The 144179-nt window shown below is 42.2% G+C and overlaps 1 protein-coding gene across 2 annotated transcripts; it reads left to right on the top strand.

Moving 5' to 3' along the window:
- The first annotated feature begins 25196 nt into the window (after positions 1-25196).
- Positions 25197-115526, top strand: VLDLR (very low density lipoprotein receptor). Of its 2 annotated transcripts, XM_063455084.1 has the most exons (19): positions 25197-25484; positions 70166-70285; positions 73752-73874; positions 79583-79705; positions 83215-83586; positions 84979-85101; positions 85184-85306; positions 92575-92694; positions 92795-92920; positions 93901-94072; positions 96638-96862; positions 97626-97744; positions 100304-100443; positions 100527-100668; positions 104060-104206; positions 109705-109764; positions 112811-112891; positions 114213-114382; positions 114660-115525. In XM_063455084.1, the coding sequence occupies exons 1-19, from the start codon at positions 25406-25408 to the stop codon at positions 114693-114695; spliced, it is 2601 nt and encodes an 866-aa protein (XP_063311154.1). In that variant the 5' UTR covers positions 25197-25405; the 3' UTR covers positions 114696-115525. The 2 variants fall into 2 exon arrangements, with proteins under 2 accessions (XP_063311154.1, XP_063311155.1); XM_063455085.1 differs by lacking the exon at positions 109705-109764 and having other exon boundaries at positions 114660-115526.
- Positions 115527-144179: the final 28653 nt, after the last annotated feature.

A 144179-nucleotide genomic window follows, 5' to 3' on the forward strand; every position in this document is an offset into this window, starting at 1 on the left:
TTCCAAAGCCGCGCCCGTTCTGCCTGGCGCGGAAAGGCTCTTTTGCGTGGATGGGACACGCTTTCTGGGGCGACCGAAGGTACGCCAGTCATGGTGTTTCTGGAGGCAGAGGAGTGTTTAGATTTACGGGCAGCCTTTTTGAAGTCCCCTTTAGATACCTCTCCCTGGGGTGTCGAGGTGCCCGAGAGTTGCTCGTCTGAAGGACGGGGCAAGAGGGCTTGTGAAATGGTGTGGGAGAGGGTGGAGGACATAGACCCCATAGCAGCCATAATGGCGTCTGTCACCGAGCGCTGTAGCGCCAGAAACTGTGGTCCATCGGGTTGGGTAGTCCCATCCGCCATAGAAGGCGAAATATCTGAGGTGACAGGGGCCTCAGTTCTGATTGCTGGGGAATCCGACTCCCCAGAGTGAGCGGACCCAGTAGATAGTCTGGGTTTAGGCATGATCAAGGACGTATGGGTTAGTCACCCAAACAAACTAAGGAAAAACGCTCTCACCAGGGCCCAGACCAGCGACACACTAAGAGGTAGGGACAGAATGACAGAAAATGGCCGCCGGGAATCTCGCGGGATTCGCGGCACCCGCAAGCTACGCGGAGGAATAATGAAACAAGAAGAAGTGCGCAGAGAGGCGCTCGAGCAGAAGAAACAGACAAGGTTACATAAGCAGGGGAGGTCTGGGCCCTGAGGCTAGTGTATAACGACACAATTACTAACCTTCGAAATAAAAGACTAAATAAATACAAATTAAATAAAAATCCATTAAATTATCAATGAATAGTATATAAGAGAAAATATGGCATGTACTTATCTTTGTGTCAGAGCAGCAAAGAAAGAGGGAAATGGAAGGGAAGTGCTGCCTGTTATACTGGGACCTGAGGGGGAGGGGCCTACGTTATCACATGTTCATTCTTTTTTCATTCTGTATGTTTCCTTTGCTGCTATTTGTCAACAGTAAAGAAAGGGATATGCAATATGAGCCTCCGTGTCTTGTTATAAAATCATACTTAAATATGAAATAAATGTCATTTTTTCCCTATAGGATGTATTGGGATGATGCAGTCATTGTTGTCTAACTTGATGGTAATATGTATGGTTTACCATGTAAATCTAGTGTTACTTAACATTTTTCATCTCTTGGTAATTTCTATTAAAACTCACGCCGGTCACAAATGACTAATCATTAACAACATGCAGACAGCCGTTTTAGCAATTACCAGCTTGTTGAAATATGAACAAGACAATACAGAAACAAGTGCAGTGTCTACTTCAAACCTATATCATTAATGTTGTTTTTTTATGCCTCATATATTATTATTTAGCATACTGCATACCAAAAAAAACTCACCTCTATGAATCACGCATTAAAGCAAGCTAGTGTGTGACAAGAAAAATATAAAAGAGCTTTATAATGGTGCAAGACATTGGTGGCTAGAGAATATATGTTTTATTACAATTAACAATGTAAACATACAGTGTAAAAAATAATCAATTCCTATATAATGTTATAAATATGTTAACAGTTATAAAGCATAGCAAAAATTGTTATACATTTTCTCCACGGATAATAATTTTTTGTTATGTATTAACTTTTTTGACCTACAGAAGGTGAAGAATTACCCAAACAGTATATACATTGTTTGATTTCCTATGTTCCTAAATGATCTGTTCAAAATTGTTTTATTTAGAAGCACCTAGACCCACTTCAGAGAAAGCACCACTCAACTGCCCATACTGCACTGTGTACAATTAAAACAACAAAATTAGCCTGTATATAATTTAACACAAAGAATGATCACTCTCCTTCTCGTTTTGCTATAGCATGACATGATAAACTGACACTTTGCTAATTGATTATTGACTAAATGCCTTCTCTGCTTAGGTAGAGCACAGTATAGACTACATCTACAGATTAATGGATATATTTTCTTAATATGATCCAAAAACAGTAATTTTACTTACCGTAAATTCCTTTTTTCTTAGTATAGTGGCAGTACTTACAAGTGGGATGTTCCTTAGGATTCTGGACAAGAAGCTCCCCCTTCTTTAGAATTTAAATGCTGTGCTCCGCCTGCTGCCTCCATATAAGCTGTAACTCAGAGACACTCACCAGTAATACAAAAGAACCAAAACGGAGACCGAATGATGCATAGAATTTTATCTATTTGAAAGCGGAGGGAAAGCCAGTACTGCCACTATACTAAGAAAAAAGGAATTTACGGTAAGTAAAATTACTGTTTTTCCCTTCGTATAGTGGCAGTACTTACAAGTGGGATATAGCAAGACCCCTGCAAACAACAAAGGGTGGGAACTCAGCAGGCCACAGCATGTAGCACCTTACGCCCAAAGCAGCTTCAGATGATGAGAATACGTCCAGCCTACAATGCTTGATAAAAGTATGTAAGGAAGACCAAGCAGCAGTTTTGCAGATGTCTTCAGGTGAGGCGGCTGCTCTTTCAGCCCAGGAGGTCGTCATAGCTCTAGAGGCACGAGCCTGGAAAGGGAAACTAAGGGGAATCCCTTTGGATTGATAAGCCAACCTGATTGTATACGTTAGCCATCAGGCCAAAGAGGGTCCTGAGACAGCACAACCCCTGTTAGCGCCATGAAAGAATACACAAAGATCTAAGGATCTAATCCCGGAGTCATCTGAAGACAGATTTTCAGGGATCTTCCAACATCTAGGAGATGTCACATTCTTTCCAGATCCGACGTAGGAAAATGATAAAACCCCGGTAGGACAATAGGTTGGTAATTGCAGCACCAGAAGAAACCTTAGGCAAAAAAGAAGGCTTGGTGTGCAGGACCACCTAGTCGCGATGAAAAAGGTGAATTCCGGAGAGAAAGAGAGAGCTCGGATCACACCTACTCAACTAGCAGAGGCGATAGGCACCCGGAAAACCGTCTTGAAGGTAAGAAACTTGATATGAACCTCCAGTAAATGTTCAAATGGTGGTTCACAAAGGGCTCGAAGCACCAGACAGATCCCAAGTAGGGAAAGGTACTACTTAGGAGGCCTCTTAAGCCTTATGGACTTAAGAAATCTTAGAAAAAGCAGGTTTGAGGCAAAGCCACGAACCAGGAAGTGATTTAGAGCTGAAATCTGGCCTTTGAGCGAAAACTCCCAGGCCGGCTTCAAAACCCATCTTGCAAAAAAGAAAGACTTTCCGGGATAGAGGCTTTGGCCGGATCCAACCTCGAAGAGAACACCAGGTTCTGAACTTCATCCAAACTCTGAAATAGATTTACGAAGTGGACCAGCGGACAGAAGACAGCAACACATCACATAAAGGTCAGAGAGACCATGGCCTTGAAGGATCACCCTTGCAGCAACCATGCAGTCAGGTGAAAAATATCCAGAGCTTCCACGGGGAGAGTCACATTCTCCAATATTTGAGAAGAGACTGGAGATGCTAACGTGAGATTGTCAAGTTTTCCACTTCCGAAAACCAACTCCTGTTCGGCCAGAAGGGAAGGACTGCCAATTACTTGCCTTCTTCATCTTACTTATGAACAATCCGTGGTATAAGAGCGACAGGAGGGAAAACATAAGCCATGTCGAAGGTCCAAGGTATCGATAGACCGTCTAGGACAACTGGGTACTCTCCTGAATGGAGAGAAGCAAAACATTGAACTTTCCTGTATCTCCTTGTGGCAAACAGGTCTATCTCCGGCCTGCCGAAGCGTGAACCCAGCGCCCAAAAAATTTAGCTTGACAGTGCCCAGACTGCCTGAGACCAAAGTCTACGGCTGAGGCCGTCTGAACTAACTTTAGAGACCCTCTGACATGGATAGCTGATATAGCGAGAAGATTCGCTTGAGCCCAAGACATATGAGATAGCAGAGCTCTTGAAGAGCTTTTACCTTGGTGCCACCCTGGCGAAAAAAACCACTGTAGTGGCGTCGTCCGACTGAATCCTCATAGCCTGATTTGTGATGGCAGAACGGAAGGAAACCAGTGCCTTCCAAACAGCATTAAACCCTGAAACTTCAGGAAGCGCCTGACTCCACTCCGTTCCAAGACCCTGACGGAACTGAGAAGCTAGATGGGCGCCCCAACCCATCTGGGAGGCATATGTGGATATCATAAACCATTGTTTCTGAGCAAACGATAGGCCCTTTGAGATTTTGCTTCTGTGTTTCCACCAGTTCAGGAGTCCTTTCACCCTTTTGGATAGGTGGAAGGAGAGTCTAGATCTTCCTGTTTTCGTGTCCATTGGGAAAGGATGTCCCATTGCAATGGTTTTGCTTCTGCCTTTGCCCAGGCCACTGCTGGGATTGCAGAAGCGAGGAGGCCTAGAACCTCATAGCATCTCTGATTGAACTTAGGTTTTATGCAGCTTTGATACGGCTTTAAAAATCCTCATTTGTTTCACTAATGGTAGAAAAAGAGAGAGGGACTGTGAATTTCCTCTAAGACCCAAGAACTCTAGACTTCGTGACGCAGTCAGCTTGGATTTTTCCAGGTTCAGGATCCAACCGTGATCTCTTAAAATCTTCATTGTAATCGTGAGATGAAGATTTAGCAGTTGTCTTTATTGGGCCTTCAGGAACCAAACGTCCAGGTATGGAACAATCGAGATACCTTTCAGACGTAAAACCACTGCTATGGATGCCAGGATTTCCGTAAAAGCTCGAAGAGCTGAGGACAGGCCAAAGGGAAGAGTTTAAATGTAAATGGAGAATCCTTCGCTTTCTTGAAACAAGAATGCTTGGGCACTTCCGGATTTGAACCCAGGACCTCTCGCACCTGAAGCGAGAATCATACCACTAGACCAACAAGCCAGTGTTGCTAGAACCGCAAACCTGAGAACTTCCGGTTAGATTCTGAAACCGGTACATGGAGATAAGCATATTTAAACCAACTCCGCCATGTAATCTCCCTTTGTAAAAATGTGTGTCAAAAGACAAAATACGTTCCATAGGGAACTTCTGTCATGTAAGCAGGTGTTTACTAGATTCCATCTGGTATTTGAACCAGAAAAAAAGGCGTGAGTAAACTCCCTGAAATACTCAACGTTTGGGTACCTCTCTACCACATTTCTTAAAGAAGAAGAGAATTTGTTTACTCTTGATGGATAGCTTGACCGTAGGAAGGATGGACGTGGTTTCGATGAAACTTAATTCTGTAACCTTCTGAAATGGTTCTTGTAATTCACCTATGAAGCACTCTTTCCTAGTCTTGGGTGAAGAACCGAAGGCGTCCTCCCATCTTATGGCGTCAAAACTTCCCCTTTTGTCATGCCTGTTGATTCCTGTCAAGACCACTGGCTGTTTAATTAAGGTACATAGTTGGACTCCCATACAAGTACTAACCAGGCCCGAGTCTGGATGGCTTCTGAGATCTGACGAGATCAGGGATTTTCAGGCTGGTATGGCCATAGGCCATCATGCTTTTGAAACCTGCAAAACCGACCTGGTAACGAAAGGACCTCTGACCCTTGTACTGAAAACTTTAATATCCCTGGGTTCTTTAATCCAGAGGCAGGGCTTTCTTCGTATCAGACATCTGTCTAACAATGTCTTCCAAAGGAGTGCCAAAAAAAAATTTTTGTTCCTTTCAAAGGGTAATGCACATAAGGGTGCTTTAGACGCAGAGTCAGCTGTCCATGTTCGTAGCCAAAGAGCTCTTCTGGCTACTGACGACAAACCCATAATCCTCGCTGATAAACAAAGAAAACTCATCTTTCAGTAGGAACAAGAGATGGGAAGGATCTGTATCAGATTTCCCATAATGTAATCTTCCAGGGCTTGTAGCCAAACGCTCTGAGCTCTGAGAACCGCTGAACCTGCAAATTCAGCTCTGCACTGATATCCTGCGGCCTGGAATATTCTACTACACGAAGTTTCGGCCCGTTCGTCCATTGGGTCTTTAAGCCCTGAGACTTCGCCAATGGGTATAGTGGTTTTCTTTGATAGCTGGTCAATCTGAACATCCACTTAGGAAGATCTTCCCATTTTTCTCCAGACTGTAGCTTGACTTGAACGTACGTCTTTCAAGATTCTTTCATTCTCTATGATGGAGATCCAAGATTTAAGGAGACATTGGGAAACCTTTAACCTTACCCTTGGTAGGTTCAGTTTCTTGTACCGCCGTCGTCACTTCTTTAATAAATTTCTTCAGCTCTTCTGGTGGAAACCCCTCCTCCACACTTGAGGTCAGGCTGGAAATATCCGAAGGCGAAGAGACGTCAGACACAGAAGGAGATCTATTCCTCCTACGCTGTGTGGGCAGTTTCTCCCGAATAGCTTCAAATGTCTGGGACAAATATTCCTGAAACCAGCCCAGGAAGGATGCCATATCAGTCTGCTCGGCTTTTACTAGCCGATCCGTTGCGCACTGATTGCATGTATTTTTGCGACATCCGTCAGGTAGAGGTAATGCACATTCCAGACAACATAAGTGCTTAGATTTACTTGTGGTGTTTGGAACAGAAGTTGACATCTTGTCTATATCTGTCTTATCTGGAGACATAGGACTTATTCTAGAAGCATGCATAAAAACAAAAGGTGAAAAAAAGGAGAGTTCAATAGTTAAACCTCACCTTAAATCACCTAAGATCCGTGTAGGAGGGCAGGTGACACGGAGAACCAGAACTGTACACCCACCCTTGGGGTCAGGAAGGTCCTGCACAGCCATGTATCCAAATTTTAAATTTGGCGCCAAACACCGTTTCGCGCATGCTCAGTAGCGTGATTCTGTGTTTGGTGGAACGCAAAGCCTCCCGGGCGTGCGTTCCACCGCTGTGCGCATGCGTAATGAGCAATGAAGGAGAACCGCCTGGGAACTCCGTCAGAAAAAAACACAAAAGACAGTACCCGGTCACGTTCCGTAACGCGAACCCGGAAGTACTGTTGCCGCTCAGTTCCCGCCCGGGAAACTATCGGGCACTCACCTCCCGGTCAGCAACCTGTGCTGAACGCACCAAATCTCCACCTGCACTGTGGGGGAACCTGTCCGTCCCGTTGCCGGGACAAGAAGAACTGGTGAGTGTCTCTGAGTTACAGCTTATATGGAGGCAGCAGGCGGAGCACAGCATTTAAATTCTAAAGAAGGGGGAGCTTCTTGTCCAGAATCCTAAGGAACATCCCACTTGTAAGTACTGCCACTATACGAAGGGAAAAAGGACTTGACTTAGGGATCAGTCACCTCCCAAGATTTCTAATGTAATATTTACTGATCCCCTATATATAACAAATATGCATTTAGTAGGTGTAACAGTAATATGAGATCTAGAAATTAACACCTCTATATTCTGCAATTGGACACCTTCGTTAAAAGCTGTGTCCTGGCAGTAGAGGAACAGAAAGCAGACAGAGGAGAAGAAGAATTAGACAACCTTTCAATTTCCCCCTCCCAATTCGCAATGTGACCCCTAGCTGCGTCTAGACTGAACTGCATTGCAATGTCTTTTGTTAAATCTGTAGAATAACATTTAAAAAAAAATGGAACATCAAGTGAAAAAAGTCAACACAAGTAACAGGTGATTTTAATGTTTTACTTAATATTGTTATTGAGAAGTGACAGTTTCCCTTTAAGGGTGTTTAAGAAAATATATTCATCAATTTCTAGTTCTGTTTTGTGCAGCAAGATATGGCTTTGATCACAGTGGATAAAAAAAAATACAGATGATTTTAAAAAAAAAAATCTGATTTTTTTTATTTCAATTGGATTTTTAAAAAAAAATATTTTGGAGGAAAAATCTATCTAGAAGTTTTCTATTTTAGATACATTATAGTTACAAAGGTTACTCAGCATGAAAAAAATGGATTAGTTATGTAGCATGAGGCTTTTTATTATTGCAATATTTACATTTTTGGTAAAGAATATAAGCTGGTTTGGGCAGGGTTCACTTCACCTACTGTTCCTGTATGTCATACTTGTTTTGTTCCAATTAATTGTTTGTCTTGCTTACCTATTGTACAGCACTATATGTTGGCACTATATTAATAATTGTGATTGTAAATTAATTCCATTAATTCAAATTATTTGACCTTTTGTCGGCAGAGATAACACGCAGTTTTTCAGAAATGTTATAACACATACAAAGTACAGAAAAGGAATTTAATCAGTTGTTATTCTGGAACTCTTTGTACACATTTCATTTAACCCCTTCAGGACGGAGTCAATAGTACACGTTCTGATTAGTGATGTACCGAACGGTTCACTGGCGAATAGTTCCCGGCGAACATAGCGTGTTCGCGTTCGCCACGGCGGGCGAACATATGCACGGTTCGATCCGCCCCTATTTGTCATCATTGAGTAAACTTTTACCCTGTGCCTCACAGTCAGCAGACCCTCCCTTCCAGACCCTCCCACCTCCTGTACCGCATCCATTTTAGATTAATTCTGAAGCTGCATTCTTAGTGAGAGGGAAAGTGTAGCTGCTGATTTGATAGGGAAATGGATAGCTAGGCTAGTGTATTCAGTGTCCACTACAGTCCTGAAGGACTCATCTGATCTCTGCTGTAAGGACAGAACCCCAAAAAGCCCTTTTTAGGGCTAGAACATCAGTCTGCTTTTTTTTTCCTGTGTAATCTAATTGCAGTTGCCTGCCTGCCAGCTTCTGTGTCAGGCTAACAGTGGATACTGTGCCCACTTGCCCACTGCCACCACTCATATCTGGTGTCACAATAGCTTGCATTTAAAAAAAAAAAGTGTTTTCACTGTTATAGATTGAATAGCAGTTAGTTGTCTTCAAGCGGGTGTGTCAGGCCTACAGCGTCTACTCTGCCAACCTCTGCCAGTGCACAGTGCCACTCATATCTGGTGTCACAATAGCTTGCATTTAAAAACAAAAAAACTTTTTTGACTGTAATCCAATAGCAGTCAGTGTCCTTCAAGCGGGTGTCAGGCCTACAGCGTGTACTCTGCCAACCTCTGCCAGTGCACAGTGCCACTCATATCTGGTGTCACAATAGCTTGCATTTAAAAACAAAAAAGTTTTTGACTGTAATATAATAGCAGTCAGTGTCCTTCATAAGTGTGTGTCAGGCCTACAGCGTGTACTCTGCCAACCTCTGCTAGTGCACAGTGCCACTCATATCTGGTGTCACAATAGCATGCATTTAAAAACAAAAAATGTTTTTGACTGTAATCTAATAGCAGTCAGTGTCCTTCAAGCGGGTGTCAGGCCTACAGCGTGTACTCTGCCAACCTCTGCCAGTCCACTTTGCCACTCATATCTGGTGTGACAATAGCGTGCCTTTAAAAAGAAAAAAGTTTTTCACTGTAAGCTAATAGCAGTCAGTGTCCTTCAAGCTGGTGTGTCAGGCCTTCAGCGTGTACTCTGCCAACCTCTGCCAGTCCACTTTGCCACTCATATCTGGTGTGACAATAGCGTGCCTTTAAAAAGAAAAAAAGTTTTTCCACTGTTATAGATTGAATAGCAGTTAGTTGTCTTCAAGCGGGTGTCAGGCCTACAGCGTGTACTCTGCCAACCTCTGCCAGTCCACTTTGCCACTCATATCTGGTGTGACGATAGCGTGCCTTTAAAAAGAAAAAAAGTTTTTCACTGTAAGCTACTAGCAGTCAGTGTCCTTCAAGCGAGTGTCAGGTCTTCAGCGTGTACTCTGCCAACCTCTGCCAGTCCACTTTGCCACTCATATCTGGTGTGACAATAGTGTGCCTTTAAAAAGAAAAAACGTTTTTCACTGTAAGCTACTAGCAGTCAGTGTCCTTCAAGCGAGTGTTAGGCCTTCAGCGTGTACTCTGCCAACCTCTACCAGTCCACTTTGCCACTCATATCTGGTGTGACAATAGCGTGCCTTTAAAAAGAAAAAAGTTTTTCACTGTAAGCTAATAGCAGTCAGTGTCCTTCAAGCGAGTGTCAGGCCTCCAGCGTGTACTCTGCCAACCTCTGCCACTGCACAGTGCCACGCTTATCTGGTGTCACAATAGATTGCATTTAAAAACCCAAAAACTTTTTTCACTGTTATACATTGAATAGCAGTTAGTTGTCTGCAAGCGTCAGAAAGTCTCCACCTTGCCCGGTGTCTGACACCTGGCTTGTCTGAACTATTAGCCCGCCAGCTTTTACCATACAAGCTGGTGGAGTCTGAGGCGTTCAAAAAATTTGTAGCTATTGGGACACCGCAGTGGAAGGTACCCGGACAAAATTTCTTTGCACGAAAGGCAATCCCCAACCTGTACTTGACTGTGCAAAAGGAAGTAATGGCATGTTTGGCACACAGTGTTGGTGCAAGGGTCCATCTGACCACTAATACCTGGTCTGCAAGCATGGTCAGGGCAGGTATATCACCTACACTGCGCATTGGGTAAACCTGCTGACGGCTGTCAAGCATGGCAGCCGCCACGACTTGCAGGCAGGCCTGCTGCCACCTCCTCTACTCCTCCTACTCCATCCTCTTCCATAACCTCCTCGGCTGAGTCCTCTTCTGCTGCTGCGTCTTGCTCCACATCAACGGCACCCCCCCAGCTCCCCAGGTACTATTCCACATCCCAGATATGGCAGTGTCATGCCATCTTGGGGTTGACTTGCCTGAAAGCAGAGAGTCACACCGGACCAGCACTCCTGTCCGCCCTGAACGCACAGGTGGAAAAGTGGCTGACTCCGCACCAACTGAAAATCGGCAAAGTGATTTATGACAAAGGAATACATTTGTTGGTGGCATTGAATTTGGGCAAGTTGACACATGTGCCGTGCATGGCACATGTGTGTAATCTGATCGTACAACGCCTTGTGCATAAGTACCCAGGCTTACAGGACGTCCTGAAGCAGGCCAGGATCGGCTTGGGGATGTCCGTAGGAGTACTCACAGATCACAGTTCAAGGTCTGTGTGTCTGGATAACCCGTCAGCATTGCCATTTTGCTTCCCAGGGCGATAGTGAATTGTAAAGTCAAAAGGTTGTAGCGCCAAACTCCAGCGCAACAGCCTGGCATTGTCTCCTGACACCCTGTTCAGCCACACCAATGGGTTGTGATCTGTAAGGTAAACGGTTGTCCATACAAGTAGGGTTGCAGCTTTTTGAGGGCACACACCACCGCCAGGCACTCCTTTTCAATGGCAGTGTATCTACTTCCCTGGGTAAAAGTTTCCGGCTTAGATAAGCCCCGGGTTGCTCACCGCCATCTGCTCCGACTTGGCTCAGTACTGCTCCCAATCCAAACTTAGAAGCGTCTGTATGGACGAGAAAGCGTTTAGTTGGATCAGGAGCATAAAGTACAGGTGATTTAATGAGCGCCGTCTTGAGCTGTTGGAAGGTCTGTTCACACTCTGGGGCCCATACTACTATCTTGGGGAGGTTTTTATGTGTTAGATCCATGAGAGGTTTAGCTAGGGTGCTGTAATTAGCTACGAATTTCCTGTAGTACCCTGCGGTACCCAGGAATGCGAGGACCTGGGTTTTAGTGCGGGGGGTTGGCCACTTGGCGACTGCCTCTATTTTAGCGGGTTCTGGTTTCTGTAGCAGGCTCCCGACTCTGTGCCCTAAGTATTGAACTTCTGCCATTCCTATATGGCACTTACTGGGCTTTAGGGTCAGTCCGGCCTCCCTTATCCGGTCTAGTCCGGCTCCTATGTGGGTCAGGTGTTCGGCCCAGCAGCAGCTAAAAATGGGTATATCATCCAAGTAGGCACAGGCATACTCCTGAAACCCATCCAGTAGCCGATCTACCATCCTCTGAAAGTTAGCCGGGGCATTCTACATCCCGAATGGCATGACCTTAAACTGATACAGGCCAAACGGGGTGACAAATGCCGACTTGGGGATGGCGTCCTCGGCTAATGGAATTTGCCAGTACCCCTTGCACAGATCTATTGTGGTGAGGTACTGGCCTCTGGCGATTTTGTCTAGGATCTCATCTATCTGGGGCATAGGGTAGGCGTCTGAGGTTGTTTTATCGTTTAGCCTCCGGTAGTCCACACAGAAACGGGTCGTGCCGTCCCGTTTCGGTACTACTACTACCGGGGAGGCCCAAGGGCTGTCAGAGTGTTCTATCACCCCGAACTGCAGCATTTCCTCAATTTATTTCCGCATATTTTCTTTAACTGCTTCGGGTATGCGATAGGCGGTTTGGTGAAGGGGGGTCTGGTCTAGGGTTTCAACTTTGTGAGTGGTTAACGGAGTGTACCCAGGTAGGTGGCCCCCTTGTCCTGGATTAGTCTTTGGACCTGGGTTCGCTCCTGGGGGTCTAACTGTTCTCCTAACTGTACTTCTCCCAGGTCTCCGCTCTGGCCCTCTTGGTCTAGGAGATCTGGGAGTGGCAAATTATCATAATCTTCAGTGGCAGGTGCACAGATCGCAGTTACCTCTTCCGTGTGCTCGTGGTATGGCTTGAGCATGTTCACATGGAGCATGCGCTTGCCTCCCGTGCCTGTGACCAGACCGATCACAAAGGTGGTATCACAAACCTGCTCTACCACCTTGTATGGGCCCTGCCAGGAAGCCTGCAGCTTGTCCTTGTGGACGGGTCGCCAAATTAGCACCTTTTGCCCCACCTTAAAGCTGCAGTCCCTGGCTCCCTTATCGTACCATCTGTGCTTCCTGTGTTGGGCCGCCTGGAGGTTGTTGCGTACGTTCTGGGTCAGCATCTCCAGGCGGTCCCTAAACTCTAGCACATAGGGTACGATGGGGGTGCCGCTAACAGTCTCGTCTCCCTCCCAGTGTTCCCTAATTAAATCTAGGGGGCTCCTCACTCTCCTCCCAAATAATAGTTCGAAAGGAGAGAACCCGGTGTATTCCTGAGGTACTTCCCTATAGGCAAACATCAAGTGGGGTAGGAACCTTTCCAAGTCTGAGTGTCTATGAACGTACGGATCATCTGCTTAAGTGTTCCATTAAACCGTTCACAGAGCCCATTGGACTGGGGGTGATAAGCGGAGTTCAGTATTTTCTGAACCCCACATATCATCCAGAGTTGTTGTGCGACTTCGGCGGTAAACTGGGTGCCCCATCCAAAATAATTTCCTTGGGAAATCACACCCGGGAAAATATTCGCATCAGGGCATCCGCTACCGTCTCTGCGTGCACATTAGTCAAAGCTATTGCTTCTGTGTACCTGATGGCATAGTCCACCATGGTCAGTACATATTTCTTGCCGGAGGGGCTGGGCTTGGATAGGGGTCCTATAATATCTACCGCTACCCTACTGAACGGTTCCTCAATTATGGGAAGAGAACGGAGCCGGGCTTTGTATCAGTCTCCCCTCTTCCCTACCCTCTGGCAGGTATCACAGATCTGGCAGTATCGCCTGACGTCCTGTGAGATACCTAGCCAGAAGAAGTTCTGGGTCAGCCTGTGCTTAGTACGGCTGATCCTTGAGTGCCCAGACAGGGGAATGTCGTGGGCAATGCGTAATAACTCCAGTCTATATTTTCTCGGCACTATCAATTGCTTTATGGGTAAGGGAATGGATCCGGACACTATTTTTTCTACAGCAGCCCCTTGTCCCAGGTGTACCTTTCCCCTTCTAATCCTACCTGGTCTTAATTAATACGATCTTTGTAGATCTGCAGGGAGGGATCTAGGGCCACTTCAGAACCGAATTCTAGGGGGGAGATGTCCAGGGCGTGACATTGGGCATGGGGGGTACATTGCTTACCTGAGCCTCAGAGTGGTTAGGCGGAGCTGTGGTGCGGACCTGCTGCCAGGTCACAACTGGATACGCCTCTTGTACTGCGGTTTGAGGAACAAAAGCTGAAGTCAGCTCCCCCAGGTCGTTGCCCAAAATAACGTCAGCGGGTAGGTCCTGCCTGCCCCACGTCCACGTTTCTGTGCGCCGCTCCACAATTCAAATGTACCTTGGCAGTGGGTACTTTATAAACGGCTCCACCTGCCACCCGTACAGCAACACAGTCTCCAGTTAGGAGTATCTTTTTCTATCTCACGGTTCCTAAAATCGCGGCCATATACACGTCCACTGATAGGGGACGCAACAGGGATTAAACTGATACGAATAGTACTACTTAACACACCTTATAATAACGCAGAGAGAGGCAACGCAGAGAGAGGAGTCTGAAGAAGAGGAGTCAGAGGAAGGTGGCTTTAAGGAGGTGGAAGACCAAACACAGCAGGCGTCCCAGGGGGCTTGTTGTCACCTTTCGGGGACCCTTGGTGTTGTATGTGGCTGGGTGGAGGAAGAGACCTTCAATGACATCAGTGAGGACAAGGAACGGGACATGGCTAGCTTGGTATCCAACCTTGTGCAAATGGGGAGTTTGCGGTTGTGGAAATGGACTGTTTGCGGTTGTTTGCGGTGCGTTAAACGGGGAGTTTGGTCTGTCACTGTGAAGCGGGCGTAACCCTTGCACTACCTGATCGATACAACATCATACAGTAGGTCCCCCCCTCATTATTTTTATGGCCCCCAACCACCGCTCTTGGGTGGGGGCGGGGGGGGGGGACAGTAGGCACCCAAATGTGATTTATGCCCCCCACCCACCACGCAGGGGTGGGGGCCGGGGGGAGGACAGTAGGTCCACCACCTTATCCTTATTTACTGAATATTCCCCTGTATAACAATGTTTGGCATTTAGTGAATATTCCCTATTCTGCTCTGTGTCAGTGTATATCAGGGTCCCTGAGGACAGGTGTCATTCCATATCTGCCAAGTGACCCTATGTAGGGGGAACAGTCCCTATTTTGCTCTGTGTCAGTGTGTATCAGGGATACTTAGGATAGGTGTCAATCCATATCTGCCAAGTGACCCTATGTAGGGGGAACAGTCCCTATTCTGCTCTGTGTCAGTGTGTATCAGGGATACTTAGGATAGGTGTCAATCCATATCTGCCAAGTGACCCTATGTAGGGGGAACAGTCCCTATTCTGCTCTGTGTCAGTGTGTATCATGGTCTCTGAGGACAGGTGTCAATCCATATCTGCCAAGTGACCCTATGTAGGGGGAACAGTCCCTATTCTGCTCTGTGTTAGTGTGTATCATGGTCTCTGAGGACAGGTGTCAATCCATATCTGCCAAGTGACCCTATGTAGGGGGAACAGTCCCTATTCTGCTCTGTGTCAGTGTGTATCAGGGATCCTTAGGATAGGTGTTAATCCATACCTGCCAAGTGACCCTATGTAGGGGGAACAGTCCCTATTCTGCTCTGTGTCAGTGTGTATCAGGGGCTCTGAGGACAGGTGTCAATCCATATCCATTGTGATTTAGGAATGTTAGGTGATTTCTGCCCTTTATGGATTAAAACCAGACTCTGCATCAACTGTGTAATTTTCCATGGGAGTTTTGCCATGGATCCCCCTCCGGCATGCCACAGTCCAGGTGTTAGTCCCCTTAAAACAACTTTTTCATCACTTTTGTGGCCAGAAAGAGTCCCTGTGGGTTTTAAAATTCAATCAATGGCGGTTCGCCCTGTTCGCGAACGTTTGCGGGAGTTCGCGTTCGCCGTTCGCGAACCGAAAATTTTGTGTTCACGACATCACTACTAGGGACACTTTACTGCACTATGGGCACTTAGACCCACTCTTTATCTTGCACAGTGTTATTCCTAGCCAGCATCTGTGATGGGAAATCAGGCAGTCATCTAAACGTTTAGATTGAGCTTTAGCTTAGAACACCCTTGAACGTGTTTAAGGAGATTAGGGCTAGTTTAGAGGATTCTTCTTAGACCTCTCTGAGTCTTTATAGCCCTTCTACCTATCCAGCATTTCTGGAAACTAGCTTAGAGAAAGGGTGGTTGTGAGTCTGTGATACATTTAACTTTAGATCACCTTATTGACACTTTTTATGACAGCATCACTCCGGTCTCCATACTCTCTGCCTATACCCATCTATTTAGAGGGAATTTCCTTGCGCCTTGCAATATTATATAATAGGTAATAGTATTACCATTATTACACAATTAGCCACTATAGGGGAATGAGTATAGTATCCCTTTGTTATTTATAAATGATACAATAAAGACTTTTGTCCATTACTCAATTTACTTTAACAAAGGGTACTAACCACGGTATTAGGAAGCATTACTCTGCTTTCCCTTTCTCCCTCTATTATACACCTATGCTCACTAGGATTTCTAGGTATCACTTTATTATATAAAGGTGTGTACTATAGCATTAATCCGAAGCGGAGAATGATTGAGTATTCATATTTATTTCTTATTTCTAATTTTGTTTTATTATTATATTTGTATTTTATATTATTTTTAACACTACATATGGTACGATCAGCTTGTGTTCCATTTGCACCATCGACCCATTCTGCCATCTTGGTCCACTTGTTAGTGGAGATACCGTGTTTCCCCGAAAATAAGACCTACCCCGAAAATAAGCCCTAGCTGAATTTTCGGGGTGGGCTGCAATGTAAGCCCTACCCCGAAAATAAGACCTAGGCATTTTACCTTTGCGGCCCAGCGGGACTTCCTTCTTCTATGAGGAGGAGGGGGAGGAGCGTTGCGGGCCGCGGCATCGCGCAGCGTGATGACGACGTGCGCAGCGTGATGATGACGTGCGCAGCGCCGTCAGTCTGCCTTCACGGATCTTCAGCGGAAGGATCCATTCCGGGCGGTGAGACACCCAGTGGTCGGACTCTTTGAACTGTGAGTAGATACCGGTATTTTATGTCTGGGACTTAATTAATTAAAGGGGGGGGTGAATTAATTAAAGGGGGGGTGAATTAATTAAAGGGGGATGGATTAATTAAAGGGGTTGTGGATTAATTAAAGGGGTGGTGGATTAATTAAAGGGGTGGTGGATTAATTAGAGGGGGTGGATTAATTAGAGGGGGGTGGATTAATTAGGGGGGGTGGATTAATTAGAGGGGGTGGATTTATTAAAGGGGGGTGGATTAATTAGAGGGGTGGATTAATTAGAGGGGGTGGATTTATTAAAGGGGTGGTGGATTAATTAGAGGGGGTGGATTTATTAAAGGGGGTGGATTAATTAGAGGGGGGTGGATTTATTAAAGGGGTGGTGGATTAATTAGAGGCGGTGGATTAATTAAAGAGGGGGTGGATTAATTAAAGGGGTGGTGGATTAATTAGAGGGGGATGGATTCATTAGAGGGGTGGATTTATTAAAGGGGGGTGGATTAATTAGAGGGGTGGATTAATTAGAGGGGTGGATTAATTAGAGGGGGTGGATTTATTAAAGGGGTGGTGGATTAATTAGAGGGGGTGGATTTATTAAAGGGGGGTGGATTAATTAGAGGGGGTGGATTAATTAGAGGGGGTGGATTTATTAAAGGGGTGGTGGATTAATTAGAGGGGGTGGATTAATTAGAGGGGGTGGATTTATTAAAGGGGGTGGATTAATTAGAGGGGATGGATTTATTAAAGGAGGGGTGGATTAATTAGAGGCGGTGGATTTATTAAAGGGGGGTGGATTTATTAAAGGGGTGGTGGATTAATTAAAGAGGGGGTGGATTAATTAAAGAGGGGGTGGATTAATTAAAGGGGTGGTGGATTAATTAGAGGGGGATGGATTCATTAGAGGGGTGGATTTATTAAAGGGGGTGGATTAATTAGAGGGGGTGGATTTATTAAAGGGGTGGTGGATTAATTAGAGGGGGTGGATTAATTAGAGGGGGTGGATTTATTAAAGGGGGGTGGATTAATTAGAGGGGGTGGATTAATTAGAGGGGGTGGATTTATTAAAGGGGTGGTGGATTAATTAGAGGGGGTGGATTAATTAGAGGGGGTGGATTTATTAAAGGGGGTGGATTAATTAGAGGGGATGGATTTATTAAAGGAGGGGTGGATTAATTAGAGGCGGTGGATTTATTAAAGGGGGGTGGATTTATTAAAGGGGGGTGGATTAATTAAAGGGGGGGTTCAATGTACATACCGGTACCGTAAATAAATAAGCCCTACCCTGAAAATAAGCCCTAGTGTGTTTTTTGTGACTAAAATTAATATAAGACCCAGTCTTATTTTCGGAGAAACACGGTATGCCTGCTGATTGTGACCTGAATGTAAGTGCAATCAGTGCAATAAATCTTTGATATTTTTATACAGTACTATTCTATGTATATTTCTCTTTTTTGTCCATTCTGAGGATCTCACATTCAAAGAAATGTTGCCGTCTATACCACATTTTGATCTGCTACAGATATCCACAAAAAGGGAGATAAGCGCAGAACACCAATATCTGTTGTAAGTTCTCTACCTCCGGGATATTGTCCTTCTTGTTCATTCATACTTCACCATATATCTTTTATTGTTATGTTTTAGATCTATTCAAGATCACGTCCTGTTTAAAGGTTGTATTCTCTGTTTATGTGCTATCCCATCTTTTTTAGCTTTTATTGCTTGTTAAGCCATATTAGCTAATTCACTTTATTATCACTTTATTATAGTTGTCTAACCTTTTCCTATGCCAGTTTTAGATCTCCTTCTTGGGAGATTTTTTCTTTTTTCAGTTTATTAGCATACCTGGCTACAAGCCCTCGGTGGGGCTGGCACCACCACCTGACCACATTTCCTCGTTTCTTCCACTCATACCGCTTTTTCCATCTTTGAAGGGGTTTGACGAAACAAGGAAATAGTCCTCTACTCGTAACAGGGATTAAACTGATAGGAATAGTACTACTTATCACACCTTATAATAACGCAGAGAGAGGCAATGCAGAGAGAGGAGTCTGAAGAAGAGGAGTCATAGGAGGAAGGTGGCTTTGAGAAGGTGGAAGACCAAACACAGCAGGCGTCCCAGGGGTTTGTTGTCACCTTTCGGGGACCCTTGGTGTTGTACTTGGCTGGGTGGAGGAAGAGACCTTCAATGACATCAGTGAGGACAAGGAACGGGACATGGCTAGCTTGGTATCCAACCTTGTGCAAATGGGGAGTTTGCGGTTGTGCGTGGTGCGTTAAACGGGGAGTTTGGTCTGTCACTGTGAAGCGGGCGTAACCCTTACACTACCTGATTGATACAACATCATACAGTAGGTCCCCCCCCCTCATTATTTTTATGGCCCCCCACCCACCGCTCACAGGTGGGGGCGGGCGGGAGGACAGTAGGTCCCCCCCATTGTGATTTATGGCCCCCACCCACCGCGCAGGGGTGAGGGCCTGGGGGGAGGACAGTAGTTAGCGTTCATATTTGTTTTTGTGTGAAAAAAGAAAAAAACAAATATTTGGCCAGTTTTTGTGATTAAGTGGCTACTAAAAATAACTGGACATGCCCCATTTGCAATACCTTGGGTTGTGTACATTTGGAAATGGAATGCAATCATGGGGTAATTCTCATTCCTGGGCTACCATACGGTCTTAAAGGCAACATTACCAAACTGGCAAATTTAAATGTGAAAAAAATTAAATGCAAGCCTTATATGTGACTCTCTAACTTTCCAAAACACCATAAAACCTGTACATGGGGGGTACTGTTATTAACACAAATATTAGTGTTTTAAAACAGTAAAACATATTACAACAATAATATAGACCATAAAAGTGTTGTTCGTTTGTAAAAAATGCGAAAAACATAAAAATACAATTTACCAGTTTGAAACACTAATATTTGAGTTCAGCGAAGTCTCCCGAGTAAAACAGTACCCCCTATGTACAGGTTTTATGGTGTCTTGGAGAGTTACAGGGTCAAATATGGTGCTTGCAAATTAAATGCTCTGCACTTTCTCCCTGTGTTGTCAGGCATGTCAATCAAATTTTAATTAATCAAATGACATAATTATGTTAAAAGATTATTTAAATATACACGTAGAATTTTAATATATATGCATTTATAGGTATTTCAATTCTACTTGTATACTAATGTAATCTTTTATGTAATTATATGTATTTATCTATCTATATATATCTATATATATATATATATATATATATATATTTGCGGTTATTTGTATTTTATATATAGATAGATGTATATAGAATATCATTCTAAGTGTATTTCGTTACCGATATATATATATATATTAATAACAAAATACAGTTAGAATGAAATTACATATGCATATATAATTTATATTAAATTTTGTTTCAATATTTTATTTATTTATTTTATTATTTTAATTATACGTATTTATATATCATATATATATATACACATCTATTATATATATAATATATATACATATTATATATATGTAACGTCATTCTCAGTGTATTTTAATATATAATATATATTTTAATATTTAATATATATACTTATATTAATATTAAAATACACTTTGTATGATGTTACATATATATAATATTTATATATATATATATATATATTTAATTTATTTTTACACTTGTCTAATTTTTTTTTTTTTACTTTCCCACCAGCAGGGGGACTGTCTGATATTTCAGAAAGCCCCCCTGCTGGCAGATCCATAGCCAGCTATAGGGGGCCATGTGATCGCTCTTTGAGAGCGATCACATGGCCCCCGGGGGCCTCATTTGCCGGAGGGGGGCTGCCTGGGCTGTCAAGCAGCCCCCCAGAAGAGGATCGTGGCGGAGGTGAGTACACCTCTCCTCCAGGGGCTCAAAGCCATTACGGCGTTCCATGCCGCCGCAACGGCTTTAAAGCCCTTTTAATGCGGGACGGCATGGGACGCCGTAAGGGCGTTAAGGGGACACTAAAGGTACTCAGACCTCTTCATCTCAATTAAGTTGTCTGGGTTCCATGCCCTGTCTTTTGAAGCCTGCAATGTAAAACATTGCAATTTCATAGGAAGAGCAATATTTATATTGACGAGTTATCAAGCCTCTATTGGATGTCAGCAATGCAGCCACTAGAGGCACTTTTCTCTGCTATAAGGGAGTCATACTCTGTTATTGATCAAATGCTGCTTCTACAGTAAATATTACCTTTCACATTATGACATGGGGTGGGGACATCTAGATAGGTTACAGGAAACTATTAATACAAACCAAATGTTTGTATTCCTAACGCTATAGTGTTCCTTTAAAAATGGATTAGACACTGGATACTAAAAAAACTGTGACAAGTGCTACTTTCACCCAGAAAGATAACTATGACAGATAAAATGTATATATGTAAATAAACTGCTTTAAAATCAATATTAGTAAATCTTATTGTTTAAATATCAGCAATAATAAAAATGTGAAACATTCAGCAATAGTAAACACTTCACAATATATATCTACTTAGCACATTACGTAAGGAGATGCATACTGCGGAGAGTTGAATATAGCTGGATGTTTCACACTTTTTAATGTCTGTCACAGTTATGTGTATATGCAAACAGGAAACACAGTTTCCGGGTTAAAGTAACAGTTTTATAGAATATAATCCATTTTTAAAGGGACACTAGAGTCACCTAGACCACTTAATTTCAATTAAGTGGTCTGAGTGGAGGAACCTTGTCCTATTAACCTTGTAATGTAAAACACTGCAGTTTTTTTTTTTTTTTTTAAATTTGAGGGTTAAGTTGATTCAATGTTTTTTCTATGGGGACATTTGAATGTGCTGTCCTCTATTATGAGCATTGGACTAGACATCGGCAGATGAGGCATTCTGTCATGGGAAGTGGAGAGGTATGCAGTGCTGAGGGAGCCTCGACGCTGGAAAAACATAAGTAAAACTATACGTTATTCAAATCTTTATTGCAAAAAGGGAGATATATTTCTGACTAGGGACAGGGACAGGTTAGTGTTAGGTCTGTATGCAAGTGTGACTTAAATTTCTCAACTTATAATATTTGTAAATTAGATAGGCGGTGGGCTGCCTCTTCAGCAATGTATTTTTAAAAAAAAAAAAAAATTTAGCTGCTCGTTGTAATTATTCTTTCTGACTTTCTATAGTGCCAGGGCTAAAATATACATAGTAGTTTTATTCATGAAAACTATGAAACATTTCGAACAATTTAATGGCAGCGGTCAGCGGTCAGGCAGCTTTAATTAAACTCACAAAAAGCTATATGTGAAAGAGCCTCTATATCAGGGATAGGAAACCTTGGGCACTGCAGATGTTTTGGACTATACCTCCCATGATACTTTGCCAGCATTATGGTGGTAAGAGCATTGTGGGAGATGTAGTCCACAATATCTAGAGTGCCAAAGGTTGCCTACCCCTGCTCGATATGATACTAAATAGAGCCTCTCACAGAAAGATTTGAAAGAGCCCCTATACATTAGTTAGGAGTTGGCTAGAATGCTATGCTTCCCCTATGATGCTAAAATGGTAGTTGGGAGAAAAATATAGTTCAGGTGATTTTAGCAAAATGCTGTCCAACTAGAAACTAGAAACTAGAAACAAGAAAGACAAACCTAGGAGCATTGTTTCAAGATATGCAGAAATTAATAAGGTTATGGTGCTTTGAGTATCCATTTAAATGCCCCATCATTAAAGTATTGAAATTAGGGAGAGAGCAGTGGGAGACGAACATGGACAAAGCAGAAGAAGTGAGTCCACAGTGGAAAACAATAGGGGAAACTGCAGGAGAAAGCAGCTGGAAGAGAGGAGTAGAGAGCAATAAAGATACAGTGGTGCAAACCAGGCAAGAAACTTGGAGAAGAATAAGCTGGAGACTTCCGGGCTTATTTAACAAGAGAAGAACTGTCAGGAATTCAAAGTAAATTTTTAATTTAAGCCAAAAATGGATGAGATGAAAAAATTCACCAAGTCATCTATACTTCCAGTTTAACTAACTTGGTCCAAATGTGAAACTCACTTATAATTCCTGACAAGTCTCTGTTTAGTAATTATTCTTGTGATAGACCACGGCTTAGGGATCTGTAGAATTAGGAAAGTTGTGTAGAACAGCAGATAAAAACGACATATATTACCATGTAGTGGGTTGCTGGATCATTCCCTGTATTCAAAACTGAATTTGTTAATGTCTCTTAAAAACTTAGGGAATTTAACAAGACAGACAGGGTTATTTACTAAAGTGTGAATTCAAAGTGAGTTTCAAATTGAAGGTCAGAGTAGCTGAATTAAAAGCATAGTTAACTTTGAGTCTGACTATTTTAATCTTGAATTTCAACTTTAGTGAATAAGCATAGCAGTTCTTTGTTGAATAGTCCTACAAATCTACTAATAATACCATTTTAATATGATGAGCCCTGAATGACAAAACAGTTCCTTCAATGGAAACCTCACCCTAAGGTTGGCCTTCATACCAAGAGAATCAGTGGAATGGCATGTGACAAATGACTTGTCTGTAAAATACTAAAAAAAGGAAATGTTTAGAATTTTTCTCATTTGAATCGATCTGATACCAGGAGAGTTTTACATATTTCCTTCATTAACGTTATTGTATTAACTTCTCAATGAGCAGAGCATGTTCCGCAAGATTTATCTATGAGACTTTCTCGTCTGTGTCGGGGCAGAAGGGGAGGGTTTGTAGAAGCTGCAGATATCAGATCTGCAGCTATTACAAGCCAAAATTGTATATACTTCCAAAGTAAACATGCTATAAGAATTACATTTTTATTTGGGAGTATATATACTAATTTGTTTAAAAAATATATACATTTTTGTGGAGCTTTTCTTTAAAAATCCTGTGTAAAAATGTTATGCCCAACTATTTTAAAGGAACAAACACCTAAACACGTTAGCTTGCTGTGTGTAAAGAGTGTGTCCTCTTTATTTTGCAAAAAACAAAACAAAAAAAAAAACAGATTTCAGTAGAAGTTGGCACTTTTATAAATTAATCTTGTTACACCTCCCTGGTTGTCTATTAGGTAACAGGTCCTGTTACTTCAGTGGAGCTAAACTCGAGAGGCAGCAATTGCCCAGAGCACCTGGTTGCAAAGCCTTCTCAGTAAACTACATTGAGAAGTTGGTAATTGGACAGCCACACTAAGTCTGGGATGGGATAGAATGGGAGGGCTTGCAAAGACTGCAGACAAGAAATCTGCAGATTTTGTAAGCTTTTTTTTTAGGAATACCCCAATGAAAAAAAGGACAACACTTAATACATGCATGTTTTCATTGGGGGTATATCTACTAAATTGTGATTTATTTTATTGTTATTTGAGCAGAGGAAAGTCCACTTAACACTTACATGACTCTACAGGGCTGCAAGCACTAAATAAGCAGGATACTAGCATAGAGTCCCTAGGCTAGGGCAAATAGCAATCACAAACTATAATTGGTTCTTAAGGGGTTAATAGTAATAAATACAGGTAGCCATGTGTCTGTGCATACATGTACATATCAGCTATGCATCCCAGTGAAGTAAAAATAGATCCTCATTATCATGCAGGCAAAGTAAGGCTCTTTAACTTATGCAAAGCTATTCACTGGGGTAAGCTAGCAGGACAGTCTATTGCTACAGATTGCTGCTGGACTGGCCATAAATACTCACATCATCGCTGGCAAGTAGACAACAAAACCACACTATGTAGACAAAGGCAGCAGCATCTCTGTGGTTCTAACTGGTCAGTGACACATTATTTATATTAATAATATGCACAAAGCCAATCCTGTCTGATTGCATGACCCCAGCAACCTGCTACATGGTTTACATCTACCCCATTCAAAGACATGCAAGACAGCACATCGCATGCAATTCCCAGCCCACAATGGTCCATTAACTAAACAGCACATTGTTGTCACTGTAGCTAGGTTACATTTTTTTTGTATTATTATGATTTTATTTTTAAGGTTAACACTTTTTAACTATATTTTGCAGTTTGGGTTTGCACTCCCTGTTTAGTGATTGAGCCCAAAGGTAGCCCCAATAATATAACAGGTATTACATACACCATGTGATCATAACACACGGGACACACAAGAGACCGACCTCCTTTTGCAATTTACTCATTCACACCTTCTGCTACATTGTATTAGTAATTACAATCAGTCACCATGCCCATGTGAAATAAAGGCACACACACATTATATGCACATTAAAGGCACACACACACATTATCAACACACATTATATGCACATTAAAGGCACACACACATTATCAACACACATATTATATGTACATTAAATGCACACACGTTATAATCACACTTACATTACTGATTAGCCAGAGCCGACTGTCGGTATTCCTGGATCTGCAATGTGTGCCTGATCCAGATCCCATAGCCCTGCGTGTACATCCTGTATATGCGAGTGTGCTTGCGTGTGCGTGTGTGTAAAATGTGCTCAGGGGCGCCGCCTGCCGCTCCAACTCCGCATCTTCAAGACGATTGCTGCATATCCAGTTGCCACCGCTGCTATAAGAAGGAGCGTGTGTGGGGAATCGCCCGTAACTGCACGTCTCTCCCTCTCCACCCCCCCGGTAGGGAGCTGTGTATGACATCTCAACACCAGCACCTTCCCATCCATCCTGCCATCAAGTAGCCGAGCACACCGGGGCTGATTATTTATTCCCAAGGATTTACAAAGCTGCTCTGGAAAAAATAGATATATTAAAAAAAAATACTAAAGGAAGAAACCATAATCAGCTGCCTGCAATCCGGATTTACAAAGGGAGAGAGGGTGGTGTTTGTGTGACACCCTCGATTTATGTGTGTATCCTCCTCCTCCAGCTGACTCTCTGGGGGGTTGGGTGCTGCGGGGTGCAGCGCGATGAGCAGCTCCTATTCCAGGGGGGCTGTGCTGCTGCTACTGCTAGCCAGTGCTTGCTGTCTGCTTGGCCGGGCTCATGGTGAGTATGCACAGACCATACTATGGATCATGTCCTCTTCCCACTTGTATCATCCTGCTTGCTGCCTGTCTTTTCTTCATTCTAATTTAACGAGCACTGCAGAGGGGGGGGGATTAATAATGGAACCCGGTCACTTTATGGGGATACAAACTAACACTCTGCATGTCTGTTCTATAGAATGACACTAGTCTAATGACAAGAACATGGCCAATTGTAAAGGTCTAGAGGTTTAGTCACATCTTCCCTTCTAAATCACTGTCACTGGATGTGGGTTAAATGTAAATGGCCGGGCTTTCCTTGTTAGGTCCCAGACAGCTTGTAGATTTATAGCTTCTAATTATATCACCTCGCTAGTGACACACATTGGTTATGTTTCTATAGTTAATGGGTATCTATGGCAATAGTCTAATTTCACTACTATTGGTATAAATGTAACTTCGAATCCAATCAATTAATCCCACCTGATCTGTCAGCCCTGTCAATGGCCAGTAACGCTGTGAATGTGAGCACAGTGTAAAGGGGGAACCTGGCTTCCCAGACGCTATCTGTCCTTGCTTATCTTTCTGGCTGAGTCCCTGCTCGCCGTTGGAAGATATCCTTTGTCACTGACTTGTACAATAGAACGCTTTAATTACCAGCCGGCACTTTCATGTATTTGAGCAGTGCTGGCTGAGATAGAAACATGTTTGCTTCTATTTCTGTCTCATTCATCGTGCTCGTGCTATAGGAACGTTCCATGTGGAGGAGAGAGATTGTGAACTGGAGTAACCGCAGACTTGTTACACTCCTCCTTTTTTATGAGTCAAAGTCACTTCCCTTGACCCCTGTAAAGTGATCTGTAATCACACGTCTTCCACTTATAGAAACTACTGTCCTTGGTGTTACTGAACTCTAGTCTCACTTTCTGCAACCTGAAAAAACTGTTGGGTAACATCTGTGCGAGTACACTTAATTTGTTTAATAAACAAAACCATATTCTAGATGCAATATTTTTTTATTTTTTTTAAATCCCATTTCAGACTAGGTCTGTCTAACCCTGTTCTAACAATGTACATTGACCTTGTTTACCCTGAAACAGGTGCTAAGCGTGCCTGTGTGGGAAGCCCTGATAACACGTAATTAGGTAGCCAATGCAACAGGGCATTCTCAACAAACCAGTTTCCTAGGTCAATTCCATGAGCAAGGAGAAACTAGTCACACGTAACATGGTTATTAAAGGGAGAATTACAAGCGGCCAAACTGAAAACTTAACTGGGTTAGAGAATTGTTCCAATTCGACTTTCTTTGAAGTCAACTTTGAATTGTCTCTTGTGAATAACCCTCCAAACATTAAATGCTATGGTTTCCCAGTGCTAAGTGAATTTAATGGCAATGTCATTCACATGAAATCCAAGGGCAAACAGTTTGTTTTTGCTTGTAGACAAATTTTATAATTGTTATAGAATTTATTCAACCAAAAGCTAAAAAGTGTACAATTTTATATCGATAAACAAGGTGAGGTTTAAGCCACTTTAATAGATTTGTCCTTCCCCCCCATTTATACATTGTTGGATTTTAAAGAGAACCTTCTGTTTAGAAAAGCAATTAATTTAGTAAGGTTTAAACACTATGGCAGTAAAACTTGTTGATGTAGTAGTTTGTGGCAAAGAACAAAATCCACAGTTGGCTGCTAAGAGGTCACTTTAACAGAATTGTCTGTTTAAAGTAATTATACTCAGCTGACCTGAACAGAATGGATAAATTGGCCTAGTTATTACAAGTTCATTTATTTGTGAATGTAATTTGTTCATTCACCACTTTGTGAAAAGGGTTTTTGTACTTGAAAATAGCACTCTTCCCCTCTCCTTTTTTTTTTTTTTGTGCACCTGTGCATTGCTTAATTGTGAAAACTTTAATTTTGTCTGTAAAGAAAAGTTTTTAAAAAAATGACATTTTGGTCACAATTTTGGGAGTGCCATTAGGTGTTTAGCTTTCTTTTTGTGGTTGTTACAGATTATATACATAAGTACAAGTTCTTATCACTCATGAGTTTGAGCATTGGGTATGGTGGTCCCACCCCATACTTTGCAACAGTTAACCAAAGGAAATGAATTCATTTCAAATGAACCTGAAGTAGTGTTTATGTTCAATTAAATGGAACTGCTTCTTCAAGTAGCAGAACAGCTTTTCGCATGAGAGCTCAGTGTTTTACGTAAGTTAAGACAAACATTTAAGTTTGTTGTGAATTTGCTTGGGAAAGGTCACTTGGTGAAATTGCATTGGCTTGAAGTGTCTGCCATCTGGGTTTGCTTACAAACATGTCTAGATCTCAAAGGGTTGTGTTTTTGTTTTTCTTGCCAAAGATCTGCAGCCTCTTGTCCTAACCTTGTAATTGCTGCTCTAGGTTAAAACCATACTGGTTTATAATGATGCTTTCTTTAATGTAAAGGGTTACAAAGCTAGCTTCCTGGGAAGGTGTCGTTAAGGGTGTTACATGAATCAAACTGACCATTCACTACTAAACATTCAGTGTTACATAGTCAGGTGGTTGTACTACAAACACAATATAGTACTTTGTTCTTCTTGTCAATAACACTTGTGGTAGGATTAACACATGACCTTACTGGCACTGATTCAATGTAATGCAATTTGATAAAATGGGACTAGAATTTCCCATGCAACCTTGCTGTTTACTGCTTACTGTGTACTTAAAGTACTTTGTTACCCTTTACTTATGGACTTACAAGAACGATGATTAAATCGTGAGAAATGGCAACCCTTCCTTAAAGTGGAACTGTGACATCCCAAAATTAGTAATACTGCATATCCTTTAGATCTAATTTGTCGGTCAAAATGAAACGTCGAATGTATTTAGCCCTTTTCTCAAGTGTTTCAATCTTTGCTTCCTGTCAATGATTGTTACAATCACTTACCCAAGTGATCTACAGAAAGTGTTCGGATGTGCTCATTTTTAAATGCTTAGAAAGTTTGGATGCCTATTTTTGCAAACCTATTAAACAGGAAAAAAAACCTGAAATTTTCCATGGATGTAAGTATTCAGACCCATAACTCAGTATTCATTTGAAGCACCTATGGCCACAATTACAGCATCAAGTTGTTTTTGGGTATGATGCAACAAGAGTGACTATCTGCCTCTTGGTCACCTCTTACCAAGGCCATTCTCCCCAGATTGTTCATTTTGGGCTGGCAGCCAGCTCTAGTAAAAGTTCTGGTTGTTCCAAACGGTTTCCATTTAAAAGGACACTATAGGCACCCAGATAACTTCATCGTAATTATGTGGCCTTGTGTAACCATGAAACTGAAAAGGTTGTCATTCTACAGGAATGGCAATGTTTAAATTGCAGGTTTAACATGTCTCTTGTGGCTGTCTTACTGACAGCCACAATGGGCGTTTCTGCTCCAATAGTAAAGTTAAAAGCTGCTATTCAATCAGCTGGTCATATAGAGACCATTTGATTGGAGCAGAGTGGTGTTTTTGCTGTGCATGCACATTAGCATCCCAAATCTCCTCCCCCTGCCGACGTCTGTGCTGATTGCGCATGCGCGGCAAGAGCCACGCGCACATTCAATCAGTCCATAGGAAAGCATTTCTCAAGGCTTTCCTATGGATGTCAGCGTCTTCTCACTGTGATTTTCACAGTGAGAAGCGCCTCTAGCGGCTGTCAATGAGACAGCCACTAGAGGCTGGATTTACCCATATGTAAACATAGCAGTTTCTCTGAAACTGCTATGTTTACAGCTGCAGGGTTAACCCTAGATGGACCTGGCACCCAGACCACTTCATTGAGCTGAAGTGGTCTGGGTTGCCTATAGTGGTCCTTTAATAGTCTTCAGCAAATGAGTAAAGTGTATATAGCTTTATTATAGTTCCCAATAAACTTTTTTAATTGGAATAACTTCATAAAGCTTATACCTATAGATTATTGATGCTTAAATATTGAGTCAGTGCCCAGGTCTTAGAAACAAAGTAACCCATCTGTGTCTATTTGTGCTTTCTCTTTATTTAACAAAGAACTCTACCTCTGAAGCTTCCCACTTATGCTCCACTAAAATGTGTGCTGTCACCCATAACTACAATTTACTTGATGAATTAAAACATCGAAAGAAACATTAAAGGGAACCTTTAGGCATCCAGACAACTCCAGTTCATTAGAGGTCTGGGTGCATAAACCCAGGTCCCTTAACCCTGGAAAGGCAATACCTTTTTAAGGGTTAACTACACCTCTAGTGGCTGTCTACCAAACAGGACATGAAGACATCCAGTATCATGTAATTTCACATAGTAGGCGCCTTCATAGTCTAGAATGTCATTAACAATGCAGGCGATAAGAAAAAGGAAGTTTAAACATTAGATCTCCTTACAGGAAGTGTTTAGGAAGAATGTGCAAGTCACATGCAGGGAGGTGCGACTAGGGCTGCATAAACAGTGATTTAACTCCTAAATGGTAGAGAATTCAGCAGTGGACTGCAGGTGCATGATGTATACACCTAAACAGATTCATGAAGCTAAAGCTGTTTTGCTGCCTGTGCCATCGACTTCTCATTGAAGTGGTCTGGGTGAAGTGTTTATGTCCTCTTAACCCTGCAATGGAAAACCTTGCAGTTTTAGAGAAACTGCCATGTTTATATTTCAGTGTTAAGACTGCCTCTAGTGGCTGTCTACCAGTTGTCTCCGCTAAGGTCTGTGAAATGATGTTGGGTGTCCACATTTACTTTTTTACTTTTTTGTGATTTTTCTTTTTCCCCATACACATTTCAATGCCCTGTTTTATTTTATGTCCTCCACCATTTATATTTATTTTTGTCCACCCTCCCTCCTTTCAGACACACTTTATCACCTCCATGTTTTCTCCCCACCCCCTTTAGTGTTCTTTACACCCAGTTTGGCATCAATCCCCACAAAGCTATTTACCTGTGTCCCAGCTGCTGACGGAACACCAGCTTTCCTCACTGTTGCTGGATGTCTCCATGCTTCTGGCACTTACAGCCAGCCTCTCCATCCTCCACCTTCCATGGTATAATGGCACACAATTACTCTGGCGGTTTCTTATAGTGCTAGGGGCTACCTTCCAAATACGGGTATATTTTGCAAGCTAAATGTTATTTGCACAAAACAAATTTCAATTGGAATGTTGCAACTAGTGTTTACACAACTGCAGGGTATGACCGCATACCCTGGCTTGCATATACACGTGACTTCATGAAATGGTTAAATGTGACCATTTTATTTACACTTAACATACTGAAGTGTTAACTCTTCAAAAGGTCATGATGTAATGGTTTTACAGAATTCAATGTTCTGCATAGTCCATTATCACTGTTATGCTAAGAAATAAATACTGGTCTAGTGAAGAGGTGCAATGATGATATCTCTAGGACACATGGTCAGTTGGATGAAAAGTGGTGCTTAAAAAGAGCAAACCTATAAATTGGAAAGGGTCACTTTAAGCATCAACACAAATCTGTATAATTCCAAAGGGGATGCTTGCAGTGTCCTTTTGTTATCTGTAAGATTTCTAGGCTACACATGTTTAATTTGGCCAAGCTTCAGCTGGGCTGAACTCTCGACTAGCAGAACAGAGCTGAGACAAACTCAGGAGCTGCACATAACTGTATACTCAGTCTAAAAGTAAACGGGAATAATTTTTTTACAGGGATAACTATTCAGTAAACTTGTGCATGGGGCTTAACCTTTCAGTGCATCTAGGGGAAATGTTGAAGGCAAGGAACTTCTTCCTGTTTTTTTTTGTGTTTTTTTTTGTACAGGATTTTGTCTAACCTGTACTTTCCCTAAACATTAAAATGCAGTCAAAAATGTAAATTGGCAAATATGTTTTGGACATATGTTTGCCTTTGGTAAAGGGACACTCTAGTCACCAGAACTACAGGTCCCTGCAAGCTTTTTAATGTAAGCATTGCCTTTTCAGAGAAATAGTAGGGCTTACTTTATTGCCTAGGAACACCTCTAGTGGCCTTCACTCAGCCAATAGAGGTGCTTCTCGGGTCAGTGTGCAGCACTATTGTTTAGCGTCTCCTCACACTGCAGAGACTCTAAACGCTTCCCATAGATACATTGATTCAATGCATCTCTATGAGATGTTGATTGGTGCCACACGAAAAGCATTGTATTGGCTGAAATGGTCAAATTTGATCTCCGCCAAGGAGGGAGAGCATGGTGAAGCCAGCCGCAAGACTCACTGCACTGGAAAACAAGTAACTGGGTGTGGGGCTGAACACCTAAATGGTACATCTAGATAGATACATCCGTGTCAGGATTACTTGCTTGTGTACCTGACACTATAGTGTTCCTTTAGTTCTGTTGGTAGAGCTGTCATTCTAGAATAGATTGAAGGGATACGGTAACCCAGAGCTTGACAAATCCCTGGTGCCTGGGTATCTCTTCAGTGGGGGCAGTCAGCTGGGGGAGCATGGAGGCAGCAAAGGAGCAGTTATCTTCCTCCAGTTCTTACTATGCTCCATAAAGTGCTTTTACACCAGAGAAAAGGAGCCAGTCTAGCTCTCCCAAAGGTATATTATAGGTATATATGAGAATGTATCTCGGTGAGTTTGTTTAGGTGACCAAAATGCATACTTCTCGGACGTCCACTATAAAATGCGATGTTGCTGTGAGTTCGAACAGACTGAAGTTGCACCCTCGTCCTTGATATACTTGAAACTGCTTAAAATGTCCAAGCTTAGAAATCTACCCACTCAATAGTGGCTTGATCTTAAATAGTCAACTGACTTAAAAGGTTTATAATTTTCACATTTATATGGTCCTTTGTTGCACAGCAGGTAGGCTTTACAGATTTTTATTTATTTTTTTCTTTCCTGGCACAGCCAGAGCATAAAAGTAGAACACTGTGAAATAAAGAAAAATGCTGTACAAGCATATGTAGCGCTTGCAACTTTATGTAGCGCCAACCTACTCCGCTACACTGAGTAGATAAACTGGGCAAGCCTTGCATTCTAACAAAACATGATTGACATACGGGAACAGTATGTGAAGAGGGCCCTGCCCAAACAAGCTTACACTGTAAAGGCACTTTCCTTCCCGAGTGCATTTGAACATTCTAAAAGAATGGTGAGATTGCAATTGCACCCTGAATATAAAACTATAGAATTCCTCTTGGCTTTAAGAGTTTTTTTTCCAGTGTATAATTTTTTTTTGTTTGATTTGATATAAACAGTCCTGACATGCTCTGTGCATTACAAAGGAACGCCGTATATAGTGTTTAAAGGAAAATTCAAATTATAACCACTGCAGCCTGCTGTAGTGGGTATAATGCCAAGAATACACTGGCAGTCTGGCACCCTCCCAGATTTAGTGAAACAGCTTGCAAATGTTGCCTCATCAAAGAGAGCCGGAAGATCCTTTCACGGAGCTAGCCTGGGACTCCATGGTTTAGCTCACTGGCTGAGTGATCAGCTGATACTGTTAATGAATCTGCTCCAGGGCCTGATTTGCATATTGTGCGCTTATAAAATTCTAAGGTGCCCCATGCTCCCCAAACTAATAAAAAAAAGTATGTGTTTTATTAACAGGACATTGCAGACCTAAAACCATTCATATTTGACAATGGCATATGTATATATAAGCATGTACATACTTCTAACATTATCTTTAACACTGCATATATTTGTTACAAGTAGAAGTAGTTGTGGTAAAGGGGATTAAGGTTAACATCATAGTGAAATTACATAGCATGGTTAGTGTTTAACAGCTCAATAGGGGTTAAAATTGTGGTATATGGGCTGTTTAGGTAGTGGTGTTAAAGTTGGCATTTGGGTACACTGGGTGTTTTAGACTGGTTAGGTTAACTTTAGGTTTCTCTGGAGTAATTTGCAAATATGTGTTGCTCTAAAAACACATAATCCTGCTGCACTTGGTACGCATTTGGAAAAACAAAAATTGACCCACAATGGTAAGCCTTTGTGAGCTAGTTTGAACAGCAAATACTAGAATGCTCAATTAAATCACATAGTAAAAATGGAAAAATTGATGTGGTGTTGACATTGACTGTAGCCCAGCAACAATAGGTATAACTGCTTAATACGATGACAGCTTTCCCATAATACCCAAGGGGAAGGGTGGCTGAGCTGCATTTCCCACGAACGCCAAACATACTGTATATAGACCGCATCCTAATTTGCATAGATAAACATCATGACCCAAATACTTTTTTTTTTTGCAAGTTATAGATCAAATGACAGGTGCAGAACATGACCTGCCAGGCACGCAGTTTCAACATAATTCAAAGTATTTTGTGGATGTGTATTTCTTCTTGCAAACCTAGTCCAAAACTGGCAAAATCGTTTTTTTTTCACTAGCTACTATTGGACTTGTGTAATCGTGCATGGTACCTCTTAGAAACAAAGTTTTGCATAATTGTGCGTCTAGTAAACTAGTTGCAATAGTGTTGGATCTCTCTCTAATATGCATCTATCTAGATCTCAAAATGTATGACTTCCGTTTATTAGATTACAGCGAACCCACACTTATTTTCACAGTAGTAAGTTGTGGTGAAAAGGTTAAATATTCATGGTAAAACTTGGTTTGGGATAAATTTCCTAATGCATTGTAACAAGTGTGTTAATTGGTAGTTTATTTTTCTGCAGTCACCTTGGAGTATCTTAGAATTGTTTAGCTCTTCTCTTGTCATGTGGTGGTCTGACAAGGAACTGTTATTTGGCCATCATTGCCAGAGCAACACTAGCTTGCTAACCCATTTTTACTCATAAACTACCTAAGTTCTTGAATATAAACTTAGAATTAAGGCATTTATGAAAAGCACCACACATGAACTGTCTGCCCAGATTGAGGAGAAACTAGAACTCTCTGAAACTGCTTGAATTCTCTGAAGCTGCACAGCCAGTAGACTTGCAAATGCATAAATGTCAGATATGAGAATATTAAATCTTTTATATAATCTTAAATGAGATTGACTGACTGTCATGGGGTGTCCCTTTTTTAATCTGGTTTTTAATAATACCTCTGGCCATTGCATATTTCTGTGTAACCAACATGGTACATAGAAATGTATTTGACTTGGTTTGGTTTAATTTATATAGTGTCGTGACTTATAGATTTGGTGAAATAAACTTCCCACTTCTCAGCCAACTGTGTGACATAGTGCCAGTCAGTGTAGACCTCAATGTCAAAGAACTTACTGAAAGTAGCGTGCAGGAAAACCCTTGTACAGGTAGTTCTCCTGCTCTCAGAACATCAACAGATGTCACCTTAAACAACAAAGTTTGAAAAAATAGATAAGCTTTTATATTCTCTGTTTGATCTAAAATAATGTTCATTACCTACAGGTGTGGTTTTCAGTTAGGTATACCATTTTGTATTATAGTGGTCCTATAGTTTTGTAATAAGACTTTCAGTGGGTTAACCCTGATTTTAAAGAAACACTATAGTCGCCCAGCCCACTTCATTTTGAAGTGCTCTGGAGCAGTAGTTCTGTCACTTAACCCTTCAAAGTAAAACATAGCAAGCTTTTTTTATTGAAACTATGTTTACATTGCAGGGTTAAAACTACCTCTAGTGGCTGTCTTCCTGATAGCCACTACAGGTGCTTCCTCTTCCAGACAGAGGAAAACTTGGAGCACTACATTTGGCTGATCTTGCCTAGTTCCAACCCATTGTCTCGAACGAGATGTAATGGACTGGAGATTATGGGTGAGGTCCGTTTGGATGCAGACATCAGTCTCTGGAGGCTACAGCAGATGAGTCCTGGCACTAGAAACTAGGTGAGTCATTTTTTTTAATCTTGCACAGCAGATGGGTGGACAGAAGGGAACCTATAGTCACAAAATAATGCTTTTTAAAAGGGTGTGTGTATATACACACTATGGGTTCCCTTTAAAGCTGCTTTGTCACCCCCCTGCAAAAAAGTATTTCAGAACAATAAGTGATGAAGTACTCGTATTGACTATGTTGGAATTTCACTGAAATGCCAAGCCAGTCAATAGATACTGAGACAAAGTAGGGATTCATAAGCTTAAAACTTATCAGTCACAAGTGATGGCTGCAGGGAAATCTGCTATATGGAGAATCCCATGCACTCATGGAATCCTCCATATATCTCTGTACTCTTGTGCATGCTGGAAAAGGATGGCAGTACTCCTGAGGCACAGTCTCAGATAGGTAGAACTTGCATTTGTTTGCTCTCTTGGCCAACGGACCTTCAGATAACACAATCCGTGGTCTTTGCAAATTTATGTAAAGTTCTCAGATGGTGGCAGTGCCGCTTTAAAAAGACCTATTTGTTAGGCCTTTGGCAACTGCACACACTAACTTACTGTAGCACAACATTATGAATTGTAAGTGTTAACTGTATAAGAATAGTAATATACTGGAAGTACCCATGTTACAATAGTAGACCTGTTGATGCAACTTTATAGACTAAGAAATTCAGAATGCAAGTATACTATGGTAAATTTAACCCTGTGTTACAGGGGGCCACTGGGGTCATTAATAATAACCCTGCAAAAAGATTTAAACAGACCTGCTGCCAAAACTTAAAAGTAGAATTAAAAGGAAGGTGAAAAAACTATGTAGGACACCCACCAAGCCTGCATTAGATCAGTCCTCCCTGTTACACAACCAGTATAGTGGTGATCAGAAACATTATGGTCCAGCAGTATATACCACCACACCTTCACATGGAGCTCCTTTATAAGTCCCTCTGGGCCTCTCCATAACAACTAAGAATTGGCATTGGCAGTATATTGCATGGTTTTTACTTATTTTTTTTAATTGTCCTCTCATCGCACTACAGCATGGTTTTAGTGGTTATGGTGCCGGGAGTACCCTTGTGACACCCTTTTGTGAGAAGTCAGATCACTTTTTGATTACTTCTTACCAATGGTCTGCCAGGGGCTGTTCCCTGCCTCTACTACAATCTCCTGCAAGCCAGAACTTACTCAGTTGGAACCGATTACCTCACCACTGGCAGATCCGGGGGGAGGGGCAACGGGGCAATCGGATCTTCCTCCCCGGCCCGCAGGCACCGTGCTGGCAGCCGGCAGGGGAGGGAGAGAGGACCCGGGAGCTCAGCCTGCAGCTCCTCTGGGTCCTTCTCTTGCGAGCATGGAGTGTTGCCATGGTTACCACGGCAACGCTCCGGATCTCGCACAAGTGAACTCACTGGGACCACCAGGGATCGAGAAATGTCCTCCCTCTGTAAAGGTAAGAAGGGAGGGGGGGGGGGAGACTTAAGTTTATTTTTATTAAAAAATTATAAACAAAGCCCCCCCCCACCCTCCTCACCACATTTACACATTGCCCATACACACACACTGCCCCACACATACACATACACATACCTTGCCCCCACACACCATACATTCACACATTGCAACACTCACACACACACCACTGCTCCTATGCCCTACTACAGCCCCATATCCTTGCAGACCTCAGGTAACTTGTCAAACTGTTCTTAAACGGTTTGACTACTTACCCTGGGAGGAGGTCCTGGCACCATAATCACTACACAGAGCTGTAGTGGTTATTGTGCATGAATTATTTCTTCAAATCTACAATTGCTCCTCCCGAGATCAGGCTCTAGATCTGCCACTGTACCTCACTGGCTGTGAATAATTAGTGGATTCTCAGCCAATGAACTAACCCTGCTTAAGAACTTCTGACTCTCTGTATGAAGTGGAGAGGAGGAAAGATTCTTGCCAGAGGAATATCGCAGCACATGGTTGCAGGAGAAACTTAACTTTTGTATTGTCACTTGTGACTAATTCTTCCTCCTGCAACGCCTGCTGTATAATCTTGAATGCAGAATGCCCTTGCTGAGGTCACTAAAATTTAAATTCTTCCCTTCTCGGCCCCAAAGTCTAGATTTGTTATCAGAAGCCATCAGCTTGTGTTTTTTAGAGAATTTATAAAAGTCTACATGGGTACAAAATGTTCTGGAAACCTGAAATAAAGCGTGTAATTTTTAACTTACAGGTGACAGTTGAAGATTCCTTTACATTTTAAAGCAAACAAACCTGATCAGATACTGTCCCAATGCCAAGTGACTTAACCAACTGTTGTCTTGCAAGGCAGGAGGGTTATAGTCAAATGGCAATACGTAACCTGTAGATAAGAAGAATTGAAAATTGCTACCGGCACATCTGTAAATGGGAGTGTTACATATTGTCTGTAGCTATGGATTGGTGGCTCCTGACTGTCACCACACCGTTGTAGGGGCAGGAAGATTCCTCTCCTCTTATAAGACTTTGGTGCGTCCATTTCACCCATAACTTTTATGATGCATACGTTGTATGTTCTTCTCAAGTTTCCTTCCTATATGGATTGATAAGTGTATAGTGGGGATTATTCAGTACCCTTTTCGCAGGGAGATATGGCTTGTCGCAATGGAATTTGACTGATCTTGGGGGGGGGAAAAGTACATTATTTATAAAATGCGCTCACCTGTATACTTCAACACATCTATGTGAGTCTGTCATTATTATAGTTTTGCTTTATGTGATGAATTGTTTACTCTGGCGAGCATTGTGGACCTGATGTGAATGCGCGGTGAGTGCCATGCGCATTCAAGCTTACCTATAGGAAAGCATTGAATAAATGAACCGTTTTACTCGTTCATTGCAGCGAGGCACCTACACTGACTGTCAGTGTAGCAGCCACTGGAGGTGTTAAACCATACAAGGTAATCCTTGTTAAATGATTTAAATCAGGGCTGTCCAACCTGCGGCAACCCAGATGTTGCTGAACTACAACTCCCAAAATTCCCTGGCTATCTGTTTAATTGAAAGAATCATGGGAGTTGTAGTTCAGCAACATCTGGGGGCCGCAGGTTGGACAGGCCTGAATTAAATGAACACTGCACCCACGCCACTTTGAGATAACGTGGCCATGAGCACTTTAGTAGTCCTCTAAAAGAATCAAATTTTATTGCAGGCTTGATATTCACAAAGGGGAAAAAAAATTATAGAATAGTCAAAAGTGCTCTGAAGGATCACAAGTCCCTGGGGATTGAGACAGATCATGTTAAACTAAATTGCTATGAAGAGGTGTAAAAATACCAGCGTATAGTCTGGCATGATCCACATAGATTTTGCTACAGTCCACTTATAAAGGAAAACAATTTGCACTTTCAAAACAGGCTTTCAGCTTAATGGGAAAATGTGGTACATTGAGCACATGTGGTACATTGTGTCATGGGTCCACTTGTAGGTTTAGAAATGTCAGTATTTGAAGCTCTGACTAAATTGGCTGGCAACTTGAAAATTATTTACAACCAAAGCAATTTTTTATTTTTTTTATTTTTAATATACCCTTTGTATTATCTGGGTGTAAATAAAAATGGATAAAATTAAACACCCGTCCTTACCTAAATTAAAGAAATCATATCACCATGCTTTCTGGCTTCCCGAAAACATTTTATTGAATCTGTACAAACGAAAGTAACACATTAATTTGCAGAAAGACTAGGCTCAATTTGTCCCTGCTTCATCCTGGATAGATCTAGTCTCTGACAAAGGAACCCCTCCTTTTTTTAAACTTTTTGTTTTTTGTGGTGGTGTCCTTTCCTGGTTAGTCTGATCTCTGTTCTTTCATGTTCTCCTTCTCTGGAACCTGCTCTTGCCCCATCCTCTGGGGTACCTCAGGGTTCCTTCCTTGGCCTTTCCTCATGTTGGCAGTCAAACTGCTTCCTTTGATTTTCAGCCTCACCCATATGCCGACAACACTCCTTTACACCTCTGGTCCTGAACACTTTGTCTTGGATCAGTCACTGTATACAATGTATGGCATATACATGGCATTCTACTGCTTATATTGAAATCTTGCAGCTGTTGGCAATCCCTTCACCTTTTAATATATCTAAAATATCCTATTGGTTAATGGCACAATCTAATAATTTGTCCAAACACCTGACCTTGGTGTCCCATACAGTTGACTTGAAGACTTCTGCTTGAAAGTGGACAGCTTTCCAACACTGCACCTTCTGTATCTCGACTCTTATAGCCAAATACTTGTCTACCTTCATTCTACTCAGGATTTGTACCTTTCTTTTGCTGGTACACATTCAGTCTCCAAGACTTGTGTGCTGCTCCTACAATCTACTATTCCTTCCCACTTTGAGATCTCCCATGTTCTGCTGCTTTGTCCTCTGGATAAAACTCATGGAATCAGTGAATTCTAATGCATCTCCCCTTTGTAAACTCATAAATTAATGTATAAAGTATGTACATGTTACGGTGAACTCCCACATAATGTCTGTAAACCTGTTATATTGTCCAATGTTGCAGAATCTGCTGATGTTTTATAAAAAATAACCTATAGTGGGTAAAGGAAAATGGTTATCTGGATTTTTGGGATTGCATTGCATGTATAGGTTTATATTTGGGAGGGGAAGTTATCATGGTATGTTGGGCCTGGATGGTGAATACTTTTGTGGCGAAGTATGCGTTAAGCAATATCCTGTATGATGTAATCTGTATTGCTGAATATAATTTGGGAATTTGTCATTGAAGGTTTTTCTTTGTGTCCTCCTCTTGATTTCTCCAATTCTACAGTTTCTACACTTTGAAGTGCAGAATATGAATATTACTATCACTCAGGGACACACATTTACAAATTATTATTGTAATTATCTATTATTGTTTAATTTTATTTTAAATCCACCGAGCCTCCCTGGGATAGCTGGAGTGGATTGCTTACCTGCGGTCCCGTGTGGCTGCTGGTCAGGCAGGCAGTGGGCGGAAAGGCTGTGAGTTGGCGGCGTGGGAGCTTTAATCTTCTTGCTCAGCTCCCTCGCGTGCTGCTTAGTGATGCCAGGAGCCAGTCTGACGTCATATTCCGGCTTCATTAAGCGGTGGGGGAGGGGGCTCAAAAGTGGCTAGCTTTTTTTTTTTTTTTCCTCTGTCCCCTGCCAAGTGCCGCCCAAGGCAGATGCCTTGTTTGCCTCGTGTGCAAAATAACCAATCAACATAAACACTGGGCCGGCTTTAGGGGTGTGTGAGCCGTTGCGCCGTGTAGGGGGCGCCATGCGGCCGACACAGCTCGCACATGGCCCAAGTAACAGCTGTGAGGAATGCTCAGAGATCTCCCCTAATGCTGGTTGCGCAGCATTACGGCACCCGGGTGGAGGACTTTATCCTCCACTCAGATCTATCAGGGCTGGGGGCGGAGCTATGCGACAGGTGGGGAAGGGGCAATGTAACAGGCAGGGCTACACACACAACTCTCTGGTAAGTGAGAGGGGAAGTAGGAAGGAGTTCCTTCCTGCTCCCTTACCTAGCATCACACTGGCCCCCTGCTCTCCCACACCTACCCACTGTGACCCTGCCCCCCCCCCCCCCTCCAGTCCATAGTGGAGAGGTGTGTGTGTGTGTGTGTGTGTGTGTGTCTGACTACCTGTAACTTTGTGTGTTATTACCTTTAACTGTGTGTGGCTGTCTGTAATTGTGTTTTCGACTATATAACCTGTAATTTTTTTTTTTTTTGCCTGGGACTGTGTGCAGCACAAATATCACACACAGTCAATACAACCATTACAAATATTACACACAGCCAACACGCCTATCACATGCACCGCGCACACTATATCATATTATTCTGCACCTGGTAGAGGTGCCGACCAAATTCCCAGCATAATGAATCACCAGAGATCAGCATTCTCCCTCCCCCCCACCCCCTCCCTACAAGGTAACAGGGAAGGGGGAATAATTTTTGTTTTTAAATATTAATTTAATATTCTATACACACTACACATTGATGCAGGGTGAGGGGGTGGCTGATTTTTCGCACAGGGCACCTAATGGTCTAAGGTGGGCCCTGTGGGCATAATCCTGCGTAGCTCAGTGGAGCTAACTGGGAAGCTTGCTGCAGGAGATTTCGGGACCCTTGTATCTTGTCAGTTACATAGGCTGAATTTTGACTCCTGGTTCTTTTCAGCCTTTCTCACATGTTTTGCTGTTGATACAAAGCATTATAGTTTGTAGACGGCTTGACTATCCTGGAGGGAGACATGGCACCTAACCACTACAGTTGGTGGTAGTGAGGTGATTCTTGTAGTGTTTCTTTAATAGTTCCAGCAAACCTTGTGTTGTGCAGAGTAATTCATTGTTTTACGAACCATAGAATGCTGGGAGATGCACTGGCTGCTTATGTCACATGTTCTGACATGCTGCTTATATCACAGCCTTGGGTTTTTATCAGTAACCTTCACTGAGGTTTTGGAAAATGATCCACTTAAAAGTACCACCAACTCCACACTGAAACAGTGATAAATCTTTGGTAATTTCAGCTAAACCTTTTGTAGTAGCATGATTGGATAATAAAAAAATTCAGTTGCATGACTGTCCCTGTAAACATTGTTCCCTAGCTCTGGTTTTTAAACAATCTTGGCCTTAAACTGCTTGTCTGCTCATTTTGAGGTAGGACCCCCTGCTTAAAATTAAAAGTATTAAATACCCATTTAGGTCAATAGGCATTCACTGGTCCTCTTGCTGCTGTGAATGAGTTAGTTTAAAGGGACACTAGAGACATTCAGACCACTTAATCTCACTGAAGTGGTCTGGGTGCAGTGAAGTTGCAGAGTTAAAGGAACACTGTAGGCACTGTATCTGCTTAATATAATCTAGTTATAGTGTATGGAGTTCCATGTTGCCATTTCATTCAGCATTAAATACTTTTTAATGTTTTAATACCAAATGATGTTCCCCAGCATCCCATCTGTGTTGCTTTGGCAAATTAAGTATTAGCCTGAGCAGCAGTTGGCAGCTGTGATTGGCTGAGTGTGGCAGCGCACTGCTTTTTGCCTCAGAACTCTGATGGTATAAATGGGTATGACCACAAAGAAATGTGTAAACTGTGTCTTAGCCACTCCTCCACAAGGGGCCGGACTGTGGATGGCAAGGGACTCTTGGTATTAAACTGCTTGAACATGGTTTAACTGAATGGATTATAGTACCTGGAGTCCACTGGTACTGTCCCTCCATTCAAAGAGATTGTTATGATTATAGTGCCTACAGTGTCCATTTAGGACTGCCTATAGTGGCTGTCTAATACACATGCACTTCCTATGGTTTCATGGAGTTTAACTTCTTAAAATGACACTGGACATACTCACACTTGGAATGTGTCCAGCTTCTTGAAAATCGCCATTGGAAAGCATGCTCAATGTTCTGGTAAAGACCAATCCAGTGCCAAGGGACCTCAGCGCTGAAGTCTGGTAAGTAGAAAGGTTTGCAACCCTCTCATGGCCATGCGTGATGTGGAGGCAGAGAAACTGTAGGCTTGAAATAGTTTTGTATTCCTTACACTAGTGTTCCTTTAAAAAGAGCCCAAAGCACTAAAAATGGGTAGGCACAATAGGCTCTTAAAATACATTCTAAGATGCTCACCTGTAGTATTAAAGTGGCTTGTGCTAGATGTGGACCATTACAGTGGTTTTCAAATACTCAAATGTTATTGCTCTATATATTTCTTATCTTTATGGATACATGTATCTTTCAAGGTCATCTGCAAATGATCATATGACTTGATGTTTCCCTCACCTATTCCAGAATGGCCAGGTGTTAAATTATCCATGCAACCAGAAACACTGATTATGTCAAGGCCAGGCTGTTGGACACATTATCCAGTCAGCAACTCTCCCTCAGAAGTGTTAAGACATTTGTGTCTGTAAATTAAGCCATGCAATGCTGTATTTATGGCTGAGGTGTAGACATGCCTGTATTTGTATCACATTTCTGAACACTTGTCTGTCATTGTTTCCATATGAATCGCCTTGATTCAAGGACTCTGCAGTACAAAGCATTTCCAAATATCCACTTTAACTTGTCAATGCTTAAAAGTACACATGGCCTCCCAACAGTCCTTCTTTTGGAGACATTCCTGGTTTTAGTGTCCTGTGCCACCTTAGTTCCCTGGTGTCCCACTTTATATGTGCTTGTGCTTTGTAGTGGTCACTAGGACCATGCAAGGAGCACTTCAGCAGCACACACTGCATGGAAGCCACCCACACAGGTTGTCCATTTTATGGGTCATGACATGGGTCATGTCACTTGCAAGCCCTTCTCGGGGGGGGGGGGGGGGGGGGCACACTCTGCCTGCTCCAATTGTTGGCCAGTATGGAACACTACTGCATTCTATAAGTGGCGACAAGCTCTCAAATACTGCGTATATTTAAAATGTGAGTTTAAAATAACAACGGTTTTGCAGGTTCATATTTCAAAATTGGTTTCTCCATTTGAGCAAACCTTTGGGGCAGTATAACAGCCATGCATCGGTCACATCCTTTCTGGCTCCACAAATGAGCAGCGCCTCCCACTGATTCTTTTTGGGTTTATGATTGATCATTTAATCTACAAATTGATTATTTTCTTTAATGGATAGTGACAACTAGACTGCATGACCACTTGAGATCTGCTACCTATTTTCTGAAATCTCTAACAATCATATTGAAGGTCCTCTCCAAAAACTAGAAACTGTTCTAGTTTCTAGGAACATCATGATGCAAGTAGACAGAGCCGTTACAGGTGCTCTGATGCAATTTGACATTCTTGTGTAAAATTACAAATCTGTAGAACAAACCCCATTGCCAGAAGGAGTAGAGATTACATTCTTGGTTGTCAAAGGAAAAGCTTTCTTGAACTTTCTTTATGAAATCACGATTGCAAAAAAGCACCAAAAATACTCTCGTGCATTTAATCCATAAAAGTTGGCTTAATCAAAAATATGACATTCACGTCTTTCAGGGTTAGTCCACAGCGTTTTTTTGTTTTTTTTTTAAATTGTAATTGTTAAAGGGACACTCCAGGCACCCAGACCACTTATGCCCATTGGAGTGGTCTGGGTGCTAACTCCCACTAACCCTGCAAGTGTAATTATTGCAGTTTTTTTTTTTTTTTTTATAAACTGCAATAATTACCTTGCAGGGTTAACTCCACCTTCTAGACAGCCACTAGAGGTCACTTCCTGATTTCTAGCAAAGATTTGCTAGAGCGTTGCTGGACATCCTCACGCTGTGTGAGGACCTCCAGCGTCGCTTATTTCCCCATAGGAAAGCATTGAAAGTCTTTTTCAATGCTTTCCTATGGGGAGCGCTAATGCACATGCGCGCCATTGCTGCGCATGCGCATTAGGTCTCCCCGGCCAGTGGGCGGGATCAGTCTTGCCCACCGGCCGACAGAATCAGAGGGAGGAGCTGCGCGGAGGAGGAGACGGCGACGAGGGACATCGTTGCTGCCTCAGGTAAGTGACTGAAGGGGTTTTCACCCTTTCAGCAACTGGGGATTGGGGGGTGGGAGGGAGAGGGAACCTCCAGTGCCAGGAAAATGGATTGTTTTCCTGGCACTAGAGTTTCCCTTTAAATTGCAGCTTTGTTGAGCTCCCCTACCGTCTTTGTGCCTGAATGTGTTGGTGTGAACAATTAAAGCTTATTGTATTTGTTCTGGTGAGTAGATTCATTCCCTTCAGGCTTTTTGCAGTAAAGTAATTTTTTTTTTTTTTTTTTTTTTTTTTTTAATAGAGAAATGCAGGATTTACATTACCGAGTAGGGATACCTCCACTAGCCACTCCTCATATGGCTACTTTTAATAGTGCTTTAAAAATGCAAGTTTTTCTGGCAGTTGTCAGCTGCAGTGTGTTGCCTACGGAACTACAAAATTAATATTTTTTTTATTTTAAATCTCCCAGCAAACAATTGCACTGCAGGTTAAGGGACAGGGGTAGAACATGGAGAATGTGAAACCTGAGGGAATGTACAATTGGTGTTGGATCCTGGGGTACTGACTTAAAGAAACACTCAATATAGAGTTTCAGTTTGCAGAAGTGCTTGAGCCATAAAATGGCTGTCCCCTTTGTCTTGTAAAAGTTTTACAAGAAACTGGCACTCTACTAAATGTCCTCATTTTCAACCTCCCGGTTGACAAACTGTTGGAATTGAACTCATGCTCACTTGCTCTGAGTGCTCAATCTGAGAAGCATTGGGTTGGTTTGGGAGTCCTTTCTGGTGAGGAGAACTTTGGCAGTGAGACCACCTTGCCTTTGGATTACAACAGGCAAGTAACATCTTTATGTTGAGGTAAAAGGGGTACCTCAAATATATATTGGCAACACTGTGCAAAAATAGTGGTTTTTTTTTATTTTATTTTTTTACTGCCGGAGTGTTCTTTTGAACATGCACAATTATTCCAATAAGCAATTGATACAAAGTGATTCAACATCTTCACAGGCAAATGCTGAAAGTATCCATTTGACAGAGACATACTTGATAAGCAATTTGTTAAATCTCATTGATCTTGTTTAGTCCTTTTTATCTAGGAATGTCCTGCTTGTTTTGCAGTCTGAATGTATTCTATTTAAAGTTCACACTTCAGGTTTGTACAAGACTTCTAGTTGGTAAAGTAGGTTATATTTCTCTAAACTTTAACTGCTTCCAGACCTAGCAGATTCTCCAAAGGCGTGCGCACACACAGCTCTAATTTAATATACACTACTCAGGACCCAGGACAATGGTCCTAATGGGCAATCTTAAAGGGATTCTATAGTGTTAGGAATAAAAGTTGTATTTCTAACACTATATTGCCCTCTGGTCCCCCTCCCTCACGGCCTCCCTTGCAGTACATTAAAACAAACACTGTATCAGATTCCTAGCGTCTACCTCCTTCTGCAATGCCTCAATGTTTTCCTATGGGAATTTCACTGATGCTGGATGTCCTCATGCAGAGCTTCAGGATGTCCAGTGTCAGCTGACCCAGAACCCAGTAAACTCCCGGAAGTGCCTGTCTGGTAGACAGCCGCTAGAGGCAGTCTTAGTCCTGTAATGTAAAACATTGCAGTTTGAGAAACTGGAACAATTACATTGCAGGACAAAGTTGGACAGGGACACTGCAACCAGACCACTTCAATGAGATAAAGCGGTCTAGGTGCCTAATGTGTCTCTGCTACTAGCTGAAGTTCAGTTTCCTTACACTTGCTCTTCTTGAAAACCTGTTCTAAGCCATGCAAGTTTTTTCTGTCATATGGTGGCAGTCACATATGGGTTTTGCTCCTCCCTGTGGACAAGACTTTTAACAAGTTATTTTAAAAGGATCCTCCCCCTTTGGGTATAAAGGTTCAGACCGCAAAACCTACCCCAGTCTTCTTTCTTGTCCCGATAGGGATGGACAGGACTTCGTCGTTTGGTGAGACACACAGGATGTTGTCTGGGGGATCCGGTCCGAGAGCTGCCCGGGTGGTAAGCTGAGTGGCCCATGCTCCGTTTTTTTCACGTTACGGAGCATACAGAGGTCTGTAATTTATGCCGAGAAGGTTTCCGGCAAATACTTCCGGGAGGCGGAGCTCGCTCTGAGCAAGCGCACAGCGGTGGAACGCACGCCCGGGTGGTGTTTGCGTTCCACCTAAGCTTCCGGGTGCGCAAAGACTCATGCGCAAACGGAAGCTTAAAGAGATGTACAAAAAAAAAACGCGAAAATTTGAATTTAAAAGCTGTGCTGGTACCCACTGACAGCATGATGCAGATCAGAAGAGGTACGCCGTGTCACCTGCCCCCCCACACGGTTCAGAGGTATTTTGAGGTAAGATTTACAGAAATAGATCTTTACTTTGAAATACTTTCTGAAGAAGAAAATACATTCTAAGAGCCTCCGTTTAATTTTACAGATATGTCTAGTCCACCTGAGATGGATAAGGAGAAACTAACCCCCACGCCTAGAAAGGCTACGGTGAAGTCCAAACATATTGTTTGCAGCGAATGTGCAACTCCTCTCCCAGACGGGTCTAGGAAGAAAATATGCAGTCTGTGTACTGCAAACTCGTTGGAAAGAGAGAAGCAAAAGGATATGCAATCTTTCCTATCCTGTTCCAGGAGAGTTTGTCCCAGACCTTGGACACGATTAAGGAATCTAAAAGGGTAGAAGCCCCCAGTCAAAAAAAAATCAATAAAAGAAAAAGAAATTCTTCATCTGGATCATCTTCAGGAGAATGTTCTTCTTCTGTCGAATCAGAGGATTCAGGTTCCTCATCCAGTGAACCAGTGGGGTTTCCCTCAGAAGCAATCCGTAAATTTATTAAAGAAGTGAATCTGACCATCCTACCTCAGGGATCAGAAAATCCTAAGAGAGGTTTTTTTGTGCAACAGAGCCTAGTTGATTCTATTTTTAGGGAATGGAAAAACCCGGAAAAACGTGCCTTTGTTTCCAGACACTTCAAGGATATCTTCAGGCTGGCTAGCGACGTTATGTGGGAAGATCTCCCAAAAGTTGATGTTCAGGTGGCACAGATTGCCAAGAGAACCACTATCCCTATAGGGGAAACTGCAGCATTAAAAAATCCCATGGATAAGAGAGCCGAAACCTCGTGTAGGCGAGCTTATCAGACAGCCGGTTTCCAATGTAAAGCCCTACTGGCAGGGGCAGCAGTAGCCAGAGCGAATGAAGTTTGGCTAAATCTAGTACAAGAGAATTTTTCGTCTGGCCAGGTTGATGATCTTAGTCACATGTTTCAGAACATGCATTTAGCAAATGAATTCCTTTTGGATATGTCAGTAGAAGTGATGAAATTGGCCTCCAGGATCATGGGTTTGACTTCGGTGGCAAGACGTGCCCTATGGTTGAGGTCTTGGTCGGCAGATACAGCGTCCAAGGCAGTCCTTTGTGAACTTCCTCTGGAAAAAGCTAAATTGTTCGGCGCTCCCTTAGAGGAAATCATAAGTCAGATGTCAGAAACCAAGAAGGCACTTCCTCAAGATCGAAAATTCTCCTGGAGACCAGGCTACAGGAATTATCAATCCAGGGGTAGGCGACCCTTTCAGGAAAGACCACACTATTTTCAAAGAAAGGAAAAAAAACGGAAATTTGAACAGAGTAATGAGGTCAAAAGAACCATCAGAGACAAAGGGAAACGTTTTTGACGCCAGAGGTGTAGGAGGACGACTCCAATATTTTTTCCCGGTGTGGGAACAGACCACAAAGGATCCTTGGGTTCTAAAGATTATCCGAAAGGGACACAAGATTGTTTTTCTGGAAAAGCCAAGATCAAGGTTTCTACTATCATCCTACCAGTCCACAAAGAAATCTCGAGCTCTAGATTGTCAGACCAGGCTGCTTCTTCACAAAGGGGTTATAGAAAGAGTGCCACAGAAACAGGAATTTCGAGGAGTCTATTCAAGACTGTTTCTCGTTCCAAAACCGGACCACTCATTTCGGCCCATTCTGGATTTGAAGAGGATAAATCAGTTTATCCCTTATCACAGATTCCGTATGGAATCAATCGCATCAATTTTTCCCCTATTGCAAAAAGGAGACGTTATGGTAAAAATAGACTTAAAGGATGCGTATCTACATGTTCCGATAGCCACCGCTTCAAGGAAATATCTAAGATTTGCAATAAGAAGAAGTCACACCGTTCATTTCCAGTTCAGGGCTCTACCATTTGGTCTGTCCTCCGCTCCAAGGATCTTTACCAAAATCCTGTCTCCTCTAACTGCTCATTTAAGGGAAAAGGGTGTTTCAATTGTCCCATATTTAGACGACTGGCTTCTAGTGGCACATACCGAAGGTCAACTGCACGAGGATCTGCGGATCACTATAAAGTTTCTTCAGGACCATGGTTGGATTTTGAATCTAAAAAAATCAGTTTGCGTTCCAACAAGAGTAATAGTTTCTCGGTTTCAAGATCGATTCAGCCTCCATGTCAATATTTCTGCCCAGACGGAAGAGAATAAAGATCCGAAAATCGATTTCCAACCTCCAAAGGATGAAAAGTTGTTCCTTCAGAGAGGCCATGAGTGTGTTAGGGCTTCTTACGGCCACTTTTCCGGCAGTCAAATGGGCAAGATCAAAGGTCAGACCTTTACAGTGGAACATCCTGACTTCTTGGTCAAAGAAGGAGGAAGATCTAGACGGAAGATTCCTACTGTCCCCTCAGGTGGAAACACAGCTAGATTGGTGGATAACCTCAGAGTGCCTTTTAAAAGGCTTGTCCTTTCTACCAAAGGTTTGGCTGATAGTCACCACAGACGCTTCAAACTCAGGTTGGGGAGCCCACTTAGGCTCCACCATGTTCCAAGGAAAATGGTCTTCCAGAGAAGCAGAGGAATCTACAAATTTCAAAGAATTGTTGGCGGTTCTGTATGCTCTTCATCACCTCAGACCTTGGTTACTGTAACGGAGCTCCGTGTACCCCGACCGAGTACCCTCCGTTGATGGATGCTCCTAGCACTCTCAGAGGACTCCAAGCACTGCAGACGACACCACAACCACCGCAGACTCCACAACCGCCGTAGCTTAACTGGAGCCGCGCCGTCTTCCTTCCACCCTGGATCGGCTTCTGTCCTCCAGGACCGTGTGGGGAAGACCTCTCCTCCAGGAGAGCGTATCTGGAACAAGCTCTTAAAAGAGCTAAGTGATTAAGAGCTCAGGGGAATATGCAGAGCATAGCAATCCCCAGTGTGATATAGCAGTTCCCTCCAATAACGAGACACGGCTACGTATTGAGGGTCAGAAGAGGTCTGAGGTCTGGAACACCCAGCCTGGCTTTTATTGAGGTTACATGCAAATAGGACACTCCCAGGGGGAGGCATAAAATCACCAATCACACATCTGGTGCAGCCCACACATTCCCTCCCCTCAGATAAACAGTTAAACCAATTATTACATACAATAAAAATACAGTTTTTACACACACACTGTAACTTTAAAACCATACATTCAATTTCAATAAAAGTTGCATATTCAGACTCAGCATACATCAAACATAAACCCTTCCAAAAATCAGCCAAATCCCTCCAGTGGATCCAAAGTTAGCTGGAAGTCCTTTATGACCGACCGCAAGCACAATTTCCTGCCCAAAACAGTTCCATAGATTTGGGCTGTGCGGTCGGTCAATTTCATGCGAAAAAACGACTAAGTCCCATTTCGAACGGGACTTAGTCTCTGGAGCTGCAAGTTCCGTATGGGAGAAGGTAAGGGTCAGCGGTGTTCGGCAAAATGTGTAGCCGATTTCAGTTCCACAGAATCTTTAGCATACACCGCTGACCGCATTCGAGGAAACCAAGATGGCCGCCGCCACGTGCAATTGACCGGCAGTAACCTCACAGCCTGGGAGGTAAATTGCCTGCACACTTTAACTTCTGGGTGGTCTGCCTGTGTGGTACTTGGTTCAGTAAGCCCTATTTACTGAACCAAGTGGGGGAAAGCCAGGAACAAGTTATTTTACCGGTCTGGGGACATAGTCTTAAAGGGGCATTGTTCAGCAAAGTCACAATATGTCCCCAGACGGTTCTTAAAGGGCCATACACACCCAATAAATGTTAATAAGTTTTCAGGGGCACAATCTTCCAGGGGCCATAGTCATGAGGCAGGAGGCTGGCAAACATGCTTCTCCACAATCCAGGGAAGCAGGGCAATTTCTCATTTTAAAGGGCCAGTTACAAATAGCGATTTGTAACAGTTACTTCAAAGAGCGGTCAAGATACAGTCAGACAATCGCACGGTAGTCTCTTATATCAATCGACAGGGGGGAACCAGAGCAAGAAGGCTTTACAGTCTTTGTACAGACGTTATGGAATGGGCGCAGAGAAATCGTGAAGACATTGCGGCGGTCTACATAAGAGGCAGCGACAATGTAATAGCCGACGATTTGAGCAGGGGAAAGTGGGACCAAAAGGAATGGTCTCTAAACCCGGACGTATTCAGAATCTTGACTGGGAAATTCGGAGTACCAGAAGTAGATTTGATGGCAAGAGAATCAAACAAGAAGGTTTACCACTTCGTCTCCCTATTCAGAACAGATCAACCCAGTTGGATAGACGCTCTATCAATAGGGTGGGATTTTCAGCTGGCTTACATCTTCCCACCTCTGCCCCTGATCCCAAAGGTCCTCCTCAAGATACGAACGGACAGGGCGAGGATATTGGCAATAATCCCTTATTGGCCAAACAGTCTGGTTTGCGGCCCTAGAAAAGATGACTATCAGCTATTGGGAACTTCCCATTTCAGTTCATCTCATTGTGAACAGGAATCTACCCTTGAAAGTACTAGAGATGTTCAGGTTGACGGCTTGGCTACTGCAAGGCTGATCCTTCGAAACAAGGGATTGCAAGATGAGAGAATAACAGTCTTACTCCGCGCCACTAGAGTATCAACTTCTAGGATATACTTTAGAATTTGGTCCAAGCTTCTGCACTGGTGTAGGGATCACCGGTTCCCGATATTACAACCATCAATTGATAACATTCTTCGGTTTTTGCAAGAAGGCTTTGACGCTGGCCTGGGAGTCTCAACTCTCAAGGTTCAAATATCAGCTTTGAATTTTTTTCTTCTTAAGGATTTGGCAGCAAATGTTTTTGTCAGAAGGTTTTTTAGGTCCATCAGCCTCAAGAGGCCTCCTAAACGATCAGTGTTTCCATCATGGGACTTGGCCCTAGTCCTTCAAGCCCTTAGTGCTACCCCGTTTGAACCTTTGGAGGAAGTTCCTTTAAAGATTTTATCTCTTAAGGTTTTGTTTTTGGTGGCCATCACCTCAGCCAAAAGAGTGGGAGAACTTCACGCCCTATCCTCCTCAGACGAATTCACAATTTTTCATGAGGACAAGGTGGTTCTTTATCCGAGACCATCTTTTCTTCCTAAGGTTTTATCTTCAAAGAATGTGAATCAACCTATTTTACCTTCTTTTTTTAGTGCGCCCTCATCCCTTCAAGAACACAGATGGCAAAAGTTGGACGTCAGAAGAGCGTTACGTATATATTTACACAGAACAAAGGAATTCAGAGTTTCGGTTCACCTGTTTGTTAATTTTCAGGGTCACTTAAAGGGTAAGGTAGCTTCCCGTGGTACTTTATCTCGTTGGCTTATTCATGCTATCGATTTGGCATATTCTTCCTCAGGTCTTCAGTCTCCTGCTGCAATCAAGGCCCATTCTACTCGAGCTATGGCTACCTCATGGGCAGAAAGAGCACTTGCATCTCCAGAAGTCATTTGCAAGGCAGCATGCTGGTCATCTTACAACACCTTTTATCAAGCACTTCCGGCTAGACATTTTCTCTGCCTCTGAAGCTGCCTTTGGGCGTAAGGTGTTACAAGCCGTCGTGGCATAGGTCCCGCCCAGAGGGATTCTTGCTATATCCCATATGTGACTGCCACCATATGACAGAAAAAACAGAAATTTTTACTTGCCGTAAATTCTTTTTTTCTTAATATGGTGGCAGTATTATTACCCTCCCTCTTTATTAAAGCATTTTTGCATTGGATGTTTGCTTGGTCTGGTTTCTTTACTTGTCACGTACTGGGGTAGGTTTTGTGGTCTGAACCTTTATACCCAAAGGGGGAGGATCCTTTTTAAATAACTTGTTAAAAGTCTTGTCCACAGGGAGGAGCAAAACCCATATGTGACTGCCACCATATTAAGAAAAAAAGAATTTACGGTAAGTAAAAATTTCTGTTTTCACATCCATGTTTTCAGAGGGTTATAAAAGATGTCAGAGTAGTGGGGAGAAATGTGACTGTCATAGAGCTAACATTTGTGAATAACTTATAAGGGTAATGTCAGCAGGGGAGGGTCAGGCTGCTGAGAACTTTGCATCAGTGCTAGAACAGAGGTTGGTTATTGTGCTTGCATTTATCTTGTGGTGGTGGGGGGACGTTGGGCAGTGCAGATCAGTAACACTTCTATAAACCTTTATCATAAGGCAGGTGTTGCTTATGCGTCTTTCCATATTTCAGGATGTATATACTTAATGCTTTCTCACGGAGGGCACAGCCATTTACCTCCCAAGGGTCTTCAGTACCCTGTTCTTAATCTGCCCACTATGGAATGTTCTGCAGTATTCTCATGGGAAGATGCCTTTTTCCATGGTGTTGCTAGTGAAAGCTACTTTCTACTTGTGTCACACATACGTTTTTTCAAATCTGCTTATACATACCCCTTCATGGTATAAAATTATTTGAATATGATGTATATTGGCTACCAACTCTGTATTGGACTCTAAGTAGGACTGGCATGTTTGACTATGACCCATTAATTAAACAATAAAGTATAGTGAATAGAAACCCAAACTGCAAAATGACTGTCAAAGTGGTCAATAAAGCTAATGGCAGGCATAGGTGGGAACTGGGGCCTCAGCATAGCCCGAAACAGCAAGTTTTTATGTAGGCCTTCTTAAATATAAATGTAGACCTAATTGTAGTCAATATACATAGCACTTTATAATTTAAGCAAAACCATATTGCTGGGTTTAGACAGAACTTTATCTTGGTGCAGAAAAAAAACCTGAGGTGTCTAAAGAGCAATATGGAGTGCCCTTTTAAACCTAGAAAATCAACTAGACTGTTCTACTAATTAGATTATCTTTACCCCTTTGCTTCCTGATCACTGTACAACCTGCAGCAGATAAACTGTCAATTACTTAATTAACAAATGCATGAAAGGCACTGTTCTGTGGCTTCAATTGGCATACTTTCTAGAAATCAGAATTTCTGTGTATTCCGTAAGATTTTGTATTGAGCTAGTGGTAACAAAAAGCATATGCTGCAGATTAGGGTAGATGCTAAAAAAACTTGAAACTAAACCTCACAGCAATAAATTGTGCTGGTGTCTGCAGTGTCAATTTTTAAATGCTAAAGTGTCCATCAAATTGGAATGGCAAACTGTTCACCACTGGTGTTGAAATAACTTTTTTGTAACATATTTTAGCAGAAATCTGACATGCTTACTTGTGCAACTCTGAGTTAAGGAAATGTATAGGTTGACATTTCTTATTGACTCAGAAGATCAATCCTTTAAGAAAGCAATACTATTGTGGAGCAAAGCCTACAGTCTTGGTGGTGGATGCTTATAATTTTAATTGAACAGTTAATTTTGTGGATCAATGCCAATCATAATTTTTGTATTTCCTTTACACACAAATGTACTACAAATACTGAGTTTCTTGATATATTAGGAGCTGAAAAGGAAGATATTTCTAACACTAATTGGGTTCCTGCTGATGGCTTTCTTTCTTTTGATCAGGTCTATCATCCACAGTGGATCAATATTCCCTATGAACTAGTTGTGCAATTGCGCATTAGTGATTTTTGAGAGGGAAACCCTAATTCTCTTAGTACCCACTTCTTAGATAAGGAATATCGAATGCATTTTATTTATATAGCGCCAGCAAATTCCGTAGTGCTGTACAAAGGGTGAACTAACAGACACGTCATTGTAACCAGACAAATGGACGCACAGAAACAAAGTTGGAGAGCCGTGCTCAATGAGCTTACATGCTAGAGGGAGTGCGGTATAGGGACACAACGGGTATAAGTAGGGGTAATGAAATGGGTTGCTAGAAAAGTGTTCACTGGGAACTTAGTAGGTTATTTTTGACAGTTGCAGGAGAGGAGTCATATGGGGGGAACCAGAATCTTAAATTGAGCCCTATATCTACCTGGAAGCCAATGAAGGGACTGACAGAGGGGGAGGCATGGGCGGACAGGAAAATAAGCCTTGCCGCTGCATTCATAACTGCATTGGTGCAATCTAAGACCAATGAGAAGGGGATTGCAGTAGTCACGATGAGAGAATGGCATGGACCAGCATCTTAACCACGTCTGGTGTTAAATTGGGGTGGTTGCAAGCAATGTTTTTGAGATGGAAGTGGCAGGATTTGGAGATCGACTGGACATGAGGGGTGAAGGAGAGGTTGGAGTCCAAGAGAACACCTAGGCAGCGAGCCTGCGAGGTAGAGGTGATGGTGGTGCTGTTGACTGGCAGGGAGGGAGACACAGAAATGGCTACACTTGAGGGAGGAAAGGCCAGAAGTTCTGTTTTGGACAGGTTGAGTTTAAGGAAGTGAGCAGCCATCCAGTTGGAAATCATAGAGAGGCAGTCAGATACAAGGTCAAGATGGCTGGAGAGGACAGGTAGATTTGTCTCATCTGCATATAAGTAATGATGAAAGCCAATTGAGCTGATAAGAACCAAGGAAGGCAGTATAGATAGAGAACAGTAGGGGACAAAGGACAGAACCTTGGGGAACACAGAGGGGTTGGGGAGAAGAGGCAGTCAAAGAAAGAAACACAAAGCGCTGGGAGAGGTGGGAGGAGCACCAGGAGAGAGCAGTATCTTGTAGACCGAGCTTATGGAGAATGAGGAGAAGCTGTTGATTATAAACAGTGTCAAAGGCAGCAGAAAGATCAAGCAGAATTAGGATAGAGTAATGGCCTGCAAGATTTAGCAGCAATTAAATCGTTGTATACTTTGATCACAGCTGTTTCAATAGTGACTATTGTGGAATCCAGACTGAAGAGTTCAAGTAGAGACACAACTCTCAAGGATCTTAATTTTTTTATAAGTTTATTTTTAAAGAGATCTAGATAGATGTGCAATATTAAGCCTTCAGAATTCTTTCTGATAATATTCAACCTAATCCCATACCAGATGAAATTTAAAAAACATAATTTAAAAAAATTAAACTGCAAAAATCTCAAACAAGAGTATTTTCAACAAACAGGTGGCATGATGTAACAGCAATAGTTGGCAGATATGTTGACAAACGAGTTACTTAATACAACATGGCATGTAATAAAACCAGACTAGAAGTAAAAATATTAAAACATGGACTGCAGGGTTAAATAGGTCCAATGTAGCCAAATGGCTGGGTGTGTCTATTGAAGTCCGAAACGTGTTTCGCCCCGTGCCAGGGGCTTCCTCAGTCGGTAGTGGTATGCAGAAGTTTCTTGGCGTCCTTTTAAATTGTTCCTTCCGTCTACTTCCGGGTTTCGTTGTCGCACAGTGCGTTCCAATACAGGCGCCATGCGTCTCATTTCCGGGTCACGCCACTTGCATCGACTCAGGCGCATAGCTGACGTCACTGGAACGCATGGCGCATGATGCGTGCGTTCCACTTCGGCATTAATTCAAGAATCCGGCTCGGTTATCTACAATCCTGGTCTAGCATACATATAAATAAACACAATTAAGTAAAATCTATAAAATTATTTCAGTAAATGGAATTGGAAGAATAAGTTCAATATTGCAAAGATTTTTTTTTTATATATGAATTTGTATAACAATATGCCTTTTTTAAAGCTTATGAATTTTAACAAACCATTTTGTCTGGATAGGTGCTGTAAACATTAAAAATTAATGGGGTGGTATACACACACTGTATTAGATGGGTACGTGAAACCAACATGTATATAGGTAAAAAATAAATATACCAGAGGGAGGAAGGCTGCAGTACAGGGACAGGGGGACTAATGGGAATAAACATCCTTTAAAGAGACAATAACTTAATCTAAATTGCAATAATATGGATTCTATAAATAGAAGCCAGTTTATTAATATATAAACCTCAATCTGATGGATAATCTATTGCACTATCCCTTGCATTTGTAGTTTACAGATACATTCATTCACTTGTGAGAGTTTACATAAATGTATCAACAACCTTTTAATCCCAACCTCCTAAAATTAGTTGGTGGAGGGGATGTAGAAGAAGGTGCATAAAGATGTAATTCGAAGTGCAAGAGTGCATATACTAACTATCAAATGATTAAAAAAAGTGGCATATCTCAGTCCGAATTGAGGCCGTGCGGTATCAATGTATTAAAATTATAAATTAACTTAATTTCCTCTGTTCCTATTTTCGAAATGTAATTTCCCCCTCTCCAATTTTTTTTTTCTTTTAATATAAGTTTTAAGGGACAGAAGAACAGGATTTCTGGATTTTGGTTATATTTCTTGAAATGATTGGAGACACTATGGGTCTCCAGTCCATTTTTTAATATTCTGTACATGTTCTGAGACCCGAATATGGATACATCTGATAGTCCGGTCTTTATAGAGCAAATTACAAGGGCATTTTAATACATATGACACCTTTCGAAAAGCATGTGAGTTGGTCTTTAATAGTAAAGTCTCTATTAATATATTCTTGAATATTAGTAAGGTGCCTTTTTTTTATTTTTATTAGACCTACATGCCAAGCAGGTGCCACAACCATAGTACCTGCTTTTTGGATTTTAAAAAATGTTTTAGTTGCTGTGCCTTCACTACTCTGAACTAATGATTTCTTCAGGTTCACTGCACCTCTATATATAATTTGTGGTTGTGCTGGTAGAATCTCTTAAAATTGGGTCATCTCTTAGTATATGCCAGTACTTTATGACTTTCTTAATTTTATTATTACCATTAAAGTTACATATAAAAGGAATTTTCTGAGTATGTGTTTGTTGTATATTTTTAGACTTGTAAATTAGTAATTCTTGTCTTGATGTATTCTTAAAGCGACACTATAGTCACCTGAACAACTTTAGCTTAATGAAGCAGTTTTGGTGTATAGAACATGCCCCGGAAGACGCAACTTTTGGGTGCAAGGTGTTACAAGCAGTTGTGCAATGAGTCCTGCCCTTAGGGGATTGGTTTGGTTATCCCTGTTCTGAAGCACTGCCTCTAATCTGAAGGGAAAAGCTTAAATTTTTTACTTACCGTAAATTTTTTTCCTGACTATTAGAGGCAGTGCTCACTCCCCCGATGTTCTAATAAACTAAATTTTGCAGTTACCTGGCTTTTGTATTCTTTGGGGCTGTTTGGGGTAAGAGGCACTTTATAGTGCAAAAGTTAATTGGGGGAGGTATTTGAAAATTTGGGGTTTGCCTGCCTTGTTTCCCCTCCAGATTAGAAATACCTGTTGTAAAGCACTGCCTCTAATCTTCAGGAAAAATAAATTTACGGTAAGTAAAAAATGTAAGCTTTCTGACCGTAGTGTTAAAACCACCATTTAGGTGGCTTGCTCCCCTCTTGGCCCCTTTAAAAGGTAAGAATTTGCCTTATTTCCAGCGCCTTGCGGGTCTGCAGGCACTGGCCTGCTCTGATCCACCACCTTGCTGACGCAGATTTTAGTCAAACCAATGCTTTCCCTGTAACAGAGCTGGGTCAAACACCAGCTTGGCCAATCCACACGTCCTCATAGAGATGCATTGATTTTAATGCATCTCTACGAGAAATTCAGCATCTCAATGCAGAGCGATTTTGGACGATTCAGAAGGCTTTTGTGGATGTTGAAATGAATGCGGCGCAAATAAGTGGCGCACATGTTTCAAAGATGGTAGGGTCTCTTGAAAGATTTGGTGCCCTATAGCTTTTGACTTTTCTCAAAACTAAAACCACCATTAACCCCTTAAGGACACATGATGTGTGTGACATGTCATGATTCCCTTTTATTCCAGAAGTTTGGTCCTTAAGGGGTTAAAGGGAAACTCCAGTGCCAGGAAAACAATCAGTTTTCCTGGCACTGCAGGTCCACTCTCCCTCCCATCCCCGGTTGCTGAAGGGGTGAAAACCCCTTCAGGTCACTTACCTGAGACTCTGCCGATGTCCCTCGGCGGTGGTTTCTTGCCGCTGCTCCTCCCTGTCTTTGTGTCGGCCGGTGGGCAAGACTGAACCCGCCCACCGGCCGGGGAGACCTAATGCACATGCGCATTAGAGCTCCCCATGCTTTTCAATGCTTTCCTATGGGGAATTGAGTGACTCTGGACGCTCTAGCACAGGTTTTCTACTAGACAGCCACTAGAAGTGAAGTTAACCCTGCAAGGTAATTATTGCAGTTTATAAAAAACAACCCTGCAAATTTAATTATTGCAGTTTAAGGGTAGTGGGAGTTGGCACCCAGACCACTCCAATGGGCAGAAGTGGTCTGGGTGCTTGGAGTGACACTTTTAAAGATTTCAGATAGTTGATGAAATTCAGGTAACTACGAAGCTGACGGCAATTCAAGAAAGGATTGTGTTTTGAGTGTTTGAATTGTAGAAAAGATGCTGGGAGATCTGTGAGGTCCCAGGTTGCCTACTTTTGAAGGGGACTGAGGCATCATTGTCCTATGTACAATGCTCCTTGCATCTTCAATTTTTCTTTTAGTTTTTTTTACATGCATTACATGCTTGGTACTTTCTGGACAGACCTTATATAAGTCTTTAGCTTGCTGCCACTGATACTTGGGAGTTCACCCTGAATAACTCTTTAATGAAAGCCATCTCTTGTACTATAGGTGCTCACTTACACAATAGTCTGTCACCCAGTGCTATGGGGTGGATGTTCTGTGATAGGATAGGCTATGAAAGATTTTATTCTGCACAGGATGTCAGTTTATAGCTTGGGAGAGCAATGTTGTGATTTTAATATACTATTGAATGTGTATATAATTCCTTGTTTATTTTTTGTTTTCCCCTGCATGATGGATAATAGTGCATTAATAGAATGGTCTTGCCAGTTGCCACTAAATGTTGTATCTTTATCTGAACCATTAATATTTTGTGAACTCTAATGCCATTGTACAACTGTGCAGGGTGCACATCTTGCCATGTGTAATGCCTGACTGATGTGCTTTTTAAGGGGTTGCTCCCATAATAATGTGCACTGTAGCTTTCAGATGTATTTCTAAGAAATCTGTACAGATCTTTTGGGAATTGTGATCCAGTACTTATTAATAAAAAAAAAAAATTGAACTCCAATCGGCTTGCACATGTTCTGGCCACCTTACCTTCTAAGATCTAGGTTTGTAAGTTAAGCAAGGTCAGCTCGGATTCTAAGGTTTGTAAAAGGAGCAACATTTATAAGCTGCTGACTTGGATTAATCCGAGCATGTGTAAAGCACTTTAAATCCTCTTAAGGTAAGATGCTTTGTATAGACATATGTTGTCTGTTACCTCCTAAAATTCTCAACATACTTAATTGATACTTCTTATGACTGATATTATTATATATTTAAAAATAGTAATGAGACTATAGTTGGGGAAATTATAACTTAAAGCTTCATTTTAATATAACACTACTGTTGCTGTATAGTGATGTCGCGAACACAAAATTTTCGGTTTGCGGACGGGAACTTCCGCAAATGTTCGCGAACGCGTGAACCGCCAGAGACTTCAATAGGCAGGTGAATTTTAAAACCCACAGGGACTCTTTCTGGCCACAATAGTGATGGAAAAGTTGTTTCAAGGGGACTAACACCTGGACTGTGGCATGCCGGAGGGGGATCCATGGCAAAACTCCCATGGGAAATTACATAGTTGATGCAGAGTCTGGTTTTAATCCATAAAGGGCATAAATCACCTAACATTCCTAAATTGTTTGGAATTACGTGCTTTAAAACATCAGGTATGATGTTGTATCGATCAGGTAGTGTAAGGGTTACGCCCGCTTCACAGTGACAGACCAAACTCCCCGTTTAACGCACCACAAACAACCGCAAACAGTCCATTTGCACAACCGCAAACTCCCCATTTGCACATGTTTTAGTGCAAACTAGTCTAACTACTAATATAGTTGAAACATGCTACTTTTATTCATGCCAGACAACCATGCAGGCCAGACTAACAAACATGCCAGGGCCAATCATAGTTAACCACTCAGAAAGTAACATGGCTCCTCTCTATATACAAAGTAACATGGCTCCTCTCTATATACAAAGTAACATGGCTCCTCTCTATATACAAAGTAACATGGCTCCTTTCTATATACAAAGTAACATGGCTCCTTTCTATATACAAAGTAACATGGCTCCTTTCTATATACAAAGTAACATGGCTCCTTTCTATATACAAAGTAACATGGCTCCTTTCTATATACAGTGTAACATGGCTCCTTTCTATATACAGTGTAAACATGGCTTCCCCTCTATATACCGTGTAAACATGGCTTCCCCTCTATATACCGTGTAAACATGGCTTCCCCTCTATATACCGTGTAAACATGGCTTCCCCTCTGTATACCGTGTAAACATGGCTTCCCCTCTATACACCGTGTAAACATGGCTTCCCCTCTATACAGGGGCGTACCTGGAGAATTTGGCACCCGGGGCGGATCCTTTATTTGGCACCCCCCTCCCCAACTTTGAAATGTAAAAAACAGCTGCAATTTTTTGTGTAGTGTGCGTGTCTCCAAGCCCCTAGTCACACAACCAAATAAAAAAAACCCTACCTACTCCCCTCACCCTAAAAAATAGTGAAGGGGGAATTAAATTACTACCCTGTAAAGTAAAATTCAACTTACTCTTCAACGTCTTCTTTTTTCTAAAATCTTCATTTTTCAGCCCCAAAAACGGGCAAATAAAAAGCCATCATACCCGTCGAACTTAAAAATAAAATAAAATAAACCCGAGCGCAAAAAAAAATTAATCCATCTTCACCCATGGAGGGCTCCGTGTCAGTGTTTATCAGGGATCCTTAGGATAGGTGTCAATCCATATCTGCCAAGTGACACTATGTAGGGGGAACAGTCCCTATTCTGCTCTGTGTCAGTGTCGGGGGGGGGGGGGGGAGAGAGAGAGAGTGTGTGTATCTGCAGTAACACAGGGTGTCTGGGGGGGGAGTATCTGCAGTAACACAGGGTGTCTGGGGGGGGGGAGTATCTGCAGTAACACAGGGTGTCTGGGGGGGGGGGGGGAGTATCTGCAGTAACACAGGGTGTCTGGGGGGGGGGGGGAGTATCTGCAGTAACACAGGGTGTCTGGGGGGGGGGGAGTATCTGCAGTAACACAGGGTGTCTGGGGGGGGGGGGGGGAGAAGTATCTGCAGTAACACAGGGTGTCTGGGGGGGGGGGAGTATCTGCAGTAACACAGGGTGTCTGGGGGGGGGAGTATCTGCAGTAACACAGGGTGTCTGGGGGGGGAGTATCTGCAGTAACACAGGGTGTCTGGGGGGGGGGGAGTATCTGCAGTAACACAGGGTGTCTGGGGGGGAGGAGTATCTGCAGTAACACAGGGTGTCTGGGGGGGAGGAGTATCTGCAGTAACACCGGGTGTCTGGGGGGGAGTGGGGTATCTGCAGTAATACAGGGTGTCTGGAGGGAGTATCTGCTTGTAACATTTATATGCACTAAAAAAATAATAAATTGAAGGAAAAAAATGGTTGCAGCTTCCGAATTAATCTAAAATGGATGCTGTCCAGTAGGTGGGAGGGTCTGCTAGGGAGGGTGTGCTGCTGATTGGCTGTAATGTGTCTGCTGACTGTGAGGTACAGGGTCAAAGTTTACTCAATGATGACGAATAGGGGGCGGACCGAACATGCTATGTTCGCCAGCGAACAGTTCGGTACATAACTATTCCTGTATATGAATTGTTTTTTTTTTTTTGGGTTTTTTTTTTTTTTAAACGGTGTCAGAAGTATCAGGTTTCTGCACACTTTGACTGTTCATTTGTATCTAGACAAATCCCCTTCCCCCACTTAGTAACCTCAGAAGAGACTGACACTGGTAGCCAGAAAGCTGAGAGAAGGTTATGTTTAAATACTGGGGTATGGAGGGCTCACTTGGCCAAGTCCCTCACCCTGACTTCATACGATGACCCAGAGATTTTCTTGAGACTGGGCCTGCCAATCACGCCAGTAACAGTGGCTATATCCTTTCCACAGAAACATGGCAACGCCAAAGAACATGGGCGCTGGTACCAACTACTTCCACAGGAGGCACTGCCATTTGGTAATGATACAGACCCAGAGGGCTAGGACTCTAGTTTTCTTCAAGGCTTACTTGGGCGCACATACGTGTACCATCTTCTCTTCAAATTTCCAATAGGGTTATACCTGGTCACTTTTTTTCTCAATATTCCTTACAGCAATGTGTAAACAATAGTTTTTTTTTGTTTGTTTTCTCTTTTGGTTTCTTACGAAGTGTATATTGCATATATATATATTTGCGTGTGTGTATATAATATATAATTTTTTTCTTTTTTCAGGAATTGATAAATTAATAGCATATAGCCCATAAAACTAAACTGGTTTTGGTGTTTAGTTTCACTTTTTTAGGTTTCCCTATAAACTTGTGGGATAAAATTGTTCATAGGTTTGTAGGTATATCTGCTTCTAGTGTTTAAAGGAACACTATAGGGTCAGGAAACATGTATTCCTGACCCTATAGTGTTAAACCCACCATCTAACCACCTTGGGCCCCTTATGTCTCTCTAAATATAGCAAAACCTTGCTTGTATTGAAGCCTGAAGCTGTAGCTCTGCATGCTGTTGGCCTCAGAAAAACAAGCTGTCTGCTGACATCAGAGGTGGTGACCCGATCCAATCACAGTGCTTCCCCATAGGATTGGCTAAGACTGACAAAGAGGCAGATCGGGGGGGCGCCAGCACAATTCAAACACAGCCCTGGCCAATCAGCATCTCCTCAGAGATGAATTGAATCAATGAATCTCTATGAGAAAAGTTCGGTGTCTGCATGCAGAGGGAGGAGATGCTGAATGTTTGGATGCATTTTAGGCAGCCATGACCCAGGAAGGATCTCTAACAGCTATCTAAGGAGTGGCCAGAGAAGTTATCACTAGGCTGTAATGTAAACACTGCATTTTCTCTGAAAAGACAGTGTTTACAGCAAAAAGCCTGACCGTAATGATTCTACTCACCAGAACAAATTCAATAAGCAGTAGTTGTTCTGGTGAATATAGTCCCTTTAAATAAAACACCTGCTAGCAACCGGATACCCACTTCTCAGATGTCTTGTACAACCCATATACAGGAAAAGTAGACTAGCATGTAATTCTGCTTCCAAATCCTAGAAATCACGTTTTTGTACTAGAAAATGCTGAATGAGTTCTGCCGAATGCTTCATGTTACTTTTAATCTCTCTTGATCATATTGGATTTTTAAAACCAAACTCTCTAAAATGAGATTCAAGTAACTTTTTTAATTTTTTTAATTTTTTTTATTATATAGAGCATTTTCACATGCAATTATTGCACAAAACAAATGTGCTTTACTTTATTACTTTCATAAAGCGGCACACAGGTTTTGTTTTTAGAATCTTTACTTTTTCACCACAGGACACTGCATGTCCTGTCTATAAAGATAAAAACATTCCACAGTTATAAAACACACACACACACACACACACACACACACACACACACACACACACGTCAATAACAAACTGTCCCTGGAAGTAGCTGTGACTGACTGCTTATTACTTTATGCACTGGAGTGGGGTAGAAAAGGCAAAAATCTAATCAGGATTTTTTCTTAAGTTTAATGCATTTGGGACTCTCTTCTCTGGTATTTGTTCTATTCTAGTAGATAAAATCAATGTGTTAAAGGGACACTAGTCCCCAAAACAACTTTAGCTTAAGGAAGGAAGCTGGTTTGGAAGGAACAAGTTATAAAATTGAGCAGTGATTTAAAGAATCACTATAGTGTCAAGAAAACAAACTAGTTTTCTTGACTCTATACAACCCTTAAGTCGTCCCTCTCCCTTGGCGCTGAAGGGGTTAAAACCACTTCGGTTACTTGCTTTAATCCAGCGCCAGGCTCCCTCAGCGCTGGTGACCTCTCCTCCCACTCAGTCTCAATGCTTTCCTATGGACGTTCTGCACGCTGAATGAGATTTTCGCATCCAGCGTCGCAGAAGCACCTCTAGTGGCGGTCAGGAAAACTGCCACTAGAGGCTGGATTAACCCTGCAAGGGGGTGTCAACCCAATGTTTTATTCTATGGTTACTGCTAGTATACCTGGGTAGAAAATCACCTGTGGGTTTTATTTTCTAAATTTTTTTTATTTTTTTGCTTATGGGCATTTCATTTCTTTTGCCTCCATCCTGCTCTGACGCTGTGCCTGTCCTTCACCCTCCAGCAGGGAGATTAAATGATCTCTTGCTTAAGTGTTTGTTCCAACCTCAGGTACAGAACACTTCTTGATGTCTCCGTGCCAGAATCACAGGGGCACTTTTAAAGTGGTCTGTACCCAATATTGGTGCAGATTATGAAGCTCCCCTATGGAGCATCAGAGATCCAGCTCACCCTCTACTGGACCACAGTAAAAAAGGTAAGCAGGAGTGGAGAACATGTGGGAGGCTAAGTGAGTGTGCGCCAATTGAGAGACACCACACACTTATTTCAATTGGAACACACTCACTTAGCCTCCCACGTGCAGCTCTCATCCTCCTAATTACACTGACACAATACACAATTGGCCATAACACACCACACTCATAGAAACCAAGCCCAGGGCTCTTGGAGGAGCCCTCCAATCTGATACTGGGCAATCTTAATCGGTTTCAGAATAAAACTTCAGATAAAATTGTAAACCTCTATATAGGTTGGGATCTCTCGCTCAGATCTACCACTTGTATGATATGTAAATATAGAACTAAGACTACCTCTAGTGACGATCAGACAGCAAGTAGAGGCACTTCCTGGATTTTAACTGACAGTGCCTTAAATGACTCTGGACATACTCACACTCTACATATAGAATCCTTTTGACTGACGCTCCTGTGAACAGATGTGATCATATTATAATGGTTCAACATTGATCCTGTTGTAACCTATGGTTCCATATGGATATTGTTAATTTGTCTATCTGGTTGTTTACGGTTTCTATTTTTACTAATCTTGTCCGTTCGATCACTTAATATGGGTGGGTTCTAGTTTCTGCTCATACATTACCAGGATGTTTTGTTTACAATCCATTGTAACTTGTGGTGGGAGGTGGAGTGGCTGTCTCAGAGGACAGTCTCTTATTCAATTTCTGCTTGTTTGACTTGGCTATTTAGATGTGGCATACACTGAGTTTATTCCTGGTGAAAGTCTAGGTTTATGGATGGAAACGCGTTATAACAAAGCATAATAAAGCTTCATTAAACTTCGATAAAGATCATGCAGTGTGCTACTCATGCAAATTACATGCCCCTTCTCCCACATAAAAGCTGGGATGTTGCCCAAATGCCCATATGGATGAGCCCACTCTGGCACTATGTACAACCAAAAAATGTAATGTGGACCGTAAACTGAAGGCTATGTTGCTAAGAAAGCAATGATCAAAAATGTTAATGCTAAAGTTTTAAGATGACATGACTGCTTTAAATATTAAACCTAATTTTCAAACCTTATTAGCAATTAATTGGTTAAACACTTTGCAAATACAGCAAAACAGGGCTAGTTGCATGCAGCCAAGTTTGTTTTTAATAGCTGTGGTGACCTCTGGACACTCCTATCTAAAACCTCTTACAAGGAGTATGTTAAATGTAACAGATCCACAGAAACAAACCAGTCATCCTTGACACAAGTTTAACAATGAAAGGGAGAGAGACCTGCCAAGCCGCTAAAATGAATGAATAGCAATGCTGATGGGAACATTTAATTGAATTGCATTAAGAGTGCATGCCCTGTAATGCTATTCCAATACCATTGTATGACTCATCATGGCCCTGCTATCTATCACTAATCATTAGTGGGAAATTCAAATAATGCTTTATTATAAAGTATTTAACCAGGAAAGGTACATTGATTACTCTGGTTTTGAAGTACGTCCTGGGGATGTTACCTTAGCCCAACATCCAGGGGTTGTTACTATTACCCAATTTAATGGAGGCAAATATTTAGTTTGGGCAGTTGTGATTCCATATCCTTGGGTCCTTCGCCAACGTACAAATGGCTCAATCTAGTTCAAGCATGTCAAACTCGTGGCCCACAAGAACAATCTTTGCGGCCCGGCGAGCCGTGAGTACATGCTGGTGTTGTAGCAGAGTAGGCACCTGCTTTCCCCACATTGCAGGTGCCTACTCTGCTAAAACTTAACCGGCTGGTGAGGGTCAGCGAGGGAGCTCAGTGTTCCAGCATCTCACTGCTCCCTCACACGCACGAAGTTTACTGAAGCCGAGCGCCAGAATATGACGTCCTATTCCGGCATCCCTAAACCGCAAGAGGGAGCAGTGGGTGTCAGTGTTGCATTGGCTGCAACTGGACAGTGCAGTACCTGGCGGTGTATGGAGGCACGCAACGTCATGTCACATTCCGTGACCTAAACTTGCTCCACCCTCACAGGGTTTCAAGAAGTAGCAGGAGGATAAGATTTGGCACAGGGTGCAGATGGCGTCATTTGGGGTATACCAGAGGCCAGAGTCGCACACTGGCAGCGGCAGTGTGTGGAGTCTGCTTGTTGGCTAGAGGGGTGCTGGGATTTAGTATATAGGGAGGGCTGGGATTTAGTAGAAGGGAATTGGGGGGTGGGGGGGAAGGGGTTTAATACTGTAATTTTCAAAATAAACCTATGTTTCTATGACAATGTAAGGGTTTTCTTTTCTTTTTTGTGGCCCATGCTAGACTGAGTTTGACATACTTGATCTAGTTGCAGAAACTAAACATGACACACTAAATTAGAGATGCTCACCTTTAGTTTTTGCGATGATACAAATCATTGGCATGCACACATGTATCACAGAAGAACATCCCTTTCTGATACCTTTCTGATACCACTTTATTTTTATTTTGTTAAGATTTTTGAGCTTGTTTGCATGGGTGAGTTGCTCGAAAAGCTTGAGTGATCCTGGACCTTTTTCTGTGGGAGTGCAGTGCTGCTTCCATTTGTATTGTAGTTTTTCTTGGCAGGCCACATCTTAAATGCAGGGTTTATCTTGTAACTCTGCTAGGCATGTTCTAAATCAGTGGTTCCAGCCCAGTCCTCCTGTACCCCTACCAGTCCAGGATAGAGGGATTACCCTGTTCTAAAGTGTTTTTTTGTTTGTTTGTTTGTTTTATATTTTTGTTTTTTTTTTCTTCTAAAAACACCTTAGACACATCTTTGGTATTTGCTAAATCCTGCACTATTAGGGGGTACTTGAGGACAGGGTTGGGAACTACTGTTCTAAATGGAGTTTGTTTTGACAGAGGACTTTTAACCTGTAACATTAAACCAGGAGATAAACTCTCTCTAGTACAACTTGTTCTGGTTGTCCTTTCCATTGAAATTTAGCTTTCATCCGTCAGAATCTAAATTTGAGGTCTCCCCTTCCCCTGGAATAAAACCTTAACCTTTTTAAGGATTGGTGTCCGGCTAATCTTATCCCTGACATGTCACTTGTCCTAAATGTGTGGTCACAAAGTACCATTAAGAAGATGGCCAGACTTATTATAGTTTGTCACCTCCATAAATTATTTCATCAAGAAAGGTTCAGTTTATGGTTTTTTATTGTTGCATAGGAGATGAAATACACTGGAATAGTGACCTATTCAAAGCATTGTGTGTGTGTGTGTGTGTGTGTGTATGCAGTGTTTCTATGCTTAGTACCTTCTCAATGGCTAATTGTTTACTGGTCTATCCCATTGCATAGAAACTCCCACGATCACCTTACTTAAGTTCTTAAGTTCTTTGTGATCTAGTGACATAATGTTGCTGCCCTCTGCTCAGAATATGTGATTGGATCCAATTCCAGCACATGCTTGATGAAGGCCAGTATTTAGATTATCACATGGTGTGATGCAAGGTGATCTCATGAGACTGGGATAACTGGATATAAAAGAGTGTGCTGGGAAGATTTTACTTGACAATGTGGAGCTTGCCTTGAGCTCTGCTCTCTGTCAAGAGGAGGACATTAAATTAAAGAGAAACTGATCAGAAATTAAGTAAATAACCGTTTCTGAAGGAGGAAGAGAAGCCATGATGAAGGTACATTTGGGGTGACTGCCTTTAAATAGTTACTCAAAGCACCAAAACCCCAGCTTTATGTTTAGTAGTTATATTTTTTTATTTTATTTTATTTAGAAGTACAACTTCTCCTGCTCTAATTGAACGTTAGTCACACACTAGGCTTTAGCAAGTTATTTATAGATCACTTACGTGAATTTTAATTTTCATGGAAATAAAGAATTATCTTGTATCCAGTTGCCATCCTGGTTATCTAAAGCTTAAAATCCTTGGGACAGGACCAAGGTGTGACAAAGCAGACTTATAATGCTCTCCTCTTGTGAGTTTTTAGATTCACTTATTCAATATTCTATTGTATGCCACAGTTACAATAGATAGTTTTCCTTTGAGTTTCTAGGTATTATGCTAATTTACATATTCCTGGTGTAGTTGATGAAAGTTGTATTATTTAGGTTACTACAGAGTAAGTGCTCTTTAGATATATATATATTTTTTTTCACTTGGTGCACTTTGTTTCCACAAACTTTTTGCAGTCATCATTTTTAGACCTTAATTAGCACCTCCTAGTGTGGTGGAATCTCGGTAAAAATAAATTTAGTAGGCCGAGATTGCCACGTGGTATGTGCACGTGCATATACTGATGTATCGGTCGGTTGGTTGCACGTGGCAACGATACAATCAGTAGTGTACGGAGCATGTGCAGGAATACAGGATATAGAGATCCTGCATGTAATGCGTGTGTGTGTATAAGGGAAGCAGTGTGGGTGTGTATCCCTCTTCCCTTCTTAGCTTTAGCGGGGGGGGGGGGAGGAGGAGGAAACAGTGTCGCCATCCCTGGTGGGTGAACTCTAGCCTGTGGGGCTAGAGTTCTCTCACAAGATCGGTGGCATTGCCATAGCAACGCTATGGGTCTCCCTCCCCCTCAACCATATATCTGTGCAAGTGGGCCAGTGAGGGAGATCTTTAATCTCCCCACTGGCCCGTCATAGAATGCAGCAGGGCCGGCGTTCAGATAGCTCTGGCCATGCAAAGACCAGCAGGGGAGATCCTGTGACCTCCCCTGCTGGCTTTGGCCCACTGGGAATTTGCATGGTGTGCCCAATGGCCAGTCCGGGCCTGGATCAGACTGATATAAAAATTATATAGGTTCTATCTGTAATTGCACAAGTGAGCATAAACATTTTTGAGACCCAAGTGAGAACTAATGAAGGGCTCCTCTGTTGAAAACCTTTCATTTAAGAACGATGACTTACCACCCTGAGCTTAGCTATTTTTTTTTTATTTATTTAAAAGCTTTTTAATTGTCTTCTAGGAACAAGGACGTTGTGTGACGAGTCACAATTTCAGTGTGGAAATGGGCGCTGCATTACATTACTGTGGAAGTGTGATGGTGATGAGGACTGCGCTGATGGTTCGGATGAGAGCTCCTGTGGTAAGTGCTGACCTGCTCACAATACTGGCTTATTCGTTCGGACAAAGATCTGGTTTCATGTTCAGTGAACTGTATTACAATATGCAAAGCACAGGTAGTGGCACTGAAGCCATCTAAATCATTGAATCAAACTTGGTGTAAGGCACAGTCGTAACATGAACAGTCTTAAGCTAGGATAAATGGCCCACGCTATTGGCCAATCAAGTTGGTGTAATAGGCAAGCTTCTTAAATTTTTTTTTTTATTTTTTCTACAGTTAACAGACCTGTCAAGCTTCAAATCAGTGGATCAGATTTGGTGACTGGCATTGCCAAGGTAGAACAGTAACCTAACCGCCAGTCTTGCTCTTGTATCAATTAGACAGGCTATTTCCCACTCAAGTTGGTGTAATTGCCACTGGCAGTAGCTAGTTGGGTACAGCAGTAACCTAAACATAACCAGTCTCACCGTAGGATCAATAATAGTCCAACCTGACAAATTCAGCCAAATTTCAATGTAGCCTAAAACAAGTGCAGGTATAGAAGTTATTTTGTGGCATTTCCTGAAGTGGTCTGGGTGCTTAGTGTCCCTTTTAACCCATTTACAATGGTGCTGTAGAGTGAGGGAATATTGCAGAGGCAGAATAATTTAAATGATTGTGGATACATCTCTTGTCTTGCTATAGATGAAATGCACAAAAACCTGAATGCTAAATTTTGCTGAGGCAAGGTCTAACTAGATTTTAAATAACCCCTAATGTGGGCTGAGTAGTTCAGGAATTTCAGATCTGCTCACGCAGTGTGCCGGCCTATCTAGCAATAAAAATATATACATGGTAGGAGGCACATGCAAGAGAAATTTTGAAGCTCCACAGTGAGATCTTGCTAGCAACATCCAGTAACTGTTAAAGCTTTGGAATGTACGCATAAGCCTCTGCAACTGCAAAAGAAGAAAGTGGCTATACAGTTATAATTTAACAATAGTAATCTATAGTTCTAAACATGTGGTCAATAGTACTCATTTAAAGGAATATTTCATGCAGGCATCACCACTGCTCTAGTGGTGCCAGGACTGCAGTACAATCGTGCCTGTGTAACTTATACCAGATGCAGACATGGCATACTTTGCTTCTAGGATTCTACTGCAGGAGAATCTGTTGGCTCTACCGAGAGCAGCAGAGCTTATGCTTGTTAGCCAATTCAGTGCAGTTCTGGATTGACCTTGCTTGATGAATAACCTTCCTCTGCAGAAGAAAACTGTTGCAGGTGTCTAAGACTTTAGTAAGTTGTCAAATGGTTCTAAAATGCTCTGACGATTATACTAGAAAAGCACCCAGGCATTCCTGACACTATAACCACAACCAGGTTGGTGCTTTAAAATGCAAATTCCGTATTCATAAAGAACAATTATAGTATGAGCTTAAAGGGACACTTTGGGCACCATGTTATTTTAAGGGGTTAAACTATTTAGAAGTGGCTTGACTCCAAATGTTCGAGGAGGGCACCTGTTTGCACTGCCACTCTTCTTCCTTCAGAGGTCCACTGCATCAAGACTGGACACTGCTTGATTCCTCATTACTCCTCTCTCAAACTCATAAGAAAAAGGTTTTTGATTTTCCCTTCTCACCCCCATATATTTTCTCAGTATTAAGACTGGGGATCTAGTGATGGGCAAAGAGCATCCGCAGAGCTTGATCCTAACCTCCCTGGTTGAAGCCTCAGGTTATCGGCGGAAGTTGCTGTATCTGGGCAGGCTTTAAACGCCGCATCCTTCCAGCTTGCTCTGTAGTGACCTTCTGCTCTACTACAATGTGAGCTGCCAGAACATTTTTAGACCCAGCTGAAGTATAGCTTTTCACTGCAGTACTCTGTAAATGACATGGACTGGACCTCTGGTGTCCGTTTCCAGAGCTCTTGCCAGCTTCCTCACACCCAGTCATTGCAGGCAGTATGCAGCCCCAGGTACATATAAGGCACAGCTGCTTTCTGGTTCACTTTCCTTTGAGGAGACAAGTGGAAACAGACTTGTTTATGTATTTTGAAACACACCATCCATTGGCAAGCTTGGAAGGCTTAAATATTTCCAGCATTCCATTCCATACTAAAGTAGAATTAAAGTAATATCCAAGCATTAAACACTTGTAATGCTGGTGTGTTGGGCTGCCACCTAGGGACTGTGGAACCTGTAACAATTGCACTGTTGAACCCAATCACACTATAGCAATTTTTTTACAATCTAGTTATCTCCATCTATTGAAGGAATTTATTGCAATACATTGGGAAGGAGTATAGTGAGGAGTAAGTCTTTGTGAACTGGTGATGGTTTTAATTTTGTTTGTTTTTTAATCATGGAAGTTAATAAAATGTTACACAATCTACCGTGGTTCCCAAACATTTTAGGTTCAAGGCGCCCTTAATATTTCAGTAATTTTCAGACACCCAAAGGCAAAATTTCTAGGTTGCGTATCTGTACAGCACTGTGGCAGTTACTGGCGCCATAGTGTAATGTACAGTGTTGGTGTTTGAAGGGGTGCTTGTATATAGTTTTTTTACAGGGGTGTGCTTGTATGGCTTGCAGTGGTGTATCTGAATGTAATATTCACTCTTAAATGTGGATGTACATTTGTGTGAAGTTTGTTTTAGTGAAGGGGTGTGTTTAATTTTGTTTTTAGTTTGAATGCAGGGGTGTGTATTTAATTTAGTTGGAATGCAGGGGTGTGCTTGGATACATATGTGCGCACACAAGTTAGGGAACAGCACACAATAAAATTATTTTCAATTTTGCAAGGCAAACAAATATGGGGATTCCGCTCTACCGTATGGCAATATTGTGTTAAGCCCACCACTACGTCACAGTACCCAGATATCGGTGGGTTCTACCAGAACTTTAAAATGCTTAAACTGCTTCTCGTTTACAGGATTCGGTTATTGGCACACAATATCTCATTTAGATAGTTTTTTTTTTTTGTAGTTGTGACTGTTTACTTGACTGATGTACTTGGCCAAATAGCCTGAAAAACCTTGTGAAGCTGTACATGTGTCCTAAATGTCAGCTGAATTATTTCCTAATGTTTCACATGCCACTTGACATTGGCTAAATATATGCCAAGTTTTCACAGCTCATAAAACTTCAAAGTTCTGATATTTTTATATTGGTCTCCATTTTTTTTTTTTTTTTTTTGGGGGGGGGGGAGGGAGGGGTTTATTATATACTTCTACTGATGAAGTTGAATTTAGAGTCTATAAAGTTGTTGAGAATACCTTTTTTTGAATTGTTACCTTTATGGAACATCACAAAACTTAAAAATTGGTTCACAGTATTTATTTTATTTTTTTTCCAATAAAAAAAGAAACTCATGCAGTGTAGTTATTCTGAGTTGTTTACAAACTTTTTTTTAATTTCAGTCCGTATAGCGGAGTGTATAGAAAGTATCTCTGAAGTTTTGAATAAAATACTAAACTTTGGTTCATGAAATGTGTTCCTCACAGTAAAGAAAACTTGTTCGGAGTCTGACTTTGTATGCAATAATGGCCAATGTATCCCTAACCGGTGGGAGTGTGATGGAGACCCAGACTGTGAAGATGGATCCGATGAAACACCAGAGCTATGTCGTAAGTAATACACTGACCAGTTTGATGTGTAAGCCTTGGTGCTTGTTAAAAATGGGATAATAAACATTTTCTGCATAGTTGCATTTATGAATGTTATGGGCATTTGGATATAAAATGTGTTATTTGGGTATACCCAGGCTAATTTGAGCTAGAATTGTATCTTCTGTAATTTTCCTTACCACGTTGGCTGTGCTCTTACACATACTTGTTGTAATGACTTGTATAAACATTTGCAATTCGTTTAGTGAAGACAAATTTGGTCAGCTCTGAGAATCATAATTGCCTTGCATGAAGCCAAAATATTTTCTTATCTGACAGAGCAGGTTTTGTTTTCTTATTAGCTTGGTATTTTGAACTCATACTTGCATACAAAGGTTACATTTAAATGTTACTTCAGTACAATATCTAGATGGTTACATAGAGCGTTTGGTTTGGCCTAAGTTAGCATAAGTTGATTAGTAATTTATGAATGAGAATGTATTTAAATACGCTTGCTAATTATGCTAGCCTACGTAAGGATCTCCTTTATAAAAAAACACTTTGGTTCAGATCACTGGATTGATACTGAATCTATGGTTGGCATTGGTATATTGTGTTTACTTTTTCTGACAAGCATTTATACTTTACTCTGTTTTGTGGGTTTGTAACTTTTATTAATCCTGTTTTTTTTTTTTTTTTTTTTTTTTTTTTTTTCCAATTTATAATTTTTATTGATTTATCATATGTGATATACATCATTTCCATTGTATAGGTAATCAGTATGCATATGTCCATTAATCAGTCACTTTCCTGGGGCAATTTCACGGGGAGCTCGTTATGGGGTCTACCGGTGGCTATTGGGCAGGGGCGTGTGTCTTTATGGGCACAGACTGCTGCCTGGGCTCAAGCTGGCCTAGGGGATGTTGCGGTCTCTTTGTCTGTGGTTCGGGCAGGACTGGTTCGAGTTGTATGCTGTAGTGTCTGGGGTCCAGCGCCCTGAGGCTTTTCCTCCTTCTGGTCTTTTCAGACTCTGTACTTTACTAGGGCCGGTCTTTGATCCGCCCGCTTGGTGTTGTTTGGAGGGTGGCTCTGTTGCGGGCCGGAGTGGCAGTCCCAGGGTTTTGTAGAACGCCTCGGGGTCGTCTGTTGATGTCAGGGTGTGGGACGTGTCCCCCACTGTCACTTCTAGGGACCCCTCCATTCCCCATCGGTACTTTATGGAACAGTCTCTAAGTTTCCTGGCCACCAGTGCCAGTTTCCGTTTCTCCACCAGTACGGCGAATGGTATGTCTCCATAGATGGCTATGTTGCTGCCCTGGAATACCATAGCCCCTTGCGCTCTGGAACGGCTCATGATTGCGTTTTTGACCCTTACGTCGCGTGTTACCGCTATAACATCCCTGGTGGACCCTTCTGGTGCTGCTGGGGATTTGCGGACTCTGAATGCCGAGGTTATTAGCGGCGGTATAGCACCCCCCTCAACACCCAGGGTATCTATGAAGCTCTGAGTGTATAGTAATAGCCTCTCGTTTCCAATCTCCTCCGGGATCCCCCTGAGGCGAATATTTCTGCGCCTATGTCGGGCTTCCATCACTGTCACAGTGCGATTTAGGCTCTGTACCTGTGTGATTAGATCCCCCATTTTTGTCACGGTCTCCTGTAGTTGTGCATCTGTGGCCTTCTCTTTCTCTTCCAGAGCTCGGACTTTGGAGTGAATTGTTCCCACCTCGGCCTGCACTACTTTCAGGTCCTCTCTCCACACTCTCCTAAGATCCAGCAGGAGTTTCTTTATGTCCCCCTTCGTGGAGGGTGCTGAGTCTTCAGTCGAATCTCCGCCTGACCGTTGCGGTGTGGAGGGATCCTCTTCCTCTGGAGACTCTTCCGACAGTATGTTTTCCTCTCTGACCTCGGGCGCCATCTTGGCTGGCATCCGCGGTGTGGGCCTTTCAAAGGAGAGTCGGATGTCGGGTAAGCGGGTCGTCTCTGTGTTCGGAGCTTTCCTGTGTTTGCGCCCCATTGTTTCCTCTGGTGGGGGGTAGTGTTTCTGTCCGGTTGTTTTTAGTTTTAATGGCCGAAATTGCGGTTTTGCTATATTTCGATCCGGAGCCTCTCACTTAGGCGTCCGCTCCGTCTCTTGGTCGGCCACGCCCCCCCCCCCTTTTTTTTTTTTTTAAATAAATATTAACTTGTCTGAATTTCATTACTACCCTTTTCTGAAAATGTTGAAATGTATGTACTTATTCTTCGATTATAATTGTGACATCACAACTTTTGCTTGTGGGTTTTATTTTTTTTATTTTTTATTTTTTTTTGGTAAGGAAGCAGAACACAAAACATGACCTAACTTTATGAAAAGTGGTGATTCCAATTGACCACTCATACTTCTGATATGAAAACACGGCCAAGTATATATTATCCAACTTGGATCTTCTGATGTTCAGACCACTTTGTCTGCAGTGAGGAATCAAATCATAAAAAAAAAGTTTCTATCTTTATATTGTGGTGCAAGCATAATATGCAGTAACCATACAGTTTGAATAATTTAAAACATAAACATGAGCATTTAAAATATTTGCTTCTTATAAAGTTATAGAAAATGTAGACTGAAACAAACACCAACATAAATACTGTCCTTAAAACACGAAGCCAAGTATAAAAGTCTGTAACAGGTTATAAGTTGTGTCATCCCTCCTGATATCTTGGGCAGATACTGGTAGTGTGGTGATGGCTACTTTGGTAGGAAAGGCTATGTAAGAAGGGGGAAGGACCTTTCCTATGGATATACATGTCTAGATGGACATAAGCAGTATGATAAAATAAGTAAAGGCATGTTCAACTTAAAGTCAAAAATTGTGGTTAAGACTAGTGTCTTTAAGTAGGCCCTAGATTCCACTCATCTCAGGTAGGTACTGTAGCCAGCTGCTGTCCTGTAGGGTAGAATGGGTGGATATTATCAACGTTCTAATGTGGAGTACTGAGACTCTGATCACTACAGTGAAGGGGGGGGGCGGGGGGGAGGGGAGAATGGTATTGAAAGTTCCACTTCATTAACAAAAGAGCTTGCTCCAGAGATATCAGAGGCCTGTAGGTGTTTGCCTCCATGAAGAGTAGTCGATCTGCTTCACTGACACAAACTGTAATCAAGGTTTGTGAGCTTAAGATATAAAATTTACTTTTTCTACTATTAAGAGACTTTCCTAAGAGGGGGGAAAACCCTATTCTAACTACCGTATATACTCGAGTATAAGCCGACCTGAATATAAGCCGAGGCCCCTAATTTTACCCTAAAAAACTGGGAAAACTTATTGACTCGAGTATAAGACTAGGGTGGGAAATGCAGCAGCTACTGGTAAATTTCTAAATAAAATTGGATCCTAAAAAAATTATATTGCATATTTATTTACAGTGTGTGTGTATATAATGAATGCAGTGTGTATGAGTGCAATGTGTGTTTGTGTATGTGATGCAGAGCCTTGGTGGGGGGTGGGCATTTTTATTTAGTTATTTAGTATTTTTTAATTTTTGTTTTATTCATTTTTTTTTTATTGTAATATTTCATGATTTAATTTAACTTGTTAGCTGGCCAGGGAGGGGGGCTCTCATTCCCTGGTGGTCCAGTGATGTGTACTGTGTAGGAGGGGGGCTGGCAGGAAGCGTTTACTTACCTTTCCTGCAGCTCCCTCCTCCGCGCCGGTCTGGTCAGCTCCTACTGTAAGTCTCGCGGCTGCGTGGGGCGTTGCCACGGTAACCCGTGGCAATGCTCTGACCCCGCGGCTCTCGCAAGACTTGCAGTGGGAGCTGACCAGACCGGCGCGGAGGAGGAGGGAGCTTACAGGAGCTGCAATAAAGATAAGTAAATTCTTCCTGCCTGCCCCCACAGCCCCTTGTCTGTATTATGGCAATGTAAATTGCCATAATAGACATTGACTCGAGTACAAGTCGAGTTGGGGTTTTTCAGCACAAAAAAATGTGCTGAAAAACTCGACTTCTACTCGAGTATATATGGTATATAAAAGAACACCAAAGAAATAGAACTGCCACAATAAGATATCTATTAATGATGCCCACTTTCCAATGAGTAGGTGAGAAACGTCATGATACTCTGCATTCTCAAATAATTCCAATCCAGTCACCTCACAGAAAAGCATATGCACAGGCAGCTAATTGAAACCAAGATAATCATGAAGAAAGAACATTTTTATAGAGGGAGACAAACCTAAAGGGAAGAAAAAACCATTCTTCAAACCACACAATCATTTGTTCAACTCTCTGGATAATCATACACACTTTTCAAAAAGAAAGGTTGGAAGGAACATCTTAAAGTTAGGAGAATGAATCGGAATTAGAGAAACAATTGGGCTTTTATCATTTAACAAATATCGAATTAACACAACTTGAGGAACAGCATTTGAAAGGTTCAATGATTTTAAAGGTTTAGAAAAAGGTCTTAAGTTTGCAACAATGAAAAAAGACCTTTATAGTACATGTATTGATCTACAAAAGTGGTTTTTAAAAAAGGACTTTATTTTAATTTTTGGGAAAAACTTTTTTTTTTTTTTAAAGGAAATGATTCTTAAATAGATAAGTCAAGAGAAATGGATAAATCAAACTTTTTACCCAACGGGGGGTGGGTGGGGTCTATCAGAATATTAGAAACTTTTAATATGGTATGTCACGATCTAGACAAACTAGAGCTACAACTAGAAAAGGTGCATAAGGGTGTTGGTGTTGGTTTTCATGACTAAAGAATATTGTCTTAAAGTATTTTTTGAGATCTGAATACCTATTAAATATTGATCCATACGCCAACAATTACATTTAACTCTTTTTATCTTTTAGATACGGCTTATGAACAATATATTTTTAGAAAAGAGTGTAAAAACCTTTACAATCAACCATTATTTCCTTAACTAAATTTGCATAAAAATGTTATTAAACTATTGGTGATACCTATTCTTAGTGACAATTCCATAACTGCACATTTATCGGAATTTATTAATCATAAAATTCAAAAAATATGCACAAGGTGCACCTTCTTATAAAAGACCCACCTCACATTTTAAAAATAGAAGAAATTGGGAAAATGATTTGGGTCATGATGGATGTAACCTACTTGTTCACAATTATAAATCATGATACAGGCACTTAAGCGGTGGAGAAAATCATTAAGGAAGATGAAACCTCAACCTAGTATACAGTTTGTGGTTTATTTTTTGCAGAAAGTTTTTTTTTTTTTTCTTTTTTGTTTTTAAACCTAATTTTCTGTTGCCTGTTTCTTTTTTTTTTTTTTTTTTTTTTAATTTACAAATCACTGGTACAGCAATGGGAACCAGGCTCGCCCCAGCTATTCCAACATCTACATCTTGGTTTATTTACTAAACACAATACACTGGAGTTTAATGCACTAGCACGAGTTTGTTGATAATTACTCTACCTGACACTGTGTGGGTCAGGAAAGATGAACCAGTTAAAATGATTGATGCCAATAAGCAGTACCTTGTAACCTGTGAGTGGCCCATGTTGGTGATCAGGGTTACTGTCGTCTAAAGTTGGAGCATAGGCTGCTAATAAGCACTCTCTCAAATATTTGCAAACTAGTTATGTGAGCTGTGCGGATAACCGCCTTTTGGATGGAGGTTTTCCATCGCAATATGTTAATTTTGGAGAAGTCTGAAGTGTTGGTATATGTTAACTGAAAATTGTTTGCTTCACTCGCCACTTCCTTTCAGATGTGAGGACGTGCAGAGCTACAGAAATAAGTTGTGGTGCTCGTTCAACACTGTGCATCCCTCTTTCATGGCAATGTGATGGTGAAGGAGACTGTGACTATGCAGAGGATGAAGAGAACTGTGGTAAGTGGTACTTTCACCCAAGAAGCTGTTTGATCAGGTTGTGTAGCTGATCAATGTATAACTACCTTGTTTCTTCAGAAAAAAGGGCATCCTTACAGCTCAATCTGGTAGCAAAAGTCCATATATGAAAACTTACTAAAAAAACTAAATGTGAACAGTGTCAGTCATGAGTCTGCATACGGTAATTTATCTTGTATTTGCAAGGAGTTTTATAAATTTGCCACTTGAACATCCACTTGATGTACATAGTGCTTTGAGAAATTCTGAATGCAGGAAAAGGGCACAAGGAGTCCAACACAAATTACCAGCCACATGATACAACTAGGTCATTTGCAGCTCTGTGCATGAACATGTTACTTGGAGAAGTTAGTCTGCCAATTACAGTCCTGTTTCCTGGGCATATTTGTAGACAGTCTACCAGTACTTTAAGTGACTTTACCTATAAACCCTGGAATATCTTGTATTTGCTACTCCCTCTGTTTGCTTTGCAAGTTCCCACTAATTTAAAATTTCCTTAAACCTCTGAATTGTATCGAAAGAATGCTGATGTAATCTTTGGATTGTGTAGCTGCTACAGCTTACTTTAAGTGGTGTTATGAACGCTGGTATAGTAGATACCCTGTTTCCTCCCAAACTGCTGAGCCTGAGTGATTATAGAAGGCAGTTCAGGTGTAGATTTGAATGTTTCCAGAAGAATGCAGCATCAAAGTAGTTTTCTCCGCAGCAAGTAGGCCGTTACCCAAACATGAGCCTAGACTTCATGAAGGGTACTACAGGAATGATTTTAATGGGTGCCACACTGGCTTTAATGCAAGTACCCATGCAAGGGGCACTGCCATGTGGACCTTGTGGGGAACTGAGACACAAAGTTTGCAATCAATGACAATACAGTGACAAAGTTTGACACTCCCAATACAAACCTGATAATTCCCTCCTCTCTGCCTGTGAGATGATTAGGTCAGATAAAGTAATAACTCTATCTCTAGGAAGAAAAAACACATTTCATACAACTTGAAAAGTACCCCAAAACAAATAAAATCACCATAAATGTTATCCCCTGATCTGGGTGACCAACATATCCAAAAATAACCCAGATCAGTTCAGGGGTTTTATAATTTTATGGAAGTCCCATTTGGACCGACCACACACAGGCTCCTGCCCAGAAACTGTTCCGTGAGTTTAGGCTGTGCCGTCGGGTCTGTTTCAAAGTCATAAAAACAAAATAATGCACGAACCGAACTACCAAACAGCACTCTCCTGGCTGTTCGGGAAAAGGGAAGCAGGCGTATACTTTGACTGATGTTCGGTAAGTCGAGTGTCCGATTTTTAGTTCCAGACACCCAACGACAAGTCCCGCTGCCTCTTTTCATGTGAACAAGATGGCCACACAGGGAAAGCGCTTAATTGACTGTTTCCTTTGAAGATAATGAGCCAGGGTGGTCGGTGTTCGGTAGTTACAGCTACCAAATCAATAAAACAAGTCCCGGATGGCATGCTCTTTTCTTCACAGGTGACAATTGAGTTAACATTGGAGTACTGCACCTGCTGGTAAAATCATTATTTTTGATGGGAAAATAACTTTAAGGAGGTACGGTTTTGAAAATGCTCAATGTAGGCTTTTTAAATTTAAAGGGGAAAAAAACACTTTTACAGCAATATTCACGAATGACTTCTGTAGATTCTGTTAAATTGCTTAAAGCTTGTTTGCCTAAGGCAGCCATTTTTATTTTTTAATTCTTTATTTTTCATCTTGACAAAGTTGGCAATATAACAAGAAGATTCGGGCTTATGCAAAAGCCATATAGTATGCAATACACATAGATAATGGTACATAATCGATATTCTTATACCACATGTATCATTCAAACAAGTGACATTCTTTGTACCACTTGTCAAGGGTTTTTGTTGTAAAATCAAAGCGTACATGCATCGTCTATTGCTAATAGGTCATGTTGTACCGCAGTGTAAGAGTACGGTATAGAATAACATGGGGGGGTGCTGGTGTTATGATTTATTCTGTCAGGTGAACTCTCCATTTGCGGGTACTTTTTTGTGAGCCAAGGTGGACATAAATTACGGGATGTGAGTACCCCATCCCACAAGAGCACGCAATATTTGTTTGCTTGCTTGTGGGTGTCCTATATTTTTGGGTATCTGTTGGCTCACTTGTTTTTACTGGCCCTTTTTTAAAAAGGCAGACATTTTTAAATGAATGATCACTTATAAGTTATGCAGAAGACTGCACAGGGCCTTTTTTTCCAGTGACAACTATCACTTTTAGTTGGATTGTGTATAATTTATTTATCTGCTTCCATTGCCTGTGGGTCACAATTCGTCAGTGAAGTGTAAAATCACTTTGCTGACATGTTTTTAAAATATTCTTAGGAACTGTAGCTTACTTGGTGGCAATATTCAATATGAAACCATGTACCTCAAGGGACTGTATCTAGCAGAGGTTAAATTGAGGACAGAACAGCATGAATAATCTGTGCATCCCCCATATTTATTGATTCATTTAAAGGCTCTTAAAGGACCACTAGAGTGCCAGGAAAACATACTCGTTTTCCTGGCACTTTAGTGCCCTGAGGGTGCCCCACCCTCAGGGACCCCCTCCCACCGGGCTCTGGGGAGAGGAAAGGGGTTAATACTTACCTTTCTCCAGCGCTGGGCGGGGAGCTCTCCTCCTCCTCTCCTCCCATTCGGCTGAATGCGCATGCGCGGCAAGAGCTGCGCGCGCATTCAGCTGGTCTCATAGGAAAGCATTATCAATGCTTTCCTATGGACGCTTGCGTGCTTTCACTGTGATTTTCACAGTGAGAATCACGCAAGCGCCTCTAGCAGCTGTCAGTGAGATGGCCACTAGAGGATTTGAGGGCTGGATTAACCCATTTATAAACATGGCAGTTTCTCTGAAACTGCTATGTTTATAAAAAAAAATGGGTTAACCCTAGCTGGACCTGGCACCCAGACCACTTCATTAAGCTGAAGTGGTCTGGGTGCCTATAGTGGTCCTTTAACAACTCTTGACCCTTAAAGTACCATGTAATGCAGGTTTTGTAACTTCACCAATCCCGATATATATAGTTAAACAAATCTGTTAAAAATTATACTGCGAAGATAGGAGTAAGTGTTCTTGTTTGGGGTAAAACAAGCTTTTAAAGCGGGCATCTCTGCCCCACAGATGTTTCTGAACTCAAATTCCCATCTTCTGCATTCAACAAATTCTGGGAATGTTTTCGTCAAAATTTGGGGGGTTGAGGCAGAGTGAGGTTCATGCTTTAACGCGAAAGGTAAAAGTAGGTTGTGTCTGTGTTGCTTAAAGAGCAATGCAAAAAGTCTAAAACTCACTCTAGACTGGCCAACACACGGAGCATGGCACTCTAGAAAAGAATCTTGCTGGTAATATTGCTCCAAGAGACGTGCTCATTTATTTTTTGGATTTATGTTTGTGTGGCCTGCGAACCTTGTACATCTAAAATAACTATTCCTTGTTTCCATGTTTCTGATAGGAAATATTACTTGTAGTCCATCAGAGTTCACTTGCTCTAGTGGGCGTTGCATTTCCATCAGCTTTTACTGTAATGGTCACAATGACTGTGGTGATGGAAGTGACGAAGTGGGCTGTGCACCTCTTACATGTGGAGCCCATGAGTTCCAGTGCAAGAATTCCTCCTGCATTCCACTCAGCTGGGTATGTGATGATGATGCAGATTGCTCTGACCACTCAGATGAATCTATGGAGCAATGTGGCCGCCAACCTAATCCTCACCAAAGATGTTCGCCTAGTGAAATTCTGTGTGGCTCTGGGGAATGCATCCATAAGAGGTGGCGCTGTGATGGTGATGCAGACTGCAAAGACAAGAGTGATGAGATGAATTGCCGTAAGTTCCACCTGGTTTGGTTTGAAAGGTGCTTTCTCATTGTAGCAAGTTAAAATACATTATCGAATCAGAATATCCACCTTAATCAGGAGTTTCCCCTAAATTTAGAATCTTAGTGGAATAACTGGTGCATAGGTTGCAGGGTTAAAGTTTATATAGGTTTTTTATTTATTTTTTGTGTTGATGTCTAGATGGTTATTATTATTATTATTATTATTATTATTATTATTATTATTATTATTATTATTATTATTATTATTATTATTATTATTATTATTATTATTATCCAACAAATTCCGTAGCGCTGTACAATGGGTGGACTAACACACATAATTGAGATCAGACCACTGGACGTACAGGGACAGAGGGGGTTGAGGGCCCTGCTCAATGTGCTTACATGCTAGAGGGGCTTATATCTGGTAATAAATTGTGTAAATAATATAACATAAAGTGTGTTATGTAAAGATGCACTCAAACAGGTCTCTTAAATTGCTCAGTATTCAAATAGAATGTCTAAGGCACAAAGTAAAATGAAGAAAATTCACACTAGAATCTTCCCAAATGAAAGTACTTAGTGCAAAATCTCAATACAAATATTGGATAATGCACATTTTATATGTAACTATGTAACCTGCTGAAAGACCATCAGGATATCCCACACCGGCAGGGGAAGAGTGGGGGGGGGGGGGGGAGAAGAATCGAGGTATCTCACCAGAGTGTTCTTGGTAGTTTGTGGGTAGAGGGATCGGCTGCCTTCCTCACTCCTGTGTCACGTGGTAGGCCTCAAGCTTTCTCCAGTGAGATGTTGACGAGGTGTCAGCAGCCAGATTGGTAGCTCTGGGGTTGCTGTGTCACAGCAGGGTCTTCTGGTGTCAGGTTGGCAGAACAAGAGTCATTTTATGAGATTATATTATAAGAAATCTCCAGGAGTTTATGCTGCATGTGACTGCTCGCCATGCCAGTCAAGCCCCGCCCCCCTGCAAGATTTACAGTTTCTTTCTACCATTATAAACTGAGATATTGAAAGTTGTAGGTTTCTCTACTGTTTTTGTTTGGAATTTTCTTTGGTTTGAGATGGCTATAGATTTTCACTTATTAAAGAGACAAGCTGGTAAATGAGTATCTGGCTAAATATACATACTGGGGTCTTTAACACTTGTTGTGCCAGTCTTCCAAAAGTGTGGTTTTTTTGTTTTTTGTTTTTGTTTGTTTTTCTTCTAGATGCTACTTATTTGAAATGTCCATAGAATATATTTTTATTACATATAAATGTAGTGGACATGTGCAGACTTTCCAATTCAAAACCTTGTTTTAAGTAGAATGAAACTTTAAAATGCTAGAATGCATTTATTTAAAAAAAAATAAAAAAAAATAATAATAATGTATTTACAGCTTCTCGTACCTGTCAGCCAGACCAATTTGTATGTGAAGATGGAAATTGCATTCACGGGACTAGGCAGTGTGATGGCATGCGGGACTGCGTTGATGGATCTGACGAACTTCGCTGTACAAATGGTGGGTAAAACATAGTGTATCTGTAGGTTTAACCATAAAATAAAAACATCTCCTGTATATGTTTTATCTTTGTACATTCCAGTTAACCAGTGCTCTGGACCTGCTAAATTCAAGTGCAAATCTGGGGAGTGCATTGATCTTAACAAGGTTTGCAATAAGCAAGCAGACTGCAGAGACTCGAGTGATGAACCCGAAAATGAATGTGGTAAGAAACTGTATAACCCACCATTGAATTAATCCGTAGTGCATATATCTACTGACAAAACATAAATGACTCAACTGCTGATTTGTAAAAATGTGTATCCCTTGCCTTTATGTTTAGTACTACAGAACGTGTGTAGAATTCCTCTGCAAATGCAGACAACTGAACTTCCCCTCTGCTATAGGATGTATGAGCACTTATTCCCTACAACTAATAGTTGCCAACATTTGAGAAAAATTTCCAGGGACACTTGGCAGCACAGCTATCAATTACTACCGTACCTTGAAAATGTATCACAGCCACTGCTGCAAAGCTCTGCCCACTATGTCAACCCACATAATTAATCTCCATCTAATCCAGAAAGAGAGAATTGCCCGGGACAGACTACAGCTTGCCGGGACTGTCCTGGCAAAAACTGAACAGTTGGCAACTATGCTAAAGTACTCGCACACTAGAGTAAAAGTAAAAAGCAAATCTTCAGCCATTTGTCACATGTTTATAGCACTAAACCTCATTTGGGCTACATAGGTCTTGAAATCTCTTGAAATTCATGAAAATCCCATAACCCTGCTGTCTTTGTTCTTGAAAATAAATACATTTTTGGGATAAGTAGCATGAAGCATGCAGCGGTACAGCTTCAAAAAGTTCTCATGGCCCTGACCGGTGTATAGTCGCCATATGGGCTGGCGGAACCTTGGACAAAAACCCCCCCACATACCTAACCCAATAACACACTGACACCTGGTATATGGGAAAATTTGTCCACAGCTTTATTAAATAATTTATATAATATATAACGATAATATTGCTTTAAATAAATTAACATATAAACATGGGTCATTGCCCCCACCTTCCGCCCCTCTCATCCGTATCCTTTTTAATAGAGGGCAATGACCCCCAACATAACAAATACAAATATATAACGACATTTTCCAACCTCGCCAACTTGAACCGAACAAGTGCCAACCATAAGTAACCATGGCAGGGGTATACCCGGATACCCCTGCCCCACCAGGTTCTGAGCCACCTCCAGGACTCGAAACCACCATTGACCATAATTCCAATTTTTCCATGTTCCTCATAGGGAGCCTATGTCCTCTCTCTCAGCTCCCTATCCCGCCACAAGCTCAGACCTTGACCCCTTAAGCTGTCTGAGCTCCGCCACCCCGAAGAAGGAACGCCCTCTGCATCCCTTCCTGCAGCCCCAAATTCAGCAGGTCGTAACCCACTGCCGAAAGGTGTACACCGTCCGAGCGGTAATACCCATCCAACCCCTCCTCCAGCTCCTGGTGCCTTACCACCACTCCCCCCAGTTTCCTGACAAAACTCGCCATCAGGCTGTTTACCTTACCCCTGCATCTGTCAATGGCTACCGGGTCCCGTGCGTACCGCCACCGCCGCCTCGGAACAATCTCAGACCATACCAGCATCACCCCGGGGAGCAGATCAACCAACCGGTTAAGATACTGCTTCATCCATTTAACCAGCCTCCGCTGCGGGGTGAGGCCCAAGTCATTACCGCCTGCATGTAAGACTAGCATATCCGGCCGCGCCCCGCCTGCGACCATACCAAAGATTGCCCTGCAGACGTCCCCCCAGCAAAAGCCCCGATACCCCCACCAGCGCACTACGAGCTGGCCCTCCGGAAAGCCCAGCTGCTGGCCTTGTGCTCGAGCTGCAGCCCTCCGTCCAGCCCAGAAAACGAAGGAATGACCCACGATCCAAGCGACCCGGCCTGGGGAAGAAAGAAAACACAGGATAAAAACCACCCGTACCCCCAAGGCCGCCCCAATGCCCCTTAGTGTTCCAACAAACCCAAGCGTACATATGAGCGGAACCTAACAGATTCCCATCTCCCAATCCGCTTGACTACCTCATCCCCCAAACCTAGACGTGTGGCCTCCGTGGCCGCCCCAATACGAAAGGAGTGGGTACCGTATGTGCTGGCATCCAGTCCCATCCGACCCAGACCCCGACTGAAAACTTTCTGAAATTGGAAGCGAGAGAGCGACGAGCCATCCGCGTGGACCAACAGGGACCCACCAACCGCGGGCCTCTGAGCCAAATACTCCGACACCGCAGCTACTGGGCATAGTGCCGAGCCCGGCAGCGCCCCCAGCGTAACGTCCCGGCCCTTACCTTCCACATCCGTCTTGGACCTAGCCAAGTGTACCACCAGCTTCCCATCCAGTATACGTACCCCGGACACCTGTAGGCCCCCCGTGGCCGCCCGGGTGTTGCTCACCAACTCCCCGACGCGGAACGCCCCAAAGAAAGCCAAAAAATGCCACACGGAATAGTGACACCTCAAATGCATTGAAACAAATGGTGGGCAGCACCTGAACAAGCCCTTCCAGCACATGCACCGACACCGGGCGCCTGGCGTCGGGAGCCCTCCGATACCCTTTGAGTGCTTGCCGGACAATAAACGCCTTGGTAAGGTCCGCTCCCCCATGGAGCTTGAACCAGAACGCCATTGCTGCCATGTTCCTGTCAATCACCGCCGGGGAGGCGCCCCCCGCCAGTAATTGAAAGGTAAACCACAAGAAGGCATCCAGAGGCGGCTCCCCTCGTACCCCTCGGCCCAGCCCGCCCCAGGAACGTTCCCATGAACTCCAGACCTTACTGTATGCGGCCCATGTGGCCGGCGCCAGCGAAGCCTTCACGAGTCCGCCAAGCAGGACGCTCCTAGCTGCCACATCTCGATCGGGCACGGCTGACCCCTGTCCTGGGCCTCCGGGGCCATCATTCGAAACCGGGACCACTGAAAACGAGACAGAGCGTCAGCCACCTCGTTCAAGTACCCTGGCACATGGCGCGCGCGAAAGACCACATTCAGGGACATGCACAGCAAAACAAAGCGACGCAGCAGAGTCACCACCGGCCTCGATGCCGCAGACTGATTATTAACCGCGTGCACCACGGACATGTTGTCCGAGAAGAAAACTACCTTCCTGTCCCTCAACCGGTCCCCCCACAGAGCCAACGCCACCACCAGCGGGAACAGCTCTAGAAACGCCAGGTTACGCATGAGGGGGCTCCGCCCCCATGCCTCCGGCCACTTTTCTGCACACCAGCTCCCGCTGAAGTAGGCCCCAAAACCCACGCTACCCGACGCGTCGGTATACAGCTCCAGCTCGGCTGCCGACACGCCCCCTTGCCGAAAGAAAACCGTTCCGTTAAAGTCCCTGAGGAAGGTATCCCACACCCCCAAGTCTGCCCGCATGGATGAAGATACCCGTATGAAATGGTGAGGGGAACGAATCCCCGCGGTAGCCGCCGATAAGCTGCGGCTAAACACCCTACCCATGGGTATCACCCTACAGGCGAAATTGAGCATACCGACCAGCGACTGCAGTCGGCGCAGGGTCAACTTCCGTGCCCGACGCACCTCGGCCACCACGCCGCGCAACCCTTCTAGTTTTGCCAGCGGCAGCCGACATTCCCCCCGCACTGAATCGATCTCCAGACCCAGGAAACTAAGGCACTCAGTCGGGCCCTCAGTTTTATCCGCCGCCAGCGGCACCCCAAAGCAGCCCGCCACCCATTGAATAGTACCTAACAAGTGCTGGCACGCGGGAGAGCCGGCCGGCCCCACACACAGGAAATCATCCAGATAGTGCACCACCGCTTTATCTCCCGCTTCCATCCGCACCACCCACTCGAGAAATGAACTAAACTTCTCAAAGTAAGAGCACGAAATGGAACACCCCATGGGAAGGCACAAATCCACAAAGTAGCCCCCCTCAAAGAAGCACCCTAACAGGTGGTGACACGCCGGGTGTACCGGAAGCAATCTAAAAGCAGCCTCTATATCCACCTTGGCCATCAACGCACCACGCCCGGCTCTCTTCACCAGCTCGACCGCCTGGTCAAACGATGCATAAGAGACCGAGCATAGGTCCCTGTCAATGTCGTCGTTCACCGACTCCCCTTTAGGATAGGAAAGATGGTGAATGAGCCGAAACTTCCCTGTTTCTTTCTTGGGGACCACTCCGAGGGGAGAGACCCGAAGGCCCTCCAGCGGCAGGGCCGAGAAAGGCCCCGCCATCCTACCCAACCGCACCTCCTTGTCCAGCTTCTCCCGAACCACCTCTGGAAACTCCACCACCGACTTGAGATTATGAGGGCACGCAGTGCCACCCCTCTCCCGAAAAGGAATGACAAACCCTTGCCCAAACCCCGCCCGAAGCAGCTCCGCGTCTGCCCTGTTACCGTAGCGGTTTAGCCAGGGCTCCATCGCGTCTAGTTTCACCGGGGTTAGCCCCCGAGGTAGTGGGAGACCCTCCGCCGCCAACCGCGGCAGAGGCTCCCGTCCCCCCGGACTTTCCTTTCTTGAAACATCGTTGGAGCCCATGAGCCCCACCGCAGCCCGAGCACTCGTGCTTGAAGCGGCAGGCTGCGCCCCACTTGCACTGGCCCTCATTAAAGAGCCAGCATAAGCCCTTCTGCGAGGCGGCCGACGAGGAGGGCTGACCCTTAGCGCCAGCCGCGTGCTGAAAGGGCTGCGCCTTCTGCGCCATCATGAGCTTCATCCAGAGAGGCAGGTCCATCTGGTCCCACCGCATGCCCGGATTCGCCGCCAGCCGCTGCCGGAACTGCTCATCATACCGCCACCATGCCAATCCGCCATAGGTGCGGTATGCCTCCCATATGCCGTCCAAGTAGCAAAACAGGGACGAGCAGGAGCCCGGCGATTTTTCCCCGATTACGCTGGCCAGGATACAGAATGCCCTTAGCCAGTTACCAAAAGACTTCGGTATCTTGCGATACCTCCGCCGTTTCTCCTCCTCCTCCTTCTTTTCGTCCTTGTCCTCCTCCTTGAGGTCAAGAAAGTCCTCCAAGGGAAGAAGAGAGAAGATCTCGCAAAATTCCCCCTTCCAGATTTTATCTTTCACCTCCTGCTTGAGGTGCACCCCCAGCGGGCCCGCGAAGGACACATACGCATGCTGCCTCGCCGCTTCCGTCACCCCACCCGTCTACTCCGCCCGTTCGCTTCCCACCTCACCCGCGCTGGAAGCCGACACAGCTTCCCCGCCCGCAACTGCCGCCGGGGTCCCTAGGCCGGGCCCCGCCTCACCTCCCCCTTGCGTCCACACCTGCCCTACGCTACCCTGTGTGCCGCCCCCCCGCTCCCAGTGAGTGGAGTAGTGACTGCAGTGTTTGTACTAGTGCACTGGACTGTAGCAATTCAGCAGACTCACCGGCCAAGCCCCTGGAGCTGAGGATACCCGGGGCTGCGCAGTCCGTCACTGCCCGTCCAGGATGAACGCCATCCGCCGATGTCCCGCCAACCAGGGAGCCCACCCGGTGCCTGGAAAACTCAGATGAGGAGCGACTCCGGGACCTGAAAAGAGAAGTCCTGGGCAAGGCGTACTGTTCCCCCACTACCTTCCCGTCCCGAACCGGGGAGCGCCTGCCAACCGCCAAAGCCTCCCGCCGGGTATCCTCCCGCCGTCGCGCCCTGAGAGCCCTGCCACGTGGACTACGACTCCTACCGTCACCTTTGGATGCCAACCCCCGTCGATGCAACCTGGGGGACCCGGACCCTGCCGAACTCCCTGACGTTGCGCGCCTGCGCCGGGGCCTCCGTCTGCGCGTCCTGGGGGCCCTAACTGGCGAGGGGCTAGCACTACCAGACTCCGAACTAGACCCGCCCCCCCCGCTTCCTGCCCCGCGCCCTAACCCCGCTGCAGCCCGACCTACCCCTGCTCCTACAGAACCCAGACCAGGAACACCTCCCCCGTGGCCCTCTACGGACGCAGACGGTGACACCCCGCTCCCCGAGACAGCTATCCCCGACCGACCGGACCTCGGAGCCTTACCTTTCCCCTTACCCTCTACCGCCCTCCTAACCTCCACCGGACCCGCAGGCTCTACCCTCCGCCCCGCAAGCGAACTACCGAGGGACCCCCCACCCTCCCCCACTGAAGCCTGCCCAGTCTGCACTCCGCGAGACCCCTTCGCAGCATCCCGCACCCCTGCTCCCCTTGGGCCACTCGCCTACCCGCCCCCCCGCCCGCTCCCTGGAATCGGGCCTCACTCCCCGCCTGCCCACCACGCCAAGGGGACCCCCGGAAGGGGCACCTGCACTTGCCTGCTGTACGTTGGGCCCGTCGCGGACCGTCCCAGTCCGCGTGCTGCTGTCCACCGCCAAGACCGATGGGGGTGCCCTCCTGGGCCGAGACCCCGCCCCGCCAGGCCCCGCACCAGGCCGTCCGGCCGCCATTTTGGATCCTGCTCCGCGCATGGCCCCATCCGTGTTAGGGGGTGGTGCAGCGATGTCCAGGGCAGCCGCCCGTCTAGACTCACCACGCCGAAGCCCCGGCCGCACACTGGGAGGCAGAGCCTCGACCAGGCAGCTCCTGGGCCTGCTGCGACTTCCACTGGCTGTCTCCTGCACTCCCGTGCCACCGACCTCCGGTTCTCCTCCCGGGCTCAAACGCCTCGGGGGCCTCCTGGCCCGCGCCGGGCGCGAGTCTCCGGCCTCATTTCCTGCCGCCGCAGCAAGGACCGGGCCCAGCTGGGCCTGCACCCATTCCGCTCCTTGTTGCCGCGCCGCTGTCCTGATCCCCTCCAGAAGCTTCTCCACGACATCCATGGCCCTGCAGAGGAGACAGAGAGAAGCCCTACCCAGCAAGTTTAGAGAGCACCGGGATGCACACAAACTAAACCGGGTAGGAAATTAGAAGTGAACCTCACAAAATGGCTCCTCCCTTAAATAGCCAAACCCACATATCCCATAACCCACCTGTCCTGTCTGTTCCTCCTGGGCCCGCCTCCTAACCCCTGTCAAGGCCCTGTTCCGCTTAAGCTGTGCTTTTGGCTACATGGGGCTACATTCTGTATTACTCTAGTGTATCAACTAGACGTTGCACAGCTGTGCCAGAACTCCACTTACATGGATGGAAGCAGCTTGTGGCTCAACTGCAAGAGCGACCGACCCCACACACTTTGTTTGAAAATGATTAGGACTGACTGAACCAATTTCTTTCTGGTTCAGTCAATCTTTGACTGACTGAATTTTTTTTTTTTTTTTTTTAACTTCACAAAATGTGCAATGAATTACAGGCAAGCAAAATAGAGCATTGCATTTGTTTGCTATAGCTTCATAATGAATTTGATCCACATGTGTCCTTTTAATTCCCTGAGTGATACTGAAGCATAATTTCTGAAATCCCCATATCCCAGCAATTTCACTGTTTTCTTAAAAGTATGAAAAACAATCAAGCCTTTTGATGGAACCATATAATGGCACTTTTTCCTTCCAGGTCAAAAAGCGTGCTTGATTAACAATGGTGGCTGCTCTCATATATGCCGGGACTTGGTTATTGGCCATGAATGTGACTGTCTAGCTGGCTATGAATTAATTGATCAGAAGACTTGTGGTGGTAAGGTTCCATATTCAGTGCTGGAGCAATGTGCAGGCATACTGAACATATATGCATTATAAAGTCTGCAATAATTTAACACCTAATTTTATTCTAACAGATATTGATGAATGTCAAAACCCTGGTATTTGCAGTCAAATATGTGTCAATCTGAAAGGGGGCTACAAATGTGAATGCAGCAAAGGGTATCAAATGGATCTGTCTACAGGAGTGTGCAAGGCAGTAGGTAAATGACCTTGTCTTGTAGTCGCTCATATCTTTACTTCACTAGTTTACAGTATTGGATGCTTTGATTGTGAGAACCATTGGAAAGAAGTACCTGGGCAATTGCTATCCCTCTTGCATCTATTGGGAGTGCTAAGCCCCATTTGTTTAGTTGAAGACCTTGTCTAGTGAAACTGTAAACATATACACAACAAATTTTCTGTAATGGAAATGTCCATGTATTAGACACTAGATATTTGTTCATTATGTACTCCAGAGAGTAATGGGATAAGAGATAAGGCATGTGTAGCTTTAGCGGGGTTATTCACTAAAGTTGGACTTCAAAGTGAATTTCAACTTTAAAGGGGACACTGTAGGCACCCAGACCCCTTCAGCTAATTGAAGTGGTCTGGGTGCTGTGTCCCTTTTGCACTTAGTGCTGCAATGTAAAACACTGCAGTTCCAGAGAAATGTAATGTTTACATTGCAGCTCTAAATCTGACCTTAGTGGCTGTCTACCAGACAGCCACTAGAGGGCTTCCGGAATCCAATCGGACCTTTGGTCCAGTATCTGAAACTGGACGTCATCACGCTCTGCATGGGGACCTCCAATGTCATATATAATTCTTTTTATTTATTTTTTTCGGCCATTGCTGTGCATGCGCATTAGGTCTCCCCCGCTGGCTGACTTCAGTAGGGAAGGAGCATGGGCACTATAGGATCCTTTTTTAAGGGCAAAGTAGAAACACAAACAGAATGTTTCCAGTTCTGCTATTTTGTCCTTGAATTCTTTAGTAAATAACCCAGTTGGTGTCTTGGTAATAACGAACCTATAGCTGTTTTGGTGCACTCCACTGGGCTTGACTTCTGTTGAATTGCCAGGCAGCAAAGATGAAAGATAAAATAGAGTATGTTTTAACTACTTAATCTGTGGGATACCGAGAGAAAGCTGACAGATACTTAGGTCTTATAGCTTAATCGTATTTTTATTTCTACCTGCAGACCGGGAGCCAAGTCTAATATTCACAAACCGCAGGGATATCCGAAAAATTGGACTTGAAAGGAAAGAATATATACAATTAGTGGAACAGTTGCGCAATACGGTCTCATTAGATGCTGACATACAAGCACACACCTTGTTTTGGGCAGATACAATTCAAAAAGCCATATTCAGGTATGTCTTATCTAGTTCTGAAAAACGGATTGTTTTATTCTAAATTGCAGCTTTTTTGTGTAGTGTCAGTAAAATGTTTATTCTCCAGGATATGCAAAATAGTGCAGAAAAATGGATACAAATGGTTTAATTTTAAATTGTTATGGCAACTGGGCCATGAGCTCCCGCATCTGGCACCTTAAACTTTATATTAACCAGCCAGATACTTACCTGGACGCAGAGCAATATTAAACTTGTTCCTGATACACTGGCTTCTCTGCCACTGGAAACTCCGACTCTAGGTTTTGCGGACTACCAGCGACTGGGCAGAGGAGAGGAGGCCACGCTCCTACGGCTTTGACTGGCGGTAAAAATTTGACTAGTGCTGCCCTCCCCCCTATGGACTGGCAGGGGTTATCCCGGTCCCCCTTGATTTGCCCCATATACTCACGTAGTAATTAGGCGACCAACACCTACCCGGCTGATATACACAAAATGCAGCCCCTTGTGAAAACAAGATGGCGGACACGCCATCTCACACGATGCAACAGCAAGCAGGGAAGCTGCCACACAACTTTGTGGAACAGTCGATCCAACGGCTAGATGAGCTGGTGGCCCGATTTTGGGCCAAACTGGAAAGCCGTGTGGCAGCCACACAACGGCTACCTCAGGTGGGAACTCGAAGGGGCATAAGCCTGGGAACGGATGGTCCCTCTGCAGCCTTGGGCTCTACCCGACACTCTACCCAGCTGAAGATCAGCCTGCCTAGGCCGAGGGCCTCGAGGGTATTAACCCAGAAGCGTCCACCACAGAGACGGAGAGTAACCTGCCACAGCTGGCGATAAACCCCTTAAGGACCAAACTTCTGGAATAAACACATGGTGGGCTGGAATTGGTCTCCCCAAGCCTCCAGGTCCGTGGCTTGAAGACACTGACACTCACGCCGGTCTAGCGCAGAAAAGGACTATACTGCTTCCATCATGCTGCACCTCTTGTTACACCACCTGCCTCCTTCATGTTCATCCAACATGTGGGCATCGGCTAAAACTGAACTGGCTGACTGAGGCAGGCTGCCATCGGCCATACCGATGGTACAGAGCCACAACAAGTTCCCGGGATCCAGTGGTCTTCCCCTTGAAGGACTCAAACGTAATGTGCATTACGCAGATGACCTTTTTGTACAGGCTTAGTCACACTTTGATAGTCACTCCGGTACTTCTAGTTTACCATGTTAAATTTCCTATGCATTTTTGTAACATTAGTCCAGTATATTTCACTAGCATTGACCCCTGCAAACCTTGCCTGCCACGCAGCTTCGCTAACTAAGGGCATCCACGGCAATATGTCCAGCAACGTACCACATACTTGGCCTGGAGGGTGGATTCCTAATTTGCAGCTGTTTCGACATTATTCAAAGTAACCATACATATCTTGCCTATCAGACAGCATTACCGTTTAGCAGCACACTCCGTCTGTTATGGTGGGCATCCTAAAGCAAATACAACCGGTGGTGCAGGTTACAGTACTGACTAAAGTGGATTTACCAAGTTACGCAACACTATCCCTCACTACTAATCTACCTACCAGTTGTTTTATAGGACACGTGTGACAGGTCAATGTAACCTGACAGTCAGTCTGCTTATTCAACATAAAAATGAGGCAATGCTAAATGTAGGAGACTTGCTGAATAATACATGTACATCTTTGCGAATTTGCAGCTACGCTTCCCTACTGATGTATCTTGAGTTTACCTCTATACCCAAGCTTATTAATGTGTTACTGTTTTATTTTCATTTTCCTTCTCACCAGTCTAGATAGCTAAACTCTTTGTGAGAATATATCCTACTGCTCACCTGGACTTGTAACTGTAGCCTGTGATGTGCACTAAAATGAAAAAATTGATTTCTTTCTTGCACAGAGCATTATCTGACAAATCTTGTATGTTGATCTTGATACCAAACCGAAATTTTTTGACATATTGTTATTCCTTCTTTGTACAACGCTATCATCCCAATTAAAGAAAGATCGACTTAAAAAAATAAATTTACAGCAAGTGCTTGAGCGTTCATATTACTTTCCTAGAAAGCCATGTTAAAGTTAAAATGTCTTTAGATCTGTCTTGACACCTTCTAGAATAGTTTCCATATGATGTGCTGGCTGAATAATAAACAATGTTGCAATTCAGTTATCATACTGATAATGGAAATATCGAGCCCTTGTAAAACTTGCGCATAAATCTTGGCATGTAACCTTTTACTGACTAGATCCATCTTTCTTTCCATCTTGCTTGTCTCTTTTGTGATCTGGCGTTTCAATCATGGAATTCGTACAAATTGCTGGTCACCTGAAATTCAGACTAATTGGTTCCATTTTATTTTGAATTTGTTTTAGAACAAATGTCATGCTTTTGGCTTACTCACTTGTAGGATTGAAATTCTGCCAAGATCCTGTGTTTATCCTTGTAAGGTTGACCTTCTCACCAGTATTTTTTACAATGAGTCAATGTTTATATTTGAGTTTTATATGACCTTTTTGACTTGATTGCATAAATGCTAAAATCTTAATTCTTGCTCATTTGTTCTTCAGTGCCTCTGTGGACAATCGTGTAAGAGTAGGAAGTCCTGTCAAAGTAATAGAGCATTTGCATAATCCTGCAGCAATTGCTGTCGACTGGATTTACAAGACTATATACTGGACAGATGTAGGATTGAAGACCATCTCAGTGTCTAGTTTTGATGGCTCTAAGCAGAAAGTCCTGTTTAATGCAGGCCTGAAAGATCCGTCTTCCATAGCAGTCGATCCACTCTCTGGGTATGTACAGTTTGTTTAGGTTTCCTGATTCTCTCATTAAACTGGATTAACTACAAGAAGAAGAATTCTAATTTTTACCTGTAACGCTCTAATCTTTAGAACAGTTTGGTTGAAAGAGAAAATGGTTAAAACTAAAATGTAGATTCCATTGTATTCTTGGATATATGTAACTGTGGTACAAACGCAGCCACGCAAACTAGCAACCCACATGTAGACTCCTTTTCATATGGAAGCAATTGACTTAACAAAACCGTTCCTTAACATTTAATATCTTAGCTGGCTATAAATGTGCACTATTGGCTTTGCAGCACAGTTGTGGTTTGCATATGTGCCCATCTCCTCCAGTCGGCGACTAGCAGCAGGGAATTTAACTGGGTTCATCTGCAAAGATGTTTTGGCCACAATGGGATGTTGCCTTCTATCAGATTAAGATCTTAATCTCACTAGAAGTGCCTCACATAGATAAGTGAAATATTTTATAAAAGCACGTCACACCGTGATGACTTTAAAAATTTAATTTGGCATGCTTAAGTCCGCTAAGATGGTAAATAAATCGCTCTAGAATAAAAAGTAAATATCCGCATATTTTATATGGGACATTTCAGTAGCGCTCTTGTTTAGTTTATGTTCTCTGCAGAGCATGCCTCCCTCAAACATATTAAAATATTTACATCTGAATCAGGCGATAAGACTTCAATTGCACAACAAATGGAAATCTGATTCATTCATAGATAAAATACTGTAATGTTTCCCTTTTTAATAGGTTTATTTACTGGTCTGATTGGGGCGAGCCTGCCAAGATTGAAAAGGCTGGAATGAATGGAATAGACAGACAACCGTTGGTGATAACAGACATTCAGAGACCCAGTGGAATTACTTTAGGTGAATATATATTTTTTTAATTTTAAAAGTATAAACTATACTCTACAGTTGTCTCATTTTTAACTTGATTGTCCCCTCCCCCCTCTCCCCCCCAAAAAACAGTGTAGGGTAAATTGTGGATGTGTCATGGGTAACATCCTAACCATGCTTAGGAGATGTAGCTGGACTCTGGTGTATGGCATGAGCTGTAGTACCAATTTAGTTCTGAGCCCTCCATATTGTGGACATGCTCTGTAAACCTGTATCCAATATGGAGCACTCAGTACTAGTCTCCACACTGGACACCACATACAGCAAGTGTAAGATTCATTTTCTGTCCCTCCTGTAAGTAGTTAACATGAAGATACTGCATTTACAAAAAGATAAGTCCTGGGCGGCAACAACGACCACAGTACACATCAGCCACCATACATACAGTAAAAACCAAAGAAAGTTACTTGCACTCTCTCCTGAATCCCTATATATAATTAAACAAATGGAGGTCATTTAGTTACTCCAATGGCCATTGGAAGGAATGCCTGCCTGCCAACATCAAGGCAGACCCCCTAGGCAGTCATTGGAGTAACTAAATGACCTCCATTTGTTTAAAGATACAGCCTTGGTAACAGAATTTCAAATGTCCCATTATGTTCTGTGGAACATGCAACCAAGCAGTTTTTGTACTTGTACTGATATGCTTGTGCATAATTTCTGAAAAATATGCAACATGTCATCACTTGCATTTTTTAACATTTGGGGTAAGTAAATATTAACACATCCGGTTTTGCTGTGAATTAACTTATTTGACTGTACTCTGGGCCAAGTGATTGTTGCATATGTTGTAACTTAATCCTGGAGTTTGCAATAGGAATTTTATTTTGCTTTAAAGATTGTATGGATGTGTGCCAATACAATCTTCCGTATCCTGTAATGAATTATCCCACAGCTGGTGGTAAAACACATTGGCCAAGATGAGATTCTCAGTGTAACCTGCTGCTGATTCAGAGAATAATCTTGGAATTAAGAGTAAAGGAGCAATGTGGACAACTACAATCATGACTGGCAATGTGAGACTCTATGTAATGCATTAAAAGTCCCGTTTGGTTAAGACAATATAGCATTTGGTTCTAGGGTAGGGGTTTATAACCTTGATGGTGACTCAAATTAAGTACATGTAAACCTGCTTGGTGCCAATTTTAAAGTATACTGAAATACTGCAATATACCTTTTGTTTGCTCCCACTTTCGATCTCAATCACGCTGGGGAAAGTAATCAAATGATAAATTTCTCATGGTTGCAATTGTGTTGAATTGGGATTTTTTTTTTTTGGGGCTCTTAGCCCAGGGATTAAATTAATTTAACCATTTAAGGATAGAGGCAATTGTCCATGTTCCGAACTAAAACAAATCATTGAATTTGAGCTATAGGTTTGTCTTACCATAATTTAAGGGTTTCGCTTAAAGTACACCCATACATATAATTTTTTTTAAAAAAAATTTATATGAAGGACAGAGGGTTTTATTTAACATACTATAGGTATGCCAAACACACTACATGTGTATAAATATAGAAAAAAATTAAATGTATAACTGTTCATATTTTTGCTTAGGATTTTCACATCCAGTTAAAGTAATTAAAAAGCACTCTGAATAGATTCGAATAGAATAGTCCTGATTGTTAAATATCAAATCTTGAGGATCTAATATATTTTTTGATAGTTAATGCTAACCCCTTACCCAATGTTTACTCTAACTCTATGCCTACCCTAATCTTACCCCTTACTTCAACCATATTCTTTAAACCAACACTAAAGGCAACCCTATCCCAAAACAAAGTTTAACCTCACCCCTAATTAAACCAACTACCTCTTACCCATAACCGTATCCCAAACTTACCACCAACCCTAACCCTAGGGTTATCCACTACTATTAGTTCTGATATTTTAATGTATTAAACACAGTAGATGGTAGTATGTTGCCCCATCTAATGTTTGTTTTCAGAATTACAATTGGTGTAACTCTGAGCCTGGTTCTCAATTGCTTATATAGAAATCGGTGATTGGAAGCAGGCAAAGCCTAGCACCAGTCCACATCGACTGGGGACAATCTGGGAATCCCTGCCCAGGTCTATTCTGCACCCCACAAATTTTATTTAAATGTTTTATTTATTTAAGAATTGAGTTGAAGGGCTCTGTGTAGCGCTGGCTTCTAGTACTTGCAGGAGACCTAGGTATCCATTGATACCTGAAATTAGTGTTTGCCGGGTTAAATCCCTGCTCGCACCAAATATGCAGGGATATCTAGAGGCTTTAAAGCCCACTTTATATAACATGGTATAAGCGGCTTTAAGTGGTGACGGCTGAATCTTAATTGAGCACTTGGCATCAGCTCCTCAGTCTACTCCATGTCTGACTGGCTTTGAGTCCAAGCTCTTGGATTACAGAACACTTGTAATTCTTACACTGAGGTCCAACTTAGTTGCTACCGGTGTGCACAAGACTTCATATAGTGAATTATTTAAAAATGCCACAAATTTACCTGAACTCTTCCTGAATCTTAATCATGAAATTTTATTCTTCAGATTTGATAAAAAGCCGACTGTATTGGCTTGATTCCAAGATGCACATGCTCTGTAGTGTTGACATGAATGGCCTAGATCGCAGAATAATTTTGAAGTCTCCAGAGTTCCTTGCGCATCCACTGGCACTTACTATATTTGAGGTAGGATTCATTTCTCTTGTACTTAAAACTGAACCTCAAACTTTAAAAGGAAGACAAGTCAATTATACTTAAATCTCACATAGGATCGGGTTTATTGGATAGATGGAGAAAACGAAGCTATCTACGGTGCAAATAAATTTACTGGACAAGAACTGGCAACACTCGTGAACAACTTAAATGATGCACAAGATATTATTGTATATCATGAACTGGTTCAGCCCTCTGGTAAGCAATGCACAATATAAGTTCTGATGCTACAAAATTACAAATGTAGGTATTTACATGGGAAATATTGCTATAGCAGTGAATTCTGCATAATTTGTAGTATCTAAATGTTTCTTGATGGCTAACCTCTCTAAGAACTTTAAACACTGCAGTTTACATATGAACTAGGGCTTGTTAATATCCGTTTTGGGGGGTGGGTTCTGTATAGCGAAACAGAGGGAACACTAAGCTGAAAAGCTGTCAAGTGTAAAATGCAGGCATTAAGAAAAGTGTTTAAAAAGCGAGAGAGAACCTGGCTAAACTATATTTAAAAAATATTCAAAAATAAAAGTTGAGATTTTTGTCAGTTGGAAACACAAACATTGAAGTCGGAACATCTCTGCTTCTGATCACTTTGTCAAATACATGTCCATGCAGAGAAATGACTGCTTAATAGGACACTAGGCACCCTGGCCACTTCCCCCTCATTGAAGTGGTGTGGGTGCACTGTCACTGTCCCGTTAATGCCTCTAGTCCCTGTCTACCAGTCACTAGAGATGCTTCCTACAGATCCACAGCGTTTGACTCTGTGAACGATGCTGGAAGTCCTCCTATTTTGCAAGAACTTCCAGCATCTTGCAATGCTAAGGTGGGGCTGTAAATAACAAAGATAAATTGTCTATACTCTTCTGGTTTGTGACAAATGCCACATGTGTAACATTGGAAATCTATATAGGTCTACAAAAATCATTGATGCCTGTTCCTTCAGCCATGACACTACTTGTTACTACAAGCCATGTTCTGGAACTACACTGAACAAAATTTATAAATGCAACACTTGTTTTTGCACCCATTTTTTATGAGCTGAACTCAAAGATCTAAGAATTTTTCTATGTACACAAGGCTGATTTCTCTCAAATATTCACAAATCTGTGTTGGTGAGCACTTTTCCTTTGCCGAGATAATCCATGCATCGCACAGGTGTGGCATATCAAGACAGCGTGATTAATGCACAGGTGTGCCTTAGGATGGCCACTCTAAAATGTGCAGTTTTACTGTATTTGGGGGTCTGGAAACCAGTCAGTACCAGCTGTGACCACCATTTGCCTCACGCAGTGCAACACTTCTCCTTTGCATAGAGTTGATCAGGTTGTTGATTGTGGCCTGTAGAATGTTGGTCCACCAATGTGGAATGTTGGTCCACTCCTCTTCAATGTCTGTGCGAAGTTGCTGGATATTGGCAGGACCTGGAACACTCTGTTGTATACACCAATCCAGAGCATCCCAAACATGCTCAATGGGTGACATGTCTGAGTATGCTGGCCATGCAAGAACTGGGATGTTTTCAGCTTCCTGGAATTGTGTACAGATCCTTGAAACATGGGGCCGTGCATTATCATGCTGCAACATGATGTGATGGTTGTGGATGAAGGTTGAGACACAGATGAGGACGCCTAGTATGCAAATGAGCGCTTTCCTGAAATGGTTTCATGGTTTGTGTAGATAATTCTTTGGTTAGACAAACAGATTGTTGCAGAAGCTGTCTGTGTGGCTGGTCTGACTATCTTGGAGGTGAAGATGCTAGATGTAGAGGTCCTGGGCTGGTGTGGCTACATGTGCTCTGCGGTTGTGAGGCCGGTTGGATGTACTGCCAAATTCTGTTCATTTCTCTACCATAAGCAATCTCCAAAGGCATTTCATTCAATTCAAGGGTAACCGCTCTGGTGGACATTCCTGCAGTCAGCATGCCAATTGCACGCTCCCTCAAAACTTGCGACATCTGTGGCATTGTGTTGTGATAAAACTGCACATTTTAGTGGACACTTAGTGTGGCCAGCCTAAGGCACACCTGTGCAATAATCATGCGGTCTCATCAGCATCTTGATTTGCCACACCTGTGAGGTGGATGGATTCTCAGCAAAGAAGTGCTCACTGTAACGGACCATTTCACTTACAAGAGGATAAAACCCAGTTTAGGCGATATCACCCTTTTCCGTAGACCAGCAGCTACAGCAATCACCAATCTCCCGAACTGCTAACTGTACGAATTCTGGAAACTCCCGAACTGGAAACACACGAACCCTGGAATCAGCTGAACAGGAAAAGCATACAATCAGCTTACACTCCTGGCAGCCAGCATACAATCCAATTCCCCCAAAAACGAGACAACACATCGGTTTGAGGGTCAAGCAGAATCTCAGGTCCTGGCACACCCAGCCTGGTTTTTATTACGGTTGTGCACATACAGGACACACCCAGGGGGAGGCATCAAATAACCAATCAAGTAACAGTACAACCCACACATCCCCTCCCCTCAGATAAGCAGTTAACATAATTTATTACATACAGTAAAAATACAGTTTCCACACATACTCTGTAACTTTAAAACCATACATCACATTCACATAAAAATACATATCCACAATCAATCCATTCAGGGGAACAACATATTAAAAAATGGCATGAATCAGACCAGGGGTTCGAAAGTTAGTAAAAGTATCTTTTGTTCCCCCTGGCTGGCAGTATTTTAATCTGGCTCAAACAGTAAAAGTAAAACATCCCCACAATGCATCCTGGCTTCCTCCCTTCTGCCCTGGAGATAATTGGAGAAGTAATCCAATTATCTCCCAGGTCAAAGACAAAACTCCATTACACATGTGGGAACCTAAATACAGGATTATGTTTTAAAATATATAAAGTTACTTTTTATACATTAAACACAGACATGTAACATATCCCCAGATAGCTCAGGTCTGCGTGCACATTATTGGGTGAATGGCACGCAGACCACACAAATACAGTTTAATTGCCATGGAGCCAAAGTCTTTCCCATAGTCTTTCATTATATGAATAGGCTCCATGGCATAGCTATCTGGGGGTATCACTGCTCACACAAGGAAAGTACCGAATGGCCCCACTGTGTTTAAAGGGCCAGAATGAGTGACATGCACTCTGTTAGGGCCGAATACATTTTGTAAAAGGGCCCAATCTCCCAGGGCCATAGTCCAAAGGCAAGAGGCGGGCAAGCGGCCCCCTCCAAGGACACGTGGTGAGGTCGGTTTCGCCACACTCACTAACACAGATTTGTGAATATTTGAGAGAAATGGGTATTTTGTGTACATAGAAAAAGTTCAGCTCATGAAAAATGGGGGCAAAAACAAGTGTTGCTTCTATAAATATGTTCAGTGTAGTTTGATGCAGAACACTCATTTTGATGCTATTTAATGACCCCGTGGCGAAGTGAAATGGGAACGGGTTCCAGGATCCCAGAGAATAAAGCAATAAGCAATCTGTAAAAGTACTACTACAATGTGTAGACGAAACGCACACTCGTATGTTTGTTTACGCCTATTGTACCTGACAAGACTGTCACTTTAATGTGGGAATTTATTTTCTAAAATGTTATCAACAGGTAAAAACTGGTGCAATGAGAGACTACAAAATGGAGGCTGTGAATATCTGTGTTTACCTGCCCCACAGATAAATGATCGATCGGCAAAGTATACCTGTGTGTGTCCTAGTGGGTTGGAATTAATTGATGGCCGGAGCTGTAGAAAAGGTATGCTCTCTTGTTACTAGGGTAAATTGTCCTTTCAGCTCTGCACTAAATTAGAAGTTAATTTACACTCCACTGCCCAAATACAAAATAATCATGGTCTAGAAGAAATACCCCATATCAAAGCTTGCATGTATTTTAATTTGTTTTTCCACTGGGGGTATATAAAAAAAAACTTGCAAAACCTGCAGTTCTCATCTGCTTCCTTTGCAAGCCCTCCTCTTCTAACCCCGCCCACACTTTCTGTAGCTGTCCAATCAGACTTCCCGAAGCGGCTCAATGAGAAGTCTTTGCAAAGCTTATGCTCTGAGCAATTGTCTCTATTCAGTTAAACAACAAAGTAAAAGGACCTGTTGTCTGCTTGAAAGCCAGGGGGTGTAATAAAGGTTTTAGGTGTCAGTCCCTATTCTATTATTATTTTTTTGCTGTAGTACTTTAGCGGTCTGCAGTGTCCCATTTAATGCAGTGTTCTTTGAGCAGGCTTGCTGATCAATATAAACAGACAAATGTAAATATTGCTGTATCTGACAAATGGCAGACTGAAAGCTTTTGCTGTCAGCCCTCCACTAGACTAGAGGCATGTGCTTTCTAGGTTTTCAGTTGATGCAAGTCTTAATGTTAGATATTGCCGAACACTAATACTTATTTAATTCAGTGATTCTGCAAAGTCAGTTGGGTGTAGAAATATTTTTTATTTTTTAAATAGACCGCCATCACCGTGCACACAACCTCACAGCACACATCAAATTCTTTTTGCATGTGAGGGGCACCAACCGGGTTCTCAGGTGGCCCAGTGAACTGAGCTGCTGGTCTGCTCCTTATGTGCAGTTCATTGCCTATGCTCCCTTCTGCAAATGCAGTGATAATTTACTCGAAGGTACATAAAATGACAGACAAAAAAGGAAATGACTAAGGACATAAGTCCCAATCTATGACTTGGGAGGGCACACACAGAGTGAGACCGACTAGTATAAACAGGGATACTAAAATGACCAGAATACAGATTGAAGTTCACAACTGAAAGATAATGCACATTGGTTGTTTTTCTTCCTATATCTAGAGTTGAGCAAACCTGGACTGTAAAGTTCGGGTTCGTACCGAACATTCCGGTTTTTGGACCCCGGACCTGAACACTGACATATCACTCTGTTCGGGTTGGAGTTCGGTGTTCGATTTAATGGCTCATTTTGAAAGGCTGCAGGGCAGCCAATCAACAAGCGTTTGACTCGTGTGCCCTTGAAGCCATCACAGCCATGCCTACTAATGGCATGGCTGTGATTGGCCAGTGCAGAATGTGACCCAGTCTCTCTATATAAGCTGGAGTCGCGTAGCGCCGCACGCACATGAGGTCTTATTAGTGTAGGGAGAGGATGCTGCCGCTGTGAGGGACAGCTTGGGAAAGAATTCTGCAAACTAGTACATTAGTGGGGTGCACTTCATACCAGAGAGTCAAATAGAAGCGTCAAATAGTGTGCTTACAGCGCAGTTGTAAACTTTCTAATTGTTTTGCTGCTAAACTGCTAAATAGTACATTTTGGGGCCTGCTCTTCATATCTGAGAGTCAAATCGAAGCGCCTAATAGTGCGCTTACAGCACAGTTGTAAACATTCTGATTTTCTGGGTGCTAAATAGTACATTTGGGGTGTGCACTTCATATCTGGTGTATGTGTGCAACACTGGCTAGTTACCGCTTCTCAAGAAAGTCTAAAGACAAATAAATGTTGCCTATAGTTCAGGTAGTATAGAAGGCAAGACTGAGACAAATCATTCGGGTTACGTTTGCCTGTTGACATGTTAATTATCTTAGACCATTAAAATTCAATAATCAATGAAAACACACTATAATACATATTTTTGTATGACACTTAGACAAGTTAAAAACAAGACTACAAGTCAAGCTATAACAAAATTAAACATGTTTTAAAAATATGTATGGGCCAACCAGTGGCTGTAAACAAGAAGTTTTTTACTGGTTACATTCATGACTACACACTCTAGTGAACAGGACCTTCATATAGTGTGCTTTTATTTATTTATTTATTTATTTTATTTTTTTTAAATCGTACAGCATCCTTTCATGTGCTTTTTAGATATCATATTGTTAATTACAAATTCTTGTTTAGCCTGATTTTTATTTTTGTTTTAAAGTGACAAATAAGTGTTGTGATCACTTCATATACAGAAGCATTAATATACATTTCTATAGTTGTGTAAAGACACAACTACAAAGTTAAAAACCAAACGCCAAAACAATGTGCCAGACAATCTACCTGTGCATGGCTAGTGTGATACAATAAGTCTAAATCTTAGAAATGCAATAACCCACAGAAGATGGGCGAGAATTTTTCTTTTTGCAAATGGAACTTTGATTCGAATTTACTAAATCGGTCACTTGTTATATTGTTTCACACCTACAACACTTGTTACACAGATCTAAGTGATAAACAGATATTTTCTACACTAGAAAATACCAGATAACATGCTGCTGTATTTAAACCAGTTATCAATAGCTAAGAGGTACTTAAACAATATTGTAATTCTGGGGCAATACCCTCACAAGTCAAACTGAGAGGTCAGTTTATAGGGAAAACTGTTGCCTGGACGAAATTCTAAAACAATTTCCAGATGTCCTTTGCAGACTTTACATGCTGGAAAAACACAGGTGCCAACTGCTGTGGCTTTCTGCAGTGTGCATACCGGCAAGGAGGGCAGGGTTGAGGAGTGGGTGGAGGCTGATTAGGTCCTATACCCCACATGGAATCAAGGTCATGCGAGTGATGTGTGCAGTTTGGAGGAAGAGGCGCTGGTCGCACAGAGGCACCTGCACAGCAGAAGAGGGAGCAGGGTGCAAAAGCGGAGAGGACGTCCCCTAGCGCTAGTCGGCCTGTATTATCTTTAGAATTCCCACAGTTATCCAAGTAACAGTTGAAGCGATCAAAAGAACCATAAGAGATTTACGAGCCTTTCGCAGTCCGGTGACCGGGACCCAGACACTGTCTGGGCAGCGGTTGGACGACCGGGACCCAGTATGCCTGATGTAGAAGTTAGGAGTCACAGTGTGGGATGGATTAGCAGGGTCTGGTGCAGGGTAACTGCACGCACCCTGGTGTTGAGAACCAGCATTTGTGCGGCCACTTACCAGGACCCTGATGCAGCTTTAGTAAAGAGTACTGGATACCAGAAGCCATCACCAGACTGATCCGCAACTTGGAACAGGATGTGACATTTACTGTAGCGGCTGTGCGCACTTTCGGCATTCTCACCCTGCTGCTGCTCGCCTGTCTGCGCTGCAGTGTAACTTTGGCCTTCCCGCTCACTGCCTCATATGCAATGTGCCCACAAGGTGGAACTCCACCTTGTACATGCTGAAGAGGCTGTTTGAGCAGCAGCAGGCAATAGTGGAGTTTCAGCTGCAGCACGCACGGGTCAGTGGCTCTGCACCAGACTTCCCTCCAATTGATCAGAGTTAAAGGATTTCAAGTGGACTCATTACAATTACAGGGCCTCTAAAGAGTCCTGTATTGTTTGTCGTCACTACCTTCCCACGTTGGGAGTGGGTCATTTGCGCGCCTGCTGCCTTCCTTGCATGTGGTAGCTGTTTGTCAGGGTTCCTGTATGGAATCAAACCCTGATTCCTCCTTACCTGTGGTCACCATGGTAGGCACAGTCAATGGCATCGAAAGTTGATATGGATGACATACAAATGCGTCGTCCCCTTCTCGTTGGGGAGCACATTGAAAAAGTGCTCTAGCATGACTAGCTGGGTGATCTCCTCTGGGAACTTGGCTTAATGGGAGTTGAGACAGTTCTGGGTGGCCCTTGTGATGCCACGGTGTATACCCAGATATATCAGAGCTGCTGCAGAAAGTGTGGGCTGTCTTTGCGCGAGCAGCAGGAGGCGATAGTGGAGTTTCAAATGCAGCACGCACGGGTCAGTCGCTCTGCGGAACAGTTTTCTTTTGTTTGTCCCAATATTTTGGGGACTACCCCAATAAAAAAAAGGGAGCATCCACAGTGAACTGTACACCGTAAAGGTGCAGACCTGTAGAACCCTCGCTGGAGGGCTACTTCAGGGGATCTCAACAAAGCTGGTACTCTGATAACATTGCAGATTATATTGGTACTACGATAAAAGAATACATTTTGAATTGGCTAGACTTGTGTACAAACTCATTACTGCTGGTGTGACTGAATCAAATGCCTTTTAAATCTGTGGCTGAACAAAACGGTCTGGGATTTACCTGTGGGGTCGTATTTAATTAAGACTCCACTGATAAATCCCAGACACATCCGTTTGTTTAGCTGCAGATTAAGAAATTGCCTTTTCAAGTATTTGTCCAAGTCTAATACAGGTTTCTGGGGAATAGTGTATACACTTGTTAAGTAGTGAAATGGTTAATGGGCTACTCCAAGCAATATCACCACTACTGTGCACTGTAGTGGTTATGGTGCCACAAGTCTCCTGGTGGTGGTCCACTGTTGCGTAATATCTATTTCTGTGGAGGATTACCCTAATGACCAAACATTTGTACAGTGAAAGTTTCCCCCCCTCCCCCTCGCATTAGTGATATCCGCTCTGTTAGACTATGGATGAAATTCATTGACTAAGAATGCCAGTTGACACACAGCCAATAATGTCCATGCAAACCTTAACAAAATTGGCTATTGCAAATGCAGAACAGGAAATTCTACTTTAGTGATATATGAACAAGGGCTGTGGTGCAGGTGCCCATATGAGACAGTTTTTGAATTATTTGACACTTAACAGTGGGACAAAATCAGGAGACTCGTGGTACACTATTACTTTGCCAGTTGTGGCTATAAAAATTATGAATAAAGACTTGGTCTTTTAATTGCTTGCCTCTGTCATTTATACCTGATTTAATATAAATGTCTTGCACAATGAACAAAATGCCTAATGGTAATTTAATGCTAATGATTCCAGATTTGTCAGTTTGCTACAAGTACACTTTCTGCTCAGCAGAGTAATCTGAAAGGTCTTCAAGGCACTTTATAATCCAATAGGAGTCTAGCAGCAAAGCTTTGGTGTTATTTAGTAATCACATGAGGTATGGAGTGCTTCTGCAACTGAATCTTTAGGGGGACTACATATCAATTTTCGTGTCTTTATTTATATTTTCCTTCACTTTCTTCAGAAAAAGTGTATAATTAGGAATAGTTCTTCTGCATGGAAATCTCCTCTACGCTTCTCTGTAAAACCTGCAGCGTTATCAGGTTGCCAGTTATCATTGTGTTAATTACATTTTCGGTTCTTCTCCAACAAAATACATATTTGTACAGCTCAACTTTGCTGTGGCTTTTTGTTTTGTGTACCTTGTCTTGCATATCCATTCACAATTTTAATCTTGCCTAGTGTATAACTTTTTTCCATTCTTGACTTTGAAGACTTTTGTTTGTGCTGTACATCTTGTATAACATATTCATGACTGTATGCCTTGTCGTAAGTGACAACACTTATATATTTATGTCTGTCTTTAAAGGTAGTATGGACAATACTGATATACCCATCGGAATTCTCCCCATTAAACCACATGTTGGTGGTAAGTTCACAATACAACTCATATTTCCAGTTTGAGGATGAAAGGATGACACAGCCTATATATAGAAGCTTGTCAGACAAATGATAAATTGTATTTTATTTTTTTGTAAAGCCAGTATGTATGGGGATGACACAGCTTAGCCTTCTCATAGAATCCTCGTAGCATACCAGTGTTCTATATTCATGGGAAACAAAAACTGAACAGCTTTTATGCTAAATGTTGCCCATCACTATTCTAAAGTGCTGCCATTTGGCCCCTGCACAGCTGTACAATTAAAGGAAAGCAGGGAACTAATGTTTAAACATACATAAAAATTAGCATTTTCAGTTAACAAAAAATCCAGATTCCAAACCAAAGGTGTTCATGGTGCATTGCCACAACTAATCTACCATCCATCATCTGATATGTTTTATCATACTTGCTCTGTTCTTTGTGACTGTTAACTGTTTCACTAGAGGTTGAGCTGTAGAAATTACTTGTTTATTTGCAACGAGATGGCAGCTGAGACATATTCCACTTTTAGTGACTCAGTGTCAAAAAAATATTTTGCATTCATCATGGGACAACATCTGACTTCTGTAATTCTTCAAAGCGCACTGAAATCAAAGCCATATCTAATGGAACCCGAGGAATGAAAGAGACAACCTTATATTGTAGCAGACAGCCCTCTATTAATGATACTATGTAGCTTGCATCTTCCTGTGGCTGTATAGGCAGAAAGCTAGATGAAATTGTATGCTGAGATGATTTTTAGAAGCAGTTTCAGCTCCTTGCTGTCTGGACGGCTACAATATAAGGTTGGACTTTTATTTTTTTGTTATTATTATGGTTCTTTTGCATATTTTTTTATATTTTTTAAAAAATATATATTTTTCAATATTTTGTATGCTCAATATTATTTACCATATATTTTTTATAATATATTATACATCCCTTTCTTTTTGATATATTTTATAGAAGTGTGCACACCAAATCCAGCATTGATATTACCAAGTACTGTTTTATGCAATTGTAATCCAATATATTTTTAGACTTTAATAAGAGTAATAAAATGTTTAACATGCTTATTATCTATGTGACAAGATTGTATTTTTTTTTTTTTTTTTTTTTTGCGCTTCTTAGACATTTCTATAGATTTTTACCTTACAGGAAAGTGTAGGGATACTTTCTCTTAAAGGAGCAGAATCTTTAATACCTCTCTCACACTAGTTACTGACACACCCTGTATTAAGTGAATTTCACTCTTTACTAAATAATATTCTGTATTACTATTCATCCCATCACTGGGAGTTTATTTGTCTGCACAGTTTATAAGTTTGCCAGAGAAGTTCCCACTCTCTAGGTATCTACTATATCTAATGGAACCAATTGTTTAAACATTCGCAGACTTTCCCAAAAGCTGAGTACCACTTGGAAGTGGTAAGCAGCAGTAGCTTCAGGGGCCAAAGTAAACCAACTGAACAAGTACTTACTGGTGGGGTTCTGTGAATTTAAAGGTGGGAGTTCCATTCAAATTAGGCAACATTCAGGAGATGAAGACATTGCTATGCTAACTTTTAGAACTGCTTTCATGGAAGAAGGTCCAGAAAAATACCTCTAGGCATTGTGCAGGTGCTACTTTGTACCTGGCATTTAGTTGGTGAATTCCCTTACAGTGACCCTTCTCTCACATGGTATCCGGCAAGATGTTTTCTCAAAGTGCAAGTCATAACAGATCAATATGTTCTCCAACATGCTAGACTTTTTGTGCTGGCTGTATGCAATTTAAGAGCACTTTGTATAAATTGGGACTTTATGAGGACAACTAAAACTGACCTTTTAAAGTCTCTGGTAGTAGTCTCTCTAATACCAAACATAAGCTCTCCTGTTCTGATGTCTGACTTTTTTTTATTTATTTTTTTTTATATAATTGACGGTAGTCTCCATCACTGGAGATGGAAGTTAGACTCTATGTGGGGGTTCCCAGATTCCTATTGTGTTTTGGTGACCCGTTGCCCAGTGTTGGTGCAGGGTATGTTGAATGTATTTCTTGTCTGTGCCTTCCCTACCCCCCCCCCCCCTTTTTCCTGACCTATTGTTTCCCCAGCAGGGCATTATCCTATTGTCCCATGGTCACTGCCAGACCAGTTTAAACTAGCTGTCCTTTCCCTCCTCAATCTCCCATCAGCCCTTCCTTTTGTCTGGCCCCACCCTTCCTTATACTGTAGTGCTCCATTCCCTATTGAATGTAAATGAGGCTGTTGGGGGCATAAATGTGTGCTATGTGTATTCAAGTTAGTGGCTCTTTTAACCTTCACCAAGTGTTGTCTTGTGTTTGGGGAAAGGGATATAATCTGCTGATGAAAATGGTTTCCAGGGCTTTACACACAGTAGCCTGGTCCAGGATGGAAAAAGGCATCAGAGATCCCAGTCTGACGTGCTCCAGGATCCCTGATGGAAGCATACTTAACGGAGATACTAGTCTGGAGTACTCGAGCTCGGTCAAAATAATAGTATCTTTTACCAATGTTGCTTTCCGTTCTAAATCGGTTTACCATTGTTTGCTAGACATGTGCAATTCGTGTTGGTACGAATTTAAATGTCTGAATTTTGGCAATTCGGCAATTTGGACATTCAGAAGAATCCGAAGTTCTTTAGATTTCTGAAAAGTGGCAAAACAAAAGGAGGGCATTTTTAAGGGAAAGGACAGGAATCTAACCCTACCCCTAGTAGGATTAGGGGTCAGGGTTAGGGAATTCCCAAAGTCCCGAACCAAACTGAAATTTTTACCCATGCACATCCCTATTGTTTGGTTTTGTTTATAGTAAAAAGAAAAACGCATATAGTTAGTGAAAATCTTGCAGGACCGCTCTTGACGCATCTAAAACAAGTAATACGGTCTGGCAGAGGTAAAGCTATATTTTTAAAAAAATAAATAAAAATAAAATAATAAAATAAAAAAAATTACAAAAAAATTTAAGTTTGTGCCCTGTGTATTCAGAACATCTAATAATGGAAACTGTTCTGCATTTGGTTATAACACTAGTGTTTGTGTTTTTTGTTGTAGAAAGTAATGCCAGCTCCTCTGTGTATGAGGCTGATCCAGCAAATCAGAGCTCCTCTGCTGCATGGGCTATCCTACCTCTTTGTAAGTACACAGCTGCTTCCAGAGACTAACTTTTTCTATAGTTTTCTTTTTACACATTATTTTTGCTGTGAATATGAATAACAAGGATGACATAATAGACCTTGCAAAGTTTACAGGGACTTGACATGTAGTTTCCGGTAACGCGATAACCTAGAAATAAGCACATCTCTAAAGTAAGATAGAAGGACATGGTGTATGTTGTTAAATGGTAGTATATTAGGTAGGCAAGAAATATGCACAAGTAATTCTATAGAATAAGCCTAAAAAGCTGTAGAGAATAACTAATAGCTGAGCACTGATTCTTGCAGGACGGTGTGCTGCAATAAATTAGAGGCATAGCGATAGTGAGTAGTACACCTTACACAAGTGGTCAAAACGTTTATCATATGCTAGCATAATACGCCACCCTTGACAGCCGTATGGACATTGTAGAGCTATAAATGGTAGCATAAAAAAAGGTGGCAAGCACGGGGTGCTGCGAAACACCGTTTAGGAACCGCTGCTATAGACCATTATGACATAGATTATAGAGCAATACTGTGTCCCATAGTTTTTTTTTTTAAGTTTTTTTTTTGGTGACTATTCTATATTCTACTTGATACATTTGCTAAACTAATGGATAATTTGCACAATTAAGCTCTGCTCTGAAAACTATCCCTCCATTATATGAAGTTTCAAATGTGCATGAATTCCTATGAACCATAGAACTTAAAGGGACACTATAGTCACCAGAACAGCTACAGTTTATTGTATTCTGGTGAATATAATTTACTTCAGGCTTTTTGCAGTAAACACGGTCTATTCAGAGAAAATGCAATGTTTGCATTACAGCCTAGATAGAGATACCTCTACTGACCACTCCTCAAACTGCAGCACTGACTCAGAAAGCACCTCTAGCAGCAGTGTGCAACTCTGCCATTCATGGTCTCCGCACTCTGCACGGACACACTGAACTTTCCTCAGAGATGCATTAATTCAATTCATCTGAGATGATTGGCTAGGGCTGTTTGGCTTGTGTGCCCCTGATATGCCTCTTGGCCAATCCCATGGGAAAGCATTGTGATTGACTGAGAATCACTTCTTATGTCAGCCAAGCTGGCAGGTCAGGGGCAGAGCCAGCAGCTGCAGACTTGACTGCAAGTAAGATATTGCTATATTTAGGGAGGCGGGCACATAATGGTTTTAACACTATAGGGTCAGAAATAGGTTTGTGTTCCTGACCCTTTAGTGTTTAACGACTGGTGCACTCCTGAAATGTAACCATGTGGGAGCAATGCATCTGTGTTGAAGGGTCCCTGTAATGACTCTAAATTTTTTGAAGTGTTAATAGTTATGGCAGCCATGGGAGGATACCTCATGTGGCGAAACTGGCAAAGAAAGAATATGAAAAGTATGAACTTTGACAATCCAGTATACCTAAAGACAACGGAAGAGGATCTTACAATAGATATTGGACGGCATGGAGCAAACATTGGGCACACGTATCCAGCAGTAAGTATCAAATAAGAGCCATTTTATATGTACAGCTTCATATGTAAAGAGGCTTCGCGCATGATAGTCAGAATTGTATATGGCTTATTAATAAAGATCTCCAGTGGATCCAGTATGATCAGAATAATTTGAGTGTCATGACTATTGTAGATGTAGAAATAACAAGTTTATTTCTGGAACAGTGTCTGGTAAAAAAGCGCAGCTTTGGTACGATAACGTGTATTAATTATAAGACCCTTTCAAAGCTTCCTTTAACTTTTCCTTTTCTGATCATTAGATATCTGTTGTAAATACAGATGATGATCTTTCCTGAGCATGGACTTTTGGTTGGCATTCACCATCTTCCTTCAGTCTACACGGCTTCATCAGGATTGTTCCTGTATGGTAACCACGCCAGTGACTGAACACCACCTGCCCTCCTAAATTCATGGATGGACATTAAGAGAAGACTTTGCAGATCTTGAAAATGGATATTGCCTACAACAGGAACCTCTTGTATATATTTAACATTGTTCAGCTCTTGATATGGTTACCATCCAATCTCATGCCCCCCCTAACTTTATTTTTTTTTATTTTTCTGGTCAGTATTAGCAAAATCCTTTCCTCACAGGCCAAGTACTGTATAAAGCACTTTCCATATGAAGCCATATCCAAGCAAATAACCTTTTGTGCTCTATGTATAGTGAATCCACCTGTACATATTTTGTATAGGCAGTTTGTACATATATCTAAAGAAACACAATCACTATTCTAAAGCACTTTGAAGTATTTTGACTGTAAATAAGTTTCTGTACACACTTTTTTTTTTTTTGGGGGGGGGGGGGGGTTCTGTTATATTTTTTCCAATGTTTGGGGCGACGGCAATAGACGAAGAAAACGGGTCATTCATATCAAATTGCCAAATAATTTCTAAAATGTAAAGAAATTTTTGTATGTGTGAATGCGACTGTAAATCTGTCTCGACTGTGACCTTTTTTTCTATAGAGGTATGCAGAGGGTGAAATCCCTGTCAAAAGAACCACTGGAGATTCTTTTCAAAATAAACAAAAATGACTTTGTTTGACTTTTAGTTTTTCTTATCTGGAGAGCTTAAATTAAGTTTAAAAAAAATAGCTTTTGATCATGTATAGTCAGCCACCCACTGTTCTTAAAGTAGCATACTGCCCATATTTTCCTATAGTAGTTTCCATAGATGCACTGTTAAAGTTAAACCAATGAACTGGATTTCCTGCTGAATGCAGTGGGTAGGCTGCAACACAGATGGCAAGTTTGCTGTACCTTTAATGAAAATGATTCCTTAATGGCTTCTTGTGTCCACTGGTCCTAAATGCAGTCACCACTAAGCATGTTACTTGCATGGGATTATACAGGTTAATAGAAGTGCCAGGTTTTCTAGCTTTATTGCATGTAAAGTGCTGGACGCTTACTATAGATGCCTTGTATGAGGCGCAACCTCAATATTTTTTTTTATTTTTTTTTTTGGTCGACTCCCTCCTCTTTACAGTGAGATGCAGCGGAATCCCTTTTCTTATCTTGAGAGCTGGAGTGGAATATTATACCTAGGGTACAGTGTGTAGCTGCTGGGGTCACTCTGATTTTCCAGCTTCCTGGAGCTCTGTGCATCACGTTCAGGCTTCCAGCATCATTATATGGTGTGCAAGTGAACTAGACAATCTCAAGAGAGTCCAGCAGTTCTTTTGCCATCCACTTCACAGGCACCGAGAAGACAGCAGTAGAGCAGGCACCTGCCAGCAATGCACTGTTTTTTAAGGTGATTGCTCTGGTGGTAGAGTGCTGTGCTTCCTCTGCCACCCATGGTGGTCCAACCCCTGATTGGTGGGATTACTTGGAGTGATGTACTGAAAATTATTCTTAAATACCATGGACCAATAGGCTGGTTTACTCGAAGTCAGGGGTCCTCAAACTGTGGCTGAACTACAACTCCCATGATTCTTTGAATTACATAGCCATAGAATCATGGGAGTTGTAGTTCAGCAGCATCTGGGGGGCCGGAGTTTGAGGACCTCTGCTCTAATTGGTATGCAGCATCAATAAAGGACCACTGCATATCCCACAATAGGAGAGATACAAATTGAGCAACATAAGGAAAGTGCTGCCCTGTAGTATGTGCAAATCGCATGTAGTCAATATGATAATCAACCAGGACACCTGCACCATATATTAATTATTGCCATTTATATAGCGCCAACAGATTCCGTAGTATATTATGAGAGGGGGATTTAACTATAAATAGGACAATTACAAAAAACTTACGGGAACAATTTGAGTTTACATTCTATAGGAGGTGGGGGGTGTAAAACACATTAGGACAGGAATTTGCAGTCAAATAAGGTGGGTTGCCCTTTAGGAGAGAGCAAGCGACAGGTAAATATTTAGGAGGGATAATCCTGATTTTGGGCCAAATCACTGTTCTTTTCTGTCCTATGTCCATTTCTTCTTGGAGCTCCATATTGGTGGTTTATCTGAGTGTATAACAGAAATCCACAGTAATGTCTCTAAAGTACAGTAAATATGTTTACAAATGAATCTGTGTAAAGGTGTCCTAGACTACATTTTAGCTGTGTAAACTGCGGCCAGAAAGTAACCAAAAACCACTAAAAGACATGTCCAAGTTCAGCCTTTATCCTATTTCTTTTGCTGTTGATTCACAAGAAGGCCAAAAACAGTTTGAAGCACTTGTCTCAGAACAGTCTTCTACTGGCCACACTTCCACTTATTCTATTAAAGGTTTAATATAAGGTATAGTTTCGGAGAAAGGAACACTATAGTAGTGGAATTCTTTTAGGAAAACCTAGTCCTGAGAGATGCATTGTGGGGTGGGCGGCTTATAAAGCCAGGATGCAAGATCATAAAAATCAACCAACGATAAACAGACACACTCCAATAACCTATCCTTTTCTCTCATCTGAGTTTGGGAAAGAACAGGGAGTTGTCAGAACTCAGAATTAGAGTAGAGAAACCATTAAGAACAAATTCCTAGTCCAAAGCTTCTAATGCGTGATTTTTATTTGCCTGTGAATTAGGCAGCGGGAGCTTTGCCCAGTCAATGGATTTGGATCCAATGAGTCTAAGGTTAGCCTGCTGTGACACCTGATGCAGCTTGGACAAAACTAATGTCATTCAGGAAAGGTATTCCAGCTGGCTTACTGACAGCACAAAAATGGGGAGGGTGTGGAGGGGAAGAATGGACGGTCACACTGCAGGAACAGGGTCTTTGCACCAAATCCACTATAGTAAGGTTAAGTGGTTAGTGCTTAGTGGCCCTTTTTAAAAGCATTTTGGTCTCCTATTGATGCTGTTTTCTCAATTCATATTGTTTAGCTTTGCAATGTTGTATGGTTATGATATAGCTCTTTTCCCAACCACTGCAGACATTTCTGTAAGTCTTTTCAAGAAGGAACTAAACTCCTTATATGCTGCATCTTCAAGATATTGGCTGAATCCAACTTTATCTAGTTTTTAATATCCTCCTCCAAAAAAGACAATTGTAACATCATCTGCTACCAATGCCACAAGTAGATCACCCACTGTCAAATGGGGTATTCTGAACCTACATCTGAATTTAATACATGGGTGTGTTGGTTGCAGGGGTGTACCTAGGAATCACTGGGTCCTGATGCAAGAATCACCCTTCCTTGCTCCCTCTAAGCAATGCACCTGAGAGGGATGTGTGTAGTGCCTGACTATGTGAGGGTTGGGTGATTGTGATACATGTTGGTGGAGTGTGATTGTGTGGAGTAATTGGACAGGATTGGGGTTACTTTGTTAAGCATGGCAATCCCCCATGTGTGCTGATTTTACTGCCAGCACACTGGCTTCAGTGCATCCCATACTCCCCAGCATGCACCACTAGCACACAAGTCAAATATTGATTATTTCATTGAGACGTAGGGGAGGGGGGGGGGGGAGACCATAAAAGCACTTTTGAAATAAAATCTATACATCTGCTAGCATTTCTCAGGGTGGAATGGGTAAGTGAGTTGTCAGTTGCCCAAAGCCTACTGACTTTTTTTTCTTAAATATTTTCAAAAATATTTTTTTTTATTCAAATAGGTCTTGCTGCAGCTGCTCCCCTCTGGTCATTAATGCAAGATTGCAAAAGGAAAAACAATCATTATTATAAAACTAAATTCTTGCAGTTTTTTTTTCTCTTTTTCAATTGTAATTTTGTTGGATTTTCAGTTGAAATGTAATTAACAACAGTGTGTTAGCATGACATAAAGAAAGTCAAATCACACAGAGAGCAAAACAGAATATTACAAAATGAGTATGCAAGTATCTCGGATTAACATATGCCCTTAGAATAATATTCATTATTACCATCACATACACCCTGTTCCAAATGATTATGCAAATTCTATTTAAGTGTCACAAAGATTAAATATTTCGTTTTTCCAGTTTAACTCATGGATGGCATTGTGTCTCAGGGCTCTTTTGATCACTGAAAACAATATCGGACACCTGTGATAAGTAGATTGCCAGGTGAGCCCAATTTAAGGAAAAACTACTAAAGGAGGGTGTTCCACAATATTAAGCAGAGCACCATTTTCATGCAATATAGGGGAAGAAAAAGGATCTCTCTGCTGCCAAAAAGAGTGAAATAGTTCAATGCCTTGGACGAGGTATGAAAACATTAGATATTTCACAAAAACTTAAGCGTGATCATCTCACTATTAAGAGATTTGTGGCTGATTCAGAGCACAGACTGGTTTGTACAGATAAAGGCACATTGAGGAAGATTTCTGCCAGATCTATGCATCGGATCAAGAGAGCAGCTGCTAAAATACCATTACATAGCAGCAAACAGATATTTGAAGTTGCTCGTGCCTCTGGAGTCCCACGGACATCAAGGTGTAGAGTCCTCCAGAGTCTTGCAACTGTGCATAAACCTTCTATTCGGCCACCATTAACCAATGCTCACAAGCAGAAACGGCTGCATTGGGCAGAAAAATACATGAAGACTAATTTTCAAACAGTCCTGTTCACTGATGAGTGCCATGCAACCCTGGATGGTCCAGATGGATGGAGTAGTGGATGGTTGGTGGACGGCCACCCTGTTCCAACAAGGCTGCGACGTCAGCAAGGCGGTGGTGGAGTCATGTTTTGGGCCGTAATCATGGGAAGAGAGCTGGTCGGCCCCTTTAGGATCCCCGAAGGTGTAAAGATGACTTCTGCAAAGTATGTGGAGTTTCTGACTGACCACTTTCTTCCATGTACAGAAGGAAGAACTATGCTTTCCATAATAAAATCATCTTCATGCATGACAATGCACCATCTCATGCTGCAAAGAATACCTCTGCATCAATGGCTGCTACGGGGATAAAAGGAGAGAAAGTCATGGTGTGGCCTCCATCCTCCCCTGACCTCAATCCTATTGAGAACCTTTGGAGCATCCTCAAGCAAAAGATCTATGAGGGTGGGAGGCAGTTTACATCCAAACAGTAGCTCTGGGAGGCTATTCTGACATCTTGCAAGCAAATTGAAGCAGAAACTGTCCAAAAACTCACAAGTTCTATGGATGCAAGACTTGTGAAGCTGCTATCAAATAAGGGGTCCTATGTTAAAATGTAACGGGACCTGTTAAAATGTTTAAAAAGTTAAAATGTTGTTATAAGTTTGACTGAAATAGCTTTTGATTTCAGTAAATATGCTGCACACACAACAAATGACAATTTTCAGTTCTTTACAACCTATAAAGTGTTTTGAAACTTACTGTACGTAATAATTTGGAACAGTGCATTGTAAGTGTTTTATGTTTAAAAAAAATACTGTTATCATTAGGAGGTTTGTTCAATAAAATTTGAATTGTACTCTTAATAGTTGATAACATGAGAATTATGCTGACTGTTATTTACATCAATTATTTAGGTAAATGAGAAAAATATAATTTGCATAATAATTTGGAACAGGGTGTATATGCAATGCCAAGCGTCCTCTATGTTCCCTTCTAGTCAAAGTGCCTCCACTACATAAATATTCCCCATATAATGTCGAAATGAACATGCACAATCCTTACTCCAGATCCCATCAGTAACACAGATGAAGAGAAAAAGGAACATTTGGACATCGATACTCATTGTAGCAAGTAAAGAATACAAAAGGAACTGCATTATCAGCAATTTAGTTGGAACAAAATTGTCACTAGATTCCGCTGGAACACCTATGGCCATCACATTGCAATAAACAATAATTAACCCCTTCATTTAAAAAAAAATGTGATATTTAATATAATTATGATGTTGTCAACACTGAATTGGCATAGCAAAAATGTCTTGTAATGTGTCATACACTGTTGCATCCATTTTTGCAATAGATGCCTTTTTCTTCCCATTATTGGTTTTTATTTGAAGTTTATCAGAAAAAATAAAATAAGCATCCATTTCCACTTGTTACATTTGTCATTGTTACGTCACCATACATTAGCACATTGTTAAATGGTAGCCCACCTCTCATGGGTAACAACAAGATCGGCTGCATTGTACATAAAAATTAGGTTACATATTTTTATAGTGTCATGTATGCAGTCCTGTTTCATCTAGTAAACTACTTTGGATCGTGATGATTCACAGCGATGTAACATGTGTTAGCACGTTGGATATGGACATATACAAACATAAATGGACCATAAACAAACCATGCAAATCATAATGTAACAGTGAATCAAAAGGTGTATAGGTCTTCGCTTCGGGCTATGTCACAAGTGTGCTCTCATTCTCTAGGTTAGGGGCACTGGGGCTTACTCAACCTTTGTGAGTCTCGTGTCTGGACTATGTGGGGTTATTGCTGATGCTATCATCCGTAGAGTGTATTTGGTATACCCTTTGCCAGTTGGCCCAGATGTCATTAAAGGTTTTTGTTGATCCTTGCAATCTGTGGGATATTTCTTCATGGAGTCTGGTGGAATTCAACTTCTCCAATACCATTGCGATATTTGGGGGATTCTTGGATTTCCATTTTTTTCCAGCTAAACTGCTTTTGGTGGCTATAAGTACCTGGATAATGCTTGACCTCTCTGGTTTAGTTAAGTTGTCAGGTAGCATGTGTAAAAGGTATGTTTCAGATTGCAATGGCAACGAGACACCTGCGAAATAGGAACAGGATTTGTGGAAGTACAATCATTTGGAGTTGACTCGGCTGAGCCATGAGACTGATTTCCCCTCCCAGGAATGTATTGTTGTCTGCAATTTGGATAGTAATTTCAAATGGTTTTCTTTGATCATAGTATGCCTATTGGTTGTAATTTGTATATCTAGGTATGTTAAAGTTTTTTCAGTTCAATCAAACGTGAACCGGGAGGAGAGGAGACGTTTGTCCTCTTTAGTCATATTGAGCATGTGCGCTTGTGTTTTTGCAATATTATTTTTGTAATAGGAGACAGTCCCATAGGGAGACCTGTGGTTTGGCGAGAATGAGGATCTTAACTGTGGACATCCATAAGGAGCTTCTTCCCTATACCATTCTGCACATGGTCTGGGTTCTAACTGGCTTCTACATTGATGCAACTATTGATCTGGATTTAGACTTAGCTCAGTGCCAATATTGGTGTGACTATGACACAGATCAGGATTCAGACTCTGGTCGGTGCCAGCATTGATACGTCACTGCTTATAACATAGACCATGGCTGGCATCAAAATCTATGTAAATATGATGAGTGGAGGAGCAAACAGCCACAGGTAACCTTATGGCAGACAAGACTGGCAGGTATGACATAGTTTACTTGCCATCATACAAGATTAATGTAACAGCTGAATAAATCGATTGCAGGCCTATTGCAGCTGCTATCAGAGTACACATAGCCTGGTTCACAGTATTAATGTCACTAAGCAAGTGATCACGCTTTTTGCAAATTGCAAAAATTGTTATGGAGTTTGGAATGACCTTGTGAAACTGATATAAAAAATTGCATTTTCACTCTTACTTCTATATGTCAGCAATGGTCTATAAAGCACCCAGTAGGAAACAGAAAAAACCTTGCCATAAGGCTCAATTAATTCTTCTCTGTGCAATGGATGACCTAATCAAATGAGGTGCACCTCAGTGTAGTAAATAGCTTTTATGTAGCATGATATTTTCGACTTCCTAATCATCTGAGACATAATCGGCCAACTGCTGGGTTTGACATATTGATTGATTACATGGAGATTCTTCTGGATTTTAGATGAATTGAGTATGTTATATTTAGCTCATGCAATACATCCAGTGCTTCAGTAATTGAATTAAATATTAAAGAAAAACGCTGGTTCATTTGTCTGAGATCTCTGACTTGGATTATTTGTTATATGCATATATCATGCTCAGGTCAGTATTTCTCATTAGACAGAGTAGGCACCTGTTCTGTAGGGGGTGCTTATTTACAGCTCATACAATGTGCCTTTTGGAAGCTCAGGTGGGCTGGTGAGAGGAGATAAGTACCAAGAGCCTTGGCCAGTGTCTATTGCCCACTTGCCGGCACTCCCCTGATTGTGGAGAATTGACACAGTAACTGCAAATTGTAGGAAAAAATTGCCAAAGTATAATAATTCTCTAAATCCTTCACAGCTCTGCTATTTTGGCCAAACATAATTATATTGTGATTTATTTCTTTTGCAATATGCCACATTTCCAAGTTAAAGGGACACTATAGTCACTTGAACAACTACAGCTCAATGTCTTAACACATTAAAGGCAGTGTTTACATCACTGCCTACTAACAGTCACTCAGATGGCCACTAGAGGTGCTTCCTGGGTTAATGCACTGATGTTCAGCTACTTAACGCTCTGCATGCAGGTGTGGAATATTCCTCAAAGAGAAGATGCTGATTGGTACAGCACAGCGTGTTGCAGCACACGCACAATAAACTCTCAATGCTCCTACCGATAAGCATTGGTTTGAGCGGGGACAAGGCCTACTGTGAGGAGACCCGCCTTTAAGTAAATAACTATTCCAACCTTGCATTGCAAGAAGTTCTCTCTATGTGAACAGTAGTTCAACTTTAATCTCTTCTTAATAACTTTTTTATAGTTGGACCAATTTCTGTATTCATGAGTTAGAGCACTCTTATCTATTTCTATACTATTACATTTTCAGTTATGTCATTGAGGGTGTTTTTCACTGGAAGGTTTTTAATTGAGTTTGCATAAACCCCTTGATGTATTCTTTTAACACTTGTTATAGTATATATATGCATGCAAAAAGTAACGTGATGCATATATAACATGTACTTTCATCTAGCAATTTTCTTAAAATCACGTTAATAGAAATATGAAACATAGTTTTGCAATATTGAACTGTGAAACTGGATTTTTTTTTTTGTTGCCTTTAGCTGTAAAAATAATTATTATCCAGGAAACAGAGTTTTACCTTGAACACAATGACATCAATAGAATGCAAAGTACTAGTGAGTCGAATCCTATTTTGAACAGTGAAGATTATTCAAAGAGCTTGTCATCTAAATAAATTATCAAGCAATTTGTGGATGTTTTGTACAAAACACAGTTCAGTACCTACTTTCCTGAACCAAAAGAACTTACTATTTACATTCATTTTTATAGATAGTACTTGGTGTGTAGAGCTATACAAAAATAATTACTGCGCTCAGACTCCCACTACTCTTGGGCGGCAGCAATGACCATCACACACATCAGCTCCAATACATACAATAAAAACCAAAGAAAAAAGTTTCTTGTGCATTATTCCAAATCCCTATGCATATTTAAATAAATGGAGGCTATTTTGTAACTCCAATGGCCATTAGATGTAAGCCTACCTGACACGTCAAGGCAAACCGCTTAGCTGGGTCCCACACTAACAATTCACCTTGCTTCCTTGAGCTATAGTCAAAGAAATTTCTAATGAGACAGAGAGGGGTATTTTTCTAAACCTCTACATATTAGCCCTTAATAGGAAACACATGGGATGGGTGGCAGCATTGTAACATGACTGTGTGATACAAAAGTAAATACAATTACATAAAAATAAGGGATATTAAAAAGAATACCCCTCTCTGTCTCATTAGAGATTTTTTTGCTGGACCTCAGCAGGTTATGTCCTATGTTACACGCCATGCGGCTCTGTGAATCCCGGTCACGCTCCCACAATGTGTCAATAGATCTCATGGGAGCAGGGCTGAATATCATAGTGTCACTTGGCAAAGTGAGGGAGAAGACTCATCACTCAGAGACTTACCATCATCATCACTAGGCACTGTGGTAGACTCATCATCAGGCTGACTTTGACAGTCAGCACTCCAGGTAATGAAGGCAAAGTAATTGTGGGCAATGTGGCATGGATGTGGCTATGGGCATAATAAAATGTCAGGAAGGGCAAGGGTGTGGGCATAATAAAATATGAGCAATGTGACATGTATGTGGGCATGAAAAAATGTGGGAAATGTGATATATAAGCAATGTGGTGTGGATGTGGGCATAATAAAATGGAGGCAAGCTTAAATATATATATGTAGGTAATGTGGCATGTGGACATTATAATATAGCTTGTAATCCTATCTGTATTATATTGAAAGATGAGAGCTCCAAAATCGCCAGTCCCATGCCTGTCAACTAGAATGACAATCAATGGAAGAAATAATACATTTGTGCATTACATTGCACAGCTGCTCTGCTTGCCCCTAGACACAAGGGCCATCACTCAGAGCCAGCCTTAGGGGTATGCGAGCTTTACAGCCGCACTAGGTGTCATGGCAGCGGGGGGATTCGTGCTGCCGACATACATAGGCGTGCGCACGGGGTGTGCCGGGTGTGCCTGGGCACACCCTAATCCCCGCAGCACGCCTATGTATTGAGACCGGCAGGGGAGATCTCAGGATCTCCCCTGTCGGCTCATGCAGAGCTGGCGCAATCCGAGCGCCGGCTCTGCTCTCAGCCTCCCTCCTCACCGACCCATAGGCAGGGAGGGAGGCAGGAGAGGACCCGGGGAGCTCAACCAGCAGCTCCGCCGGGTTCCTCTCGCGAGATCTGAGCGTTGCCACAGCAACGCTCAAATCTCGCGAGAGTGAACTCTAGCCCCGCAGGGTAGAGTTCACTCTCCACTGGACCACCAGGGATGGCGGTAGCATGGTCCCCCCTCCCTACATAAGGTAACAAGGGAGGGGGGATATTAACTAAACGGCACCACACCTCCACTGGACCACCAGGGAAGGCAGCAGGAACAAGAATCCCCCCTCCCTACATAAGGTAACAAGGGAGGGGGGATATTAACTAAACGGCACCTCACCTCACCTCCACTGGACCACCAGGGAAGGCAGCAGGAACAAGAATCCCCCCTCCCTACATAAGGTAAGAAGGGAGGGGGGATATTGAGTCATGTACCCCCACCTCCACCCCCCACAATCACCCACACACATACAGCACACACACAGCACCTACACACATACAGCACCTTCACACATACAGCACCCTCACACAGCACACACACACATACAGCACCTTCACACATACAGCACCTTCACACATACAGCACCCACACACACAGCACACACACAGCACCTACACACATACAGCACACACACACACACACACACACACACACACAGGACCTACACACATATAGCACCCACACACACAGCACCTATACACATACAGCACCCACACACACATACAGCACCCACACACACATACAGCACCCACACACATACAGCACCCACACACATACAGCACCCACACACAGCGCAAACACACACATACAGCACCCACACACATAGCACCTACACACATACAGCACCCTCACACAGCGCACACACACACATACAGCACCCACACACACAGCACCTACACACATACAGCACACACACATACATTACCCCCACACACACAGAGCACCCATACAGCACCCACACAGCACCTACACACATATATAGCACCCCCACACACACAGCACACATACAGCAAACACACAGCACCCACACCCACATACAGCACCCACACACATACAGCACACACACAGCACCCACACACATACAGCGCCCTTACACACACACACACACACACACACACACACAGCGCCCTTACACGCACACACACACACACACACACACACACAGCCAGCAGTGTGTGTGTGTGTATAAATATATATATATATATATATATATATATATATATATACACACATACATATACACGCGGCGTATGTTTGTGCTTTAGGGTGCACACCCTAATGCAATAGGCTGCGCACGCCTATGCCGACATAGCTCACACACTCCTAGGGTGACAGGTATCAGAGGGTTCACAGAGCACTCCTATAAAGGATGTCCTGCCACCCTGGTGGAGGATATAATTATTCTCCACCAGGGACTATAAAAGAACAAAACAAGGCAGTGGAAGGCAGGAGTAGCAGGGATGGGGTTTAATGAGTGGCGAAGGCAAAGTTAAAATAACAGCATGCGTGTGTGTGTGTGTGTGTCTACCTGTAACTGTGAAGATTTTTCTGGACAATTGGATCTCTTTTATGTGTGTTTCATTTAGTGTGAGTATGTGTAAGTTAGTATAAGAGAGAGTGTGTGTGGGTGTGTGTGTATAGCAAGTTAGATTTTGGTGTGTAGTTATTTTAGTGTGTGTTTGAGTGTGTGCCTATATTCAGGAATGGCTAATGCATAAACATGCATAAACTCATATGCATTTTCTCATAATCACAGTTAAATATTCTGTAAGTGCATCGGGTGGAGGCGGCCATAACTATACTCTTCAGCGGGAGGACCTGGTGTCCCTGACAGGCACCAATCATGGGTGGTGGGTGGGGGCTGTAATTGATTAAATATAGGGAAAGAAGCTAAAGGGTAAAGGGACACTTTGATGTCAACTCACTTTAAAAGTTTGGATCTCCTGCTCTGTAAATTGAACTTTAATCACACTTATACGCAATAAAGGAAGTGTATACATGAAATGACTATTTAAAGGAAGTGTTTAGAAAAGCTGTGTAAGTCACATGCAGAGAGATGTGGCTAGGGCTGCATAAACAAAGTGATTTAGCTCCTAAATGGCAGAGAATTGAGCAGTAAGACTGCAGGGGCATGCTCTATATACCAAAATTGCTTCATTAAGCAAAAGTTGTTTTGGTGACTATAGTGTCTCTTTAAAAAGAGGTGTGGATATGCTAGGTCTCACTTCTATTGAGATTTGGCTGTCAAAGCACTCTGCTTGGTTGGCTTTCTCATACTCCATAGCATTGGATTTTTTTCCATACTTTGCAGTAATTTACATGGTGTGGGAAAGCTTTTATAATGGCTTTTCCAGCATTAGGTCTCAGTCTGCATGGAGTCCTCAATGATGAAGATGGGTGAAGATGAGCTTATTTTTTGTGGCGTGATTTAAATTTTTTTTTTTTACTTCTTTTTATTTTGAGCTGTTTTTTTTTCCTTTTATTTTCATTACTGTTTTGAATTATGGATTTTTATTTGTCATTTTGGGGGGGGGGGGCTGAAGAACAAAACAATTTAAATAAAACTTTTGATGGTAAGTTTAATTTTTTTTAACAGGTTAGATTTAGATTAGAAGTAGAATAACATTTTGCAAGTTCACCCCCCTCATATTTATTTAAAATTTCCTAGGGCAATGCCCATGCCCCCCAAATGCACCCCGTAATTCATACAAACGCTAGCATTATTGTAGGCATGGCAATGATTATGGCTATGTGTAAATTAACCCTTTGTTTGCAAGGTATACACACTATAATCTTATATTTGGTACACTTGTGGTCCTAATAGCAGTGGACCTTATCAGTGTTTGGAAATATCTTATACCCTTATTCCACATTCTTACACAAAGGCATAATCATTGCCTTGCCCATGATAATGCTTGCATTTGTTCTTGATCACATGACTTATTTTTTTCTGTAGATGTCACTTACATTTTTCGGTACACGCCAATCACAGAGTTTTTCTAATTGCTCTTTTTCTATTTATACACAGTTTTTATTCTTTGGTATTGATAATCTTGAAAATGACCCAGTAGGGTCGAAACATTGACTTGCGACAATTATTAATTAAATAATAGAATAGTGATGGCTCTCATGCAGGGGTCATAACATTGACCGGTGAATCAGTGCCGAAAAAGCCCTAAAATTACTCTCCCAGAATAGGGAATAACCCTTGAATATAATATAAAAAAGAAAAAGAATGGGACTAGAGAAAGTCCCTAAATAGAGAGTAATGCAAAACAAAGATGGGAGGTCCCTACCTTTAATAATCCTAAAGGGAAACAAATAGGAATAGGACAGGTAGCCAAGAGGTAGGAGTATGCCAACAAAAAGAGTACAGAAAATCTCAGATGCCTCCTACAAATAAGGTGGCTATCCGACAATATACTAACTGGAGGTAGAGACTCCCCTCAAACAAATCTCTTAGAAAAGGATCTAAAGTAATAGAGACAGCTTAAGGCTAGTTAACAGAGGTACAGAAAGGAGAAAACCTCTACAGGGGTACACTAAAGAGTCCCAGAGATAAGCTTTAACAGGAGTCCTGTATAGAGAGAGCTATCCCTAGGTACCTCGGCACTGTGAGGAAGCTCCTAGTGCCTACTATGACCGAGATCCCTGCCTGTCCTAATAGCTTAAAAATAAATTAAATTAAATTAAATTAAATAACTCAATCCATTAGTGCTACCAAAAAGTGCTAATAAATAAATAAAGAGACTAGCTCGACGCGCGTTTCGGCGTTTCAGCACGCCGTCGTCAGGAGCAATGAACTGTTGGGGTTCCCTATAACAGTTTAAATACCTTTGTGTGTGATCAATTAGTAAATGTTGCCGGCTGTGTAGACCACGTGGTCTGGTGCTCATTGGTCACACACAGGTGCTCATTGGTCTGGCACCTCTCCGGTACCTCTTCTTACCAGCCGCGTCATCTGACGTGGTCCCAGTGCGAGCGGGGAGGTGTGGTGCTAAGATTCGTTAGTGCCCACGTGTTATTTGGCCCGTCTGTCATCTCACGAGCACGCCCTGTTGCCGGTCGCGTCATATGATTAATTAAATAATACACTAATGTAAGTCCTAAGAGTGCTACAATTATCTATTACATAATTACATAGTTACATAGTTACATAGCTGAGAAGAGACTTGTGTCCATCAAGTTCAGCCTTTCTCACATATGTTTTTGCTGTTGACCCAAAAGAAGGCAAAAATCCCAGTCTGAAGCGCTTCCAATTTTGCAACAAACTAGGAAAAAATTCCTTCTTGACCCCAAAATGGCAATCAGATATATCCTTGTATCAAGAAGGTACTACCCCACTTATTAGAAATAATATACCTATATATTATGTTTTTGCAAGTATTTGTCCAATTGCCCTTTAAACATCTGTACAGACTCTAATAAAACCACCTCTTCAGACAGAGAACTCCATATCCTTATTGTTCTTACCGAAAAAAAAAACTTTTCTTTGCCTTAGACTAAATCTCCTTTCTTCCAGCCTAAATGTGTGACCTCATGTCCTATGTATAGCCCTGTTTATGAATAGATTTCCAGACAATGGTTTGTACTGACCCTGAATATATTTGTATAATGTTATCATATCCCCTCTAAGTTGCCCTTTTTCCAAACTAGAGATTTAAGTTTTTTAACCTTTCTTCATAACTAAAATGTTGCACTCCTTTTAGCAATTTTGGAGCCCGTCTTTCCCCGTTTTCTAGTTCCATAAAATCCTTCTTTAGAACAGGTGCCCAAAATTGCACAGCATATTCAAGGTGATTCACAGTGATTTATAAAGTGGCAAAGTTATATTTTTATCACGAGAATTTATGCCCCTGTTTATACATGACAAAACCTTACTGGCCTTAGCAACTGCTGATTGACATTGCAAATTGCTGCCTAATTTATTGTCTATAACAATTCCCAAATTCTCCTCATGTGTTATCTCTAATTCACTACCATTTAGGGTGTAAGTTGCTTTTGCATTCTTTACCCCAAAGTGCATAACTTTGCATTTTTTCTACATTAAATTTCTTCTGCCATTTTAGTGCCCAGTCCCCCAATCTATCTAAATCCATCTGCAGCAAAGCAATATCCTGCTCACATTGTATTACTTTACAGAGCTTTGTGTCATTTGCAAACTCTGAAACATGGCTTTCAATGCCTATTTCAAGATCATTTATAAATATGTTAAATAGAAGGAGTCCTAAAACATTACCCCGAGGGACACCACTTACCACTTTTGTCCATTGCTGCGCATGAGCATTAGGTCTCCCCTGCCTACCTAATGGATCCTGAAGAAAGTTCCATAAGTGGACTGAAACGTTGATACTTATATTTTAACTTGTTTTGCTAATGAAGTATTGGATTTTACTGAAAGACCGGAGTGCAGCCACCTTTTGGATGTTTATACTTTGGAGCCCTGGCTTGGGCACCCAGCAAATGAAGGGATTGTAAGCATGAGATAGATATAATTTCTTTCTTCCTAAGAGATTTAATCTTGGTTAATTGAAAAGCAGTCTTTCTAATAACTAGGTCATCTTGAAACATGTATGTATCATAGGAGAGTTTGAGAACTTGCAATTATTCTTCTCGTGAATCACTCTGGAATTTAAAAATTCTAAATTTAAATTAGTTGAAATAAGACTTATGTCACCACATATACCAATAGCAAGCCCTAGGGAACATTTCATACAACAATCATCTAAAAGATCTGGGACACTGGGTCATTATAAATGTTTTGAAAAATCCGAAACTACAGTTATTAAAACTAATTCTACTAAGCAGGGGTATCCTTTATAGTCAGTTTTAAACAGCTAGATTTAAAGTGAAAACATGCAGTTGTCCCATATTTAAAAAAAGTCACCAGCTGTTTTACATACAAAAACATGTAAAAAGCCAACAACTCAGGATTCACCCAGTCACACAGTACTCTGTGTTTTGACTCTTGAGGGAAAAAAAACTATACTTGACAAACCTGTCCACAATACGTGAATCTCATGGAGTTATATTGTGCAATGTCTTGACTTATTTTTATTTTTATTCAGTTTGATTTAATAGTCTCTTCATAGAAGAAAGTTGTCTTCTTATCTTACCTAGGCAACAATTCAAACCAGGGCAATCCAGGCACCACCACCACTTCAGCATGCAATAGAGGGTATGGTGATTGGAATGTACTTGAAATCTGAGCTATTTGAAGACAATTGAAAGCACCATATATAACAAAATTTGATAATATTTTTTGCAAGTTTGTTTTTATGATGAAATCTTTAGTGAAATAATCTGAACAGGTCATATTGAAAGCATTATTTTTTTAGTTATAATATACATTGTCCATGTCTAAGCTATATATTATTATCAAAAAGTTAACATTTTATTATGAAACATTATATTTTTATTAAGATTTAAAAGGCCAACACTCTTTTAATATATAGTTATAGGAAAAAATATACATATATTATTTAATGAAAATCCGGTTTCACATGTATTCTGTGACTGCTATTATTTATTTTACAAATCAGAGCTTAGTAAATGAGTTTTTAAAGAAGAGAAAGAATTAAGTACACAATGTCAACTTTAACTGTCACTCCTATAAAATATCTAACATTTTCAGAAGTACACAACAATGGAATACACACCTAAAGAGCAACTGCTTAACAATTCTCACAGGGTTATTCACTAAAATGAGGAGGACTGTTGGGAATTCAAAGAAATTTTCAAATTTAACACCAAAATAGCCAATCTGCAAGTATAGCTAACTTGGGTGGTTTTTAATTTTTTCATTATTTTGTTATCATCTTAAATTTGATTTTCTCTTTGGATTCACAATTATTCTAACTTTAGTAAATATTGCTGATAGAGTAATTATCCCCATAAATGGGCATTTAACAGTTCAGAAAAAGTGACCAGAGTAAGATCCTATATTGTAGTACTAGAACACTTGTTAATCTACTTTTTGGTCACTCTAAATTAAGATCTTCTAATCTGATCAGAAAGTGAGTCAGAAAACATACAAGAGGAGGTGTATTGTAAAGGAACCTGTTTCCATGAGTCAGAGCCAGGGTACAAAGATTAGGTAAAGGGGCAGTAGTGTGTATGGTTCAGGGTTGATATTTTGGCATATTTGTAGGTTGGTACTGAAGCAGAGCTTGATAATGAGCTTGATAATATGCAGATATGTATCCAGTACTAGAAACAAGGCAAGACTAGAAAAGGCACCAAACAAGATAACATGACAAGACTAGAAGAACCCAGAATGAAAGCAGGACAGAAAGCAGAACCCAGAATATGTACACAAGACATGAGGGAAACAAAAACAGGACATGGACAGGACTGTACATGAACTGGGAATACAAGACAAAGTAAAACAAGACAAACAAGGCAAAACAAGAGGAGACATAACTAAGTACTATATATGTAATAAACATTGGAGATTTAGACATACATAAATGGCCAAGATGTATGCAACCCACCACTGTGCCAAAGTACTCCAATCGTGACTAAAAGTACAACAATAAAACACACACAGTACTTACCTGCAAGGAAAGGAGCAGAGGAATGAGACCACTGCTAGCAGGGAACACTGAAACAAGAATAAAAAAAATGGCAAAGGAACGGGTGTGGCAACATAAAAACAAAAATTTAAAGGAATCCAGGAGACTGGAAATTCCAGGAACGGAATCAAGGAACGAACCCAGAAAAACCCAGCATAAAGAAAACCAGACATAGAATAGATAACCAAGAAAAACTAAACAAGAATTGCAAAAAGAGTACTGGATATCAGAAGCCGAGGCCAGAAATGATCCGCAACAGGAACAGGACGTGACAGATAATAGGGATGATAAACTGTTTACCCCCATGTACGCCCTAGCTGCTGGACTCAAAGAAATTTATAGAAGAGTATGCTATAACTGCTAGTGGGGAGGTGGCTCGACTAGCCCACCAATTAGTGTATCATGTAGACATACTTAAACCATCCACCATTTTTGTATACCAGCCAAGTACAGTATATATGCTTTTATATAATTATATCATGAATTAGGTCAAACTCAGTATTTCTGAATATCAGTATCTCCACAAATTCCAAAATACTCTGCATTTAATTTGTTTTGTGCCCTGAGCTACAGTTAGATAGTTCTAGCTAAAGGATAAAGATTATTTTCTATATTACAGAGTATAAAACAGCATAGCAAATTGAATAAATTGATGGAGTAATGTACCATGGAAAGCCTAGGTGGAATGGTCAAGAAACTAACAAAGCAATTAGGTGTCCTATGTTACAATCTCTAATTTGTTAACAGTAGAGATTTGTTAGTTTATCCACAACTTAAAAAGCAATATAATTTCTTTACATTTCTAAATGATGTATAGAGTATTAATTAAAAAATATACAGAACATATAAATTACCAAACACTATGGCCTCCAGCATACTCCATTAAAAAAAAAAAGTCAATAGATTCATTAAAGTCTGTAGCTGACCATCCATGTAAAGCCATATTAGCAGAGGTGACAAAACTAGAGGGAAACGGACTGGATAAATGTCTGATATATAAAATGAACAAGCAGTTAAAAAAAAAAACTACATATGAAACATGAAAAAAAATACAAAATAAATAGATATTTCTATCATAAATTGCATACAAATATTCATACACAGTTAATTTAAAAAAATATATAAATAAAATGTATTTATATATGCCTAAAAAGAGTTGTTCTAAATATTTACTAGTATAAATATATCAATAAATAAAGATGAAACATTTTATTTTAAATAAATATGTTGATAATAACATTTAAAAATAAAAATAAAAATAAGTATATATAGAAAAATGCAACTACATTCTATAAAAAGTGACAGCTCAAAATCACTGTTAAATCCACCCTGGCTCATTGTATTTAACTCAAAATCCATTATATTTCTATTCTCCCCAATTACCTACTAAAATGATAAAACGTCTCCTTTTTTGTATTCCTATAAATAAACTTGTGAGATCTCCTTCATGTATCTGGTTAAAATGAGTAGAAATATTATGCTTTTCATAATTTCTTTTTTGAATATTGTAAATATGTTCTTCAGCTCTTAGTTTTGTTGTTCTCCCAATGTAATTGAGACAGCTGCACTTGTAAATATCGATTCTAGTGTGACAAGTAATTAGGACTTTTATTTTGTATATGTTATTCTCACTATTTAAATATTGTATTTTCCTTTTTTTGAGAACATCTTTTATTACATGCTGCACATTGTTCACATATATAAAACCATACATGTTGGTTTAAAAAAAAATGTTATTTTCTATGTGCATTTTACCCATTTATTTCATGAAATTCTTACCCCTATGTGTAGTGTACAATAAAGGTTTAAATGTTAAATAATGTCTTGTAGCCGTGGATGCTGAAGAAAAATGGGACAATATTTATTTATTGTAGTTCTAATTTTTCTCTTGTGACCTCCCTTTATAGTGTCAGTAAGAGGAGTAACTGAATATTTGGTATTGGTATCTAAATTTTCAATTTCTAAAAAAAATTGTCCAAAATCCTTTAGGATCTTTTTACTCAGAGTCTTAAAGGATTCTAAGTTGGTGCAACTTCTCTTCAATCTGAACATTTGACATTTTGGAATATTGTTCAACCATTGTTCAACCATGGGGCAAAATTACAGCTTTTTGGTTTTGTGAATACAATACCTGTTCCAGCCTTCCGCCCTTTTCAGCCTTACTTCATGGATGTCACGTTCTGTTCCTGGTTGCGGATCATTCTGGTAATGGCTTCTGGTATCCAGTACTCCTTTTACTATTCTTGTTTAGTATTTCTTGGTTTTTGGTTTTCTATTCTATGTCTGGTTTTCTTTATGCTGGGATTTCTGGGTTCATTCCTATAGTTCATCCCTGGATTTCCCAGTCTCCAGGTTTCCTTTAAATGTTTGTTCTATTTGCCACACCCTTATATTTCCAGCTTTCATTATGTGTTAGAGTTCCTGCAGGCAGCGGCTCAAAGCTTCTGTCCTTTCTTGCAGGTAAGTGCTATATATGTGTTCTGAATCTGTGGTTGTTTTAGCATACATTATGCAGTGTAGAACCTGCCAGATATGGGGTACATTGGCGTTGTTGGCAGGCTTATGCAATGTATGATCATATAGTGTGACTAAACCCCCATGATTTCCATATGTAGTACTTAGTTATTTCTCCTCTTGTTTTGCCTATGTTATCTTGTCGTGTCTTAGTTTGTATATACCTGTCCATGTTCAGTCCTGTCCAGTCATGCCCATGTTTAGTTAATGTTCCCTTATGTATTGTGTCATGTTCTGGGTTTAGCTTCCTATCCTTCTCTGGTTCTGGGTTCTACTAGTTATGTCTTGTTTTCATGTTTGGTGCCTGTTCTAGCTTTGTCTTGTTTCTAGTACTGGATACACCCTTGCTGCAGAGCCTCCCTATTCAGCTCCTGGGAGGTCTGCTTATTTCCTAGTTCCTTGGATCCGCAGAAACTGAATCAGGGTTCTGGTTGTGGCTGCACAAACGCTGGTGCTCAACACCAGGGGGCGTGCGGTTACCCTGCACCAGACCCTGCTAATCCACCTCCACGCTGAAGACTCCCACTTAACATCAGGCATATTGGGTCCCGGTCCATGCGCCGCCACCTGGACACTGTGTCTGGGTTCCGGGCACCGGACTACCACCCTGACAATGGAGATTTCCCTACTGAGAACTGCATCCTGGGGCAGATATAGTTGCTTACGTGACCCCAGCCTCAGCATTGACCTCTTCTAGACAATCACCTGAAGGAAAGGCTTCTTCAGGTTCAATAAAGCTGTTCACATCTAAAAAAATTTTTTAAAAAGGTATTTGTTTGGATATGGTTATTCTCCTCAAAAAATCATAGGTTCAGAAATTCCACCTCACCGTTATTGGTGTTATATGAAAGGTTTTTTTACACCCATGTGTTGTCATTTAAATGTGAGACAAAGCTATGTCAAATATCAAATATAAACAAATATCCTCTACATACCTACAACAAAGCATTAATCTTGACCCTCAGAAATCTCCTCCATACACAAATAGTGTCTCCCAGTATTACATAAATAAACTGACTTAGCAGGGTGCAAAACTTGCACTCATCACTGTGCCACATATTTCGATATAGAAAGAATAATTTAACCTACAAACATAATTTTGTAAAGTTGATCTAATACTTTCTCAAATGCACTTTATTTTGACTTCTTAAAAAGTCTTCATAGAGGTCATAAAAAAGGGAACCACCTCTATTCCTTTATCGTGACAAACGGTGTATAAAGAGGCAACATCTGCTGTAACCATTATGAAGTCACTCTTTCATTCCATATTATACAATATGACAAATACCTGGAATAATTAGAATGTGATGGCAAGACAGGAGGCTTTATATTTGCACTATATATACTTCTGTATTGTGGGTGACCCCCACCTTGCTTATTCTGTGGGTGACCCCCACTAATCACTATATATTTCTGTATTGTGGGTGATCCCCACTTATCACTGCATATATCTGTATTATACTGGTGATTGCCACCATCTGCTTTAGTACTAGTGGGTGACCCCCACCACATAAATTATAAAACCTGCAGAAAAGATAACAGTTGCATGGTGTCACTATACATGTCCCTCCCGCACTGTTCGTTCTTAGAAATTATGTCTCTTCTGTGTTCTGATGCAATTTAACTTATGACAGATAATTGGAAGGGTGGGATGCTTGCTCCAGTATGCTGACGAAGAGGTCTAGCCCATGAAAATGCTGCTTTATATAAGCTTCTAGTGTGTCATGCAGTGGTGTATCCTGGTTTTGTGCTGCCCTAGGCAGGACAAAACTCAGGCGCCCCCGCCGCCCTCGCCCTCGCTCTCGCCCCCCCCACCCAACCTTTCCCCCCGCCCCGCATTCTAAATACACACACATTCACTGACAGATACGCATACACTAGCTAACAGAAACACACACTCGCTAACAGACACACTCACACTCAGTAACAGACAAACATACTCACTAACAGATACACACTAACAGACACACACTCACTCACTAGCAGACACAAACTAGCAGACACACACACTCACTAACATACACACACACTAACAGACACACACACTAACATACACACACACTAACAGACACACACACACACACTAACAGACACACTGACACTCAGTAACAGACAAACACACTCATTAACAGACACACACTGACAGACACACACTCACTCACTAGCAGACACACACTCGCTCACTAGCAGACACAAACTAGCAGACACACACACTCACTAACATACACACACACTCACAGACACACACTCACAGGCAAACACACTAACAGACACACACACTAACAGACACACACTCACTGACAGACACACATACACACACACTAATAGACACACACACACACTAACAGACACACACACTAACACACACACACACACACACTAACAGACACACACACACTAACACACACACATTAACAATTTGTTTTAAATGTATTTAAACACCCCCCGCCCCCAGCCTCCTTACCTTTAGGAATGCTGGGGGGGGACTCTTCCTCCCTGGTGGTCCAGTGGCTGCTGGGCTGGGTGGGTGGGCGGCATTGGCAGGCGGCTGGCTAGGGAGCACTTCCCATGAGCTGTCTTCTCAGCTCCCTCGCGCGCCGCAGAGTGAGGCTGGGAGGCGGAGCCGGAATATGACGTCATATTCCGGCTCCCAGCCTCACTCTGCGGCGCGTGAGGGAGCTGAGCAGACAGCTCAGAGGAAGTGCTCCCTCGCCAGACGCCTGCCAATGCCGCCCACCCAGCCCAGCAGCCCGCCGGCATGTCTGTTAGCCGCAAGGCTAACAAGACATTTGCCTTGGGCATTTGGGGGCGGCTTTTTTTGCCGCCCCCTGGAAAATGCCGCCCAAGGTAAATGCCTTGTTTGCCTCGCGGCTAATACGCCCCTGGTGTCATGCATATTAACTTTATCCAAACATATTAGTGGATTTTCACACTACTGGTGCCTTGAAAATCTGGTAAAAATACCATATACATGCCTGCACCTTATCTACCTATTCTACACACACACACACTAACAGACACATACACTAACACACACACACACACACACACACTAACACACGCACACACACACACACACTAACAGACACACACACACTAACACACACACATTAACAATTTGTTTTAAATTTATTTAAACACCCCCCGCCCCCAGCCTCCTTACCTTTAGGAATGCTGGGGGGGGGACTCTTCCTCCCTGGTGGTCCAGTGGCTGCTGGGCTGGGTGGGCGGCATTGCCAGGCGGCTGGCTAGGGAGCACTTCCCATGAGCTGTCTGCTCAGCTCCCTCGCGCGCCGCAGAGTGAGGCTGGGAGGCGGAGCCGGAATATGACGTCATATTCCGGCTCCCAGCCTCACTCTGCGGCGCGCGAGGGAGCTGAGCAGACAGCTCAGAGGAAGTGCTCCCTCGCCAGACGCCTGCCAATGCCGCCCACCCAGCCCAGCAGCCCGCCGGCATGTCTGTTAGCCGCAAGGCTAACAAGACATTTGCCTTGGGCATTTGGGGGCGGCTTTTTTTGCCGCCCAAGGCAAATGCCTTGTTTGCCTCGCGGCTAATACGCCCCTGGTGTCATGCACCATAATATTACCTTTATCCAAACATATTAGTGGATTTTCACACTACTGGTGCCTTGAAAATCTGGTAAAATTACCATATACATGCCTGCACCTTATCTACCTATTCTACCTTGACCATGACTTAACCCCTTGACTTAACTATGTTCAGCAATGAACAGTTACAGTGCTCGCTATAGTGCAAGTATCTATATGTTTTTGCTTTGTCTCTCCTCTGCTCATTGTTATTGGTTTTGATTTTTTATACTGTTTTCTGTTGGTATTGTATAGTTGGTACTGTTTGGTTCTGATTCTTTTTTTATTTTGACTTCCAGATTTCCCAGACCACTTTTTAGCGAACAGCGAACGCGAATTTCCGCAAATGTTCGCGAACAGGCGAACCGGGCGAACCGGGCGAACCGCCATAGACTTCAATGGGCAGTCAAATTTTAAAACCCACAGGGACTCTTTCTGGCCACAATAGTGATGGAAAAGTTGTTTCAAGGGGACTAACACCTGGACTGTGGCATGCCGGAGGGGGATCCATGGCAAAACTCCCATGGGAAATTACATAGTTGATGCAGAGTCTGGTTTTAATCCATAAAGGGCATAAATCACCTAACATTCCTAAATTGTTTGGAATAACGTGCTTTAAAACATCAGGTATGATGTTGTATTGATCAGGTAGTGTAAGGGTTACGCCCACTTCACAGTGACAGACACCTGACTGTGGGCAGATGAGCAGGAACTGCTCAAGGCGAGAGACGGAGTGGCGGATGGTTGAGAGGGGGCAAGGAAGACAGCAGTGGTTGACGTGGCTGAAGATGCTGGACCAGGAGGAGGATGGCGGCTTTGAGTTTGTGTGCTGCTTGTACTCATGTGTTGATCCCATAGGCGTTTGTGATGTGCGATCATGTGCCTTCGCAAAGCAGTTGTACCTAGGTGGGTGTTGGACTTCCCACGACTCAGTTTCTCTTGGCACAGGTTGCAAATGGCATCGCTGTTGTCAGAGGCAGACACACAAAAAAATGCCACACTGCTGAGCTCTGCAATGACGGCATTCTGGTGGTGGCAACAGCATGCGTTGATTGGCGTGCTGTCTGGCTGACCCCAGGTGCCGATGCATGCTGTCTGACTGTGCCACTAGCTCCTTGCGACGACCTCCCCCTGCTTCCAACTCGTCTCCTCCTCCTCCTCTCTGTCTCCCCATCTGAACTTTCCCCCCGTTCTTCTTCTCTTCTAGCGGGCACCCACGTGACATCCACGGACGCATCGTCATCATCAACCGCTTCACTTGTATCTGACAACTCAGCAAAGGAAGCAGCAGCAGGTACAACATCATCATCATCACTCCTTACGTCCATGTGTGAAATTCTGCCTGACTGAGACATATCCCTGTTATCTACATCCTCTGGCAATAATGCTTGCGCATCACTCATTTCTACCAACTGATGTGTAAATAACTCCTCTGACATACCAAGTGAAGCGGCTGTGGTGCTAGTGTTGGTGGTGGCGGCAGGCCGGCGAGTGGTAACTTGAGAGGTGCCTGAAGCTAAGCTGGAGGAGGATGGTGCGTCAAGGTTCCGAGCGGAAGCTGTAGAAGATTGGGTGTCCTGTGTTAGCCAGTCAACTATGTCCTCAGAACTTTTTGAGTTCAGGGTACGTGGCCTCTGAACACTGGGCATTATTCTAGGGCCAAAGGGAATCACAGCACCACGACGGCCCCTGCGGGGTGGCCTGCCTCTGCCTGTCATTTTTTTTTCGATTAGTGGTACTATGCGTGCAAGCTACTGTGACAACAGATATGAGTGGCACTGTGCACTGGCAGAAGTTGGCAGAGTAGACGCTATAGGCCTGACACACACGCTTGCAGACAACTAACTGCTATTCAATCTTTTTTTTTTAAATGTACACTACTGTTACACCAGATATGAGTTGCACTGGTGTGACACTGTGCCCTGGCAGGCCCTGAAAGGCACACGTGTGAAGGAAACTGACTGCTATTATATTACAGTCAAAAAGTTTTTTTTTTGTTAAATGCAAGCTATTGTGACACCTGATATGAGTGGTGGCACTGGGCAAGTGGGCACAGTATATGCTGTGAGCCTGACACACATGCTGACAGGCAGGCAACTGCAATTAGATTACACAGGGAAAAAAAAAGCAGACTGATGTTCTAGCCCTAAAAAGGGCTTTTTGGGGTACTGTCCTTACAGCAGAGATCAGATGAGTCCTTCAGGACTGTAGTGGACACTGAATACATTAGCCTAGCTATCGATTTCCCTATTAAATCAGCAGCAGCATACTGTCCCTCCTCTCACTAAGAATGCAGCTTCAGAATGAATCTAAAATGGATGCTGTCCAGGAGGTGGGATGGTCTGGGAGGGAGGGTCTGCTGCTGATTGGCTGGAATGTGTCTGCTGACTGTGAGGTACAGGGTAAAAGTTTCCTTAATGATGACGAATAGGGGCCGGACCGAACATCCCATATGTTCGCCATCCGTGGCGAAGGCGAACAAGCTATGTTCGCCAGGAACTATTCGCAAGCAAACCGTTCGGGACATCACTATTTTTTAAATGTACACTACTGTTACACCAGATATGAGTTGCACTGGTGTGACACTGTTCCCTGGCAGGCCCTGAAACGCACACTTGTGAAGGAAACTGCCTGCTATTATATTACAGTCAAAAAAGTTTTCTTTTTGTTAAATGCAAGCTATTGTGACACCAGATATGAGTGGTGGCACTGGGCAAGTGGGCACAGTATATGCTGTGAGCCTGACACACATGCTGACAGGCAGGCAACTGCAATTAGATTACACAGGAAAAAAAAAAGCAGACTGATGTTCTAGCCCTAAAAAGGGCTTTTTGGGGTACTGTCCTTACAGCAGAGATCAGATGAGTCCTTCAGGACTGTAGTGGACACTGAATACACTAGCCTAGCTATCGATTTCCCTATTAAATCAGCAGCAGCATACTGTCCCTCCTCTCACTAAGAATGCAGCTTCAGAATGAATCTAAAATGGATGCTGTCCAGGAGGTGGGAGGGTCTGGGAGGGAGGGTCTGCTGCTGATTGGCTGGAATGTGTCTGCTGACTGTGAGGTACAGGGTAAAAGTTTCCTTAATGATGACGAATAGGGGCCGGACCGAACATCACATATGTTCGCCATCCGTGGCGAAGGCGAACAAGCTATGTTCGCCAGGAACTATTCGCAAGCAAACCGTTCGGGACATCACTAGTGGCAAATCTTAATTACTGCTGGAACAAAATGTAATAAAATGAATAAAGTTCTGAAATTAGGTTTCGGATCCTGACAGGTTTATCATTGCTCTAATGACGTAGGTGCCTATGATTTGGTTACTGTTTGCAAACTTTCTCTTCTATGTGAAGATTCCAGTTTTAACCTTTGGGCTTGTGGTCTCTGTATTTTCTCAGCTTGACTCCAGTCTGTTCCCTGATCCGGCGATCATCCTCTCCATGGGCTGGATGTTCTGTTCTCTGGCCACTAGAATAGTCAGTTGTTGATTTGACCTTGGTTGCTGTTGGCTTCCCCTATTCTGGATGTCGGTTTGGACTGTTCCTCTTTTGTTCTGGATTGCTTTTTTGTTGTTTTGTATCACCAAAGGAATATTTAGGGGTGGTGCTTATGGTTATACTGGGACCTGGATGGGGATTGGCATTGGTCACTGTATGCTCTGTTTTTTCTACTCTTTGTATTATTTGCTGCTATTGGTGGACCGTGGAGAAAGGGTAAAGCAATACTTGCCTCCATGTCTTTTATAAATTCATGACTTTTCATCATGAATTAGAAAAAGAATGTGATTATCAAGTAAATATTCGCCTCACATTTGGTTCTTGGCTCAATAATGATTGTTTTTATGATATAATGTTACATAATTATCTAAATGTGCCAATATAATGATCATGATGAACAGGGCCGGACTGATAAAAAAATTAGGCCCGGGCATTTTTCAATCAGAGCAACCCCCTAAGAAGGGGGCGGGGCCAGAGAGGATGTGTTTTGTCATCACTAATGACAAGCACACCCCCTCTCAAAGTGAGCATGTTGGTTCAATGCGCAGAGCCCCGCTGAAGAGCTCTGGCATTAGAAAAAGGCCCTGGATTTGTTCTGCGCAGCGCAAGCAAATTTAATAACATGCTTGCGCTGTGTTTGCTTTTAAATTGTCTCTGGTGTCTCCACAAGTGGGATACCAGAGGACAAAAGGGCCAGGAAAGTGCATGGTGCATATGTTTGGAGCCTGCTTGTGGGATTGCGTGTGTGTAGAGTGTGGTGTGGTATTGTGTAAATAGGTCAATTTCATTTGTGTTTGTGGTGTAATATGTGTGGCTAGGGGCTGTAGAGAGTGTGTGTATAGGTGACATAGTGTGGGTAGGGGTTGTAGAGAGGGTGTGTTTAGAGAATGTTGTATGTGTTTGCTGACAAGGAATGTAGTGTGTGTGTAGGTGGTGCAGTGTGTATGTGTAGGAGATCTACTGTGTAAAGGACCCAGAGTGTGTATAGGAGAGTGTGTGTGTGTGTGTGTGTGTGTGTAGAGGATTAAGAGTGCATATAGGGTAAGGGATCTAGCGTGTATCTGGAGCGTAATGTGTGTAGTCGTGCAGTGTGAGGGGTGCTGTAGTGTGTGTGTGTGTATATATAAATATATATATATTTGGATGTATTGTATGTGTGAGGGGCACAGTGTGTGTGTATGTAAGAGGGGTGCTGTGTGGGAGGGTGTTTTTATCTGCCGTCACATTCTAAGGTTCTAATTTTCTTTGTCTGTTAACTCACTGAGGGTTATTTTATATATTATATATATATGTGTATGTGTGCTGTATATGTGTGGGAGTGTGCTGTGTGTGTGAGCGAGGGTGCTGTCTGTCTGAGGGTGCTGTGTGTGTCTGGGGGTGCGCTGTGTGTGTTTGGGTGCTGTGTGTGTTTGGGGGTGCACTGTGTGTCTGCTGCCACCACCATGTTTCACTGTGGGGATGGTGTTCTTTGGGAGATGTGATGTGTTGGGTTTGCGCCAGACATAGTGTTTTCTTTGATGGCAGAAAGGTTTAATTTTACTCTCATCAGACCAGAGCACCTTCCTCTATACATTTTGGGAATCTCCTAAATGCCTTTTCGCAAACTCAAAACGTGCCATTTTGTTTTTTGCTGAAAGTAATGGTTTTCTTCTGCCCACTCTGCCATAAAGCCCAACTCTATGGAGCGTACGGTTTATTGTCATCCTATGTACAGATACTCCAGTCTC

This window comes from Pelobates fuscus, chromosome 5, assembly GCF_036172605.1.
Source record: "Pelobates fuscus isolate aPelFus1 chromosome 5, aPelFus1.pri, whole genome shotgun sequence".
Lineage (NCBI taxonomy): Eukaryota > Metazoa > Chordata > Amphibia > Anura > Pelobatidae > Pelobates > Pelobates fuscus.

Excerpts from the sequence above, each read along its gene's own strand:
- VLDLR (XM_063455084.1), top strand. The coding sequence starts at position 25,406 with ATGAGCAGCTCCTATTCCAGGGGGGCTGTGCTGCTGCTACTGCTAGCC. Across the intron at positions 85,102-85,183 it reads CGAACTTCGCTGTACAAATG|TTAACCAGTGCTCTGGACCT; the intron begins GTGGGTAAAACA and ends TGTACATTCCAG. Across the intron at positions 109,765-112,810 it reads CATTAAACCACATGTTGGTG|AAAGTAATGCCAGCTCCTCT; the intron begins GTAAGTTCACAA and ends TTTTTGTTGTAG.